The sequence below is a fragment of the Scyliorhinus canicula genome, chromosome 2 (assembly GCF_902713615.1).
Source record: "Scyliorhinus canicula chromosome 2, sScyCan1.1, whole genome shotgun sequence".
Lineage (NCBI taxonomy): Eukaryota > Metazoa > Chordata > Chondrichthyes > Carcharhiniformes > Scyliorhinidae > Scyliorhinus > Scyliorhinus canicula.
In genome coordinates this window covers 150,424,138-150,567,929 of record NC_052147.1, presented here as the reverse complement: position 1 = coordinate 150,567,929, position 143,792 = coordinate 150,424,138, and the positions used below count along the sequence as shown (strand labels likewise).

General features: G+C 51.2%; 2 protein-coding genes across 4 annotated transcripts in view; one reads left to right on the top strand and one right to left on the bottom strand.

Moving 5' to 3' along the window:
- The window catches only part of LOC119962280 (collagen alpha-1(XVIII) chain-like), a 126,211-nt gene extending 104,619 nt beyond the window's left edge, over positions 1–21,592 (top strand). The window contains exons 33-36 of the mRNA XM_038790268.1: positions 13,231–13,572; positions 15,207–15,404; positions 16,823–16,938; positions 18,425–21,592. Coding sequence (XP_038646196.1) covers positions 13,231–13,572; positions 15,207–15,404; positions 16,823–16,938; positions 18,425–18,638 — 870 coding nt within the window. The 3' untranslated portion in view covers positions 18,639–21,592. The remainder of the gene's footprint in view (positions 1–13,230; positions 13,573–15,206; positions 15,405–16,822; positions 16,939–18,424) is intronic.
- Positions 21,593–48,094: 26,502 nt separating this feature from the next.
- slc19a1 (solute carrier family 19 member 1) lies at positions 48,095–115,937 on the bottom strand. 3 transcript variants are annotated; one of them, XM_038787675.1, is made up of 6 exons: positions 115,360–115,937; positions 80,906–81,506; positions 73,639–73,809; positions 67,955–68,147; positions 65,487–65,628; positions 48,095–55,119 (listed from the first exon to the last, which is right to left on the bottom strand). In XM_038787675.1, exons 1-6 carry the CDS (start codon positions 115,522–115,524, stop codon positions 54,931–54,933), a joined length of 1,461 nt encoding a protein of 486 aa, XP_038643603.1. In that variant the 5' UTR covers positions 115,525–115,937; the 3' UTR covers positions 48,095–54,930. The 3 variants fall into 3 exon arrangements, with proteins under 3 accessions (XP_038643603.1, XP_038643607.1, XP_038643596.1); XM_038787679.1 differs by lacking the exon at positions 115,360–115,937 and adding an exon at positions 108,630–109,209; XM_038787668.1 differs by lacking the exon at positions 115,360–115,937 and adding an exon at positions 107,085–107,648.
- Between the last annotated feature and the right edge of the window lie 27,855 nt (positions 115,938–143,792).

Genomic DNA, 143,792 nt, shown 5'->3' with positions numbered 1-143,792 from the left:
ACAGTGCAGCACGCCCTCAATACTGACCCTCTGACAGTGCAGCACTTCCTCAGTACTGACCCTCTGACAGTGCAGCACTCCCTCAGTACTGACCCTCTGACAGTGCAGCCCTCCCTCAGTACTGACCCTCTGATAGTGCAGCACGCCCTCAGTACTGACCCTCTGACAGTGCAGCACTCCCTCAGTACTGACCCTCTGACAGTGCAGCACGCCCTCAGTACTGACCCTCTGACAGTGCAGCACTTCCTCAGTACTGACCCTCTGACAGTGCAGCACTCCCTCAGTACTGACCCTCTGACAGTGCAGCACTTCCTCAGTACTGACCCTCTGATAGTGCAGCACTCCCTCAGTACTGACCCTCTGACAGTGCAGCACTCCCTCAGTACTGACCCTCTGACAGTGCAGCACTTCCTCAGTACTGACCCTCTGACAGTGCAGCACTCCCTCAGTACTGACCCTCTGACAGTGCAGCACTTCCTCAGTACTGACCCTCTGATAGTGCAGCACTCCCTCAGTACTGACCCTCTGACAGTGCAGCACTCCCTCAGTACTGACCCTCTGACAGTGCAGCACTCCCTCAGTACTGACCCTCTGACAGTGCAGCACTCCCTCAGTACTGACCCTCTGACAATGCAGCACTCCCTCAGTACTGACCCTCTGACAGTGCTGCACTTCCTCAGTACTGACCCTCTGACAGTGCCGCACTCCCTCAGTACTGACCCTCTGACAGTGCCGCACTCCCTCAGTACTGACCCTCTGACAGTGCAGCACTCCCTCAGTACTGACCCTCTGACAGTGCAGCACTCCCTCAGTACTGACCCTCTGACAGTGCAGCACTCCCTCAGTACTGACCCTCTGACACTGCAGCACTCCCTCAGTACTGACCCTCTGACAGTGCAGCACTCCCTCAGTACTGACCCTCTGACAGTGCAGTGCTCCCTCAGTACTGACCCTCTGATAGTGCAGCACTCCCTCAGTACTGACCCTCTGATAGTGCAGCACTCCCTCAGTACTGACCCTCTGACAGTGCAGTGCTCCCTCAGTACTGACCCTCTGATAGTGCAGCACTTCCTCAGTACTGACCCTCTGACAGTGCAGCACTCCCTCAGTACTGACCCTCTGACAGTGCAGCACTCCCTCAGTACTGACCCTCTGATAGTGCAGCACGCCCTCAGTACTGACCCTCTGATAGTGCAGCACGCCCTCAGTACTGACCCTCTGATAGTGCAGCACTCCCTCAGTACTGACCCTCTGACAGTGCAGCACTTCCTCAGTACTGACCCTCTGACAGTGCAGCACTCCCTCAGTACTGACCCTCTGACAGTGCAGCACTCCCTCAGTACTGACCCTCTGACAGTGCAGCACTCCCTCAGTACTGACCCTCTGACAGTGCAGCACTCCCCTCAGTACTGACCCTCTGACAGTGCAGCACTCCCTCAGTACTGACCCTCTGACAGTGCAGCACGCCCTCAGTACTGACCCTCTGACAATGCAGCACTTCCTCAGTACTGACCCTCTGACAGTGCAGTGCTCCCTCAGTACTGACCCTCTGACAGTGCAGCACTTCCTCAGTACTGACCCTCTGACAGTGCAGCACTCCCTCAGTACTGACCCTCTGACAGTGCAGCACTCCCTCAGTACTGACCCTCTGACAGTGCAGCACTCCCTCAGTACTGACCCTCTGACAGTGCAGCACTCCCTCAGTACTGACCCTCTGACAGTGCAGTGCTCCCTCAGTACTGACCCTCTGATAGTGCAGCACTCCCTCAGTACTGACCCTCTGATAGTGCAGCACTCCCTCAGTACTGACCCTCTGACAGTGCAGTGCTCCCTCAGTACTGACCCTCTGATAGTGCAGCACTTCCTCAGTACTGACCCTCTGACAGTGCAGCACTCCCTCAGTACTGACCCTCTGACAGTGCAGCACTCCCTCAGTACTGACCCTCTGATAGTGCAGCACGCCCTCAGTACTGACCCTCTGATAGTGCAGCACGCCCTCAGTACTGACCCTCTGATAGTGCAGCACTCCCTCAGTACTGACCCTCTGACAGTGCAGCACTTCCTCAGTACTGACCCTCTGACAGTGCAGCACTCCCTCAGTACTGACCCTCTGACAGTGCAGCACTCCCTCAGTACTGACCCTCTGACAGTGCAGCACTCCCTCAGTACTGACCCTCTGACAGTGCAGCACTCCCTCAGTACTGACCCTCTGACAGTGCAGCACTCCCTCAGTACTGACCCTCTGACAGTGCAGCACGCCCTCAGTACTGACCCTCTGACAATGCAGCACTTCCTCAGTACTGACCCTCTGACAGTGCAGTGCTCCCTCAGTACTGACCCTCTGACAGTGCAGCACTTCCTCAGTACTGACCCTCTGACAGTGCAGCACTCCCTCAGTACTGACCCTCTGACAGTGCAGCACTCCCTCAGTACTGACCCTCTGACAGTGCAGCACTCCCTCAGTACTGCCCCTCTGACAGTGCTGTACTCCCTCAGTACTGACCCTCTGACAATGCAGCACTTCCTCAGTACTGACCCTCTGACAGTGCAGCACTCCCTCAGTACTGACCCTCTGACAGTGCAGCACTCCCTCAGTACTGACCCTCTGACAGTGCAGCACTCCCTCAGTACTGACCCTCTGACAGTGCAGCACTCCCTCAGTACAGACCCCCTCTGACAGTGCAGCACTCCCTCAGTACTGACCCTCTGATAGTGCAGCACTCCCTCAGTACTGACCCTCTGACAGTGCAGCACTCCCTCAGTACTGACCCTCTGACAGTGCAGCACTCCCTCAGTACAGACCCCCTCTGACAGTGCAGCACTCCCTCAGTACTGACCCTCTGACAGTGCAGTGCTCCCTCAGTACTGACCCTCTGACAGTGCAGTGCTCCCTCAGCACTGACCCTCTGACAGTGCAGCACTCCCTCAGTACTGACCCTCTGATAGTGCAGCACTTCCTCAGTACTGACCCTCTGATAGTGCAGCACTCCCTCAGTACTGACCCTCTGATAGTGCAGCACTTCCTCAGTACTGACCCTCTGACAGTGCAGCACTTCCTCAGTACTGACCCTCTGACAGTGCAGCACTCCCTCAGTACTGACCCTCTGATAGTGCAGCACTCCCTCAGTACTGCCCCTCTGACAGTGCAGCACTCCCTCAGTACTGACCCTCTGATAGTGCAGCACTTCCTCAGTACTGCCCCTCTGACAGTGCAGCACTCCCTCAGTACTGACCCTCTGATAGTGCAGCACTTCCTCAGTACTGACCCTCTGATAGTGCAGCACTTCCTCAGTACTGACCCTCTGATAGTGCAGCACTTCCTCAGTACTGACCCTCTGATAGTGCAGCACTTCCTCAGTACTGACCCTCTGATAGTGCAGCACTCCCTCAGTACTGACCCTCTGATAGTGCAGCACTCCCTCAGTACTGACCCTCTGACAGTGCAGCACTCCCTCAGTACTGACCCTCTGACAGTGCAGCACTCCCTCAGTACTGACCCTCTGACAGTGCAGCACTTCCTCAGTACTGACCCTCTGATAGTGCAGCACTTCCTCAGTACTGACCCTCTGATAGTGCAGCACGCCCTCAGTACTGACCCCCTGATAGTGCAGCACTCCCTCAGCACTGACCCTCTGACAGTGCAGCACTTCCTCAGTACTGACCCTCTGATAGTGCAGCACTTCCTCAGTACTGACCCTCTGATAGTGCAGCACTCCCTCAGTACTGACCCTCTGACAGTGCAGCACTCCCTCAGTACTGACCCTCTGACAGTGCAGCACTCCCTCAGTACAGACCCCCTCTGACAGTGCAACACTCCCTCAGTACTGACCCTCTGACAGTGCAGCACTCCCTCAGTACTGACCCTCTGACAGTGCAGCACTCCCTCAGTACTGACCCACTGATAGTGCAGCACTTCCTCACTACTGACCCTCTGATAGTGCAGCACTTCCTCAGTACTGACCCTCTGATAGTGCAGCACTTCCTCAGTACTGACCCTCTGATAGTGCAGCACTTCCTCAGTACTGACCCTCTGATAGTGCAGCACTCCCTCAGTACTGACCCTCTGATAGTGCAGCACTTCCTCAGTACTGACCCTCTGATAGTGCAGCACTTCCTCAGTACTGACCCTCTGATAGTGCAGCACTCCCTCAGTACTGACCCTCTGATAGTGCAGCACTCCCTCAGTACTGACCCTCTGACAGTGCAGCACTCCCTCAGTACTGACCCTCTGACAGTGCAGCACTCCCTCAGTACTGACCCTCTGACAGTGCAGCACTTCCTCAGTACTGACCCTCTGATAGTGCAGCACTTCCTCAGTACTGACCCTCTGATAGTGCAGCACGCCCTCAGTACTGACCCCCTGATAGTGCAGCACTCCCTCAGCACTGACCCTCTGACAGTGCAGCACTTCCTCAGTACTGACCCTCTGATAGTGCAGCACTTCCTCAGTACTGACCCTCTGATAGTGCAGCACTCCCTCAGTACTGACCCTCTGACAGTGCAGCACTCCCTCAGTACTGACCCTCTGACAGTGCAGCACTCCCTCAGTACAGACCCCCTCTGACAGTGCAGCACTCCCTCAGTACTGACCCTCTGACAGTGCAGCACTCCCTCAGTACTGACCCTCTGACAGTGCAGCACTCCCTCAGTACTGACCCTCTGACAGTGCAGCACTCCCTCAGTACTGACCCTCTGATAGTGCCGCACTCCCTCAGTACTGACCCTCTGACAGTGCAGCACTCCCTCAGTACTGACCCTCTGATAGTGCAGCACTCCCTCAGTACTGACCCTCTGACAGTGCAGCACTCCCTCAGTACTGACCCTCTGACAGTGCAGCACTCCCTCAGCACTGACCCTCTGACAGTGCAGCACTCCCTCAGTACTGACCCCCTGATAGTGCAGCACTCCCTCAGCACTGACCCTCTGATAGTGCAGCACTTCCTCAGTACTGACCCTCTGATAGTGCAGCACTCCCTCAGTACTGACCCTCTGATAGTGCAGCACTCCCTCAGTACTGACCCTCTGACAGTGCAGCACTTCCTCAGTACTGACCCTCTGACAGTGCAGCACGCCCTCAGTATTGACCCTCTGATAGTGCAGCACTCCCTCAGCACTGACCCTCTGATAGTGCAGCACGCCCTCAGTATTGACCCCCTGACAGTGCAGCACGCCCTCAGTACTGACCCTCTGATAGTGCAGCACGCCCTCAGTACTGACCCTCTGACAGTGCAGCACTCCCTCAGTACTGACCCTCTGACAGTGCAGCACGCCCTCAGTACTGACCCTCTGATAGTGCAGCACTCCCTCAGTACTGCCCCTCTGACAGTGCAGCACTCCCTCAGTACTGACCCTCTGATAGTGCAGCACTCCCTCAGTACTGACCCTCTGACAGTGCAGCACTTCCTCAGTACTGACCCTCTGATAGTGCAGCACTTCCTCAGTACTGACCCTCTGACAGTGCAGCACTCCCTCAGTACTGACCCTCTGATAGTGCAGCACTCCCTCAGTACTGACCCTCTGATAGTGCAGCACGCCCTCAGTACTGACCCTCTGATAGTGCAGCACGCCCTCAGTATTGACCCTCTGATAGTGCAGCACTCCCTCAGTACTGACCCTCTGACAGTGCAGTGCTCCCTCAGCACTGACCCTCTGACAGTGCAGCACTTCCTCAGTACTGACCCCCTGACAGTGCAGCACTCCCTCAGTACTGACCCTCTGACAGTGCAGCACTCCCTCAGTACTGACCCTCTGATAGTGCAGCACTTCCTCAGTACTGACCCTCTGATAGTGCAGCACGCCCTCAGTACTGACCCTCTGATAGTGCAGCACTTCCTCAGTACTGACCCTCTGACAGTGCGGCACTCCCTCAGTACTGACCCTCTGACAGTGCAGCACTTCCTCAGCACTGACCCTCTGATAGTGCAGCACTTCCTCAGTACTGACCCTCTGACAATGCAGCACTTCCTCAGTACTGACCCTCTGACAGTGCAGCACTCCCTCAGTACTGACCCTCTGATAGTGCAGCACTCCCTCAGTACTGACCCTCTGACAGTGCAGCACACCCTCAGTACTGACCCTCTGACAGTGCAGCACTTCCTCAGTATTGACCCTCTGATAGTGCAGCACTTCCTCAGTACTGACCCTCTGACAGTGCAGCACTCCCTCAGTACTGACCCTCTGACAGTGCAGCACTCCCTCAGTACTGACCCTCTGATAGTGCAGCACTCCCTCAGTACTGACCCTCTGATAGTGCAGCACTCCCTCAGTACTGACCCTCTGACAGTGCAGCACACCCTCAGTACTGACCCTCTGACAGTGCAGCACTTCCTCAGTATTGACCCTCTGACAGTGCAGCACTCCCTCAGTACTGACCCTCTGATAGTGCAGCACTCCCTCAGTACTGACTCTCTGACAGTGCAGCACTCCCTCAGTACTGACCCTCTGACAGTGCAGCACGCCCTCAGTATTGACCCTCTGACAGTGCAGCACTCCCTCAGTACTGACTCTCTGACAGTGCAGCACTCCCTCAGTCCTGACCCTCTGACAGTGCAGCACGCCCTCAGTACTGACCCTCTGACAGTGCAGCACTTCCTCAGTATTGACCCTCTGACAGTGCAGCACTCCCTCAGTACTGACCCTCTGATAGTGCAGCACGCCCTCAGTACTGACCCTCTGATAGTGCAGCACTCCCTCAGTACTGACCCTCTGACAGTGCAGCACTCCCTCAGTACTGACCCTCTGACAGTGCAGCACTCCCTCAGTACTGACCCTCTGACAGTGCAGCACTTCCTCAGTACTGACCCTCTGATAGTGCAGCACTTCCTCAGTACTGACCCTCTGATAGTGCAGCACGCCCTCAGTACTGACCCCCTGATAGTGCAGCACTCCCTCAGCACTGACCCTCTGACAGTGCAGCACTTCCTCAGTACTGACCCTCTGATAGTGCAGCACTTCCTCAGTACTGACCCTCTGATAGTGCAGCACTCCCTCAGTACTGACCCTCTGACAGTGCAGCACTCCCTCAGTACTGACCCTCTGACAGTGCAGCACTCCCTCAGTACAGACCCCCTCTGACAGTGCAGCACTCCCTCAGTACTGACCCTCTGACAGTGCAGCACTCCCTCAGTACTGACCCTCTGACAGTGCAGCACTCCCTCAGTACTGACCCTCTGACAGTGCAGCACTCCCTCAGTACTGACCCTCTGATAGTGCCGCACTCCCTCAGTACTGACCCTCTGACAGTGCAGCACTCCCTCAGTACTGACCCTCTGATAGTGCAGCACTCCCTCAGTACTGACCCTCTGACAGTGCAGCACTCCCTCAGTACTGACCCTCTGACAGTGCAGCACTCCCTCAGCACTGACCCTCTGACAGTGCAGCACTCCCTCAGTACTGACCCCCTGATAGTGCAGCACTCCCTCAGCACTGACCCTCTGATAGTGCAGCACTTCCTCAGTACTGACCCTCTGATAGTGCAGCACTCCCTCAGTACTGACCCTCTGATAGTGCAGCACTCCCTCAGTACTGACCCTCTGACAGTGCAGCACTTCCTCAGTACTGACCCTCTGACAGTGCAGCACGCCCTCAGTATTGACCCTCTGATAGTGCAGCACTCCCTCAGCACTGACCCTCTGATAGTGCAGCACGCCCTCAGTATTGACCCCCTGACAGTGCAGCACGCCCTCAGTACTGACCCTCTGATAGTGCAGCACGCCCTCAGTACTGACCCTCTGACAGTGCAGCACTCCCTCAGTACTGACCCTCTGACAGTGCAGCACGCCCTCAGTACTGACCCTCTGATAGTGCAGCACTCCCTCAGTACTGCCCCTCTGACAGTGCAGCACTCCCTCAGTACTGACCCTCTGATAGTGCAGCACTCCCTCAGTACTGACCCTCTGACAGTGCAGCACTTCCTCAGTACTGACCCTCTGATAGTGCAGCACTTCCTCAGTACTGACCCTCTGACAGTGCAGCACTCCCTCAGTACTGACCCTCTGATAGTGCAGCACTCCCTCAGTACTGACCCTCTGATAGTGCAGCACGCCCTCAGTACTGACCCTCTGATAGTGCAGCACGCCCTCAGTATTGACCCTCTGATAGTGCAGCACTCCCTCAGTACTGACCCTCTGACAGTGCAGTGCTCCCTCAGCACTGACCCTCTGACAGTGCAGCACTTCCTCAGTACTGACCCCCTGACAGTGCAGCACTCCCTCAGTACTGACCCTCTGACAGTGCAGCACTCCCTCAGTACTGACCCTCTGATAGTGCAGCACTTCCTCAGTACTGACCCTCTGATAGTGCAGCACGCCCTCAGTACTGACCCTCTGATAGTGCAGCACTTCCTCAGTACTGACCCTCTGACAGTGCGGCACTCCCTCAGTACTGACCCTCTGACAGTGCAGCACTTCCTCAGCACTGACCCTCTGATAGTGCAGCACTTCCTCAGTACTGACCCTCTGACAATGCAGCACTTCCTCAGTACTGACCCTCTGACAGTGCAGCACTCCCTCAGTACTGACCCTCTGATAGTGCAGCACTCCCTCAGTACTGACCCTCTGACAGTGCAGCACACCCTCAGTACTGACCCTCTGACAGTGCAGCACTTCCTCAGTATTGACCCTCTGATAGTGCAGCACTTCCTCAGTACTGACCCTCTGACAGTGCAGCACTCCCTCAGTACTGACCCTCTGACAGTGCAGCACTCCCTCAGTACTGACCCTCTGATAGTGCAGCACTCCCTCAGTACTGACCCTCTGATAGTGCAGCACTCCCTCAGTACTGACCCTCTGACAGTGCAGCACACTCCTCAGTACTGACCCTCTGACAGTGCAGCACTTCCTCAGTATTGACCCTCTGACAGTGCAGCACTCCCTCAGTACTGACCCTCTGATAGTGCAGCACTCCCTCAGTACTGACTCTCTGACAGTGCAGCACTCCCTCAGTACTGACCCTCTGACAGTGCAGCACGCCCTCAGTATTGACCCTCTGACAGTGCAGCACTCCCTCAGTACTGACTCTCTGACAGTGCAGCACTCCCTCAGTACTGACCCTCTGACAGTGCAGCACGCCCTCAGTACTGACCCTCTGACAGTGCAGCACTTCCTCAGTATTGACCCTCTGACAGTGCAGCACTCCCTCAGTACTGACCCTCTGATAGTGCAGCACGCCCTCAGTACTGACCCTCTGATAGTGCAGCACTCCCTCAGTACTGACCCTCTGACAGTGCAGCACGCCCTCAGTACTGATCCCCTGACAGTGCAGCACGCCCTCAGTACTGACCCTCTGACAGTGCAGCACTCCCTCAGTACTGACCCTCTGACAGTGCAGCACGCCCTCAGTACTGATCCCCTGACAGTGCAGCACGCCCTCAGTACTGATCCCCTGACAGTGCAGCACGCCCTCAGTACTGACCCCCTGACAGTGCAGCACGCCCTCAGTACTGATCCCCTGACAGTGCAGCACGCCCTCAGTACTGACCCCCTGACAGTGCAGCACTTCCTCAGTACTGATCCCCTGACAGTGCAGCACGCCCTCAGTACTGATCCCCTGACAGTGCAGCACGCCCTCAGTACTGACCCTCTGATAGTGCAGCACTTCCTCAGTACTGACCCTCTGACAGTGCAGCACTTCCTCAGTACTGACCCTCTGACAGTGCAGCACTCCCTTAGTACTGACCCTCTGATAGTGCAGCACTTCCTCAGTACTGACCCTCTGACAGTGCAGCACGCCCTCAGTACTGACCCTCTGATAGTGCAGCACTCCCTCAGTACTGACCCTCTGACAGTGCAGCACTTCCTCAGTACTGACCCTCTGACAGTGCAGCACTCCCTCAGTACTGATCCCCTGACAGTGCAGCACTCCCTCAGTACTGATCCCCTGACAGTGCAGCACTCCCTCTGTACTGATCCCCTGACAGTGCAGCACGCCCTCAGTACTGACCCTCTGATAGTGCAGCACGCCCTCAGTACTGACCCTCTGACAGTGCAGCACTTCCTCAGTACTGACCCTCTGACAGTGCAGCACTCCCTCAGTACTGACCCTCTGATAGTGCAGCACTCCCTCAGCACTGATCCCCTGACAGTGCAGCACGCCCTCAGTACTGACCCTCTGATAGTGCAGCACTCCCTCAGTACTGTCCCTCTGATAGTGCAGCACGCCCTCAGTACTGATCCCCTGACAGTGCAGCACGCCCTCAGTACTGACCCTCTGATAGTGCAGCACGCCCTCAGTACTGACCCTCTGATAGTGCAGCACTTCCTCAGTACTGACCCTCTGACAGTGCAGCACGCCCTCAGTACTGACCCTCTGACAGTGCAGCACTCCCTCAGTACTGACCCTCTGACAGTGCAGCACTCCCTCAGTACTGACCCTCTGACAGTGCAGCACGCCCTCAGTACTGACCCTCAGACAGTGTGGCACTCCCTCAGTACTGACCCTCTGACAGTGCAGCACTCCCTCAGTACTGACCCTCTGACAGTGCGGCACTCCCTCAGTACTGACCCTCTGACAGTGCGGCACTCCCTCAGTACTGACCCTCAGACAGCGTGGCACTCCCTCAGTACTGACCCTCTGACAGTGCGGCACTCCCTCAGTACTGACCCTCAGACAGCGTGGCACCCCCTCAGTACTGACCCTCTGACAGTGCGGCACTCCCTCAGTACTGACCCTCTGACAGCGTGGCACTCCCTCAGTACTGACCCTCTGACAGTGCGGCACTCCCTCAGTACTGACCCTCTGACAGTGCGGCACTCCCTCAGTACTGATCCCCTGACTGTGCAGCACTCCCTCAGTACTGACCCTCTGATAGTGCAGCACTCCCTCAGTACTGACCCTCTGACAGTGCAGCACGCCCTCAGTACTGACCCTCTGACAGTGCGGCACTCCCTCAGTACTGACCCTCAGACAGCGTGGCACTCCCTCAGTACTGATCCCCTGACTGTGCAGCACTCCCTCAGTACTGACCCTCTGACAGTGCAGCACTCCCTCAGTACTGATCCCCTGACAGTGCAGCACGCCCTCAGTACTGACCCTCTGACAGTGCAGCACTCCCTCAGTACTGACCCTCTGACAGTGCAGCACTCCCTCAGTACTGACCCTCTGATAGTGTAGCACGCCCTCAGTACTGACCCTCTGACAGTGCAGCACTCCCTCAGTACTGATCCCCTGACAGTGCAGCACGCCCTCAGTACTGACCCTCTGATAGTGCAGCACTTCCTCAGTACTGACCCTCTGATAGTGCAGCACGCCCTCAGTACTGACCCTCTGATAGTGCAGCACTCCCTCAGTACTGACCCTCTGATAGTGCAGCACGCCCTCAGTACTGACCCTCTGACAGTGCGGCACTCCCTCAGTACTGACCCTCAGACAGCGTGGCACTCCCTCAGTACTGATCCCCTGACAGTGCAGCACGCCCTCAGTACTGACCCTCTGACAGTGCAGCACTCCCTCAGTACTGACCCTCTGACAGTGCGGCACTCCCTCAGTACTGACCCTCTGACAGTGCAGCACTCCCTCAGTACTGACCCTCTGATAGTGCAGCACTCCCTCAGTACTGACCCTCTGATAGTGTAGCACGCCCTCAGTACTGACCCTCTGACAGTGCAGCACTCCCTCAGTACTGATCCCCTGACAGTGCAGCACGCCCTCAGTACTGACCCTCTGATAGTGCAGCACTTCCTCAGTACTGACCCTCTGATAGTGCAGCACGCCCTCAGTACTGACCCTCTGATAGTGCAGCACGCCCTCAGTACTGACCCTCTGATAGTGCAGCACGCCCTCAGTACTGACCCTCTGATAGTGCAGCACGCCCTCAGTACTGACCCTCTGATAGTGCAGCACGCCCTCAGTACTGACCCTCTGATAGTGCAGCACTCCCTCAGTACTGATCCCCTGACAGTGCAGCACTCCCTCAGTACTGATCCCCTGACAGTGCAGCACGCCCTCAGTACTGACCCTCTGATAGTGCAGCACTCCCTCAGTACTGACCCTCTGATAGTGCAGCACGCCCTCAGTACTGACCCTCTGATAGTGCAGCACGCCCTCAGTACTGACCCTCTGATAGTGCAGCACGCCCTCAGCACTGACCCTCTGATAGTGCAGCACTTCCTCAGTACTGACCCTCTGATAGTGCAGCACGCCCTCAGTACTGACCCTCTGATAGTGTAGCACGCCCTCAGTACTGACCCTCTGATAGTGCAGCACGCCCTCAGTACTGACCCTCTGATAGTGCAGCACGCCCTCAGTACTGACCCTCTGATAGTGCAGCACGCCCTCAGTACTGACCCTCTGATAGTGTAGCACGCCCTCAGTACTGACCCTCTGATAGTGCAGCACGCCCTCAGTACTGACCCTCTGATAGTGCAGCACGCCCTCAGTACTGACCCTCTGATAGTGCAGCACGCCCTCAGTACTGACCCTCTGATAGTGCAGCACTCCCTCAGTACTGATCCCCTGACAGTGCAGCACTCCCTCAGTACTGATCCCCTGACAGTGCAGCACGCCCTCAGTACTGACCCTCTGATAGTGCAGCACTCCCTCAGTACTGACCCTCTGATAGTGCAGCACGCCCTCAGTACTGACCCTCTGATAGTGCAGCACGCCCTCAGCACTGACCCTCTGATAGTGCAGCACTTCCTCAGTACTGACCCTCTGATAGTGCAGCACGCCCTCAGTACTGACCCTCTGATAGTGTAGCACGCCCTCAGTACTGACCCTCTGACAGTGCAGCACTTCCTCAGTACTGATCCCCTGACAGTGCAGCACGCCCTCAGTACTGACCCTCTGACAGTGCGGCACTCCCTCAGTACTGACCCTCTGACAGTGTGGCACTCCCTCAGTACTGACCCTCTGACAGTGTGGCACTCCCTCAGTACTGACCCTCTGACAGTGCAGCACTCCCTCAGTACTGCAGTGGAGTGTGAGCCAAGATCCTGCGCTCAAGCCTCTGAACCCAAATCTGAGAAAACGCAGAGAGAAACCCAGTATCTGGAGCCTGACATTAGCCATGACTGAAAAACCCAGGGAGTGAAACTGACAGAAAGCAAGAGAAGTGCGACTTTAATTGACGCTGTGAGAGCATGTTAAAAAAATATTGTCCCAAAAACCTTCAGCTCAAAAATGAGTATGGCTATCTTTGTTCAGACTGAGTCATGGCTGCAAACGCTGTGTCCGGCCTTCCATAACACTGCATCTGGAATCTAGTCCCGGGTTATTTCTTTGTTTCTCTGACAGGAAAACAATGTGGAAGCAGTGGGGTCGCCGCCGGTGGTGCAGTACACAACAGAGGAGGAGTCTGCGCAAAAGGTGGAGGAGACGGTTCAGGAGAACCCGCCCCCGGAGCCTCGTGTCCCCGAGCCAGTGCGTCCAAGGGAGAACGAACGCCACAGACCAGTGCACCGCCGTCCAGAGCTGCCGAACCAAAACCACAACCACCACCAGACTGTCGCGAGATGGCTTACCACCCAGGCCCCACACCGCACAGCAGCCCCACCAAGGCATAACCACCATGACTCTGCCCTTCGACCCAATGTCGTCCCCTCTGGCCATGCGGAGAGCCTGCATGGAGTGCCAATGGTAAGTGGGTCTCTCTGAAGCCATTACACTGGGGAGTAGGCGGGTAACGTAGTTGATCCAGTTACATTCCAAAAACCTGCCAATGTCTTTATATATGTACTCCTGTTACTCTATTTATTCTCAAAGACCACTTTGAACTGAACAAATGGCCAGATCAACTGTTTTTATTGGTTGAGGTTGAGAGACAGTGGCGTAGCGATAATGTCACTGGATTCATAATCCAGAGGCCAGTGTCGACTATCATGTATGGCCTTGTAGGGCAGCACGGTGGCGCAGTGGGTTAGCCCTGCTGCCTCACGGCTCCGAGGTCCCAGGTTTGATCCCGGCTCTGGGTCCCTGTCCGGGTGGAGTTTGCACATTCTCCCCGTGTTTGCGTGGGTTTCGCCCCCACAACCCAAAGATGTGCGGGTTAGGTGGATTGGCCATGCTAAATTGCCCGTAGTGTGCTAATAAAAGTAAGGTTAAGGGGGGGTTGTTGGGTTACGGGTATAGGGTGGATACGTGGGTTTGAGTAGGGTGATCATGGCTCGGCACAACATTGAGGGCCGAAAGGCCTGTTCTGTGCTGTACTGTTCTATGTTCTATGTGCAGGGTAGGTGGATTGGCCACGCTAAATTGCCCTTAATTTGAAAAAAATAATTGGGTACTCTAAATTTATTTTTTTTAAATGTATGACCTTGTAATTCTGACCCTCCCTCTAAACTTCTGAGTTTGTAAAGAAATAACTCCCATTTGTACAGCACCATTTCAACATCCTCAGAATGCTTTCCAGATAATGAGGTGCAGTCACTGGTGTATGTAGGGAACATGGCAGCCAGCCTCTGTACAGCAGGATCCCACAAACTAGCGATAAATGAGCCAATAATCTGTCTTTTAGTATTGTTGGCTGAATGATGTATATATTAGTCAGGACCAAGCTCGTACCAATGTGGTTGACTCTTAACTGCCCTTGAAAGTGTGCAAACGATTGTGTTAAAAGTACAGAGATCCCACAGTCACCACCTTCCTGGGGCAGCTAGAAACTTTTACAGATGCACCATAGAAAGCATCCTATCTGGCTGCATCACAGCCTGGTATGGCAACTGCACGGCCCAAGACCGCAGGAAACTACAGAGAGTTGTGAACACAGACCAGTCTATCACGCAAACCCGCCTCCAATCCAATGGCTCTACCCCCACACCTCCCGCTGCCTTGGGAAAGCGGGCAGCATAATCAAAGACCCCTCCCACCCGGTCTAGTCTCTCTTCCAACCTCTTCCATCATGCAGGAGATACAAAAGTCTGAGAACATACACTAACAGGTTCAAAAACAGCTTCTTCCCCGCTGTTAGCAGACTCTTGAATGACCCTCTAATGGACTGATCTCACACATCTTCTCTATGAGTAGTACTACACTCCGCATGCTTCACCCGATGCCTGTCTACATTGTGTATTTATGTATGTCCTATGTTTTGTTCAAGCATGGAATGATTTGTCTGGACTGTACGCAGAACAATACTTTTCACTATACCTCGGTGCACGTGATTATAAATTAAATCCAAAATCCAATGGGCAACTTTGATGGTAATTAATACCCAATGTGAAAGATGTGAATGTTTGCACCAAAACTCACGCTCTGTGCTTTTCTGTCTGCAGCTCCACCTCATGGCTCTCAACACTCCTCTCTCAGGCAACATGCAGGGTATCCGGGGGGTTGACTTCCAGTGCTTTCAGCAGGCACGTGGGATGGGCCTGATGGGGACGTTCAGGGGTTTCCTCTCGTCCAGGCTCCAGGACCTGTACAGTGTTGTGCGCCGTGCTGACCGACACACTGTTCCCATCGTAAACAGCAAGGTAAGCTCGGTCAAAGCGGTAGATTTTAAATGCCCCCTAGTTTTCGAGTCTCCTATCTGTGAAAATAGTTTATCTTTATCTACCATGGTTTTTCCTGTTAATATCTGGAATATTGACTTGAGTGTTAAAATCTTACAATTGGGGAGAGTGAGACCAAGAGGCTGAGGGGGTTTAGGGAAAGAATTACAGAACTTTGGGGGGGGGGGGGTCCAGGTAACTAAACGCATGGCAACCGATCACGGAAGGGTTTGAAAACCAGGTTGAGAATTTTAAAATCAAGACATTGCTTGACCGGGAGCCAATATAGGTCAGAGGTGAGAGGATAATGGGATTCAGTGTAAATTAGGAAATAGGCAGCAGAGCTTTGGATGTCCTCAAATAGAGGATAGAATGTGGGAGAGCAGCCGGGCGTGCGTTAGAATAGTTGAGTCTCGAGGTAAGGAAGGGTTTCAGCAGCGAATCAGTGAAGGCAAGGGTGGAGTTGAACAACACTGGCGGTGGGATTCCCTGTTCCCACTACTTGGATTTCTTATCGAAGACACCCCAGGCTGCTGGAAAACCCCGGACTTGGATGCGCTGCCGGTGAAAAAAGAGAATCCCAACAGCCATAGAATCCCGGCCATGGAGGTGGGTATAGGTAGGATTTGGCCGCCTTATGTAGGTAGTCACCTCTTTGATGCCCTTTGCTGGTGAGTCCTTAGCCACTGAAATGCTGCTCAGGTTTTCCCAGTTGCGATGGGCTGAATGGCCTCCTCCTATTTAATGACTCTTCCTGAGCTGTTGCGCAATTTGTTTACTACGCGGTGAGATGCATTGCAAATTAATGATACTGTAAAAGTCAATGGTTGGATCTGCTTTAACATGCAACAAAAAATTGCATTTACCAAGCACGTTTAGTGTAATAAATCGCCCCATGAGAATGCTATCAAACAAAACTTGACATTGAGCCACATATGGGGTGTTATGAGGGGAGGTCACCAAATACTTGAGCAAAGGGATGGGGCGTCTTAAAAGTAGAAATGAGAGGTGGAGTGGTGTGGGGAGAGAATTGTGGACTCAGGGCCGGGGCAATGGACAGACATGGCCGCCGATGGGGCAGCGATGAAAATAACTGGCGTGCGAGAGGCATGAATCGGAGGAATGGGGAAGGTTGGCGGAGATTAAAGAGATGGGGAACGGACAAGACCATAGAGATTTGAAAACAAAGACGAGAATGTTAAAATCAATGTAGTTTGGAATCCTCTGTACGTCAATGTACTCCAAATGGAGTCAAATGCAGACCTATAAACCTCCAAGAGGGACAGAGTGAAATAACTGAGTGTGGAATCACTGAGAAAAATGAACATAATTAGATGGTAAAGCTGCTGGGGAACTGTGAGGGGTAGAAATGAATGAAAATGTGTGCTGTTTGTTCCCAGGGACAGGTACTGTTTGATAGCTGGAGCTCGCTCTTCTCTGGATCTCAAGCTCGCTTCAAACCCAACACCCCGATCTATTCCTTTGATGGACGTGATGTGCTTCAAGACCATGCCTGGTAGGTGGCCAGCGACTTTGGTCTGTGTATCATTGCCAAAATGGTTCGAAGGTACACAGTGCTGGAAGGAAACAGTTGTTGGCACTGCTGCCTCACGGTGCCAGGCACCCAAATTTAATTCCAGCTGTGGGCGACTGTGGAATTTGCACTTTCTCCCCGTTTCTGCGTGTGTTTCCTCCGGGTGCTCCGGTTTCCTCCCAAAAACCGAAGACATGCAGGTTAAGTGGATTGGCCATGCTAAAGTGCCCCTTCGTGTCCAGAGGTTAGATTGGGTTATGGGGATAGAGCTGGGATGTGGGCCTGGGTAGGATGCTATTCAGAGGGTTGGTGTAGACCCAATGGGCCGAATGGCCTCCTTCTGCACTATAGGTATTCTATGAATATAGATAGTGTAGAATCAAAGGAGGATATCTATGAGGAGGCAGGTGACAAGAAGCTTGGGCTTTAAGGAGTGAGGTGCTTGAGTGAAAGAATTTGCGAAACACCCCGGAGGATGAAACCAAGGCAACAATGGCGGATGAGAGAGAATGCTGTTGCTCATGAGGCCAGAGGCCTAAGATAGGCAGGTCATCATTGCCGGAGAAGGATATAGCCCAGGGGTGGGCAAACTACAGCCCGCGGGCCGCATGCGGCCCGCCAAAGGTATTTCTGCGGCCCACCAAGTCATTAAAAAAAAAATTTTAAAAATTAAAAAAAAAAAAAAATTTAAAAACAAAATTTTTTTTTAAAGGTTAATGGGTGGGGGGGCTGTTGGGTTACTTACTGGTATAGGGTGGATACGTTGACTTGAGTAGGGTGATCATTGCTTGGCACAACGTCGAGGGCCGAAGGGCCTGTTCTGTGCTGTACTGTTCTATGTTCTATATGAGGCGCCCAGAATCATAACCGGGTGACGTAATTATTTTACTTAATATACTATGCGGCCCTTTGTGAATTGTGAATTTCTGAATGCGGCCCTTGCACGGAAAAGTTTGCCCACCCCTGATATAGCCGCAGTGGTGACAGTTTAGCTTGCAAAACCTTTGGTTTGTATGGCATCTTTCAATCCCTCAGGACATCCCAGATCACCTTTGTTCCAACAAAATAGTGTAGCCATTGCGGAGCACACTCTGCTTTGGGTCAAAGTCCCATACCAGAGACCTGAGCATGAAAATCATGCATGGCTCTTCAGTACAAGAATAGGCCCCAGGTCTCTTCTGAAATAATGCCATTCCTTCTACGGCACTGCATCCTATCCCCCATACATCCTATACGCCCACCTGGGAGAGAAATTTGGTGTCTCACCTGAAAGACGTCACCTCTGACAGTGCAGCACTGGGAACGTTGGCTTAGATTTTGTCTTTAACTCTCTGGTGTGGAACCTGAATCCCCAACATCCTGACCGAGGTGAGCGTGCCCCAGTACACCAAAGAATTCTCACTTTCCTGTGGTCATTTTATCGACTGACATTTCTATCTTGCTTTCCTTCCTACCCCAAATTTCTCAGGCCTGAGAAGTTCATCTGGCACGGTTCGGACTCCAAAGGGCGTCGTCTGTCGGAGAATTACTGTGGGGCCTGGAGGGAAGCTCGGGCCGACATGACCGGCATGGCCTCTTCCCTACTAAACGGCCAGCTGCTTGAACAGAGGCCCAGCCACTGCTCCAGTTCCTTCATCATCCTGTGCATCGAGAACAGCTACCTGCCTCACGCTCGGAAATAAACGCCCGTGCTCTCTCGCTCTCCGCCACTCCCCCCGGACCCCAACAATACCTCTGTTCCTTGAAGAGCGGCTGCTCCTCTCGCCGCGCCAGTGATGAAAGTTAATTTTATGTACAGTTGTAATTTTTTGAAACGATTTAAGAATGGAAGCGAAGAAAAGGCCAAAGAGATCGGTTTTCAGTAAATAAACAAGTGAATATCGCTGGCAGCGAAGTCCCAGCATGCACTGGGAGGATCCTTGGAAGCTCCTCAGACAATGCAGATCTCCATTGTGTACATGTAACGGTTAATATTTGTATATGGAATGTTTGTGCGTACAAGTGTATTTTTTTTATTTGATACCTCTGAAAGTTAGCCACATTTCAACCTGTGTAATTTACTCCCAATTATTCTGTAGTATCGTTCAAGAGTATTTTTTACAAAACTGAATGTGCTTTCTTTGTTTTTCCCAAAGTTTTTAAAAATAAACTTAGAGTACCCTATTCTTTTTTTTCCAATTCAGGGGCAATTTAGAGTGGCCAATCCACCTAACCTGCACATCTTTGGGTTTGTGGGGGTGAGACCCTCACAGACACGGGGAGAATGTGCCAACTCCACATGGACAGTGACTCAGGGCCGGGATTGAACCCGAGTCTTCAGCGCCGTTGAGGCAGCAGTGTTAACCACTGTGCCACCGCACCGCCCCTTTATTTTTCCCAAAGTTGCTATTAAATTTCCATGGACTGATCTAGGATATTCTTGTTTTCAAAAAAATATATCAGTTGAGAATCTCAATCACAAATGGTCGTCTTCCACTCCTTGCTTCAGACCCACACGCACAAGGGTGGCGGTGCAACATGAAAGGAGGCCTCGCTTTCCCCATTGGGCCTAGCTGCTTGTCGTTGGTTCCCGTATGCCCTGAAGCTGCTCCAATGTCGGGGACATGACACATTTGCATGGCCTTTCACCCGAGATTATATATTGCCCTCCGCCCCATGTGCAGAGAGAGGGAGGCGGAAATGACTGAAAAGTGAAGTTCTCGGCTGCAAGCCATCAAATGCCTCATCCCCCCCCCCCCCCCCCATCACATTTGGAAAAGTGTGTGGGGAATTGGAGCACAGGTCCAGAGGAGCTTTGTCAGTAGAAGGGGATGGGTTGGAGACTCTGACTTAGCTCGATCGATCCCAACCCTGGCCGCCTACCCACCTGTAGACACTGATGGAGTGCTGAGGATTAGGGATGCTGTAGTTGTGTCCCAGGGGTCGAAAGGAGATGGAATCAATGGTAGGGAGGACTATGTTGAAGACAACCAGAGGAGAGGGGCAAGGCAGTGATCATAATGGGACAGGAGAGGAGATTCATTCCGGCTAGCTCATTTTGTCCATTCAGCAAAGGTGCAAAGAGTCTCCAGCTGAGTCCGTCCGCTTGAAAATTAGGCCTTAAAAACAAAGAAATTTGAGCCTGAATCATTACAGCGCATACATGCATGCATGCAATGAAGCCTTGTAGGCCACTTCTAAAGTCTTTAATCTATTTTCCAATTCATAGATGTATGTTTTCAGCTATCATTCCAGGTAGATCATGTTGTTTAAAAAATAAAACTCCCAGGCCAAACAAAATGTAACTGATGAGGCAATGTGCCCAAATAGGACTCATTTTTCTAAATTTGAAGAGATGGATTGTTGTCCCATCACCCCCCACTCGGATGATTCCTGGACCGCCTTCAGAGATCTGTCCCACACACGTGTGTGGTAAAGGTGCAAGTGTGTTTGTGTGTGTGTGTGAGAAAAATGCCAAATTCCTGAGTGGAGGAACTGGAGAGGCAATTAATTGATAGAAAGTTGCATAATGGCAGGAGGCCCTTCTGGCCTACTGTGTCTTTACTAGTCCCCCATCCTGACAACTCCCTCCCCATTTCTCTGCGTCTCTCCTCTAGATATTTTTCTAATGAATTTGAATTTATGATCCTTTTGTAAAGGTGAAAGATTTGTGAAGGAATATTCTAATTGTATTATCATCAACACCTAGCACACATCAGTCAGCACATGTTTTAGTCAATTTTCTGCTTATCCATTTCATAAATGGAGGGATGATAGTTGAGAAATTCAAACACATCACCCGACTCTGAGATAACTGCCAGTAAAGTTTTGGTTTGGGTCAATTCGCCAACTCTAATGAGTCCATTCCTAGAGGTTTCATCACCTGATGTATTGTCTCCCGACCTTCCACCCCACACATCCGCCATTGACCACCCAACATGTCTATTGTCATGGCACCCTGCCTTCCTGGACCATTCAGAAAGTGCGTAGGCACTTCCTGGCCCAACTGGATGAGTCATTACTTTGGTCAACAGCTCTCTTTGTTCCCCTTTATGACCGATAAATATCCAAGAGGAGAATGAGGCAGCCAACAAGATGGTTGGGTGGGTGTGTTTGCTCATCTCGTCTCTAACAGAGATTATGTTTCTGTTCCAATGTTTGCAAAGCAGTAACAGTTAAGTCATTGAATGTTCACTTTGTGTCTGTGTTTGGTGAATGAATTTCATTTTGGCATAAGGCAAATAAAACATAATTGCTTTGGAAATCCCAGCAGAAAATCGACAAATTTGGAGCTTGTTCCTTGCAATGTAAGCAATTTTTAAAAACTGCCCCAGTGTCCTGCCTCCCACCACTTGGCACTGATCCCTTGAGCCAAAGGGCCCGGATTGTAAACATGCTAACTGGTTATCTGAGGCCACGGGGGCTGATTTGGAGAAATGAGTCGTGCCCATTTTTCTTGGCTGCACTGGATGCAACATTTAATCTCGCAAGAGTATGCACTGTATATCAAAAAACAATCTTTTTACTAACTGCAAAGATGCTGCGATTAAAATCTGTGAACATGAGCGAGCACATTCTGTAGCTTTCTGTAACCTTGATGCTCTGTAAACACTTCTTGCAAAGTACCGAATAAAGATTATGAAAGTCCTCTTTTAAATCTTATCTCTCATGTGTTTTATTTTGGGAGGAAGCATTTGATACCAGTAACTTTGCCAGCTTAATTCTCCTTTTGTCGTATCTTCTGAAAACAAGGCCTATCTTAACACATTTTGTGTTATCTGTTTATGTAGTAATGATGTGTGCTTTTCTTTAAAAAAAGATTTTATTCTCATCAATCCTGTATTCTATCATTTGGCATCCCTGCTGATACTCCCCATTTAGCACTGTCAGAGGTGCTGTCTTTCCAAGGAGACACAAGGCCCCAGCCTCCTACGCAGATGGGCGTAAGAGATCTGGGGGTCATTTGTCAAAGTAAAGCAGGAACTGTCGCCAATATTTTGCCCCTCAACCAACAGATTCTGTGATATAATTGCACCCAGTGCTGGCCATTATACTTTAACAAGAATGTGAGAGTCCTTGAGAAGGTAGTGAGAGTCCTTGAGAGGGTTATAACGGTCCTTGAGGGAGTCGTGAGGGTTCTTGAGAGGATAGTGAAGTTCCTTGATGGGGTAGTGTGAGTCTTTGAGAGGGTTGTGAGGGTCCTTGTGGAAGTAGTGAGGGGGCACTGAGGGTCCTTGGGGTAGGGAGAGCCCTTGGAGTACTGAGGGTCCTTGAGACAATAGTGAGGGTCCTTGAGAGAGTGCAGAGGAGATTTACCACAGTGGATCCGGGGATGAGGGGATTTTAGCTCCAAGATTTGGGTTGGAGAAGCTGGAGTTGTTTTCCTTGGGAGCAAAGGAATTGAGAGGCGATTTCATGGAGGTGGACAAGATTGGGAGAGGCTTGGATGAGATAGATGAAGGAAAGCTAGGGCGGCATGTGGCGCAAGGATAGCACTGGGACTGCGGCACTGAGGACCCGGGTTTGAATCGCGGCCCTGGGTCACTGTGTGGAGTTTGCACATTTTCCCCATGTCTGCGTGGGTCTCGCCCCCACAACCCAAAGATGTGCAGGGTAGGTGGATTGGCCACGCTAAATTGCCCCTTAATTGGAAAAAAAAATAGTTGGATACTCTAAATTTAATTTTTAAAAAGAAAGAAAAGCTGTTTCCATTGGCTGATGATACAAGGACCAGGGGATCACAGATTGTAATTAATTACTTTTGGAGATTTCATGAGGAAAACAAGGGATTAATTTGCAGGGGATCTACAGGAGTTACATGTTGGTGGCTAATTCCAAAATATCTCTGCCCCAGGAGAACACCTCTTCCTGGACTGATTCTCCATTCTGAGTCCTGATTGGTTACCCAGACCAGGTGACACATAGTCCGCTGTGTTGCCATTAAGATACAATCACCACAGAGATTTATGGTTTGGGGCCAAAGATGGGGGGTGGAGTGGATGGGCAGATGACCTTTTCTACGCAGCGAGTGGTAATGACCTGGAACCCGCTGCCCACCAAGGTGGTGAAAGGTGAGACGATCAAAAGGAAGTCCTACGGGGACGTGAGGTTGGATAAACCTAACGGGAATAGGATGGGGTTGATTGTGCATAAATAGGATTCCATAATACTTGTTTTGAATTGCCACGATTATGGGGAAGCCCAACAGCCAGTTTGCGTGCAGCAAATTGCCAAAGAGCAGCGATGAATAAAGAGTGGCTAATCTGCTGTGAGTGACATTTCTTGAGGAATAAACATTGGCCAGGGTACTGGGGCCAGAACCCCACTGCCTTCTCCAAGGGAAATTGCCTGTCTTTTAACAGCTGAAGTCATCTTAACATTGCAGAGAAAAGTCCTGATTGGAACCATGATCATCTTCTTACAAATAGGACACCCAACTCAAAACATCTGCCCAAGAATGGTTCGCGAGCCAGTTGTTAGATGTATTAAATCACTGCAAAATCCTCCCAGCATCGCACTCACTTGACACCAACTTCAGCCTGCATCGAAACACACAGTGCTGACTCTCTGAGGACAGCCCTTTCACTGCACCGCCAGCAAGTGCAGCAGCTACTATTTCACAGGCCTGTTCCAAAGTAAAGCCAATGTGTGAAGCTACAGAGAAGATTCTGCCCTCATATGGCACCTTCTCAGGAAGCCAGCGCTCAGCAAAAGGTTCTTTCTGCACATAGTCACTGTTGTGTGAAAATTGGCATTGTCTTAGCAACAAAGTCTTACACGCAACCAATGAATAAAAGAATGGTTGGGTTGTCTGTTTTTACTGCTGTTAGTTGAGGGAGGAATGTTGGCCAGGAGATCTCCCCACCTTTCCTTGAATGGTTCATAATGCAGAAGGGAGGCAAACTGCAGTCAAGGATAAAATGGTGCACCAGAATGTAACATTAAACCTTCATGTCCTGAAGTAGGTGGGGTCCCATTCCTGGTCACTTTCATTTGTCACAAGACTGCAATAGGCCAACATTTATTGGCCATATCCATTCCCCTTGAGAAGGTGATCCATCTTCTTGAGCCATTGCAGTCCATATGGTGTAGGTACACCCCCCGTGTTGTTCGGGAGGGAGTTCCAGGATTCTGATGCCGTGACAGTGAAGGAATGGCTTTATATTCCCAAGTCAGGATGGTGAGTGACTTAAAAGGCTTACCATGTGGTGGGATTCCCAGGTATATGCTGCTCTTGTCCTTCTAGATAATAGAGGTCATGTGTTTGGAGGGTGCTGCCGAATGAGCCTTGGTGAGTTCCTGCAGTGCATCGTGTAGATGGAACATACTGCTGCTATTTTGCATCGGAGATGGAGGGAGTGAATGTTTGTGGACGGGGTGCCAATCAAGTGGGCTGCTTTGTCCTGGATGGTGTTGAGCTTCTCGGGTGTTGTTGGAGCTGCACTCATCCAGGCAAGTGAGTATTCCATCACACTCCTGACTTATGCCTTGTAGATGGTGGACAGGCTTTAGGGAGGCAGGTGGGGAGTTACTCCCCGCAGGATTCCCAGCCTTTGACCTGACCTGGTAGCCACAGTATTTATATGGCTAGTTCAGTTCAGTTTCTGATCAATGTTGATAGTGAGGGGATTCAGCGATGGTAATGCCATTGAATGTCAAGGGCCGATGGTTAGATTCTCTCTCGTTGGAGATGGTCATTTCCTGGCGCTTTGTGGCACAAATGTTACTGGTTGCTTGTTAACCCAAGCCTGGATTTTGTCCAGGTCTTGCTGCATTTGGGCATGGACTGTTTCAGAATCTGAGGAGCTGCAAATGGTGTTGAACAATCAGCAAACTTGTGACTTTATGATGGACATTGATGAAGCAGCTGAAGATGTTTAAGCCGAGGGCACTACCCTGAGGAACTCCTGCAGTAATGTCACTATGCCGAGCTCAGTGGTAAGTGAATGTGGACAGGATAGATTCTGTTACTTTGCCCCGAGCTCTCTAACCCAGACCATGCCACAAAAGTAAGTTACCAGAGGGCAATCGGTATATGGGAACAGGAGATCACCATGTTCTATATTCTGTCAGTACCCACATCTGGGCTCATTCATGAAGAAAGGCCATGTGCGGAAAGAGGACTGCAAAAACTTCTAGAACGGACTGCAAGGAGAGTGGTTGGTGGATGAGAACACTGGAGAGGGAGATAAGGTGCATTGTTTTATTCGCTATCAATGCTTGTTCAAACCTCAAAGTACCTGCAGGTGGCATCTTTCATAACCTCCAGTGATTTATATGCCATGAGGTACTCTAGTGTAGCCACTGTTGTAGTGCAGGAAACACGACAGCCACCTTGCGCACAGCAAGATCCCACAAGCCGCAGTGACATGGTGACCAGAATGTTTGTCTTTATCCACCTTCGCCAAGGGAGAAATTTTGGCCAGGCATGGTGGGGAATGCTCCTGCCCGTATCCAAGAAAGCACCGTGGGATCGTTAACGCTTGTCCGAGAGCTTTTGCTTAGTGTCTCATCCGGAATGCGGCACCTCCCTTGGCACTGCAGCCGGCCAGGGTTGTGCACCCTGGAGTCTCGGGAGTGGGACTTGAACCCAGGTTACATTCATTGGTATTTCCCCTCGGATTCTGATGGTTCCATTAGAACTCCCAAGGTACTGTGAAAAATAGACCCCATTTAACCCAGTCGATATCCATGGTAATTGAGTGACATGCTGACAGAAAACCTGTCAACACGGCCAGATGAAATAGCCTTGGTTCAGTAATTCCGCTTTTCAATATTCACCCTGAAGGAACATGCCACTAACATAACGAAAAGGTGCCTGGTCTTTCAAAGGGGTAAAAGCAGACAAACATGAGATATTAGACTGGCCAAAGCTTAGTGAAAGAGGTGAGTTTTAAGCAGTGTCTTAAAGGAGATGTAAATTCAGAGACGATTCACTTGACTGATTCCTGAGATGGGGGGGCTTATCCATGGAATCCTAGAATCCCTAGAGTGCCATTTGGCTCATTGAGTCTGCACCAAACCCCTGAAAGAACACCCTACTTAGACCCACACCCCCACCCTATCTCCGTAAACCCACCGAATCTGCACATCTTTGGACGGTTGGAGGAAACCGAGGCACCTGGAGGAAACCCACGCAGACACGGGGAGTAAATGCAAATTCCACATAGTCACCCAAGGCTAAAATTGAATCCGGGTCCCTGGCGCTGTGAGGCAGCAGCGCTAATCACTGGGCCATTCCTTTTGTGGGAAGGTTGGCCATACACCTATTTGGGGGTCGCCATCACTAACAGTCTGTCGTGGTTCACTCACGTTGATGCAACAGTCAAGAAAGCCCAACAACATCTCTACTTCCTACGGAAGCTAAAGAAATTTGGCATGTCTGCATCGACTCTCACAAACGTCTACAGATGTGCGATAGAGAGCATCCTCTCCGGCTGCATCACACCCTGGTATGGCAACTGCTCAGCCCAAGGTCACAAGAAACTGCAGAGTGTGGTGAACTCAGCCCAACGTATCACACAAGCTGCCCACCCTCCCATTGATTCTGTATACACCTCCCGCTGCCTCAGGAAGGCAGACAGCATTGTCAGAGACTCTTCCCACCCAGGCATTGCCTTCTTCCAGACCCTTCCATAAGGCACAGAAGTCTGAAGACCCGCACATCCAGACATAGGAACAGCTTCTTCCCCACAGCTACAAGACTTCTCTCCGACAGGGCAGCACGGTGGCGCAGTGGGTTAGCCCTGCTGCCTCACGGCGCCGAGGGTCCCAGGTTCAATCCCGGCCCTGGGTCACTGTCTGTGTGGAGTTTGCACATTCTCCCGGTGTTTGCGTGGGTTTTGCCCCCACAACCCAAAGATATGCAGGGTAGGTGGACTGGCCACGCTAAATTGCCCCATAATTGGAAAAATGAATTGGGTACTCTAAATTTATTTTAAAAATAAATATTTAAAAAAGACTCAACAACTATCTCTCGGACTGATCTGTTCACTGTAAGAACACTATTCACGATGTCCTATGCTGCTCTTGCTTATCTATTTGCTTTGTTTGGCCCCTTGTTCTGCACTGTAACCAATCACTGTTCGTCGATGTACCATTTGTCAATGCTCTCAGTTGATTATTCTTTTGTCTACTATGTACGTACTGTGTACGTTCCCTCGGCCGCAGAAAAATACTTTTCACTGTACTTCGGTACATGTGACAATAAATCAAATCAAAGGTCAGAAGAATGAGGGGCAACCTCATTGAAACATATACAAACCTTGACCCACTTCAATTCGCATACCGTTGCAACCGGTCCACATCAGACGCCATTTCCCTGGCCCTACACTCATCCCTAGAGCATCTCGAAAACACAGTGCACAATTTACATCAGACTCCTATTTATTGACTACAGCTCCGCCTTCAACACCATAATCCCAGCCAAGCTCATATCAAAGCTCCAAAACCTAGGACTTGGCTCTCCACTCTGCACCTGGATCCTTGACTTTCTGACCAACAGACCACAATCTGAACACCATGAACAATATGAACACCAACACCTCCTCCACAATAGTCCTCAATACCGGTGCCCCGCAAGGCTGCGTACTTAGCCCCCTACTCTACTCCCTGTACACACACGACTGCGTGGCAAAACTTGGTTCCAACTCCATCTACAGGTTTGCTGATGATACGACCACAGTGGGCCGGATCTCGAATAACAACGAATCCGAATACAGGAGGGAGATAGAGAACCTAGTGGAGTGGTGTAACGATAACAATCTCTCCCTCAATGCCAGCAAAATTAAAGAGCTGGTCATCGACTTCAGGAAGCAAAGTACTGTGCACACCCCTGTCAGCATCAACGGGGCCGAGGTGGAGATGGTTAGCAGTTTCAAATTCCATGGGGTGCACATCACCAAAAATCTGTCCTGGTCCACTCATGTCGACGCTATCACCAAGAAAGCACAACAGCGCCTATACTTCCTCAGGAAACTAAGGAAATTCGGCATGTCCACATTAACCCTAACCAACTTTTACAGATGCACCATAGAAAGTATCCTATCGGGCTGCATCACAGCCTGGTATGGCAACTGCTCGGCCCAGGACCGCAAGGAACTTCAGAGAGTCGTGAATATCGCCCAGTCCATCACACGAACCTGCCTCCCATCCATTGACTCCATCTACACTTCCCACTGCCTGGGGAAAGCGGACAGCATAATCAAGGATCCCTCCCACCCGGCTTACTCACTTTTCCAACTTCTTCCATCGGGCAGGAGATACAGAAGTCTGAGAACACGCACGAACAGACTCAAAAACAGCTTCTTCCCCACTGTCACCAGACTCCTAAATGACCCTCTTCTTGACTAACCTCATTAACACTACACCCTGTATGCTTCAACCGATGCCAATGCTTATGTAGTTACATTGTACATCTTGTGTTGCCCTATTATGTATTTTCTTGAATTTTGTTTAATTCCCTTTTCTGCCCATGTACTGGATGATCTGTTGAGCTGCTCGTAGAAAAATACTTTTCACAGTACCTCGGTACATGTGACAATAAACAAATCCAATCCAATCCAGACCTGGGGTACCTGACAGGGTCGATGCTGAAAAGGTGTTGGAGAGATTTGAATTAATCGGGGGGAACATCAAGGAGACCTTATATTTTCTCAGAGGGTCCTGGGCCTGACTCTCCCGCAGCGAGCGGTAGGCCTGACTCTCGTGGGCCTGGGTCGTGGGCCTGTGCCTCCTGCAGTAAGCAGTGGGCCTGTCTCACCCGCAGTGAGCAGTGGGCCTGTCTCTCCCGCAGAGAGCAGTGGGCCTGTGCCTCCTGCAGTGAGCAGTTGGCCTGTCTCTCCCGCAGCGAGCAGTGGGCCTGTCTCTCCCACAGTGAGCAGTGGGCCTGTGCCTCCTGCAGTGAGCAGTTGGCCTGTCTCTCCCGTAGCGAGCAGTGGGCCTGTCTCTCCCGCAGCGAGCAGTGGGCCTGTCTCTCCCGTAGTGAGCAGTGGGCCTGTCTCTCCCGCAGTGAGCAGAGGGCCTGTCTCTCCCGCAGGGAGCAGTGGGCCTGTCTCTCCCGTAGCGAGCAGTGGGCCTGTCTCGCGCGCAGCGAGCAGTGGGCCTGTCTCTCCCGCAGCGAGCAGAGGGCCTGTCTCTCCCACAGTGAGCAGTGGGCCTGTCTCTCCCGCAGCGAGCAGAGGGCCTGTCTCTCCCACAGTGAGCAGTGGGCCTGTCTCTCCCGCAGTGAGCAGTGGGCCTGTCTCTCCCGCAGTGAGCAGTGGGCCTGTCTCTCCCGCAGTGAGCTGTGGGCCTGTCTCTCCCACAGTGGGCCTGTCTCTCCCGCAGCGAGCAGTGGGCCTGTCTCTCCCGCAGTGAGCAGTGGGCCTCTCTCTCCCGCAGCGAGCAGTGAGCCTGTCTCTCCCGCAGTGAGCAGTGGGCTTGTCTCTCCTACAGCGAGCAGTGGGCCTGTCTCTCCCGCAGCGAGCAGTGGGCCTGTCTCTCCCGCAGTGAGCCTGTCTCTCCCGCAGTGAGCAGTGGGCCTCTCTCTCCCGCAGCGAGCAGTGAGCCTGTCTCTCCCGCAGTGAGCAGTGGGCCTGTCTCTCCTACAGCGAGCAGTGGGCCTGTCTCTCCCGCAGTGAGCAGTGGGTCTGTCTCTCCCGTAGCGAGCAGTGGGCCTGTCACTCCCACAGTGAGCAGTGTGCCTGTCTCTCCCGCAGCGAGCAGTGGGTCTGTCTCTCCCGCAGCGAGCAGTGGGCCTGGGTCCTGGGCCTGTCTCTCCCGCAGTGAGCAGTGGGCCTGTCTCTCCCGCAGTGAGCAGTGGGCCTGGGTCCTGGGCCTGTCTCTGCCGCAGCGAGCAGTGGGCCTGTCTCCCCCGCAGCGAGCAGTGGGCCTGTCTCTCCCGCAGCGAGCAGTGGGTTTGTCTCTCCCGCAGCGAGCAGTGGGCCTGTCTCTCCCGCAGTGGGCCTGTCTCTCCCACAGCGAGCAGTGGGCCTGTCTCTCCCGCAGTGAGCAGTGGGCCTGTCTCTCCCACAGTGAGCAGTGGGCCTGTCTCTCCCACAGTGAGCAGTGGGCCTGTCTCTCCCGCAGCGAGCAGTGGGCCTGGGTCCTGGGCCTGTCTCTCCCGCAGTGAGCAGTGGGCCTGTCTCTCCCGCAGTGAGCAGTGGGCCTGGGTCCTGGGCCTGTCTCTGCCGCAGCGAGCAGTGGGCCTGTCTCCCCCGCAGCGAGCAGTGGGCCTGTCTCTCCCGCAGCGAGCAGTGGGTCTGTCTCTCCCGCAGCGAGCAGTGGGCCTGTCTCTCCCGCAGTGGGCCTGTCTCTCCCACAGCGAGCAGTGGGCCTGTCTCTCCCGCAGTGAGCAGTGGGCCTGTCTCTCCCACAGTGAGCAGTGGGCCTGTCTCTCCCACAGTGAGCAGTGGGCCTGTCTCTCCCGCAGTGAGCAGTGGGCCTGTCTCTCCCGCAGTGGGCCTGTCTCTCCCACAGTGAGCAGTGGGCCTGTCTCTCCCGCAGTGAGCAGTGGGCCTGTCTCTCCCGCAGTGAGCAGTGGGCCTGTCTCTCCCGCTGTGAGCAGTGGGCCTGTCTCTCCCGCAGTGGGCCTCTCTCTCCCGCAGCGAGCAGTGGGCCTGTCTCCCCCGCAGTGAGCAGTGGGCCTGTCTCTCCCGCAGTGAGCAGTGGGCCTGTCTCTCCCTCAGCGAGCAGTGGGCCTGTCTCTCCCACAGTGAGCAGTGGGCCTCTCTCTCCCGCAGTGAGCAGTGGGCCTGCGTCGTGGGCCTGTCTCTCCAACAGCGAGCAGTGGGCCTGTCTCTCCCGCAGCGACCAGTGGGCCTCTCTCTCCCGCAGCGAGCAGAGGGCCTGTCTCTCCCGCAGCGAGCAGTGGGCCTGTCTCTCCCGCAGCGAGCAGTGGGCCTGTCTCTCCCGCAGCGAGCAGTGGGCCTGTCTCTCCCACAGCGAGCAGTGGGCCTGTCTCTGCCGCAGCGAGCAGTGGGTCTGTCTCTCCCGCAGCGAGCAGTGGGCCTGTCTCTCCCGCAGCGAGCAGTGGGCCTGTCTCTCCCGCAGCGAGCAGTGGGCCTGTCTCTCCCGCAGCGACCAGTGGGCCTCTCTCTCCCGCAGCGAGCAGTGGGCCTGTCTCTCCCGCAGCGAGCAGTGGGCCTGTCTCTCCCGCAGCGAGCAGTGGGCTGTCTCTCCCGCAGCGAGCAGTGGGCCTGTCTCTCCCGCAGCGAGCAGTGGGCCTGTCTCTCCCGCAGCGAGCAGTGGGCCTGTCTCTCCCGCAGAGAGCAGTGGGTCTGTCTCTCCTGCAGCGAGCAGTGGGCCTGTCTCTCCCGCAGCGAGCAGTGGGTCTGTCTCTCCCGCAGTGAGCAGTGGGCTTGTCTCTCCTACAGCGAGCAGTGGGCCTGTCTCTCCCGCAGCGAGCAGTGGGCCTGTCTCTCCCGCAGTGAGCCTGTCTCTCCCGCAGTGAGCAGTGGGCCTGTCTCTCCCGCAGTGAGCAGTGGGTCTGTCTCTCCCGTAGCGAGCAGTGGGCCTGTCACTCCCACAGTGAGCAGTGTGCCTGTCTCTCCCGCAGCGAGCAGTGGGTCTGTCTCTCCCGCAGCGAGCAGTGGGCCTGGGTCCTGGGCCTGTCTCTCCCGCAGTGAGCAGTGGGCCTGTCTCTCCCGCAGTGAGCAGTGGGCCTGGGTCCTGGGCCTGTCTCTGCCGCAGCGAGCAGTGGGCCTGTCTCCCCCGCAGCGAGCAGTGGGCCTGTCTCTCCCACAGCGAGCAGTGGGTCTGTCTCTCCCGCAGCGAGCAGTGGGCCTGTCTCTCCCGCAGTGGGCCTGTCTCTCCCACAGCGAGCAGTGGGCCTGTCTCTCCCGCAGTGAGCAGTGGGCCTGTCTCTCCCACAGTGAGCAGTGGGCCTGTCTCTCCCACAGTGAGCAGTGGGCCTGTCTCTCCCGCAGTGAGCAGTGGGCCTGTCTCTCCCGCAGTGGGCCTGTCTCTCCCACAGTGAGCAGTGGGCCTGTCTCTCCCGCAGTGAGCAGTGGGCCTGTCTCTCCCGCAGTGAGCAGTGGGCCTGTCTCTCCCGCTGTGAGCAGTGGGCCTGTCTCTCCCGCAGTGGGCCTCTCTCTCCCGCAGCGAGCAGTGGGCCTGTCTCCCCCGCAGTGAGCAGTGGGCCTGTCTCTCCCGCAGTGAGCAGTGGGCCTGTCTCTCCCTCAGCGAGCAGTGGGCCTGTCTCTCCCACAGTGAGCAGTGGGCCTCTCTCTCTCCCGCAGTGAGCAGTGGGCCTGCGTCGTGGGCCTGTCTCTCCCACAGCGAGCAGTGGGCCTGTCTCTCCCGCAGCGACCAGTGGGCCTCTCTCTCCCGCAGCGAGCAGAGGGCCTGTCTCTCCCGCAGCGAGCAGTGGGCCTGTCTCTCCCGCAGCGAGCAGTGGGCCAGTCTCTCCCGCAGCGAGCAGTGGGCCTGTCTCTCCCACAGCGAGCAGTGGGCCTGTCTCTGCCGCAGCGAGCAGTGGGTCTGTCTCTCCCGCAGCGAGCAGTGGGCCTGTCTCTCCCGCAGCGAGCAGTGGGCCTGTCTCTCCCGCAGCGAGCAGTGGGCCTGTCTCTCCCGCAGCGACCAGTGGGCCTCTCTCTCCCGCAGCGAGCAGTGGGCCTGTCTCTCCCGCAGCGAGCAGTGGGCCTGTCTCTCCCGCAGCGAGCAGTGGGCCTGTCTCTCCCGCAGCGAGCAGTGGGCCTGTCTCTCCCGCAGCGAGCAGTGGGCCTGTCTCTCCCGCAGAGAGCAGTGGGTCTGTCTCTCCTGCAGCGAGCAGTGGGCCTGTCTCTCCCGCAGCGAGCAGTGGGTCTGTCTCTCCCGCAGTGAGCAGTGGGCCTGTCTCTCCCGCAGTGAGCAGTGGGAATGTCTCTCCCGCAGTGAGCAGTGGGCCTGTCTCTACCGCAGCGAGCAGAGGGTCTGTCTCTCCCACAGTGAGCAGTGGGTCTGTCTCTCCCACAGTGAGCAGTGGGCCTCTCTCTCCCGCAGTGAGCAGTGGGCCTGCGTCGTGGGCCTGTCTCTCCCACAGCGAGCTGTGGGCCTGTCTCTCCCGCAGCGACCAGTGGGCCTCTCTCTCCCGCAGCGAGCAGTGGGCCTGTCTCTCCCGCAGTGAGCAGTGGGCCTGTCTCTCCCGCAGTGAGCAGTGGGCCTGTCTCTCCCGCAGCGAGCAGTGGGTCTGTCTCTCCCGCAGCGAGCAGTGGGCCTGTCTGTTGCGCATTGAGCAGTGGGCCTGTCTCTCCAGCAGCGAGCAGTGGGCCTGTCTCTCGCGCATTGAGCAGTGGGCCTGTCTCTCCAGCAGCGAGCAGTGGGCCTGTCTCTCCCGCAGTGAGCAGTGGGTCTGTCTCTCCCGCAGCGAGCAGAGGGTCTGTCTCTCCCACAGTGAGCAGTGGGCCTGTCTCTCCCGCATTGAGCAGTGAGCCTGTCTCTCCCGCAGTGAGCAGTGGGCCTGTCTCTCCCGCAGCGAGCAGTGAGCCTGTCTCTCCCGCAGGGAGCAGTGGGCCTGTCTCTCCCACAGCGAGCAGTGGGCCTGTCTCTCCCACAGTGAGCAGTGGGCCTGTCCCTCCCGCAGTGAGCAGTGAGCCTGTCTCTCCCGCAGCGAGCAGTGGGCCTGTCTCTCCCACAGCGAGCAGTGGGCCTGTCTCTCCCACAGTGAGCAGTGGGCCTGTCTCTCCCACAGTGAGCAGTGGGCCTGTCTCTCCCGCAGTGAGCAGGGAGCCTGTCTCTCCCGCAGTGAGCAGTGGGACTGTCTCTCCCGCAGCGAGCAGTGGGCCTGTCTCTCCCACAGCGAGCAGTGGGCCTGTCTCTCCCGCAGCGAGCAGTGGGCCTGTCTCTCCCGCAGTGAGCAGTGGGCCTGTCTCTCCTGCAGTGAGCAGTGAGCCTGCGTCGTGGGCCTGTCTCTTCCACAGCGAGCAGTGGGCCTCTCTCTCCCGCAGTGCGCAGTGGGCCTGTCTCTCCCGCAGCGAGCAGTGGGCCAGTCTCTCCCGCAGTGAGCAGTGGGCCTGTCTCTCCCACAGTGAGCAGTGGGTCTGTCTCTCCCACAGTGAGCAGTGGGTCTGTCTCTCCCGCAGTGAGCAGTGGGCCTGTCTCTCCCGCAGCGAGCAGTGGGTCTGTCTCTCCCACAGTGAGCAGTGGGCCTGTCTCTCCCACAGTGAGCAGTGGGCCTGTCTCTCCCGCAGTGAGCAGTGGGCCTGTCTCTCCCACAGTGAGCAGTGGGACTGTCTCTCCCGCAGTGAGCAGTGGGTCTGTCTCTCCATGAGCAGTGGGCCTGTCTCTCCCGCAGTGAGCAGTGGGCCTGTCTCTCCCGCAGCGAGCAGTGGGCCTGTCTCTCCCGCAGCGAGCAGTGGGCCTGTCTCTCCCGCAGCGAGCAATGGGCCTGTCTCTCCCGCAGTCAGCAGTGGGCCTGTCTCTCCCACAGCGAGCAGTGGGCCTGTCTCTCCACAGCGAGCAGTGGGCCTGTCTCTCCCGCAGTGAGCCTGTCTCTCCCGCAGTGAGCAGTGAGCAGTGGGCCTGTCTCTCCCGCAGCGAGCAGTGGGCCTGTCTCTCCCGCAGTGAGCAGTGGGCCTGTCTCTCCCGCAGTGAGCAGTGGGCCTGTCTCTCCCTCAGTGGGCCTGTCTCTCCCACAGCGAGCAGTGGGCCTGTCTCTCCCGCAGTGAGCCTGTCTCTCCCGCAGTGAGCAGTGGGCCTGTCTCTCCCGCAGCGAGCAGTGGGCCTGTCTCTCCCGCAGTGAGCAGTGGGACTGTCTCTCCCGCAGCGAGCAGTGGGCCTGTCTCTCCCACAGCGAGCAGTGGGCCTGTCTCTCCCGCAGTGAGCAGTGGGCCTGTCTCTCCCGCAGTGAGCAGTGGGCCTGTCTCTCCTGCAGTGAGCAGTGGGCCTGTCTCTCCCGCAGCGAGCAGTGGGTCTGTCTCTCCCTCAGTGGGCCTGTCTCTCCCGCAGTGAGCAGGGAGCCTGTCTCTCCCGCAGTGAGCAGTGGGACTGTCTCTCCCGCAGCGAGCAGTGGGCCTGTCTCTCCCACAGCGAGCAGTGGGCCTGTCTCTCCCGCAGCGAGCAGTGGGCCTGTCTCTCCCGCAGTGAGCAGTGGGCCTGTCTCTCCTGCAGTGAGCAGTGGGCCTGCGTCGTGGGCCTGTCTCTCCCACAGCGAGCAGTGGGCCTCTCTCTCCAGCAGCGAGCAGTGGGCCTGTCTCTCCCGCAGCGAGCAGTGGGCCTGTCTCTCCCGCAGTGAGCAGTGGGCCTGTCTCTCCCGCAGTGAGCAGTGAGCCTGTCTCTCCCACAGGGAGCAGTGGGTCTGTCTCTCCCGCAGTGAGCAGTGGGTCTGTCTCTCCCGCAGTGAGCAGTGGGCCTGTCTCTCCCGCAGCGAGCAGTGGGTCTGTCTCTCCCACAGTGAGCAGTGGGCCTGTCTCTCCCACAGTGAGCAGTGGGCCTGTCTCTCCCGCAGTGAGCAGTGGGCCTGTCTCTCCCACAGTGAGCAGTGGGCCTGTCTCTCCCGCAGTGAGCAGTGGGTCTGTCTCTCCATGAGCAGTGGGCCTGTCTCTCCCGCAGTGAGCAGTGGGCCTGTCTCTCCCGCAGCGAGCAGTGGGCCTGTCTCTCCCGCAGCGAGCAGTGGGCCTGTCTCTCCCGCAGTGAGCAGTGGGCCTGTCTCTCCCACAGTGAGCAGTGGGTCTGTCTCTCCCGCAGCGAGCAGTGGGCCTGTCTCTCCCGCAGCGAGCAATGGGCCTGTCTCTCCCGCAGTCAGCAGTGGGCCGGTCTCTCCCACAGCGAGCAGTGGGCCTGTCTCTCCCACAGCGAGCGGTGGGCCTGTCTCTCCCGCAGTGAGCCTGTCTCTCCCACAGTGAGCAGTGAGCAGTGGGCCTGTCTCTCCCGCAGCGAGCAGTGGGCCTGTCTCTCCCGCAGTGAGCAGTGGGCCTGTCTCTCCCGCAGTGAGCAGTGGGCCTGTCTCTCCCGCAGCGAGCAGTGGGCCTGTCTCTCCCTCAGTGGGCCTGTCTCTCCCGCAGTGAGCAGTGGGCCTGTCTCTCCCGCAGTGAGCAGTGGGCCTGTCTCTCCCGCAGTGAGCAGTGGGCCTGTCTCTCCCACAGTGAGCAGTGGGCCTGTCTCTCCCGCAGCGAGCAGTGGGCCTATCTCTCCCGCAGCGAGCAGAGGGCCTGTCTCTCCCGCAGAGAGCAGTGGGTCTGTCTCTCCCGCAGAGAGCAGTGGGCCTGTCTCTCCCACAGTGAGCAGTGGGCCTGTCTCTCCCGCAGTGAGCAGTGGGCCTGTCTCTCCCGCAGTGAGCAGTGGGCCTGTCTCTCCCGCAGCGAGCAGTAGGTCTGTCTCTCCCGTAGCGAGCAGTGGGCCTGTCTCTCCCGCAGCGAGCAGTGGGCCTGTCTCTCCCGCAGCGAGCAGTGGGCCTGTCTCTCCCGCAGTGAGCAGTGGGCCTGTCTCTCCCGCAGTGAGCAGTGGGCCTGTCTCTCCCGCAGTGAGCAGTGGGCCTGTCTCACCCTCAGTGGGCCTGTCTCTCCCGCAGAGCAGTGGGCCTGTCTCTCCCTCAGTGGGCCTGTCTCTCCCGCAGTGAGCAGTGGGCCTGTCTCTCCCGCAGTGAGCAGTGGGCCTGTCTCTCCCACAGTGAGCAGTGGGCCTGTCTCTCCCACAGTGAGCAGTGGGCCTGTCTCTCCCGCAGCGAGCAGTGGGCCTATCTCTCCCGCAGCGAGCAGAGGGCCTGTCTCTCCCGCAGAGAGCAGTGGGTCTGTCTCTCCCGCAGAGAACAGTGGGCCTGTCTCTCCCGCAGCGAGCAGTGGGCCTGTCTCTCCCGCAGCGAGCAGTAGGTCTGTCTCTCCCGTAGCGAGCAGTGGGTCTGTCTCTCCCGCAGCGAGCAGTGGGCCTGTCTCTCCCGCAGCGAGCAGTGGGCCTGTCTCTCCCGCAGCGAGCAGTGGGCCTGTCTCTCCCGCAGCGAGCAGTGGGCCTGTCTCTCCCGCAGCGAGCAGTGGGTCTGTCTCTCCCGCAGCGAGCAGTGGGTCTGTCTCTCCCGCAGCGAGCAGTGGGTCTGTCTCTCCCGCAGCGAGCAGTGGGCCTGTCGCTCCCGCAGAGAGCAGTGGGTCTGTCTCCCCCGCAGCGAGCAGTGGGTCTGTCTCCCCCGCAGCGAGCAGTGGGTCTGTCTCTCCCGCAGAGAGCAGTGAGCCTGTCTCTCCCACAGCGAGCAGTGGGTCTTTCTCTCCCGCAGCGAGCAGTGGGCCTGTCTCTCCCGCAGCGAGCAGTGGGCCTGTCTCTCCCGCAGCGAGAGTTGGCCTGTCTCTCCGCAGCGAGCAGTGGGCCTGTCTCTCCCGCAGCGAGCAGTGGGCCTGTCTCTCTCGCCGCGAGCAGTGGGCCTGTCTCTCCCGCAGCGAGCAGTGGGCAAGTCTCTCCCGCAGCGAGCAGTGGGCCTGTCTCTCCCGCAGCGAGCAGTGGGCCTGTCTCTCCCGCAGCGAGCAGTGGGCCTGTCACCCCCGCAGTGAGCAGTGGGCCTGTCTCTCGAGCAGTGAGCAGTGGGCCTGTCTCTCCCGCAGTGAGCAGTGGGTCTGTCTCTCCCACAGTGAGCAGTGGGCCTGTCTCTCCGACAGCGAGCAGTGGGCCTGTCTCTCCCGCAGTGAGCAGTGGGCCTGTCTCTCCCGCAGTGAGCAGTGGGCCTGTCTCTCCCGCAGCGAGACTGTCTCTCCCACAGTGAGCAGTGGGCCTGTCTCTCCCGCAGTGAGCAGTGGGCCTGTCACTCCCGCAGTGAGCAGTGGGCCTGTCTCTCCCACAGTGAGCCTGTCTCTCCCACAGTGAGCAGTGGGCCTGTCTCTCCCGCAGCGAGTAGTGGGCCTGTCTCTCCCGCAGCGAGCAGTGGGCCTGTCTCTCCCGCAGCGAGCAGTGGGCCTGTCTCTCCCACAGTGAGCCTGTCTCTCCCACAGTGAGCAGTGGGCCTGTCTCTCTCGCAGTTAGCCTGTCTCTCCCGCAGCGAGCAGTGGGCCTGTCTCTCCCGCAGCGAGCAGTGGGCCTGTCTCTCCCGCAGCGAGCAGTGGGCCTGTCTCTCCCGCAGCGAGCAGTGGGTCTGTCTCTCCCGCAGTGAGCAGTGGGCCTGTCTCTCCCGCAGCGAGCAGTGGGCCTGTCTCTCCCGCAGTGAGCAGTGAGCCTCTCTCTCCCGCAGTGAGCAGTGGGCCTGTCTCTCCCGCAGTGAGCAGAGGGCCTGTCTCTCCCGCAGCGAGCAGTGGGCCTGTCACTCCCACAGTGAGCAGTGGGTCTGTCTCTCCCACAGCGAGCAGTGGGCCTGTCTCTCCCACAGCGAGCAGTGGGCCTGTCTCTCCCGCAGGGAGCAGTGGGCCTGTCTCTCCCACAGCGAGCAGTGGGCCTGTCTCTCCCGCAGTGAGCAGTGGGCCTGTCTCTCCCGCAGCGAGCAGTGGGCCTGTCTCTCCCGCAGTGAGCAGTGGGCCTGTCTCTCCCGCAGTGAGCAGTGGACCTGTCTCTCCCTCAGTGGGCCTGTCTCTCGCGCAGTGAGCAGTGGGCCTGTCTCTCCCACAGTGAGCAGTGGGCCTGTCTTTCCTGCAGCGAGCAGTGGGCCTGTATCTCCCGCAGCGAGCAGTGGGCCTGTCTCTCCCTCAGTGGGCCTGTCTCTCGCGCAGTGAGCAGTGGGCCTGTCTCTCCCACAGTGAGCAGTGGGCCTGTCTCTCCCGCAGTGAGCAGTGGGCCTGTATCTCCCGCAGCGAGCAGTGGGCCTGTCTCTCCCGCAGCGAGCAGTGGGCCTGTCTCTCCCGCAGTGAGCAGTGGGCCTGTCTCTCCCGCAGTGAGCAGTGGGCCTGTCTCTCCCGCAGTGAGCAGTGGGCCTGTCTCTCCCTCAGTGGGCCTGTCTCTCGCGCAGTGAGCAGTGGGCCTGTCTTTCCCGCAGTGAGCAGTGGGCCTGTCTCTCCCGCAGCGAGCAGTGGGCCTGTCTTTCCTGCAGCGAGCAGTGGGCCTGTATCTCCCGCAGCGAGCAGAGGGCCTGTCTCTCCCGCAGCGAGCAGTGGGCCTGTCTCTCCCGCAGTGAGCAGTGGGCCTGTCTCTCCCGCAGCGAGCAGTGTGCCTCTCTCTCCTGCAGTGAGCAGTGAGCCTGTCTCCCCCGCAGCGAGCAGTGAGCCTGTCTCTCCCGCAGTGAGCAGTGGACCTGCCTCTCCCGCAGCGAGCAGTGGGCCTGTCTCCCCCGCAGCGAGCAGTGGGCCTGTCTCTCCCGCAGTGAGCAGTGGGCCTGTCTCTCCCACAGCGAGCAGTGGGCCTGTCTCTCCCACAGTGAGCAGTGGGCCTGTCTCTCCCGCAGTGAGCAGTGGGCCTGTCTCTCCCGCAGTGAGGAGTGGGCCTGTCTCTCTCGCAGTGAGCAGTGGGCCTGTCTCTCCCGCAGTGAGCAGTGGGCCTGTCTCTCCCGCAGTGAGCAGTGGGCCTGTCTCTCCCGCAGCGAGCAGTGGGCCTCTCTCTCCTGCAGTGAGCAGTGAGCCTGTCTCCCCCGCAGCGAGCAGTGAGCCTGTCTCTCCCGCAGTGAGCAATGGGCCTGCCTCTCCCGCAGCGAGCAGTGGGCCTGTCTCCCCCGCAGCGAGCAGTGGGCCTGTCTTTCCCGCAGCGAGCAGTGGGCCTGTCTCTCCCGCAGTGAGCAGTGGGCCTGTCTCTCCCGCAGTGAGCAGTGGGTCTGTCTCTCCCACAGTGAGCAGTGGGCCTGTCTCTCCCGCAGTGAGCAGAGGGCCTGTCTCTCCCACAGTGAGCAGTGGGCCTGTCTCTCCCGCAGTGAGCAGTGGGCCTGTCTCTCCCGCAGTCAGCAGCGGGCCTGTCTCTCCTGCAGTGAGCAGTGGGCCTGCGTCGTGGGCCTGTCTCTCCCGCAGTGAGCAGTGGGCCTGCCTCTCCCGCAGCGAGCAGTGGGCCTGTCTCTCCCGCAGTGAGCAGTGGGCCTGTCTCTCCCGCAGTGAGCAGTGGGCCTGTCTCTCCCGCAGTGAGCAGTGGGCCTGTCATTCCCGCAGCGAGCAGTGGGCCTGTCTCTCCCGCAGTGAGCAGTGAGCCTGTCTCTCCCGCAGCGAGCAGTGGGCCTGTCTCTCCCGCAGCGAGCAGTGGGTCTGTCTCTCCCGCAGTGAGCAGTGGGCCTGTCTCTCCCGCAGCGAGCAGTGGGCCTGTCTCTCCCACAGTGAGCAGTGGGCCTGTCTCTCCCGCAGCGAGCAGTGGGCCTGTCTCTCCCACAGTGAGCAGTGGGCCTGTCTCTCCCGCAGTGAGCAGTGGGCCTGTCTCTCCCGCAGCGAGCAGTGGGCCTGTCTCTCCCGCAGCGAGCAGTGGGCCTGTCTCTCCCGCAGCGAGCAGTGGGTCTGTCTCTCCCGCAGCGAGCAGTGGGCCTGTCTCTCCCGCAGCGAGCAGTGTGCCTGTCTCTCCCGCAGCGAGCAGTGGGTCTGTCTCTCCCGCAGCGAGCAGTGGGTCTGTCTCTCCCGCAGCGAGCAGTGGGCCTGTCTCTCCCGCAGCGAGCAGTGGGCCTGTCTCTCCCACAGTGAGCAGTGGGCCTGTCTCTCTCGCAGTGAGCAGTGGGCCTGTCTCTCCCGCAGCGAGCAGTGGGTCTGTCTCTCCCGCAGTGAGCAGTGAGCCTGTCTCTCCCGCTGCGAGCAGAGGGCCTGTCTCTCCCTCAGCGAGCAGTGGGCCTGTCTCTCCCACAGTGAGCAGTGGGCCTGTCTCTCCCGCAGTGAGCAGTTGGCCTGTCTCTCGAGCAGTGCGCAGTGGGCCTGTCTCTCCCGCAGTGAGCAGTGGGCCTGTCTCTCCCGCAGTGAGCAGAGGGCCTGTCTCTCCCACAGTAAGCAGTGGGCCTGTCTCTCCGACAGCGAGCAGTGGGCCTGTCTCTCCCGCAGTGAGCAGTGGGCCTGTCTCTCCCACAGTGAGCAGTGGGCCTGTCTCTCCGACAGCGAGCAGTGGGCCTGTCTCTCCCGCAGTGAGCAGTGGGCCTGTCTCTCCGACAGCGAGCAGTGGGCCTGTCTCTCCCGCAGTGAGCAGTGGGCCTGTCTCTCCCGCAGTGAGCAGTGGGCCTGTCTCTCGCGCAGCGAGCCTGTCTCTCCCGCAGTGAGCAGTGGGCCTGTCTCTCCCGCAGTCAGCAGTGGGCCTGTCTCTCCCACAGTGAGCAGTGGGTCTGTCTCTCCCGCAGTGAGCAGTGGGCCTGTCTCTCCCGCAGTGAGCAGTGGGCCTGTCTCTCCCGCAGTGAGCAATGGGCCTGTCTCTCCCACAGAGAGCAGTGGGCCTGTCACTCCCGCAGTGAGCAGTGGGCCAGTCTCTCCCACAGTGAGCAGTGGGCCTGTCGCTCCCGCAGCGAGTAGTGGGCCTGTCTCTCCCGCAGCGAGCAGTGGGTCTGTCACTCCCGCAGCGAGCAGTGGGCCTGTCTCTCCCGCAGCGAGCAGTGGGCCTGTCTCTCCCACAGTGAGCCTGTCTCTCCCACAGTGAGCAGTGGGCCTGTCTCTCTCGCAGTGGGCCTGTCTCTCCCGCAGCGAGCAGTGGGCCTGTCTCTCCCGCAGCGAGCAGTGGGCCTGTCTCTCCCGCAGCGAGCAGTGGGTGTGTCTCTCCCGCAGTGAGCTGTGGGCCTGTCTCTCCCGCAGTGAGCAGTGGGCCTGTCTCTCCCGCAGTGAGCAGAGGGCCTGTCTCTCCCGCAGCGAGCAGTGGGCCTGTCACTCCCACAGTGAGCAGTGGGTCTGTCTCTCCCACAGCGAGCAGTGGGCCTGTCTCTCCCACAGTGAGCAGTGGGCCTGTCTCTCCCGCAGCGAGCAGTGGGCCTGTCTCTCCCGCAGTGAGGAGTGGTCCTGTCTCTCCCGCAGTGAGCAGTGGGCCTGTCTCTCCCGCAGTGAGCAGTGGGCCTGTCTCTCCCGCAGTGAGCAGTGGGCCTGTCTCTCCCGCAGTGACCAGTGGGCCTGTCTCTCCCTCAGTGGGACTGTCTCTCGCGCAGTGAGCAGTGGGCCTGTCTCTCCCACAGCGAGCAGTGGGCCATCTCTCTCCCGCAGCGAGCAGTGGGCCTGTCTTTCCTGCAGCGAGCAGTGGGCCTGTCTCTCCCGCAGCGAGCAGTGGGCCTGTCTCTCCCGCAGTGAGCCTGTATCTCCCGCAGCGAGCAGTGAGCCTGTCTCCCCCGCAGCGAGCAGTGAGCATGTCTCTCCCGCAGTGAGCAGTGGGCCTGCCTCTCCCGCAGCGAGCAGTGGGCCTGTCTCCCCCGCAGCGAGCAGTGGGCCTGTCTTTCCCGCAGCGAGCAGTGGGCCTGTCTCTCCCGCAGTGAGCAGTGAGCCTGTCTCTCCCGCAGTGAGCAGTGGGCCTGTCTCTCCCGCAGTGAGCAGTGGGCCTGTCTGTCCCGCAGTGAGCAGAGGGCCTGTCTCTCCCACAGTGAGCAGTGGGCCTGTCTCTCCCGCAGTGAGCAGTGGGCCTGTCTCTCCCGCAGTCAGCAGCGGGCCCGTCTCTCCTGCAGTGAGCAGTGGGCCTGCGTCGTGGGCCTGTCTCTCCTGCAGTGAGCAGTGGGCCTGCGTCGGGGGCCTGTCTCTCCCGCAGTGAGCAGTGGGCCTGTCTCTCCCACAGCGAGCAGTGGGCCTGTCTCTCCCGCAGCGAGCAGTGGGCTTGTCTCTCCCGCAGCGAGTAGTGGGCCTGTCTCTCCCGCAGCGAGCAGTGGGCCTGTCTCTCCCGCAGCGAGCAGTGAGCCTGTCTCTCCCGCAGCGAGCAGTGGGCCTGTCACTCCCGCAGCGAGCAGTGGGTCTGTCTCCCCCGCAGCGAGCAGTGGGCCTGTCTCTCCCACAGCGAGCAGTGGGTCTGTCTCCCCCGCAGCGAGCAGTGGGCCTGTCTCTCCCGCAGCGAGTAGTGGGCCTGTCACTCCCGCAGCGAGCAGTGGGTCTGTCTCTCCCGCAGCGAGCAGTGGGCCTGTCTCTCCCGCAGCGAGCAGTGGGTCTGTCTCTCCCGCAGCGAGCAGTGAGCCTGTCTTTCCCGCAGTGAGCAGTGGGCCTGTCTCTCCCGCAGCGAGCAGTGGGCCTGTCTCTCCCGCAGTGAGCAGTGGGCCTGTCTCTCCCGCAGTGAGCAGTGGGTCTGTCTCTCCCGCAGCGAGCAGTGGGCCTGTCTCTCCCGCAGCGAGCAGTGGGTCTGTCTCTCCCGCAGCGAGCAGTGGGCCTGTCTCTCCCGCAGTGAGCAGTGGGCCTGTCTCTCCCGCAGCGAGCAGTGGGCCTGTCTTTCCCGCAGCGAGCAGTGGGCCTGTCTCTCCCGCAGCGAGCAGTGGGCCTGTCTCTCCCGCAGTGAGCAGTGAGCCTGTCTTTCCCGCAGTGAGCAATGGGTCTGTCTCTCGCGCAGCGAGCAGTGGGTCTGTCTCTCCCGCAGCGAGCAGTGGGTCTGTCTCTCCCGCAGTGAGCAGTGATCCTGTCTCTCCCTCAGTGGGCCTGTCTCTCCCGCAGCGAGCAGTGGGTCTGTCTCTCCCGCAGTGAGCAGTGAGCCTGTCTCTCCCGCAGTGAGCAGTGGGCCTGTCTCTCCCGCAGCGAGCAGTGGGCCTGTCTCTCCCGCAGTGAGCAGTGGGCCTGTCTCTCCCGCAGCGAGCAGTGGGCCTGTCTCTCCCACAGTGAGCAGTGGGGAATGTGTCATTGAATGCAGTCAAACCTGAGTGAGATTTTTGATCAACAAGCGAGTCAATGGTGTTGGGGATGCAGACAGAGAAGTAGGGTTGAGGCCACAATTAGATCAGCAATTATCTGATTGAATGATGGAGAAGATTTAAAGTGTCGAATAGCCCCCTCTCGCTCCAATTTCTTATGTTCTTCTGAGGTAGCGAGGCAGAGAGGTTTAAGAAGAGAATTCTAAAGGTTCGTGCCATGATAGCTGAAGGTATGGCACCCAATGGTGTGATGAAGGTAACAGCAGGTGCGTGGGGGGAGGGCAAAATTGGCAGGAGGGAAGAGTGCTGGGATGTTGTCAGGCTGGAGGCGGTTACAGAGCTCGGAAATGGAGGCAGTCATAGAGGCATAGAGGGATTGAAACACAAATGCCTGGGGGTCTTCTACCCTGGGAGAAAGTGCCCTTGAAATAAGTGGCTCACTCAGCCATTTCAGAGGTGCTGTTAAGCCCCAACGACATTGCTGTGGATCTGGAGTCACGTGTAGGCCAGACCCGGTAAGGATGGCAGATTTCCTTCCCTAAAGGGCATTAGTCAACCAGATAGGTATTTAAGACAAATTGATGATAGTTTTGTGGTCACCATTGCTGAGAGGAGCTTTTAATAATTTCAATTCTAGATTTATTATTTGAACTCAAATTCCACCAGCTGCTGTGGTGAGATTTGAATCCAAGTCCCCAAAACAATAACCTGGCCCTTGGGATTACTAGTCCAGTGACATTAGCACTACGCCACCCGATTTTGCACCCAGGCTGAGCATTGAGCCTCCTCTTAACCTTCTCCGCTCTAAGGATGTCAACTCCAGATTCTGGCCTTTCCAATTAGCTAAAGTTCCTCATCGGTGGGCTGAGTCTAGTAAATCCTTTCTGCGCTCTCTCCAAGTCTGACATGTTTCCCGAGGTGCAGTTCCCAGAGTTAGACACATTAATCCGCGATTTGTAAAATGGATGTCATGTAACATTCCTTATAGACAGAGAGCGAAGGAGACCAGCAGTTCAGGCTAAGATTCCTGATAAGTACCGAGGGATTCTCAAACAATAAATGACCCACCAAACTTATTACGGTTGAAATTTTTAATACTTTATTCAAGTAATAAATCATTAATTACAAAGCAAAATGTACCATTGTGGAACGTGAAAGTGAAGAGATCAAGAAAGCTTTAAAATCTCTAAAAAAATATTTGGAATTGTGGATTGACTTAATTTTTTTTTAAATAGTGATGCGTCCATAAAATGTAATACTGCAAAACTGGTCTGTGACATTGTTCGATATGCAAAACTTGCATATCTTTAACACTGTAATCTGTAGAGAGAGAGCAGGCAGGATGTTTCCTGGGGCAGTGCTTTGCTGAGCACTTTCAGGTCGACTTTATGTTTGCATCTGCCTCAATGCTCTCATTAACCCAATGGTAAGTACAGCATTCTGAGTAATGTGCAGGAAGATGTTCAGGGAGCAGATTAAGCGGTGTGCTAAGTGACGAAGCAATACCCGCTGCACAAATATCTGAGGGGGTAATTCACACTCAAGTGCGATCTACTAAATCAGCAGAGGGTTTTCCATCTTCTCATCCATGGTTCCTTTGAAAGCATGTTTAGGGCAGAAATTTGGACGCACGCCCCTTTAGTACTGGGCTGGAACCTCCTCTGAACTGAATTCAGTGGCTGAGCGGCCATCACTCTCACCTCTGGGTTGGAAGTTAATGGGTTCACATGTTGCAGAGACTGAAGTAACCTGATTTCATAGAATTTACAGTGCAGAAGGAAGCCATTCGGCCCATCGGGTCTGCACCGGCTCTTGGAAAGACTACCCTACACTAAGGGCAATTTATCATGGCCAATCCACCTAACCTGCACATCTTTGGACTGTGGGAGGAAACCGGAGCACCCGGAGGAAACCCACGTACACACGGTGAGAACGTGCAGACCCCGCACAGACAGTGACCCAAGCCTGGAATCGAACCTGGGACCCTGCAGCTGTGAAGCAATTTTGCTAACTACTATGCTACCGTGCTGATCTAGGCCGACACTCCAGTGCAGCCATTGATGGAATGCTGCAATGTCAGAGGCGTGGCACATTGGCTCAGGAGTCCAAGCAAGACCTCATCTTCTCATTAACAAGACGGTAGAAGAGCCGGGCTGTCCCGGTACCATGGCCAATATTCAACCCCCTCCCCAACCCCGTCCCGACTCCCATCACTAAAACAGGTCATCTGGTCCTAACACATCGCCATCTGTGGGATCTTAGTTTGTGCAAATTTCATGCATCAAAAGCACTTCAGTGGGTGTAAAGGGCATTGGGCAATCTGGAGGTCAGAAAAGGTGCAACAGAAATGCAAGCAATTGGGTTTGTAGAACACGTTGGGCAGGAAGGAGGGGGAAGTAAGAGTGAGTTAACAAGGGCAAAACAGAATTTCATGGCATTGCTGACAAATGTAAACAACCTCATGACCCTTGGCTAGAGTTGTGAAAGCAAATTCCAACATTGTTCTGCATCGGTACAAGGAGGATTGGATTGTTAGCCTGACACTGGGTAGTCTGATCCAAAATCACCTCCAAATTTCCAGTAAATCCCATAACATATATTTAACTTCAAAGATTACAGATTCATCATACAAAAGGCAAAGAGATTTATTTACAAAATACTGTATAAAGTAATTGCACTTCTGTTTTTCTAAGTTATAAAACCAAGCTTTAAGATACATATTAAACTGTTAAGCTACAGTACCAGGATATACAGAAAAGGGATAATGTCTAGGTGCTGGCTGTTTAATACATAATCGAGGTACATGGTGAGCCGATCAGTCACTGTGCATAATGGAAAGGTGATTGAGACACTGCCAATGTAGAATGAGCATCACGTCACCATAACATGCTATAGATTGACTGTCATAGATTCATATTATCCACTAAGGAACAGAATGGGCACTGTGCCACTGACCATCCAACAGAACGGGCACTGGGCTAGTGACCATCTGAAGTGAGAGTATAATTGCTTAAAGAGGGTAGCAATGATGTGGAGATGCCGGCATTGGACTGGGGTGAGCACAGTCTTACAACACCAGGTTAGAGTCTAACAGGTTTGTTTCAAATACTAGCTTTCGCATCACTACTCATTCACTGCAGGTCAGTCTATGGCATGTGGCATAATTTCACAGCAGGGGCGAAATTCTCCGACCCTCTCTGGGGGCGCCTAAAATCCCGCCCCCGCCGTGGCAGAGATTCTCCGCCACCCGGGAAGTGGCGGGGGCAGGAATCTCGCCACTCCGATCAGAGAGGCCCCTGCGGCGATTCTCCGGCCCGGATGGGCCGAAGTCCCGCCGCTGGGAGGCCTCTCCCGCCGCCTCTGGAACGGCGGGCTCAGCGGCGCGAGCAGGCCCCCGGGGTCCTGGGGGGGGCGGGGGGCGATCGAACCCCGGGGGGTACCCCCACGGTGGCCTGGCCCGCAATCGGGGCCCTCCCCCTCAGAGTCCGGGCCAGTGCCCTGGCTGCTCCATTTTCTTCCGCGGCCACCGCCATGGCGGAAGTGGAAGAGAACCCCACATCGCGCATGCGCCGGCAGTGACGTCAGTGGCCAGCTGCCGCTGACGTCACTGCCGGCGCATGCGCCGACCGGCGAAAGCCTTTCGGCCAGCCCCGCTTCCGGGGGCGCCGGTTTTTTGCGCCGGTCTTCTGGTGGCAACCGCTCCGGCGCGGGGCTAGCCCCCAAAAGTGGGGAGAATTCCCCACCTTTGGTGAGGCGCAACCCCTGAGTGGTTGGCGCCACTCCCCTACTCCGGGACCCTCCGTCACGCCGGGTAGGGGAGAATGCCGCCCCAGAGCACTAAATCTGGAGAATCCAGCCAAGGCGATTTGCAAACCAGTTTGCTCTTCTGTTCAACTAAATACATTATTCACTTAATCAGAAAATGGATCTCCAACGCAGAGGAGACCCAGGGCAACTTGAAGAACTTGGGAACAGCACAGTTGCTGCGACTCAAGTATTGAAAAATTATGTACATTACTTAGAATGTACTGAACAGAAACAGGCCATTCAGCCCACTGGTCTACACCAGTTCTATGTTCCACCTGAGCCTCTTCCTGCACAAATCCATCTCACCCCATCCTCCCGTTCCTGTTATCTGCGTATCCAGCTCCCCCTTATTTGCATCCACTTCACCATAATGATGTAGAAAGATGTACAATATCAGCTTATATATTGTGATGTCCAAAACGGCCAATGGCTCTGAATGGTTATAGTATCAAACTGGGAGGGAGTGGTGACTGGGGAGGGGACACCTAAAATGTGTAGATGTCGACAAGTGTCTCTTAATGCCTTAGAGTTAGAAGATTATGGATTCAAGTACCGCTCTCGACACACAGTCGAGGCGGATGGTTGGAGGTGCTGCAATGCCAGGGGAGATGTTAAGCCGACACGCTGGCTCTCTTCTGCCCTGCACCCCCCCCCCCCCCCCCCCCCCGGTTGGTTGTAAGGAAAATTCTCCTTGGTGTGCCGACCTATATATAATTCCTCAACCAACATCATTCAAACAGGTCATCCCATTATCACATTGCTGTCCGTGGGGACTTGCTGTGCACAAGGTGGCTGCATTAATTCCTACATTGCTCATTCGAGAAAGCTACTTCAATGGTTGTAAAGCAGTTTGGGATGGCCCAAGGTTTTGAAAAGCATTATTTAATTGCAAGCTCTCTCACCGTTGAAAAGTAGACATGACTGGATACTATTTGCAGGATTTTCCTGCCCCTTTATGCCAGTCTCTGGATGGACATGGGGCAGCCATGAGGGGATTTCCCCCCCTCCTGTGTAAGACAGCGATGGGGTCTGAGCAGTGAGAGGGATGGACAGGTGCTGCTTTAAGACAGATGGATCCATAATTCAGCCCCTCATTACAAAAAGAGACTCAAGTTGAGACAGAACTTTCTCCCAAATGTAGGATGCCCAAATAACACTTTCTGGTCAAGGAGTTTTTTTTTAAAAACTTGTACCACTCTTGCAATGTAGGCAGCAATGTCCCATTTTGGTGATGTCAGCTGGGTTTAAGTATTGGGTCAGGACCCTTGGGGGAGTTTGCTTGGCTTCTCAGGTAGTGTCACATATGGGATCTTTCCACCCCTTGTTCAGTAGTGTATCAGTTGCGGCTCAGTGGATTACACCCTTATCTCTCTGAATCAAAGGCTGTGAGTTCAAATCTGACGTGCAAAGAAAATGAGGCCGATGCCCCAGTGCCACACTGAGGGTGTGCTACCCTCTCAGAGGCCTCACAGATGATTTTCACCCTGTCTGCCACCTCAGTGGGTGACAAAGAATTCCATGACACCTTTGCAAAGAAGAGGTGAGTTCTCCCCGGTGTCCTGGGGCCAATATTTATCCCTCAATAACTTTTTTTCCAACACCACTAAAAACAAGATTATGTGGTCCTTGTAACATTGGTACTTGTGGGAGCTTGCTGTGCACAAACAGCAGTGACCATACTTCTGGAAGTACCGCATTGGGTACAAAGCACTTTGGGGGAACACCCTGAGGTCACAAAAGGTGCTATAGAAGTGCAATTTGCTCTCCGCCACCTGACAGGACCTCAGTTAAATGGCTGTGCAGAGGCCCCTCAGTACTGCACTGGGCAGAGACTTGGTGCTGAAGTGGGACTTGAACCAACAACCCTCTCTGGCTGAGCAAGCTCAAGTGCAGTCCCTTGCGCCATGGCTCTTGATGTTGGCTCGAGCACAACATGTCACTCCAATTCCAACTACCCAGGATTAGCAATGATGGAAGCCAGCATTAGAAGTGGGGGAGGTTTGAAGACAAGTGATTCTGGGCGACAACCTAAAGCAAACCAGATGTTCGCCGGTACCACCCTCTTGGCACCAGGGCTCGCTGTTTATAACACGTGCCTGTGGCATAAATAGAACACATGTTAGGAGGCGGTGGTTTGGAAAGTGATGCGCATCCTGAGCAGTGATGCCATCGACCTCAAACGCCCACGGAGAAACTTCAGACCTCAGCAGGACACAGCCCAATAATCCACTCACTCCCACACGCCAACCTCAGTCCAAAATAAAACTCAACCCCAACACTGCTCTATTCTGTGTACCCAATACAAAAACAGACTCGATGTTTCCTGCTATAAGCCGCAGCTTTAAATAAAGCAATCAGTTTGTGACATTGTATTTCCTTTTTTAAATTTTGCTAATCCCTCCCAGGATATTGCCACAAATAGTCACAGTAGCGAGTAGAGGTCTTGAACCGATAGGGAGGTGCCTAATATGGAGGCTGTTCCACCGTCGATTGTGGCCGATCGGTATCTCAACTTCATCCTAAGTGCTTCTGTTCTGTAATCCTTAATACCCTTCCAACAAAATCTATCAATCTCAGTTTTGAAATTTTCAATTGACTCCTCTGCTTTTTGTGGGGTGGGGGGGGGGGGGGGTGGGATGGTCAGTCTTTTAAATGTTCACTTTCCTTTCTATGAAGTCTGTTTTCCAGCATTGTTTCCCAATCCCCTAACTTTCACTTTAAAAGCTTGCACCACTGCCTGGCCACTCCCCATCCCATCCCACCACCAAAGGAAATAGTTTAAAAAAATTAGAGCTTATATTGGCAACTAATGCCTATTTATGATTCCTGCTTTGGACCCCAGCCCCACTAGGGGGAGCACAGGAATTAGGAACAGGAGTAGGCCACACAGCCCCTCGAGCTTGTGCCTCCATTCGATACAATTGCGGTTGACAATTCCAATTTCCTGCCCGCTCACCATATCCCTTAATTCCCCGAGAGACCAAAACTGTCTATCCCAGCCTTAAATATATTCAACGATGGGGCATCCACAACTCTGTGGGGTGGAGAATTCCAAAGATTCACAACCCTTTGTGTGAAGACATTTCTCCTCATCTTACTCCTTATCCCGAGACGGTGTTCCCTGTGTTTTAGATTCCCCAAGCAGTGGGAACAATCTCTCAGCACCCACCCTACCTACCCTATCAAACCCCCTCAGAATCTTGTATGTTTCAAGAACCTCTCGTTCTTCTAAACTCCAGGGAATATAAACCCAATTTGTTCACCTTCTCATCATAGGTCAACCCAGGGACCAAGCGAGAAATACCTTTACTCTGTCTACCTAATCAAATTGCTTCAAAAATATATATATTTTTAAAGAACTCTCTCGGCTTTCTCCTTTTGAGGGTAAAGAACCCCAGTCTTGTCTTTCCTGATAGCTATACTCTCTCAATTCTGGTATTTGCACCTTCTCCTCTGAATCTATCCTTTTGGTAATATGGAGGCCAAAATTGTGCACAGCATTCTAACCTGAGTGTGCTTCCTTCACTTTGCACCATCATGCCACAATTAGAAAGAATTCCAACTCTCCAAAAGTTAAATCTAGTCATTAAATTGTAGCTAAGCACAACTTCAGTACCTCCAGCCGTGCTAAATATTAAAACTAAAACTGTACACATTTCATTCAAATATATATATTATTTTTTTATGTATCATTTCTAAATAAACACTGAAAATAATCTCTCAGTCCTGCAACCTGTATATTAGGGCCTTGGTAGGACGCCATTAAATGTTTGCATGAAGGAGGCAACGCACAACCAAAAAATAAATTTGAAGAAGGAAGGAATCATTTCACTGGTTCACTGGCATATTGAGCAAAGGAAGGCTGTTCAGTGGGGTTGAGGCTTTGCATTCTGTAAGTGGGGGGCTCCCAACCCTTCGGGATCTGTCTTGGGGTGTCCTGTAATTAAAGATTAATCATTGCGAGCAAACTAAGCTAAGAAAAATAATAGCGACAATATAAAAAATGGTTTTTCTTTCAATGATTTTGAATATTTTTTTTTCTTTTTATAAATTTAGAGTATCCAATTCATTTTTTCCAATTAAGGGGCAATTTATCATGGCCAATCCACCTAGCCTGCACATCTTTGGGTTGTGGGGGTGAAACCCACGCAAACACGGGGAGAATGTGCAAACTCCACACGGACAGTGACCCAGAGCCAGGATCGAACCTGGGACCTCGGTACCGTGAGGCAGCAGTGCTAACCACTGCGCCACCTTGCTGCCAAATTTCGAATATTTTAGTTAGAGTTGGAGGTGGGAATTTTGATTGGCGGCCAGGTAAGCGTTTTTAAAAATGCATTCAATGGCAGGATGTGGATGTCGCTGACAAGGCCAGCATTTGTTGCCCATCCCTAATTGCCCCAAGTGGTTTGCTCGGCCATTTCAGGAGGGCACTTAAGAGTCAACCACACTGCTGTGGGTCTGGAGTCACATGTAGGCCAGACCAGGTAAGGACCTCAGATTTCCTTTGCTGAAGGACATTAGTGAACCAGATGGGTTTTTAAATAACAAAATAATGGTGACCATGAAACTATCATTTAGGGGACCAGCTAAATATTCCAGATTTTTCTTTTTAATTCAATGAATTAAGATTCATCCGTGATGATGGTGAGATGTGAATCCAAATCCCCCCCCCCCCCCCCCCCCCAAGGCATCTGGATTATTCATCCAGTAACATTTCAACTACACCACCTTGTCCCTCCATGAAGTGATGAAGCCTCTAAGGAAAGCCCAATTGGAGCTGGTAACGCTATGAAGCCTCAATAAAGACTGGAGCTGGTTTAAAAAGCTACCTCTATGGTCCTTCTTGAGATTGCAATCGTTCCGGTTTAACATGCAGCCTGGACATTCCTCTGACCACCAATAATCAGCCTTGGCATCTGCCAGAGTGAGTATTGGCACCTTGCTCGCCTCTAATGTCCAACTCGGCTGGACTTGCAACAAATCTGGGTACAATGTATGCTGATCAGTTAAGTAGCAATATTATAGAACATGGTTGACATGATTTACATAAAACAAACAGAATGGTTAAAAAGTATCATGAACTGAAAGCATTTTTGAATTGGTTACTACAGAGCATGTTGAAGTTAGCTCAGTTATCCGTAATTCAACCCATTTCTTGGTAAAGAGCGCGTGAGAAATGGGGCCTCGTTAAACAAGTTTAAATAATTCCTTCTAAATTTGGGGGGAAACCAGCACCTGGCTACGACTCTGTATTCATGGAATTGAGAGTTTAAACTGCCATCTGTGGGCTGGAGGGGTTGCCAACCCTTCAGGATTTGCTCCGAGCTCTCCAGCAATTGAAGGCTAATTGTTTAGACAATGTCACAAGTAGTGGGGGGGGGGGGAGAAAATATGGGAACAAAATTGTGTTTTAAAACAAAAACAATTTATTATATTTAATAGTTGTTGAAATATTAGAAATATGGGGGAGGCGAGGAACAGGCAACTCAACCAGGTAGGACAGTTGGCTGTGGGAGGTCATGTGATGGAACGTTCCGATTATGTCCAATGAGAGTTGGCAGCCATGTGCCCTGGTGACAAGAGCTTTTTTTTAAAGATATCACCAACTGGGCCCCAAGACTCAGCCACATCTTAGGAGAAAAAGGTTGTGCCTGTATGGCCGTGGAGTGCATGATTACTGCAAGGCTAGGCACAGGTCAATGTGACCTCGGAGACGCAAGAAAGATGCTCTGGAGCCAGATGATGCAATCTGGTTTGAGTTCGCGAAAAAAATATTCACATGTCTTGAAGCTCCTTGCTCTTCAAAATAATCCCCTATTTCCACTCCCCTGTTATTCCTAACATTCCCTCAAACTTGGCAGTCCTGTGTTTGATTCCTAATTCACAATGATGGCTCCCTGACCAGGCTGCAGAAGAGCTGTTCAATCAAAATTGTTGGAAGAGAAGCATCAAATATCTTAATTTAAAAGTGGTGTCATGATCGTGAGGCATTCTAATCATTGCTAACCAGGAACCCACCCTCTGGCATCAAGCCTTCAATACTGTCCATAAAATATGCATTGAAAAATTTTTTTTAAACACTATTATTGTTAGTCGATAAGTCGATAAACCACTACAATATGACCAAGTTACAATCAATCAATTTGATCTCCTCCCTTACCAGTCATGCAAATGGAGCTAGTTAATGGGTGAGCATTAATAGAGTTAGAGTTAGTTGCTTGGTAATCTAGAACTTGAATATTGCTAACAAAAAAAAAGACATCCTGTCAAAGCTTTTTGTCTTGCACTCATCAAGACAGATGAAAGAACACCAAATTTCAAAGGGAGCGACAATCTATACTACATGAAGGGTGGTGATTAGCTAGCAAATCGACTCGGGGTGATGTCGTTTACAGAAGCCATTCATCCCAAAGATGGGTGGATTGCGCTGAACCACACATACCCATCAGCTGTTCTCAAGAGGCAGAGAACTGATCGGACTCAGCCAGCCCGTGCTCGCAAAACCCAGAATATAATGTTGAATGTTAGACATGATTCCACCCACTATTGGATAGCATTTGTTGAATAATCCCAACTGTACTAAGAATTACACTGACAGCCCATTATAAGATTATGAGTCGGGTTCACTTATGTTTACTAGAGGTTAAACATATTCTGCAGCCAAAAGGAAGATGCCCAGGCATGTGCCTTTCTTGAAGTGTTGGGGACAATTTTTCCCCAGTGCATTCTCCATTGCAGCACCTCAACTAATCAGAGTCAATTTGCCAACTAATCAGTACCCTTTATTCATGCAGCGTAAATTGTTGCTCCCTTTGAAATTTGGCATTCTTTTGTCTTTCCTTATGAGTGGAAAATGAAGATGAATAGCATGTGTCTCTCTTTTCATTAATAATATTGTTCTATTTTAAATGTGCTTCCCTCTCCATTATAATTATGGCAGGAAAACAGGCTTGGAAAATTGGTCTATGGCCATTTTTACCAGATCCCTTATGGAATGAACTCTCTTGATGTCTGTTCTGTGCACCTCAGTGAAGTGTGTTATGGATATGGCAGATTTTGTGTCCTTACTTGTGCCTGATGGTCTGTGTCTTTGTGATCACTTGTGCTTAGAGCAAAATCGGCTGCCATCCAGGATGCATGCATCGCTCTGTAAAGCCAATGGTGATCAAGTTATCATGCAGAGGAGCTTGCATTGAGAAGGCATGCTGGGGATATTGAGTTCAATACAAGGATGAACCATCCTTTTTTCCAAGTTAAAGTGCATAAATTTTGAAATGATTGACATATTACATTATAGACAAGTAGGTGGCAGTGTAGACCCTACATCCCATCCCCAATTCCTAGGTCTTCAGGTTGGCGGTGAAATCACATTAGTGATCCAACACTGCGTATTTCCCAACCACATCTCAATCTTTGTTGTCATGGTATATCTCTTGACTTTGGAAGCGTCCATTAGTGATCGGCTTGTTAAAATGTGACGAATCGTTCGCCCAATCGCAAACAGGAGCTTCCACGCTTCCCATTTTAAATTAAATCCCAAAACATTCTCACTCTGGTCTTAAGGCACGAGAGACACCTCCCTTCCCCTCCCCCACCAACCCCCTCCCCTCACCTCACCCTAACCCACCCCGCTGACGCCCATTTCCACCTCACGCCTTCGAGCAATCCGTGTATGCTTGACCGTCAGTCCTATCCCCCTCCGTTGCCGAGCAGGTGGCCTCCTCCTCCTTCTGTGTCCCTCGGGCCTTCTGCTCCTGCTGGTGCCTAATGAAGACGTACAGTCCTCTCCCCAGGTAAGTGGCTGCCAGCAGGGTGAAGTAGCCAATGTAGAAGTAGAACTGCAGCCAGGACAATGGGGTGGGAGGTAAAGAGAGTGAAGAGTTAGTGATTGACGACAATGGTAAATTGAGCAAAGTCAAGCAGAAACATGCGGCCTGAATTGTAGGAACTAACTGGCCTATGCTTGATTATAAACAGGTCTCGTGGAAAATCAGGCAGAATCATAGCCAAAACCATGAGTGAAATTTCCACTACATCATATAATTAATACCAGTTAGCCTTAATCATTTCCCTCAGTGTCCTCTCGTCCTACTTTGAAAGGGTGAGTTGCCAACCCAGTGGCAAACCTTGTGCCCGTTAGACGGGAAGATTTAGCGATCCACCCCCCCCCCCCCCCCCCCCCCCCCCAATCATATAATAGACAAGGAGACTTGGATACTAAATCTCGAGTTCGGGGGCAGCCCGCGTGTGCCAGTCGTAGCTAGGTGGACAGCATCCGCCTAGCTGAGGCCAAGATTGAGAGTTCAAGCCCCGCTCCCAAAAGATGATCTATCCGACGCTCCCAATGGGGTATGGAGAGAGAGTGCTGCACTATGAGATGCAGTCAAATCAAGGCCTTCATGTCAGTTTAAATGATCCCCTGGCAGTATAAAGGGTGGGAGATGAAGGCAGGGGAGTTCCACCCTGAACCAATACTTATCACTCAATTAACAATCACAAAAACGGATTGTCTGGTCATTATCACAGTACTGTATGTGAGAGCTTGCTGTGCAGTAACTGACTGTCACTTCTCCACACTGCTCCAGGGGCTATACTACATAAAAAAAACACTTCGGTGAGAAAGCGCTTTGAGACATCCTGAAGTGCTATAGAAATGCAGATCTTATTAAACCACCTGCTTGGGGTAATGCAGGGGGGTGCGCAGGCTATCCACAGGGATGAACAAGGAGCCAGCAGCCGCGAGAGTTGGAAAGGTCTGCCAGTCATACCCGCTCCTGCACTGTAATGCTACCAAGCAGGCTCTGCTTTCAGCTCAATAGTAATTAATTTAAAACAGTTTTTTTTTTAAAGAAAAAATTGTTTTTGCATTTTGTGGCTTGCTGCAAAATCAAAATCCACACAGCAAGGACGGCCTGACAGCTGTCATTAATACACTGTTTATCAGCTCAAAGCAGACCCCTGGTTGGAAAACGTGAAGCTCTGCAATACTCTGTTTGGCAGTTCATTCCAACACTGCGGCTTTGGCATCTCTCAAAGTTCCATTCCTGCTCCATGAAGAGGTTGAAATGTGGTTACTATAATGAATATCAGAATTATGTAATGTCCTGTGTGTTCAAGACCGCGCTAAACCACTGGTAACAGGGGCTAATTCAGCTTCCTGTCAGTTTTAAGTGTACATACTAATGCGGCTACTATAATGAGGGGGTTGTTCGGTTTTCCTGTGTTGTCGAGAAGACAATATTTAAAAATAACAACACGATTTGTCCTGCTGGTTTAGACCTTCTCGTCAATCTTAACCTGCACAATGCTCTTAAATGAAGGGGAAGGCTTTAACAATTTCATAGAATATACAGTGCAGAAGGAGGCCATTCGGCCCATTGAGTTTGCACCGGCCCTCTGAAAGAGCTTGTTCCCTAGGCTCACCTAGCAAGAGATACCTCAGTGAGGCCCGGCACAATGTTGCTGGCCAACATCCAGAAATGCATATTTAAATAAACTATTAGGCTCATCTCAATATGCTTAACCGGATACACCCGGCGCCCAGAATTCAACAGCTGTGCCTGCGAGGCCTCAACCTAGCGCCGTTCAGTACTGGTTCACACAAACGTGAACCAGGCATGATGGCCCTCACCAGGCAGCACCAAGGTGCCCAGGTGCCATGGTGGAAATGTCAGGGCAGACGGGAGGGCCCTAGATATCGGGCAGTCTTCCAAAATGACGCCTCAATCTGAGAGGAACCAGTCCTACTGGTAAGCTCATCTTGTCAGTGCTGGATGGTTGCGCAAGAAACTCCCCAAAGTAAAAAAAAACCCAGCAAAGTGCCAGTGAATAGCGGGATTACTCTCGGTGCTTCAGCCGCCAAGAAACACCCCGATACAGCATCTTCATTCAAATGCACCCCATGCTGACAAGAGCTTGATCTCACCCAAAAGGCTGAGAAGTCCTTTCTTTTATTGGACAGCATTTATTGCGATCCGGGTGGCACAGTGGTTAGCACTGCTGCCTCACAGCGACAGGGACCCGGGTTCCATTCTGACCTTGGGTGACTGTGCGGAGTCTGCACGTTCTCCCAGTGTCTGCGTGGGTTTCCTCCGGGTGCTCCGGTTTCCTCCCACAGTCCAAAGATGTGCTGGTTAAGTGGTTTAGCCATGCTAAATTTCCCCTTAGGTGTTCAGGGTTGTGCAGGTTAGGTGGGGTTATGAGGTTGCAAGGATAGGGCCGAAGCCTGGTTCGGGTGCTCTTTCAGAGGATCGGTGCAGACTTGAAGTGCTGAATGGCCTCCTTCTGCATTGCAGGGATTCTATCCCTAATTTACCGTGAACTGATGATTTGCTCGTCCGTTTCAAAGGGCATTTAAGAGTCAACCACATTGCTGTGTATCTGGAGTCACATGTAGGCCAGACCCGGAAATGATGGCAGATTTCCTTCCCTAAAAGGGATTTTAGTGAACCAGACGGATTCTTACAACAATAGTTGTATTTATAAACTATAGTTGTATTTAAAAGTCATCATTAGACTTTTTAATTCCAGATTTTTATTGAATCCAATACCATGGTGGGATATGAACCAGGGTTCTCTGGAGATTTATTTCCCATTGGGTTGAATACCTGCGGTGGTGGGTTGAAGACCTTAACTGGCCACGTAGTCACAGGTCATCAATTGATTCTTCTTGATCCTTCCTGCCCCAGATTTGATTGGTGGGAGTCGAGAAGATGACTGGATCTCCCCCTGCACCTTCCCAACCCTGTCGGCCCCCACCCCTGCTTAAAATGTGGGCATCACATGACACAGAAGTCCATTTGGTCCATCGAGTCTGTGTCGGCTCTTCCAATGTGGAAGCTATCCAATTAGTCCCCCTGTCTCAAGGCAATAACTATTCCCTTTTGAAAGTTACAAACAACTCTTTCAGGCAGTGGATAACACCTCGCTGAGTAAAAAACATTCTGCTCATCTCCCCGCTCTGGCTCTTTTGCCGATGATCTTCAATCTGTGTCCACCTGGTTACCAATCCTCCTGCCAGCAAAAACTGCTCCTCCTTATTTACTCCATCAAAAGTCCTGATCATTTTAAACGCCTCAGTTCAAGCTCTCTGCTCCGAGGAGAATAATCACACCTTCGCCAGTCCCACCACATGACTGAAGTCCCTCATCTATAAATCTCCTCCGCACCCTCTCCAGGACCTTGGCATCCTTCCTACCGTGCCAAAGAGCTTGACACAATACTCCAGCTGGGGCAAAACTGGCCATTTCTAAGTGTTTAGAATAACTTCTTTGCTTTTGTGCTCAAATGATTCTCCTTTTAAAGCCATTAATGTGATGAGCAACATCAATGCCCGGCCTAAAGGGAGATATTTACAGCAATGTGAGAGGGCATTCATAACTGTTCAATGGAAACATGTGAGCGACTTTCAGCTGCAGGATTATAGCTTGGGCAAACAAATTAAGTATTTGTTCATTTTATTATTTAATCATGGAGACAGCCAGCTGTATTAGCACTTAAGTGTGTTTACCCTTGCGATTAACTCAGCCAAGCCCAAGCTCGATCAAGCCTGGCATTTTCGACCCCATGCAACAACAGAGGCCCACGAGAAATCTTCAAGCCACATTCATTGCTGGGAAGATCAGCTGGGGCAGTAGAGGTGGGGGGGGGGGGGGTTACTAATGACTTCAACGCATTTTCTCACCCTTGCCCTGTCACACTATGACCCCTGCGTCCATTCGCTGAGAGGGACTTAATACCATGGGCTGGCCTGGAGCAGGCAATACTGGTCGCTGTCGGCCGGACGCCCCCAAAAAAATCTGCATTACCTTCTCCCCAAAGTCTGATGCGCAGAATCAGACCCAATACACCAGCGGAGACTTAGCAAGTGGTTTATAAAGTCTCTGGTGGATACCTCATGACAACATCCATCTTGTCCTTGGGTCAAGTAGGAGGGGAGCTCGAGAGAACTTTAGTCTTACACATCTCGGTTTTTTTAGAAAAATAATATTTTATTAAAGTCTTTGAAAATTTTTCTAACAGTAACAAAGACAATGACGTCAACATGGTAAAATAAACATTTCCCCCCCCCAGCCCAATCTTCACACACCTCAACCACACAGCAACAGTCCCCCCCCCCCCCCCCACCCCGCCTTGGAATACTGCATCTGTGCCCAGTACTGTGGCCAGTTTTGGGCCCCACATCTCAGGAAGGACATACTGGCACTGGAGCGTGTCCAGCGGAGATTCACACGAATGATCCCTGGAATGGCGGGTCTAACATATGAGGAACGGCTGAGGATCCTGGGATTGTATTCATTGGAGTTTAGAAGGTTAAGGGGAGATCTAATAGAAACTTACAAGATAATACATGGCTTAGGAAGGATGGACGCAAAGAAACTGTTTCCGTTAGGCGAGGAGACGAGGACCCGTGGGCACAGCCTTAGAATTAGAGGGGGTAAATTCAGAACAGAAATGCGGAGACATTTCTTCAGCCAGAGAGTGGTGGGCCTGTGGAATTCATTGCCGCGGAGTGCAGTGGAGGCCGGGACGCTAAATGGCTTCAAGGCAGAGATAGATAAATTCTTGATGTCGCAAGGAATTAAGGGCTACGGGGAGAATGCTGGTAGGTGGAGTTGAAATGCCCATCAGCCATGATTGAATGGCGGAGTGGACTCGATGGGCCGAATGGCCTTACTTCCACTCCTATGTCTTATGATCTTATGGTCTTATCTGCTGACATTTTTAATTTTCCCTGAGAAAGTCGACGACGAAAGGCTGCCACCTCCGGGAGAACCCGAACATTGACCCTCTTAAGGGGCAGCAGGGTAGCATGGTGGTTAGCATAAATGCTTCACAGCTCCAGGGTCCCAGGTTCGATTCCCGGCTGGGTCACTGTCTGTGTGGAGTCTGCACGTCCTCCCACTGTGTGCGTGGGTTTCCTCCGGGTGCTCCGGTTTCCTCCCACAGTCCAAAGATGTGCGGGTTAGGTGGATTGGCCATGCTAAATTGCCCGTAGTGTCCTAATAAAAGTAAGGTTAAGGGGGGGGGGGGTTGTTGGGTTACGGGTATAGGGTGGATACGTGGGTTTGAGTGGGGTGATCATGGCTCGGCACAACATTGAGGGCCGAAGGGCCTGTTCTGTGCTGTACTGTTCTCTGTTCTATGTTCTATGTAAGGCAAAGTTTATTTTCTCGAGACTGTGAGACCCAGCCATGTCACTAACCCAGGTCTCTACACTTGGGGGCTTCGAGTCCCTCCACATTAACAAGATCTGTCTCCGGGCTACCAGGGAGGCAAAGGCCAAGACGTTGGCCTCTTATCGCCCCTTGAACTCCCGGATCTTCCGACACTCCAAAGATCGCTACCTCTGGACTCGGCACCACCCGTGTTTTTAGCACCGTGGACATTGCCTTCGCAAAACCCCGCCAAAACCCTCTAAGCTTCGGGCATGCCCAAAACATGTGGACATGATCTGCTGGGCTTCCCGCACACCTCGCACACCTATCCTCCTATCCTCTACCCCAAAAAACTTGCTCATCCGAGCCACTGTCATGTGAGCCCGGTGGACTACCTTAAACTGTATCAGGCCAAGCCTGGCGCATGGTGAGGAGGTATTAACCCTGCTTAGGGCATCCACCCATAGACCCGTCTCTATCTCTCCTCCTAGCTCGTCCTCCCACTTGCCCTTAAGCTCCTCCACTGGGGTTTCCTCCGCCTCTGAAAGCTCCTGGTAAAGATCCGATATCTTCCCCTCTCCCACCCAGGTACTGGAAACTACTCTATCCTGTATCCCCCGTGGCGGCAGCAGCGGAAAGGCCGGCACCTGGATTCTCAGGAGGTCTCGCACCTGCAAATATCTAAACCCATTCCCTGCTGGCAATTTAAATTTATCCTCCAAAGATTTCAAGCTGGGAAAGCTCCCATCTATAAATAGATCCCCCTTCCTTCTAAATCCTGCCCTCTCCGGAACCCACCATCCAGCCTACCCAGTACAAATCTGTGGTTGTTATAAATCGGGGTCCAAATCGATGTTCCCGCCACTCTCTTATATCTCCTCCACTGCCCCCCCCCCATCCTCAGAGCCGCCACCACCATCGGGCTTGTGGAGTATCGGGCCTGCGAGAACGGAAGATGTGCCGTTACCAATGCTCCCAGACTGGTGTCTTTACATGATGCTGCCTCCATCCGCTCCCATGCCGACCCCTCCCCCAATACCCATTTCCTAATCATGGCTATATTAGCCATGATTAACTTCTCCAGCATGTCCGTCACATAGGCCCTTGCATCCGATCCCTCACTGCCTTCAGGGAGGCCAATAATTCTGACATTCTGCCTCCTGGACCTATTCTCCAGGTTCTCCAGCTTCTCCTGCATTCTTTTCTGGTGGTCGTTCATCATCCCCACCTTGCTTTCCAGCACGGTTATATACTCCTCGTGCTCGGACAACTTTTGTTCGACCTCCTGGATCGCTCTCCCATGGGTTTCCTGATTCTGAACCACTTGATCAATCAAAGCCTTTGTCGGGTCCAGCGTATCCTTCTTCAGCTTGGCGAAGCAATCCTCGAAAAACTTCACCAGCTGCTCCGTCAATCACTGTGCCGTCTCTCCGCGGCCCTTGCCCTCCGCCATGCTGTCCCGTGTTACCAGCTCTGCTTGCATCTCCCTTATAGGACTTTGTCGTCTCACACGGCCACTTCTGGTCCAATTCTCCATACACCGGAAGGGGATTTCTTCTCACTGCCTCACTCTTCACCGATTTATCCCATAAAATCCGGAAAATACCGGGGGAAAAAGGTCCAAAAGTCCGTTCCAGGCGGGAGCTATCACATGTGCACCCTACTCCTCCATGGCCGCCACCGGAAGTCTTGTACATATCTCATTGATCACACATCTGCCAGCACCAATCAGGGTGATAATGGCTTCTTAAAATGGTGGCCAGCAATCGGTTCATACTGAATACCAGTGTGCACAGTTCTTTGGGATCTTAATGGTGCTTTAGAACATAGAACATAGAACAGTACAGCACAGAACAGGCCCTTCGGCCCTCGATGTTGTGCCGAACAATGATCACCCCACTTAAACCCACGTAACCCGTATACCCATAACCCAACAATCCCCCCATTAACCTTACACTACGGGCAATTTAGCATGGCCAATCCACCTAACCCGCACATCTTTGGACTGTGGGAGGAAACCGGAGCACCCGGAGGAAACCCACGCACACACGGGGAGGACGTGCAGACTCCACACAGACAGTGACCCAGCCGGGAATCGAACCTGGGACCCTGGAGCTGTGAAGCATTGATGCTAACCACCATGCTACCGTGAGGCCCCGTGCTTTGTTAATGCAAGTTGCTGGCTCATCTCGACATAAGAATAGCTACTTTATAGGCCTGGGATTGGGGATGGCCAGTGCCGAGAGAATCATGGGAAAGGGTTTACACCAAGGAAGTGCCAACATTAGGATATCAGGACTTTCGCTTGGAGGGAGACCTGGGGGTTCATGTGCATCAATCTTTGAAGCTTATAGGACACATTGACAAAGCAGTAAGCCAAGTGTATGAGATCTCCGACTTCATAAATACAGGCACGAGTACAAAATTGCTGAACCTTAAATGAAGCGCTGGTTAGGTCCCAATTAGAATATGCTGCTCAGTCTGGTCACCACATTTTAGGAAGAATGGGAGGGTGCGGAGGGAGATTTACCAGAATGGTTCCAGGGATTTTAGTTACAAGGTTCGGGTTGGAGAAGCTGGAGTTGTTCACCTTGGGAGCGAAGGATATTGAGGAGAGATTTAATGGAGGTAGACAAGATTATGATTGACTTTGGCAAAGGAAAGCTGTTCCCATTGGCTGACGGCACAAGGACCCGGGTTGTCACAGATTTAAGGTTTTTGGAGAGAGATACCGGGGAGGGGGATGGGAGGAGGAACTTTATTTTTCTTACCCAGCAAGTGGCAATCACCTGGAACTTCATGTCCATGAGGGTGGTGGAAGAGGAGACAATGAAGGAGTTCAAATGAAAATAGGTTGGGGACTGGGGAGAAATAAACTTAGAGCCATGGGGAATGGGACTGACAGTTTTGGTGTCCAGAGAGAGAGAGAGAGAGAGAGAATGAGCCCGATGGGTCGATTGGCCTACTTCTATGCCACAATGAACACACAACTCTCAGTGTATGGTTCACCCAGATCCTTTATGATTCACCGGATCTCATTCGGCCTTAGCTGCTGATTGTCAGCCCTCTCATCGCGGACTGTGAGGATGAGACTGAATCTTCCAGCAAACCACCAACCCAGGGAGCGTGGGGCTCCTCACTCATTAAATACAGGAATTTAGGGCTGGCAGTCAAGCACATCCAACAGCACGTGACCAGATGTTCTCTGTGCCTGACCTCGGTTTGGCTCCTCCCTCCCCCACAGCACAGGGCAGCAAAAATGTTTATTTACATTTGACTCAAATCTCTTCCCCTCCTGCGTCGCTGCCAAAACCTCAATGTGAGACCAAGAGATAGAAAGAATTTCCACATTAGGTTTATAAATAACTACAGAGTGCACTTCATGACCTCCTTGCAGCTGATGAAGTGCTTGTTTGAGGTGCAGTTGCTCTCAAAGAGTGCGGCTAATTTTTACACAGCAGGACTCCACAAGCAGCAATGCGATAAAAGGCCAGGTGATCCGTCTCTCCCAGGGTTGACCGAGAGATGGCTATAGGCCCTGGGACCTGGGAGAGATTCCCCTGGAACCCTGGTACTTCTCCAACTTAGTACCCGTGCCATTTCTTACAGCCCGTTTCCCCCCCCCCCCCATCCCGAGGAAGCAGGTGGGGCCTGGATTGAACGGCTCATCCGAAAAGAGAGGCAATCACAGTGTGCAGCAGTCAGGACAGACAGGGCCCTGCGGACAGGGCCCTGGGAATACCAGATTACCCAGAATTCCAGTGCACTGCAGAGGGGACCTTTATAGAATCCCACAGCCCACAATGGGGCCATCTAGCCCACACAGGGCCTATACCAGCTCCTTGGTGGGGCCAATTAGTCCCACTTGCCTGCTCTTTGCCCAATGGCTTGGAGAACGTTTCCCTTTCAAGTGTTTACTCAAGCCCCGTTTGAATAATAATCGTTGAATCAACCTTTTCAGGCCTCGCATTCCAAATCAGAACAGCTCACGGTGCTAAAAAAAAATCTTTCTCCTGCTGCTTTTATCCAGTTATCTTCAACCTGTGCCCCTCTGATGTTTCTCCTGCTGGTGCAAACAACTTCCCCTTATTTATCCTATCAAAAATCCCTCGTGAATTTGAAGGGAATTAAATCTTCCCTAAACCTTCTCTGCTCGAAGGAGAACAATCCTAATTTACAGGAACTGCTCCTTCAAGCCCACTCCGCCACTCACTAAGATCCCCCCCCCCCCCCCCCTCCCCCCCCCTCCCCCCCCCCCCCCCCCCTCCCCCCCTCCCCCCCCCCCCCCTCCCCCCCCTCCCCCCCCTCCCCCCCTCCCCCCCGCCCCTCCCCCCCCCCCCCCTCCCCCCCCCCCCCCCTCCCCCCTCCCCCCCCCCCCCCCCTCCCCCCCCCCCCCCTCCTCCCCCCCCCCCCCCCCTCCCCCCCCCCCCCCCCTCCCCCCCCCCCCCTCCCCCCCCCCCCCTCCCCCCCCCTCCCCTCCCCCCCCCCCCTCCCCCCCCCCCCCCCCTCCCCCCCCCCCCTCCCCCCCCCCCCCCCCCCCTCCCCCCCCCCCCCTCCCTCCCCCCCCCCCCCCTCCCCCCCCCCCCCCCCCCCCCCCTCCCCCCCCCCCTCCCCCCCCCCCCCCTCCCCCCCCCCCCCAACCCCTCGGCCCCTTGCCAACCACGAAATTGTCCAACTTATCTTTGAATAAATTCAATGACTCGACCTCCACTGCTTTTTGGATTTTGGAGAATAAATCGCCACAGATTAATGACCCCCTGAGGGAAAGATTCTCCTCATTTTTTTTGTCCATCCCATCATTTCTCAGCTTCTCCAGTCCTCTCCGCATTAATTGAAGCCCTTTACCCTCGGTGCCATTCTAAGAAATCTGCTCTGCAGCCTCTCCCAGGCTCTAGCATCCTTCCTAATGTGAGGTGCCCAGAATTGTACACCGTATTCACGCCGAGGCCTAACTTGTCATTTACAACGTCTCACTCCCCACTGCCCTTTACTCCCGGCCCAGTGCACTACAGAGGGGGAGCTCAGCAGACTGTTAATCTTCCAGTTACCTGGCTGTTCACATGCAGTCCCAGACCCCGTTTGTCGGCAATGATCAGGGTGATGATGGTTTTCAAGATGGTGGCTAAAAAGGTGTTGATACCAAACACCAGGGCGCAGAGCTCCTTGGTCAATGAGGTTGCGATCTGAAAACTAATGACAGTAGACATGCAGTCAGGAGAAACGCACTCGTGGACAGGATATCCCTCACGTGTAGCAAATCATTCACATAAAATTTGATCAGCACTTCGGGGACATTGGTTGTGGACTGGTGGGGGAGGTGGGGGCACGATCGCCTTGCAGAACATCTCCTTTCGTCTGCAAGCAGGATCTCCAGCTTCCACTCACCTGTCATTTTAATTCTCCCACCAGATTCCCACTCAGGAGTCACAATATAGGCCATTCAGCCCATTGTGTCTGCACCAGCTCTCCGGTTAAGCAATTTCCCTGGTGCCATTCTCCCACCTTCTCCCCTAACCCTGCATATTCTTCCTTTTCAGATAACAGTCTAATTCCCTTTGTTTTTCAAATTTAAAAAAAAATCCCAATTGAGGGGCAATTTAGCGTGGCCAATCCACCTACCCTGCAAACCTTTGGGTTGTGGGGCGAAACCCACGCAGGCATGGAGGACAATCTGCAAACTCCCCACAGACACTGACTCGGGTTCAACCCTCGGCGCCATGAGGCAACAGTGCTAGCCACTGCACCTCCATGCCACCCCCGAATTTCCTTTTGAAATCTCGATTGAACCCGTCTCGAGCACACTCTCAGGCAACCACATTCCAAACCCTGACCACTCGCTGCATGGAAAATAATTTTCTCATGTCGCTTTTGGCAATCACTTTAAATCTGTGTCCTCTCCTTCTCGATCCTTTTATGAGAGGGAACCGTTTCTCCCTATCACCTCTGTCTGACCCCTCATGATTTTGAACATTTCAATCAATCAAAACTCCTATCAGCTTTCTTCAACTTATCTTTTTGATGAAACAATTGTTCATCAGCCCTGATCTAATATCTGCCTTTCTGGCTGGATTCTCATTGGCTCATAACTTCCTGGTTCCCCAGCGCTACATTCAGGGCGTACTCCAAGGAATCCCTCTCGAGAGTTCCCACGTAAAGGTTTACCCGGTAATTAACCAGGCGTAACAACTTCCCCTGGGTAACTACACTGGGCCAGAACCAAACGACAAGTGTTTTAAATTGCTAACTGCGGTTGTTCTGCCAGTTTAACCCGGATAGCTACTCTGAAAGAGTTGACTGAAAAATAAAAAAATCAGTTTGAAATCCAGAGCCAATATTTAAAGTTCCAGATCCAGCCTCACACAGGCCACCCCCCGTCCGCAGAGAAACCCACCACAGCAGACGGGACCAGACACTCCACCGCAACCTGGACTGACCTGAACCACCGACCATCTCCCCCAGCCCGCCCAATCCAACTCAACCCCCACCCACTCCTGGTCCAACAGTCTCCATCCCTCCTGGACTCACCCTCCTCTTTCACAGATTGACCCCACCTCCCGTCTGGGCAAACCCCACAGCCTCACAACCTGACCCCACCTCCCGTATGGACAGACCCCACAGCCCGACCCCCCATTTCCCATCTGGACAGATCCCACAGCCTCACAGCCTGACCCCACTTCCCGTCTGGACACACTCCACAGCCTTCCAGACTGACCTGACGCCTCCCTCAAGACAGACCCCACAACCTCCTGTGTTACCTCCTGACCTTCCCCCAGAACACAATCCCCTCCCGCCCAGACAGATCCTGCTCCCTCCCACCTAGACTGAGGCCACTCTCCCCCCCCCCGCTCCCTCCCAGTCTGACCCCACTCCCCCCATCGCAGATGGATTTCCACTCTCTCTCTCCTTCCCTCCTGTCAGACTGACCCCAGTTGCTCCTCCCAGAAATGTACTCCCTCCCAAACTGACCCTCTTCTGGCCCATCCCTACTCTATCCAACGGACCCCCATTCCCTGAATTTTTACACTTACCTGCTCCCTGTAAATTGTCTCTTTAAACCTCCCATTTAATAATAAACTTGATTATTATTACTACAAGTAGGCTTACATTAACACTGCAATGAAATTACTGTGAAAAGCCCCTAGTCGCCACACTCCGGCACCTGTTCAGATACACAAAAGGGAGAATTCAGAATGTCCAATTCACCAAACAAGCAAGTCTTTCGGGACTTGTGGGAGGAAACTGGAGCACCCGGAGGAAACCCACACAGACACGGGGAGAACGTGTAGAGTCCGCACAGACAGTGACCCAAGCCAGGGATTGAACCTGGGACCCTGGTACTGTGCTAACCACTGTGCTACGGCAAAGAAAGGTTGCGTGGCTTAACCTCTCTGCACCCCAGTTAGTCCACGACAATCATCCCGGCTGCACGCTTCGCTGCTCCTCTCTCACCAATCCAATTTTCCTCCTCCCCTTTCAGCCAACACATTGTGGGAGGAGAGTCACGAGTAATGCTCACATTGCTATGGGAACCAGGAGTTGGTGGCTGCTCCGGAACAGGACGAAGCCAACATAGCAGACCCAGATGTTGGTGGTGGTGTTCATGAGGAAGAGAAGTCCAGCCTGTAGCGCCGTGATGAGAAAAATCACCAGCTCTGCCCACAGCGACCACTGCAACTTGACGTGCCCCGCAGAGAAAGAAGCAATAGCACCTGGCAACAAGACAAAGACAAGACAAATTAAAACGCAGGGGACCACTGGATTGGATGAGGATCAGACAGTAGCACCCGAGTGTGGTACAATTGCAGATCCTGAGCCACCAACAGTAGAATAAAAAAGGTTTTTATTTTCCAAGTCAAGGGCTTTTTCCCCTCAGTGAATAAAAACAGCTGAGGGGAGATCAAATAGAGATCCAAATTATGAATGAGTTGGACATCAATGTATTTATTCACAGGATGTGGGTGTCCCCAGCTAGCCCAGCATTAATTGCCCATTCCTAATTGCCCTTAAGGTGGTGGTGAGCTGCATTCTTGAAGTGCTGCAGTCCCTGTGGTGTACCTACATCCACTGTGCTGTTAGAGAGGAAGTTCCAGAATTCTGTCCCCGTGACAGTGAAGTCGGTATGCTTCCAAGCCAGGATGATGAGTGACTTGGAGGGGAGCTTGCAGGTGATGATGTTCCCATGCTGTCCTTGTCCTTCTAGATAGTAGTGCTCATGGATTTGGTAGGTGCTATCGAAGGAGCCTTGGGAAAGTTGCTTCAGTGCATCTTGCAGATGGTACACACAGCTGCTATTGTACGTCAGTGGTGGAGGGGGTAAACTTTATTTGGATGAGATGTCAGTCACGCGAGCTGCTTTGCCCTGTTGAGTTTCTTGAGTGTTGCTGCACTCATTCAGGCAAGTGGAGAGTATGCCATCACACTCCTGACTCGTGCCTTGTAGATGGTGGACAGGCTTTTTTTTGGGGGGGGGGGGGGGGGGGGGGGGGGGGTCAGGAGGAGAGTTACTCACCACAGAATTCCCAGCCTCTGACCTGCTGCTGTAGCCACAGTATTTATATAGCTGGTGTCCTGTAGAGTAGTCACCCATTCTGCATTTGGTCTCCCCAGAGCATTGGAGACCACGGTGTGAGCAGCGACTAAAGTAATACCTGCAAATTGCTGCTTCATCTGGAAGGAGTGTTTGGAGCTTTGGGCAGGTGTTACACCGCCTGTGATTGCATGGGGAGCGTTTAGGTCCTTTAGCTTGCAGATTTGTGCTGCAGCTAAATATACAGAAATTTGGTTATTTTTGAGTTTTATCCGTCAGGATACAACCTTACAGCTGAAGGATGTCATAATAACATTTTAATCAGTGATGGCCTTTGGTGGGAAGTGTGCAATAAGATCTGGAGCTTTTCTTGTCTAACTTGTAGAGAAGGTCAATTGTCTCGACCCAGGGAAAGAAAATACCGTTATCCGTTTTGATTTCTTGGTCTAATTGAAAGAAATTGGGGTTTCGAGCAATACATTTAGGATATTGGAAACCAGGTGACAGGATCCAAACTGGTTGGGCTGAATGCCTGTGGTCGCTACAATTTCTGTATTAAAAATAATGAAAATCCAGAGAGTAAATTGCTGATGCAGTCGCTGTGCGTAGATGCTGGTCTGTGGCTCAGGATGGTTAGCACTCCCAGCTCAGGTGTCATAGAACATAGAACAGTACAGCACAGAACAGGCCCTTCGGCCCTCGATGTTGTGCCGAGCAATGATCACCCTACTTAAACCCACGTAACCCGTATACCCGTAACCCAACAATCCCCCCATTAACCTTACACTATGGGCAATTTAGCATGGCCAATCCACCTAACCCGCACATCTTTGGACTGTGGGAGGAAACCGGAGCACCCGGAGGAAACCCACGCACACACGGGGAGGACGTGCAGACTCCACACAGACAGTGACCCTGCCGGGAATCGAACCTGGGACCCTGGAGCTGTGAAGCATTGACGCTAACCACCATGCTACCGTGAGGCCCCCCAGTAGGTCAGTAGGTTGTGGGCCCAAATCACACGCCAGAGACTGATGCACCCATCATGGAACTGAGCGAGAGCCAAGCTGTTGATGGGGGACATTGATCGGATAGGACTATAAACCACCGTGTCACCTGGGCTAACCGGATTCCCACTGCACTATATTGAAGCAGAGCTGGGGCATTCTGTCTGGTGTCCTGGTTGACCTTCAACACACGAATCAGCATCACAACAAACCGGTGATCTGGTCCTCCATCTCGCTGCTGCCTGTGGGAGCTTGCTTTGTAGAAATTGGTTGCCCAGTTTCTTGCATGACTAAAGTACAAGATTACTTCATTTGACTGCAAAACACTTTTGGACATGCCGTGGTTGTCAAAGATGCTACATAAATACATTGATGGGGGATTTCAGGGTTGGCACAGAGCGGGCATCAGACAGCTGAGGGACCTGTTTATTGATGGGAGGTTTGCGAGCCTGGGGGAGTTGGAGGAGAAATTTGGGCTCCCCCCGGGGAACATGTTCAGGTATCTGCAGGTAAAGGCATTTGCTAGGCGGCAGGTGGAGGGATTCCCTTCGCTTCCCGCGAGGGGGGTGAGCGACAGGGTGCTTTCGGGGGTCTGGGTCGGAGAGGGGAAGATATCTGATATCTACAAGGTTATGCAGGAGGCGGAGGAGGCATCAGTAGAGGAGCTGAAAACGAAGTGGGAGGGGGAACTGGGGGAACAGATCGAAGACGGGACATGGGCTGATGCCCTGGAGAGGGTTAATTCTTCCTCCTCGTGTGCGCGGCTTAGCCTCATCCAATTCAAGGTGCTGCACCGGGCCCACATGACTGGGACGAGGATGAGTAGGTTCTTTGGGGGTGAGGACAGGTGTGTCAGGTGCTCGGGGAGTCCAGCGAACCATGCCCATATGTTCTGGGCATGCCCGGCACTGGAGGAGTTCTGGAAGGGGGTGGCGAGGACGGTGTCGAGGGTGGTGGGATCCAGGGTCAAGCCAGGATGGGGACTCGCGATTTTTGGGGTTGGGGTGGAGCCGGGAGTGCAGGAGGCGAAAGAGGCCGGTGTGCTGGCCTTTGCGTCCCTAGTAGCCCGGCGAAGGATCTTGCTACAATGGAAGGATGCGAGGCCCCCAAGCGTGGAGACCTGGATCAATGACATGGCGGGTTTCATTAAGCTAGAGAAGGTCAAATTCGCCCTGAGAGGGTCGGTACAAGGGTTCTTTAGGCGGTGGGAGCCTTTTCTCGACTTTCTAGCTCAACGATAGGGTACGGGGACAGCAGCAGCAGCAACCCGGGGAGGGAAAAGGGGAGGGAAAAGGGGAGGGAAAAGGGGGGGGGGCCGACAATGACTATGTTTGTTTATTTAATTTTAATATTTTTTAAGTTCTTTTGTTGTTCATTAGGGTTGGGGGGGGTGGGGGGATGTGATACATGCGCCGATACGGTCTGGGGGTGTCACAGTTATTATGAGTTATTTTGTTGCATTTCATTGTTTGTCGTTATGTTTTATATTTTCTGTAAAAAATTCCAATAAAAATTATATAAAAAAAAAAAGATGCTACATAAATAAAACTCTAAATTCTGATGTGTGGGTAGAATGGGGTCAAACTGGACGATTTAGGATTTTAAAACTTTACCATTTTGAATCCTACGTGCTGAAAATCAGTACCATGGTGCCAAGGGCAGCTTGTTGAATTTGCTTTAGGGGTGTGGAGGGATCTGTTTACAGCTCTTGCTTTCAAACCTGGGCAGCCAAGATTAACAAGTGTCATTACTTCACAGCAACAGGTCTTGGTATCGGAGTACATGAGCATTCTTCCCTACCAGAGCATGTTATTCTAAGTCAATTGATGGTTTGGGGCAAGCATGTTTGTCTAAGAATTGGATTTCTTGGCCTTAACCGCCATGCTTGCACTGGCAGTATCAGTGAAGTAAACACCGTACTTTGGCAAAGTCATTCATCTGGACTGGTGTCAATCTCAAAGAGTTACAACACAGTCAGATTCAAACCTTCAGAATAAATAAACACGCTCCTCTCACTTCCAAGGTAGTAAAACGCTGGGAAAACATTACCCAAATACAAAGAAAGAAAGATAAGAGATTTTGCCTGTACTGCTGGCAACACAACGGGCTTCGATGGCAAGGGTACGGAAGTGGTGGATGGGTTTGCAAGCCCAAGAAACTCAATAGCTTAGTAAAAGGGAGAGGTGTGCGAGAAAGCAAGATTTGCATTTCTATAGCATCCTTCACATCCTGTTGACATCCCAAATGGAGTACCTTATGGACGTACAGTCGCTGTTGTAATATAGGAAATATGGCAACTAATTTGCATCCAGCAAGCTCCCACAAACAGCAACAAGAAAATCATATATCTAATTTTTAGTGATGAGGGATAGGACTTGACAATGGCAACCCCCCCCCCCCCCCCCCCCCCCCCCCCCAAAATGATGTTGTGGGATCTTTCGCAAGCTCTTTATATAATTTCATCTGTAAATAAATCTCACCGAGTGGCTTAGCCTGCATGGATCAGTATGGTGAGGGTTTATTTTCTACATTTGAGATGACAGCAGGACACGTATTCTCCAATAAACAATCAACCTCAACTTAAAATTAGTCATTAGATGGTTCCCTAACCAATTCATGTACCTGTCTACATAATATGGGACTCATTTCTACCACTACTTAGCTACTGTCTAACCGCAACCACATACAAATTGGGACACAACCTAAATGGCTCGGCTATATTCATTGGGCAATTAATCACAACCCTCGAGGATTTGGAGTAGAGAAGGTCAAGGGAGATTTAATTGTTGGGGATGTGCAGATTCTTTTTAAATATTGATCTGAAATGCACTGTGGCCGCAGATTCGATACTGGTGGTGTTGTGTTACAGTTCACTCAGAGTCCATGTCGCTGTGCAACATACGCCTTTCCATGCATCTTGTAGCCTGGAGCTATGGATAGTGATGGATAGTAGAAGCCTCAACATTTATTCCATCACATGGCTGACCAGGAATCTCTCCTGATTTTACCATCAGCCATTAGTGTGTTTGGAAGGATTTACAAGTTCATAATCAACCTGTTTGGCCACATTATGACCGCATCTTCCTTGACCATCAAGCCCTGGGATGTGACTCAAACCTGGAGCTTCTGGCTCAGAGTCAGGGATGCCACGGACTGCATCACAAGCTTCATGGTCACCATTACTAGCTTTATATTCCAGATTTTCACTAATTGAATTTAAATTCCACCAATTGCCATGGTGGGATTCAAACCCATGTCGACAGAGCATTAGCCAGGGTCTCTAGATTACTAGCTCAGGTGACATTACCACTACACCACCACCTCCCAGTGCACCAACTGCCTGACAAAGAGCTTCCAGCAGGTTCAATCGTAATTTGTAACAAAGGAATTGGATAAGTACTTGAGAAGGAGAAATGTGCAGGGCTCTGGGATAAGGAGAGGAAAGTGCGACTAATTGGCGAGCACAGACAGGAAGGGCCAAATGGGCTCTTTCTGCATTGCATGATACTCTATCAGAACTGTAGACTCTTGCTAGTCCCCAACATTCTTGCCATTATGGTATTGTGTTGGGTTATGCCATAGTCACTATAGGGTCGCCTGGACAGTAAACTCTCCTACCTCACACCTCATTCCCAAGGACTGAGTAGGGCATTTTCTTTTCCATACCTAGCAGTGTTGCAGCTGCATCCACACCTCCATTGTAGACGCCCCGGCTTTCCCTGGACGGGTGGATATTGTCCCACAGGATCTGCACATAGTAGACCACCAGGTAATAACCGGTGGAGTTAAAAACCCACCATAGAGACCACAACTTCAACCGTGGTGATCGGACCGTATCTGGAGAAAGAGAAAAGACAAAAGAAAAGTTAATGATTTGGGCAGCATGGTGGCACAGTGGTTAGCACCACTGCCTCAGTGCTAGAGACTCTAGTTCGATGCCAGCCTTCGGTGACTGACTGTGGAGTTTGCACATTCTCCCAGTGTCTGCATGGATTTCCTCCGGGTACTCCGGTTTCCATCCACAGTCCAAAGATGTGCAGGTTAGCTAGGGTTATTGGGATAGGATGGGGGAGTGCATCTAGGTAAGGTGCTCTTTCAGGGGGTCAGTGCAGGCTCAATGGGCCGAATGGCCTCCTTCTGCACTGTGGGGATTCTATGTTTTCTGTTCTAACTCCTGACCAGAGGCACATTTCGTAGAATCATAGAATCGCAGATTGGCCCATCGAGTATTTTGAGGGTTAGCCAGTGGCTCAATTTATAGCATTCATGCCTTTCAAGCCAGAAGGTAGTTGGTTCAAATCCCATTCCAGGTACTTGAGCCCATAATCCAAGCTACCTTACCTTACAGCACGGAGAGAAGGCTACACTGTTTCAGAAAAGTCACCTTTTCGGTGAAGCCATGGGTCCTCACGGATGGATATTTTGAAGAAGAGCAGGAGCGCTCACCCAGTGTCCCGGCCAATGTTTATTCCTCAATCAACATCACCAAAGACAGATCCAAAAGCAAAATACAATAGATGGTGGCAATTTTAAATTAAAAAAAGCCAATGCTGGAAACACTCAGCAAGTCTAGGAGCAGAGTTAATGGCCAAAACCTTCCATCCTTGTTTGCAGCTGGGATTTTCTGGTGCCGCTCAAAGTAAATGGAATTTTGGCTCGAATGCCAAATTTGCCCTTCTCACCCACAACGTGCCCTGCCACAGACCAGGGGATCCCAATCTTTCAGGCCTGTGATGTTTCAAACTGTAGTTTCTTTCCCACGGATGCTGCCAGACCAGCTGAGTATTTCCAGGATCGTCTGGTTTTTATGCGAAGATTCAGATTATCTGACCAGTATTGCATTGCTATTTGTGGAATCCTGTTGTGCATAAATATTGCCGTTTGCGTTTCTTACGCTGCCACAGTGCCTACAGTTTGGAAATACTTTCATTGGATTGAGCGTTTCAGGAAATCCCGAGGCTGAGTGGTGCTACCAAAATGATAAGCTATTATTTCATTCAAATTCTGGACAAATTCCTTTGGCATGGCAGGCTGCAAATGCAGGCGGAGGGGCCTGGGAACAGCATTGTCAACCAGGCTCACAGCTAAAAGCAGCTGTCGGTTGCAAAGGCCAGGTCCAAATCTGCCGAACCCTGAACAAAGCGCAAAAGCAGCTCATGGGCGCCACCTGTAGCACAGCTCCCTGACCGGCAGTTCCCTTTCCCAAATCGAGATACCAGGATGAAAGGTCAAAGTTCGTCATGTAGGATACTGCCAACATGAGTGTAGAAGAGCAGACAAAGGTAAACCAGTTGGCGAGTAGGAGATGCAGAACCAGGGTGCACAAGGGTGGAAAAGTCTCATGGAGACCAGGAGATCCACCTTGGCAGGGGGGGCAATAAGGCTTGCCGAACCTCCAGGGATTGACCTCCCCGACACCACTTTGAGCAAAACCTGGACTAACATCACAGGGAGATGAAAAAATAAAATCCTCTTCTTTGTTTGCATTGAGCACTATTGTTCATTTGTTAACAAAATTTGGGGGGCGGGGGCGGGGGGGGGGGGGGGGGGGGGGCGGTTGGGCAGAGAGACAAGAATGGTTCAATCTCAGGTAACCAAAGGTCAATTCGCTTTCCAATTGGTGGAGGTAGATGATATGGCAGCCAGGATGTAGCTACCATCCACCCAATCCCAGAAGGAAAAATAAACAGGTCTGACCAGTATTCCGATTTCCCTGTTTTACTACATTTTCCTTCTGGGTGGTAGAGGCAGTTATTGGTCATGGGATGAAACCAGAGAAGAAATCATGAGTCGGGGGGCTGGGATCTGTAAGTGTATTTGGGGGGGGGGGGGGGGGGGGGGGGGGCGCATGGCCATTGGCTGGAAAGTTACTGGCATGAGGAAATGGAGAGGCTGACTGCAAAAACAGGATCATCAACACTTAAATGTAATATTTCAAACTTCCAATACAACATCTCAAGAATGTTACAAGGGCTTCTGAAAGACAGGCTGCATAGACTTGGGCTTGTATTCCCTCGAGTTACTGGGCGATTTAATTGAAATGATTGAAGGATTCACTAGGACAGAGAGAATAACTATTTCCTCTTGGGTAGGTGGGGGTAGTCCACCCAGTCTGTTCATGGTTGTTGTCAGGAAGCAGTTCCTCACACAGAGAGGAGTGGAAATCTGGATGCTGTCAGTCAAATCAAAATAGAGATCAATAGTTGAGGGTATCAAGGCATATGGAACCAAGGAGGGTATATGGAGTTTAAGATCCAGATCAGCAATGTGTAAGAGGATATAAGAGCTGAATGGTTCCTCTGGAGTGTTGGAGAAATGTTCTGTGCCATTATCACAATACAGTAAACGGCACAAAGCAAATTCAAGGACAAAAGAGGTTGATGCACTCAAATCTGGTTTGAGATGGGGGAGGTTAACAGTTTCCTCCCCCTTGACTTTTAAAGCAACAGAGATTTGAGGAACAGGCAAATCATCTCTTTCCTCCCAGAGAGTGGTAGCCTTTTAGGATGTGTGTCCCCAGAGAGTCATGTGACCTAATTGGCCAATGGGGCCAGAGCATGCTACCACTGGGGGCGGAGCATAGATCCTTGAAACATGGCAGCTTTTATCTCACTCTCTGAACAGAAGTTTCTTACTTTAATAAATCGCTCATTTGTTAATCCATCTGGTGGTCACCCAGCTGTCAGGATATTACGTTGGCGAAAAGGATCCACCGGATGGCCTTCCTGCTGTTAGGAAAATCTGGAGAGTAGACCATGTGCGAAAACTTCTCCATCGAAGCAAACTTGTATCACGGTCCGTAAGTGACTATGCTCCTTTTTGGTAAACTAGAACGATTCAACCCTGATATAGAGCAATGAGTGCTATACTCTGTTAGTTTTCAAGGCAAATGAAAGCGGGGGTGGAGGAAAACCAGTGGATAATTCTGTTAATGGCCTGTGGGGCTCCCACTTAACATCTCCAAAACATTCAAGAAGTTGGTGAAGTTAGTCATTACCACCCAAAGCCCTCGATGATAAATGCAGTGTTACAATTTCAAATCGACAATAAGGACCCCAGGGTAGACGATCGCAGTGTTCATGGTGCACCTAAAACACAGAGTCGAATAATGAGAGTTTGGGTTTGCACTCAACAACATGTTGCCCAGGCTATGGAAAGTGCTGCGAGGGGGTGATGGAGTTACAGAGCTTGCAAGCAGTGGAGGTCCACCAGGTTTGGCAGAAGTGGTTAGCTCTGCTGCCTCACAGCACCGAGGACCCAGGTTCCATTCCGGCACCGGGATACTGTCTTGTGTGGAGTTTGCACATTCTCCCAGTGTCTGCGTGGGTTTCACCCCCACATCCCAAAGATGTGCAGGGTAGTTGGATTGGCCACGCTAAATTGCCCCTTAATTGGAAAAATGAAGAATTGGATACTTTAAATTAAAAAAATTTTTTTTTTTTTTAAAGTCGCTGGCGGCCATGGCATTAAGGATGAAGGTGCAGAAAGTAATGAGCAAAGAGGTTCGGAGATGAGATACAAGGAATTTGGTCCGCAGACCAGGGGCTATAAAGAATGCTATTGGTGTTGGGAAGATCATCCCCAGGAAAAGTGTAGATTCAGGGAAGTGCAGGGGGTGGGGGTAACGTTGCTGAGCTTGTCAAACTACTACTGGGCCACTAATATTGCAATGGTTAGAAAACGGGTGGTGGAGGAACGGTCAGTTTGGGGCAGATAGAGGCGGCCTTGTGTAAGGGCACAAGTTTGAGGGCACTGTTGTTGGCATCCACTGTTGTTGGCATCCCTTCCGTTCTCGCCAGTCAGATACTGTATAAGACCCAATGTCAGCAGCATTTGGATTGGACGGCATGTCTTTGTGGGCGCTGATAGGTTTGTTCCAGTGGGATTGGATTTGAGGTTACGGGGGTGGTGACAGGTGGAGATAGAATATTTAGGGATGTGTTTATGGGAGGGCGGTTTGCAGGCCTGGAGGGAACATGTCAGTAGTTAAAGGGGAATGGGTTCAGGTATCTGCAGATTAGGGACTTCACGAGGAAGGAGGTGCCGTTGTTTCCGATGCTGCCTCCTCCGTTGCTGTAGGATAAACATCTGTCCGAGGATGAGATAGGGGAGGGCACAGTTGTGGATATATGAGGAGCTATTGAAGAGGGAGAGTGATCCCATAGAGGAGGTTAGGTGTGGTAGGAGGAGTTGGGTGGGATGTTGGAGCCAGAGTGTGGAGTGAAGCTCTGCGAAGGGTGAATGTGTCCACAATGTGGCCGAGATTAGGCCTCATCCAAGTTAAGGTGGTGCACAGGGCCCACACGACAGTGTCCAGGATGAGTCGGTTCTTTCCATGGGTGGAGGATAAGTGTGGAGGGAAGCCGGGGTTTGTTCCCTATTACTGTGGTTGGCTTTTGTACTTCTTGGTTATGTATATATTGAAAATGCCTTCAATAAAACGTTTTTCAAAGAATAAACAGAATCTGGTCAATGTGGCCAGTATCAATTGCAGCAACACTTCATGCACCCTTGGCAGTGGCCAGGTCAGTCACGGGTCAGACTATACATTCACTCGCTGGCCCATATATATTGTTGCTTATCGTTGACGCTCACTCCAAATGGTTGGAAATCCACAAAATGAAGTGCACAACCTCATTGGCAACTGTAGAGAAATTGCAACAGATACTATCCACCCACGAGGTTGCCCAAGGTTCTGGTCTCAAGATAACAGGATTGCTTTTACAAGCGAATAATTCCAACATTTTGTGAGGACTAATGACATTCGACATATTCAAACTGCCCCCCTACCAGCCTGCTTCACATGGACTGGGTGACAGAGCCATCCAGTCAGGGCCACCATGAAAACAGTCTTCAGCCCCTTGGAAATTCAGACTGGCCTGGTTCCTACTCACCTACCGTACTATGCCTCACGCCACCACAGGTGCCACACCCACCAAACTCCTAATGGGCAGGCGTATTAGACCGTGATTGGACCTTATATCTGCAAATTTGGCAGGGAGGGTGGAGACTAAACAAAACAAACAGAAAAGACACCACAGTGCAAAGAAAGTTGATAGAACACTTGTGTGGGTGATTTAATTTACATGAAGAATTTCAATGCTGACCCTTTGTGGGTCCCAGGAATGACCGTGACCAAATCAGGTGCAGTATCATACGAGATAGAAGTACAAATACGAAAAGGTTAAAAAAAAACACTTGGACCACTTAAGGAAAAAAAAAGAGAACCACACACTGAACTAGTGAGACAGCCTGGCCCCAGTAGACGTGCCAGCGAGATGGATGCAGATGGAAGTAATGCCACAGCAAGCTACCCGAGGATGAACCCAGTATTGTTTCAGGAACCCTGTATGGATCCACCTTCACCCATCAAGAGTCAGTGAGGGCCAAACATTAGTCACCTCTACCTGAAGCATCTGTAAGTGAACTGCATAAGAATTAAGAAGTCCCCTGACCAATTGACCCCGTGAGAGACTGTTTTGAGTACATTTTTGCAAATAGTTCCTGGATTATTTGGGAATGATAATCTGAGATTTAAAAGTGGGAGGGATATGGTAGCATACCCCTTTAAGGTAATTTGGGCATTCCGAATTCTCCCTCCGTGTACCCGAACAGGCGCCGGAGTGCGGCCACTAGGGGTTTTTCATAGGAACTTCATTGCAGTGTTAATGTAATGAAGACTCCAGACAGACAGTGACCAAAGGCTTGGATCCAGTTGGGATGCTGGATGTGCCATTGTGGGGGTTGTTTATGACATGTATAGAGTGTTTGCTTAAGTAGGGCTGATCTGGGGAAGTGGGGTGGGAGACGGGCTGGTGACAAAGATTATTATTATAAGGGGGCAGGTCCCCGAAGGATCATGTGACCTGATCGGCCAATGGGGCTGAGTGCAGATCCCCAGTCAGCTTCTAGTCTTGGAACATGGCAGCTTTCATCTCACTCTCTGTACATATTTAAACAAAACGTTTATTAACCAATCTGGTGGTCACCCAGTTAGGATATTACATGGAGTCATTGCCAAATCTAAGAGACCTTTTACAGGAACTTCATTGCAGTGTTAATGTAAGCCTACTTGTGACACTAATAAAGATTATCATTCAGCATCCCAACTGGATCCAAGCATTTCCCATTTCAGGATTAGGCCCATGATGTGGCACAGTGGTTAACACTGCTGCCTCACAGCGCCAGGACCCATGTTCAATCCCAGCCTTTGGTCACTGTCTGTCTGGAGTCTGCATGTACTCCCTGTGTCTACGTGGTTTTCCTCCGGGTGCTCCGGTTTCCTCCCACAGTCCAAAGATGTGCAGGTTAGGTGGATTGGCCATGATAAATTGCCCTTAGTGTCCAAAAGGTTAGGTGGGGTTCCTGGATTATGAGGTGGGGGTGTGAGGGCTCTTTTAGAGGGTCGGTGCAGACTCAACAGTCCGAATGGCCTCCTTCTGCACTGTAGTGATTCTATGTATACACAAAGAAAGAAACCAACAAGCTCACATTTATACAGCACCTTGCACAACCTCATGTCCCAAAGTGTTTACAGCCAATTAAGTACTCTTGAAATATATATTGTAATGTAGAAAACATGGCAGCCAATTTGTGCACAGCAGGATCCCACAAACAACAATAAGCTAATTATCAGATAATATATTATTTTGTAATGTTGATTGAGGAATAAATGTCAGCCAGGAAACGGGGAGAACTCCCCTGTCCCTCTTCGAATAGTGCCCTGGGATCTTTAACATCCACTAGAGGGAACAGGCATGGCCTCAATTTAATGACTCATCCAAAAGACGGCACCTCCGGCAATGCAGCACTCCCTCAGTACTGCACAGGCAGTGCCAAATTAGATGATGTGTTTGGGTCAGGAGTGGGACTTGAACCCACCGTCTTCAGACCGTGAAACAAGCATGGCCAAAAGAAAGGGATTCCCACTAACGTTTCAGCTCCAGGATCATCTTCACCAGCGCGGTGTCCCTCCAGTTCCAACCACCAGGGGACTTCGGCTTCTCGTTAACTAGCGTGACCGAGGTGATGTGCGCAGCGTCTGCCTCGGACTGCGCCGACCCATTGGCTGCCAGGGCTCGGCTGTTGAAGAACATGGTCCGTTTGGGCCTCTTGAGGAAAAGAGTCAAGGTGAAGGCAAAAGCCACAAAGCCAAGGGAGATGTAGTTCAAGGTGAAGAAGGGCACGTCGCCCAAAGTGACAAAGAGCTGACCCAGCACGGAACTGACAAAGACCCCCATGAGTACTGATGAGCGGGAGTAGCTGGCTACCTTCTGGTAGGACTGGGGGCTGACCAGGGTGAAGATGTAGGAAGAGTAGGCCACTCGGGCGGCCATGGTGATCCCGTAGAAGAACTCCATGAACTGCATCTGAAGCACGGTGGTTCCAAATAGCAGCAGAAGCCAGATGGCAACATGGCTGAGACTTTGTAGGATAAGAACTGGCTTGTAGCGGAGGTAGTCAGTCATTAGGAAGACAGGGACCAGCACCGACATGTAGGAATACGACAGGACCGGCGTGATCTCATTGGTGACCTGGAGAAAGGAACGGCAGGAAAAAGAAGAGTTTAGAGCAGCCCTTGACAACAACTTGCATTGATATAGTGCCTTTAACCCAATAACAACCTCCTAAGACTTTGCATAGGAGCATTATGCCCCAAGGTACATTGACCGACACCAACGGTTACGGCTTAAAATGAAAGAATCTCACATATAGAACAAGAGGCGAGGAGAATTTAATTCTCGGAGGGTGTGCAAATTTGGAACACTACCTCAGAAGGCGGTAGGGACCAGGAGGCTGACTGAATATTTTTAAGGCAGAGGCAAGTTAGTTATCGGGGGGGATTCGGATCAGCTGTGATCTTATTGAATGGTGGAGCCTGCTTGAGGGGCCGAATGGCCTATTCTGCTCCTATTTCATAGCACAGTATGTTCAGAAGTACCTTTTTTGTTTTTGAAAGGATAGATTCTTCCATAGAAGCTCTACAGTGCAGAAGGAGGCCATTTGGCCCATCAGGTCTGCACCAACTCTCAGAAAAAGAACACCCCACCCAAACCCACTCTCACCCCATCCATATGACACAACCTACACACCGGGCACCAAGGGGCAATTCATCATGGCCAATCCACCTAACCTGTACATCTTCGGACTGTGGCAGGAAACCCATGCAGACACGGGGAGGATGTGCAAACTCCACACAGACCACTGTGCCACCATGACTCGTTGTTCACGGCCACTCAGAGGAATCAGTAACCAGAATCTGGATTCAGGAATCTTTTGAAAAGGTTGTACTCATGGCCCCAAACACTCCCCATGGCCTCTCACATTCTCCATCCCAACTCAATGCTGACTCATGCCCCTTTCCATACAAGCTTCGATGAAGACTGGGACACCGTGGGTAGCACGGTAGCATTGTGGATAGCACAATCGCTTCACAGCTCCAGGGTCCCAGGTTCGATTCCGGCTTGGGTCACTGTCTGTGTGGAGTCTGCACATCCTCCCCGTGTGTGCGTGAGTTTTCTCTGGGTGCTCCGGTTTCCACCCACAGTCCAAAGATGTGCAGGTTAGGTGGATTGGCCATGATAAATTGCCCTTAGTGTCCAAAATTGCCCTTAGTATTGGGTGGGGTTACTGGGTTATGGGGATAGGGTGGAGTTGTTGACCTTGGGTAGGGTGCTCTTTCCAGGAGCCGGTGCAGACTCAATGGGCTGAATGGCCTCCTTCTGTACTGTAAATTCTATGATCTGGGTTTCTACCTCTCCTCATTTTGCACACTTGGCTAAGAGACCAGAGACATTATCTCAGGAGGAAATTGGTTTTGACAAGTGTAGTGAATAGTGGACTTCACATGATTGACACCTTTAAGTGGTTATAATAAGTTGGTTTTCTGTGATCACTTTTGTCAATGTCTCAATGCTTATTTGAACATAATTACACAAGAAATAGGAGGAGTAATGTGCATGGTCCTTCAAACTGTTCCACCATTAAATACGATCATGGCTGGCCTTGGCTTCAACTCCAATTTCCTGCCAGTTTCCCCATATCCTGCAATTTCCTGAGACTCCAAAAATCTGTCTCTCCCCAGCTTCAAATATATTCAATATGATCAGCCCCTTATCCTGAGAATGGGCCCCCCATGATTTGGATTCCCCGCCCAGCATTGTTATACAAGGGCTCTTTAATAAGTTATGTCTTTGATGCATATTGAGTGAACGGGCATGAATGAGTAGGAGCTGGCATGGAGTTTGACTGTATGAGAAGCCATGAGCAGTGGGTGAGGTTGGATGAGGTGGTGTGAGGGATGAAAGCCAAGAGGGCCTCACTGTTTTTATTTCAAGAAGGAGACAGATCTTCTAACCAGCCTACCTCAGCACTCGGCAGCCCCACCCGAGGACCTGCTTCGGGGCAAGCGGGTGAGACTCTGTCCCACAGGCCCTTCAACCCAAACTTTTCCCTGGTCAAGCTACCTGCCTCGATAATGAAATCCCACCCTGACTGTCAGGGAAGAAGCCTCGCAACGGCAAGAGATTGAGAGAGGTCACACTGGGTGTAGTGTGCACGGAAAAGCTGATTCCCCCTACTTCTGAGGAAAAGGGAGTGCTCAGATGGATCCTTGGCCTGGGGATTCCCAAGACGTAGGGGCAGAAAAAAAAACTGGGAAGCCATTTCTGGAAACAGCTGGATAAGGAGGAGTGGAATCAGGACAGGGCCATTATACACCACAGGAGGGAGCACGGCTGGAGAATGGGGGGTGTAACCATGCCAAAGGCAGCTAACAGGAAAAGGTAGTGCAAAACAATTACAGTCAGGAGGTACCCCTTTGGTGAGGGTGTTCGAGTGCTATGGTTTCAGTTTTAACCATCCTGGGAGGGCCCAGAGTCTCTGCTAAGCCTCTAGTGCAGAACCTTGAACCTTTATCAGCTGATTCCTTCTAACCGAGAGTTTAGCGAACTAGCAGCTGACACTGAAGTCACACAGGCAGGTGGCTACGAGCCAACAGAGCAGAGAGAGAAATATAATACACATCTGTCAAGAGAAGGCTGAAGTACCCGACTCGAATTATGCCACTTTGGATAGAGTTTTGAGTTCGCTGGTGAATGTAAAATGGAGTGCGATTGTTTGAATGACTTTTGGCAGTTACAGAGTCAACAGAAACAGCTACTGTTTGTTTAGAAGTAGAATGACATTCATTCTATCCAGACTAGGTCAAGAATAGGACTTTTGATCCCGATCCTGTGTCGATGAGTTTCATCTCTAAGCTGACTCAGGCTTGGCAACTCTCATTCCATGGTGTTCACAATGTATCAGCTGGTTAATAATCTCCACGATCTTCACACCAACCCTGCCAATTATCACACAGGAATGTGTCCAGCAAACTCACATGGGTTCATAATCCCTCATTGCCACGCGCGCGCGCACACACACACACACACACACACACACACACAGAGATAGAGACAGAGACACACAGACACAAGTATAGAGCCATGTGCACAGACACAAGCACACAGTTGCCCTATTCTCAGTGTCTCCAGGTCCCAATGCCAGGCTTTACCTCAGTGCAGTCTGTGCAGTCCCACTCCTCGCATGATGATAGACGCCAAAACCCTGCTATTTGTTATGAAGTGCATCACCCACAAGCCAAGCCAATCTTTGCCCAATGTCTACACACCCACACTCCCCAGCGGGATTCAGGACACACTGATCAGGACAAAGAGACCCGGACGATACGGTTTTCCCTCTTTACTACGAGCACAATGGGACCAATTCCAGTAAACCCTTCCATCGCGGCCTGCCTGACCAGACAGCAGTCAACGCCGCACAGGCCAAGGAATGTCTTTGCACTATTAGTTGCACACCAATTGATAACCTTTCATAAATTAAATTAATTCACAGCACAAAAGGAGGCCATTCAGTCCATCATGCCCCTGCTGGCTCTTCCAATTAGTCCCACTCCCCTCTAAATTCCTCGAAAAGTATTTTCACAGTTCCTTGTGGAAAATTACCACAGAATCTGCTTCCACTACCTTTCAAACATTGTGATCCAGATCATAACTCGCTGCTTCTCCTCGTTTTGTTCTCCCGGCTCATTTTGGCAATGAACCTAAACCTGCGAGCCATAGCACTTCTGCCAAAAAATCTAATTCAGCATTTAGATTCACCCTGCTGGAGCGACTGCTGCTTCCGGATGTGGAAGGGGAGGGAAGAATTGGGGATATATACAAGTGGCTGAGGGAGCAAGGAGGTGAGCGGGTGGTGAAGATCAAGGAGAAATGGGAAGCGGAGTTGGGAATGGAGATCAATTGGGGAGTATGGAGTGAGGCACTGCAAAGGGTAAACTGGACCTCCCCTTGTGCAAGGATGAGCCTGATACAGTTTAAGGTGGTGCACAGGGTGCATATGACTCGGGCGAGAATGAGTGGTACTTTCAGGCGGTAGCAGATGAGTGTGAGAGGTGTGATCGGGGGCCAGCGAATCACACGCACATGTTTTGGGGTTGTGAAAAATTGGGAAGATTCTGGGCGGGAGTGTTCGCGGTCTTAGCCAGGATAGTGAAGGGGAAGGTGGACCCGGACCCTTTGGTGGCGATATTTGGGGTTTCGGAGAAGCCAGAGAGAGGAGGAAGGGCGATGTCGTGGCCTTCGCCTCTCTGATTGCACGGCGGCGAATTTTACTGGAGTGGCGGTCGGCATCGCCACCGGGGGTAGCAGCATGGTTGGGTGACCTGTACAACTTCCTGTGGCTGGAGAAGATAAAGTATGAGTTAAGGGGCTCTTCAGGGAGTTTGAGAAAAGGTGGAGATGTTTGTGACCGTGTTTGAGGGGCTGTTCGTCATGGGGGTGAAGAATGGGAAAAATCTGTACAGACTGTATAGTTGATTGTTGGGAAATACGTTTCCTGGGGCGTTTATTTGCTGTAACCTGTTTTAATACATGTTTGTAATGAAATTCAAAACAAATTCATCATTTATATATTCACTAAAAACCCTTTGTAATTTAAAATTCTTTAAATTTATAAACTGATTCAGAATGCATCTTCTCAGTGCAGGTTGAAAATAAAAATTGACTGTACTTTGAGAATAGGTTATGTGTGGTGTTGCCAACCCTCCAGGCCTGGAGTCAACAGGAATTGAAGATCAACCCCCAGGACACTGCTGTGTGAACCCCTAGAGACATTAACAAAGATTGTTCATTTTCTTTGAACATTTCTACTTGCCAGATATAAAAAGGTTGTTTGGCTGAGAGTCAAGCACCATCCCAATTGGGTCAGATCATAGAATCCCTACAATTCAGAAAGGGGCCATTTGGCCCATCGAGTCTGCACCAACCCCCGAAGGAGTGCCCCTAACGAGGCCTATTACCCCATTCTATCCCCGTAACCCCATCTAACCTTTGGACACTAAAGGGACAATTTAGCATAGCCAGTCCACCTAACCTGCACGTCTTCGGACTATGGAGAGAAAACCGGAGCACCCGGAGGAAACCCACGCAGACATGAGGAGAGAGTCACTCAAGACCGGAATTGAATCTGGGTCCCTGGCGCTGTGATGACAATCAGCACTTGGGCAGCACGGTAGCACAGTGGTTAGCATAGTTGCTTCACAGTTCCAGGGTCCCAGGTTCGATTCCCGGCTTGGGTCACACTCTGCACAGAGTCTGCATGTCCTTCCTGTATCTGCATGGGTTTCCTCCGGGTGTTCCGGTTTTTCTCCACAGTCCAATATGTTCAGGTTAGGTGGATTTGCCACGCTAAGTTGCCCTTAGTATCCAAAAAAAGATTGGGTGGGGTTACAGGGATAGGTGTGGGCTTGGGTAGGCTGATCTTTCCAAGGGCCGGCGCAGATTTGATGGGCCAAATGGCCTCCTTCTGCACTGTAAATTCTATGATCGAAGGCTAGATATTGAACAGGGATAAGGGCACTGGTCTTCTTTTCCAATAGCGCTGCAGGAACTTTTATGTCCGCTCATGATCGCAGACGCGACCTTTAACATCTCATTCAACAGATGGCACCCCAGACAGTGCAGCACTCTCCAATACTGCACTGGAGTGTCACCTCGAATTCTGGAACCTTCTGACTTGAGAGTGCTACCACCCAGACTCCATGGGTCAACGGTCATTTGTATCTTTTTTTTTATAAATGTTTTTTTATTGAGTTTTCATATTTTATACATGACAAATTACAAGTTATTAGAGAGAGAGAAAAAAAAAAAGGAAACACAAAATTTTTTTACATGAATATTTACAGGTAAGCATCTTCATAACAATAATTGTGGCCACCCCCTTTAGCCAGCATACATATTTTACATTCCCCAATATGGTCGAGGCACATGTTTATAGGCATTTATTTATAGTTTGGTTTTGGGCCTTGGCTTGCCATCAAACCCCCATACCGAGCCCGTAGCCCCCCCCCCCCTCCCCCCTTCCCCCGATTCCCGCCCATTTTCCCCTGGTTCTTGGCCACCCGACTATTCTTCCTCATGTACGTTGGCCACAAACAGGTCCCGGAACAGTTGCATGAATGGCTCCCACGTTCTGTGGAAGCCGTCGTCCGACCCTCGGATGCGAATTTGATTTTCTCCATTTGGAGAGATTCCGAGAGGTCGGACAGCCAGTCTGCAGCTCTGGGTGGTGCTGCTGACCGCCAGCCAAACAGGATTCTATACGGCGGGCAATCAGGGAGGCAAAGGCAAGGGCGCCGCCCTCCTCCCCAGGAATAGATCTGGCTGGTCTGAAACCCGAAGACCGCCACTATCGGCATGGCTCTCCACCCTCACCCCCACCACTTTGGACATAGCCTCGAAGAAGGCTGTCCAGTACTCCGTCATTTGTATCTTTAAGTCACTTTTTAAAATTAACATTATTGGTGGAGATGCTGCTCGGGGTCTCAAATCGCACGCAGAATGTTGTAGCAATAGATTATTGGTGAAATTGCACAATAAATATAGGATCCATCATCTTCCTGGGATTATTATGCACTGTCTATCGATACAATAGGCTATGCTCGGTCCTATATTCTTTCCAGATGAACTTTAAAACCCCATCACTTCGACCAAAGCCTTCAGTCTGCAGTGTCAGAGTCTCCTATACCACATGGTTCCGCATCAAATCCTGTCCATCATACTCATTTGGAGAGCATGTGCAGACAAGATGGACCAATGGCTTCCTTCTGCACCATCAACAATTCTGCGGCTATAAATGGGCAACATGGTGGCACAGTGGTTAGCACCAGGGACCTGGGTTCATTTCCGGCCTTGGGCGACTGTGTGGAGTTTTCACATTCTCCCAGTGTCCACGTGGGTTTCCTCTGGGTGCTCCAGTTTCCTCCCACAGTCCAAAGACTTGCAGGTAAGGTGGATTGACCATGCTTCAATGAAGTTACTGTAAAAAGCACCTAGTCGCCACATTCCGGCGTCTGTTCGGGGAGGCCGGTACAGGAATTGAACCCGTGCTGCTGACCGGGCAGTACGGTAGCATGGTGGTTAGCATAAATGCTTCACAGCTCCAGGGTCCCAGGTTCGATTCCCGGCTGAGTCACTGTCTGTGTGGAGTCTGCACGTCCTCCCAGTGTGTGCGTGGGTTTCCTCCGGGTGCTCCGGTTTCCTCCCACAGTCCAAAGATGTGCGGGTTAGGTGGATTGGCTATGCTAAATTGCCCATAGTGTCCTAAAAAGTAAGGTTAAGGAGGGGGTTGATGGGTTACGGGTATAGGGTGGATACGTGGGTTTGAGTAGGGTAATCATTGCTCGGCACAACATCGAGGGCCGAAGGGCCTGTTCTGTGCTGTACTGTTCTATTCTATTGTTCTGCATTGCAAGCCAGCTATTTAGCACACTATGCTAAACCAGCCTCAGGATTGGAAGAGATATCAGAGAGACAGACAGAGTCTTTATTGTATCAAATTATTTTAAATCTCCAATAATAATTAAAATCTAAAGGAATGAGACCCCACGCTTGTCAAAGATGTTTTTTCAGCACCAGAGTGGTTGTCTGGCTATAATTAAGGCTTAGCACGTTGTTAGAAATGTACAAATCCACAAACCAACTTTTCTGGCAAATTTAGTTAAATGCTACAACTTAATTGCTGTTCAATGTGTTTCTATGCAAAGTCTCTTGACAACATGCTAGTTCAGCAGTTTCAGGAGAGGCAGAGAAACTCCAAACAGGGGGAACCAACTTCCAGATTACCACATTTTACTGCAGATGTGCAGTCACCAAAAGTTGTACCGTGAGTACCCGCTAGCTTCACCATTATTTCTCATCACAAAATCTGGATTATTCAGTTCAACCTCCAATCATCATCACTTCTTGCAGTTTTGCTGACAGTAATGGCTCCTGTTACCACCTTTCTTTAGTGTCCCATACCTTCTCCTTTGGCATTGCACAATCATCCTAATTGGCATTTAGTCTCTCCTCCCTGCTTTCCCACTCGCTCTCCTTTTGGTGTCGCTTTCCCACTTCTCCTGTTCTCTACCTCTCTATTTGTTTAAAACATGTTCATATCCACATCTTCCCAGCTCTGATGAAAGGTCACTGACTTGAAACGTTAATTATTTTTTCGCCCTCCACAGATGCTCACTGATCTGCCGAGGGTTTTCCAGCATTTATTTGTGAAACAAGCTTAGATTTTCCACCGGTTGAGGATTTGTTAAAATGCATGTCAGGGTCGACGGGGTCATTCATTGAAACCAGACCGCCAATGGCATTTTTAATTCGGAGTTTGCAGGTTTGCTGAACGACCCCAGTCTTGTCAAGAGTGGGGTGGGAATTGAAATGTCTCAGGTCTCATTGTTGCAGAGTCAGGGTGATCCTGCCTCACACTGACCTCTCGCCCCTGCAGCGTGAACTTATTGGACAGCAGTATCCACTCCATCCATTGGATGAATAGAAACAACTATCAACCAAGCAGCATTACATCACATTGCCAACCACGAAGACAGATTTCATAAACTAAAAACTCGAGTATTGAAGATTGGCAGGTGACCGAATGAAGTGTTGAACTAATCGATAGGGTAGATGTGAAATAAACTATTTCCTCTGGTGCAGAGGCCAAAAACAAGACAACCCACATCCTCACCTCCTGAAATTCTCTACTCCTGAGGGTTGGAGAGCCTCAGTCATTTGAGTCGAGGCAAAGATCAAATCATTAAGTTCCCAGATATTAAAGATGTCAAGGGAATAGTGCAGGAAAATGTGATGAGATATAAAACTAGCCACCATCCAGTTAAAGGGTGGAGCAGGCTCAGAGGGTTGAATGGCCAACTTCTGCTCCCATTTCCTACGTAACCTCAAAAATCAGTGCAAAACCATGTAGCGGTGACATCAGAAAGCACCTCTTCACACAATGGAGATTGGAAATCTAGAACTTTCTTCCCCAAGATGTTTTTGAGGCTGGAGGCTCATTGAAAATTTCAAAACCAAGAGCAATTGAGTTTTGTTGGGTACGGAAATATGGAACCATGGCAGCTGGTTGGAGTTAGGTACAGGTCAGCCATGATCTAAATGGAATGGCAGAATGGGTGGGGCTGAATGGCCTACCCCTTTTCTACGTGCTGGAACACGGATCAGGTGGGAGCCCTCCTCACCACATCATCATCTTCCAGCAGTTTCTCCGACATCCCCGCATAATTGACGTACTTCGTTCCCAGTGCCACATATTATGATCCAGACCAAACCCCAACTCTGGCACGGATACTGAACAGAAACACCAATATTTTACTTTTGTTTTGTAAGACTGAGGAAGGATACCTCGCTCCAGACTTCCAATGTCATCTTTAACATCACACAGGATAGCTTGCAATTACCCTATAAACAATGCTAATCAATAGTAACACAATAACCTTAACTGCTATCTTTATTCCCATTCAAATTACAAACCATCCCAGGTCCAATCCACTTTTCAATACAGTTAGCAGACCCAGGAATACGTATGTGAAAAGAGGTCTTGGATGCTCCACTTGAGAAAGAGATATTTTGAGACTGCTTGCAAGAAAGAGACCCGACCCCGGTCAGAATAATAGCCAATCTCTGGCTGTATTCTTCAGAAAGCTTTCTCAGCACACCTTCCACCCGTCAGACTAACTCTGAACTTCACCTGAACCTCAAACACCTGACCACTTCAGCCCTTGGCTCCTCCCATTAACTACATCATCTTGCTGATCAGAACATAATGTCTCTGACTACTCTGCAAGGAGCCCTCTGAATTTAAGTAAAATCAATTAACCCAAACTTTTACAATGCTTTAATTGTACTTCTGGCTCTCAAAAGCTGCCTTGCAAAGCAGGATTTTTAAAACAACTACTGCAGCAGTCACAGACTGCCCCTGCCCGCACCAAATACATATAACACATATATCTGAAATTATTACATATATCTGAAATTCCTATATTCATCACATGCTCTCGGAAACCCCCCTGCCATCTTTCTCTGAGATGGTGGGACGTGATGTCAAAGGTCAGAGCAGGGGTAGAGACAGCCAGAAATAACGTATGAAGTTGAAGGATTTGTTAACAAGAAGAAAACTCAGCTTGTAACATGGAAAAAAAACTTGAGGGTGCCACATTCTATCCACTTGCCAGTGAGCTTCAGAAAGCTGGGTACTAAATAAAGTTCAGCAGAAGACAATAGAGGCCTTGAACTGTGGATGTTCAGACTTGAGCTAAAGATTCCATGTATAAACCATAAAACCAATGAAGGGGTGCTCAAATCTGTAAGAACACACAGAACTCGCAGGCAGAAAGTAAAGGCCTACATTTTTAGGTCCTGACCATCACAGGAATTGTTGTTGGTAGGACGGACAATTCGACATATGGGCAAACGGTCGACTGGCTTTGGGTGGTAATTTCCAGTCACATAGCTGGCGGGACAGGGAAATCGCACCCAAAATTTCCGTATTTTGCAAATTGATCAGAGCTGAGAAGCTGCAATTCTCTCTCCTCGAGGGTAAAGTAGAGGGAAGCAGAGAGCGTGGTCCACTAGGCGTAGTCGGATGATGGACAGCGCAGAACGGTTGCAGATGAGTGCAGTGGATCTGCGAGTGTGGCATACATCGCCTGGTAGGTGTAGCTACAAGCAGCAGCAATACACAAATTAATCTTCCAACCATGCGGTCACCATTTTGTAAAAAGAGATATGGAGCTGTATTTAAAAAATGGATTAACAAGGATGAAATGAGAAACTAGAGGGGCTATAACAGGTGTTCAAAACTGCGGGGGTCACAGGATGAGGTTTTGGAGTCATGATCTCTGGGGCAGTTGTGTTGGCCTTGGAGCTCAGACTGTGTTGTGACAGATATGGGGGCCCCTTTAAATGTTTGTGCTTTTTTCTGTTGGTGGCATGGCTCAATCTGTTCTCCAGTCCCGATTGTCAGTACAACCACCTTTAAAAAGTAATGGATCTTCCCATTTTCATTCAGGGCAAACCCAAAGTTTTTAAATCCCTCTCCCTCCCCCGAACAACTCAACTCCCCAATCACCCCCCTCCCCAGGACAACTTTCAACATCTTTCTACCCCCCCCCCCCCCCCCCCCCACACACACACATTCCCCAAGTCTTCATCTGGAGGTCACACAGGTCAGAGGCATTAAAATAAGGTCACATAACGGGGACAAGTTGTGGGAATCACTGAGTTACAACCGTCGCAAAAGGCTGTGAAAGTTGGGGAGCTTTTCTCCAGAATAGAGAAGATGGCGAGGGTAATCGGATAGAGGTCTTATCATCACAGAATCAGAGACGGGTACAGCACTGCAGGAGGCTAGTCCACCCATCAAGATGTGCTGGCCTTTACTGGGTATCTAACCTGTATAGAACACAATTCCTTCATCTACATCTCATTGACATAGATTACAGAACAGCAATGGTCCTTGCAGCAGCCATCATAGTGCCAGCCTGAAGAATTACGACTCTGGCTCCTGTCCTTTGATCCTCAGCCACAACTATGAAGGGGTTTGATGGGATCTCGACATGGACGTGGTGATTCCCACTTGTTGAGAAGCCAGACTTATAACAGAGTCCCCAATAATTCAAGTACACAAGATCTTGCAGCACCCCTGCCTCTGAGTTCCGGGTTCAAGTCCCACCCCAGGACTTGATGACCGAGGGAGATGTGTTCACAACGAGGCCAAACAGGTCAAGTGTCAACTTGCAAATCCTTCCAAACACATGCCAATGGCTTGCGGTCAGCCATGCTCAATGTGGATTGGCACCCCTAAAGCTATAAGCCCCTGGCGACAGCCTAGCAACCTGTTCCAGGAATAACTAGCTATGGAAACTATGTGCGGAAGAGAAAGAAAGAATCCAGTAAGGAATTCAGGAGAAACTTTGTTACTAAAGCAAGTGGTTAGAACACAAAACTCACTTACACCACATGAGGCAATAGTTTATTTCGGGCCCATGAATGAGGAAGGAGCAGAAAGTTCAGGAGGAAGAATATCTTTTGAGCTGTCTGTTATCTGTTCAAAATAGATAAGAGCCAGTAGCTCACTCTGCACGTACAGCAATTCTACATAAAATTGAGAATAGTGGAACACCCATGGAGTCACAAATGAAGCTTCACTTAATCCTGGACAACAGGGAATACAGCCAGTTAAACAAAAAGGATACTCTACGGGGTGTGGGAGGGGGTGATACTCAACAAAACTGACTGAAATGCGATTAGCACAGCTTCAAGTAGTTGCAACGGCACCTTTGGGACTAGAACTGCCAATTCTGAGAGCTAAAATAAAATCAGAAATCATGCTAATTGCCAAAAGGCTGAAAATTAATTATTTAATATGATGTCTTTCAAACCCTCAGGGCCCCCGTCTAAGCGTTTTCCCCGCCAATGGAGCACGTTGAATAGGCACAGCAAGATCCCACAGGCACAGCAGTGGTAGGATAATGTGTTTGAGCGATGTTGGCCGAGACAAATTTTCCTGCCCTTGTGTCCCCACAGGATCTTTTACATCACTCAAGCTAACAGCCACTCAGAATGACAGCACAGCACCCCAAGTGCTGCATGGGGAATGTCCACATGAATGTGCTGTTCCCGGCGCAGGAATTGAACCCACAAACTTCAGATTTTGAGGGGAGGGTGCTAGCTCTGGGACACACGTTGGCTCATACAAGTGCCAGTTGTCCCCACTCCCCCGCAAAAGGAAGTAGAATGGAACCTTCTAGATGTTTGTAAAATAATTTTTAAAAATAAATTTAGAGTATCCAATTCATTTTTTCCCCAATTAAAGGGCAATTTAGCGTGGCCAATCCACCTAGCCTGCACATCTTTTGTGTTGTGGGGATGAAACCCACGCAAACACGGGGAGAATGTGCAAACTCCACATGGACAGTGACCCAGAGCCGGGATCGAACTTGGGATCTCGATGCCATGAGGCAGCAATGGCAACCACTGCACCACCATGCTGCCCCCATGTCTGTAAAATATTGACGGAAAGGAAAGGTTTTCGCCCGAGCTCTGTCAAGTGTTAATAATAAGTTAACAATTCCTCCCTTGGTCGCTACTTTTCCCCTAGTTATCCTCTTCCCAGTGATATACTTACAGAATAGCTTGGGATTTTCCATACTTTTACCAGCTAGAGATTTCTCATACCCCCTTTGCTCCCCTAATTGATTTCTTAAGCTCCATCCTCAGCAGTAACTTGTTCCAATCCACCTTGGCCAAATGCTGCCTTATTTTAAAAAAGTCTGCACTCCCCCAATCCAAGACCTTTTTCTGCAATTTGTCATATTTCCTTGTCCATAACAAACTTAAATTGCACCATGTTGTGGTCGCTATCACTAAAATGCTCCCCCACCATCACATCAACCACCTGTCCCGCTTCATTGCCCAGAATTAGGTCCAGCATTGCACCATCCCTTGTTGGGCCCTCCACATGTTGAGCTAAAATATTCTCTTGTATACATTTTACAAACTCTGTTCCATCTAAACCCTTAATACAATGACTATCCCTGTTAATGTTGGGAAAGTTGAAATCACCCACTATAATTCCCTTATTATTTTTTATACACTTCTGCAAATTGCACACATATTTGCTGCTGAATTTTCCACTGACTATCTGGGGATCTATAATAAACACCTAGCAATGTGGCTGTCACTTTTTTACTTCTGAGCTCTACCCACAAAGCTTCATTTAACACCACCAAGATATCATCTCTCCTTACTGCAGTAACTGACTCCTTAACTAATAGTGCAATGCATCCCCTCTTTTTGTAGGTCCGATCAAGGACAGTAGCGGGAGATTGTGTATGGAGTCTGAGAAATAGGAGGAGAGGTCTTGAACGAGTACTTTTCTTCAGTATTTACGAATGAGAGGGGCCATATTGTTGGAGAGGATAGTGTGAAACAGATTGGTTAGCTCGAGAAGATATTTGTTAGGAAGGAAGGTGTGTTGGGTATTTTGAAAAAACTTGAGGATAGACAAGTCCCCCGGGCCTGACGGGATATATCCAAGGATTCTATGGGAAGCAAGAGATGAAATTGCAGAGCCGTTGGCAATGATCTTTTCGTCCTCGCTGTCAACAGGGGATTGGAAAGTGGTGAATGCCGTGTCCCTGTTCAAAAAAGGGAATAGGGATAACCCTGGGAACTACAAGCCAGTTAATCTTACTTCGCTGTAGGCAAAGTAATGGAAAGAGTACTGAGGGATAGGATTTTCTGAGTATCTGGAAAGACACTGCTTGATTAGGGATAGTCAGCACGGATTTGTGAGGGGTAGGTCTTGCCTCACAAGTCTTATTGAGTTCTTTGACGTGACCAAGCACATGGATGAAGGTAAAGCAGTGGATGTAGTGTACATGGATTTTTAGTAAGGCATTTGATAAGGTTCCCCATGATAGGCTGATGCAGAAAGTCAGGAGGCATGTGATAGTGGGAAATTTGGCCAGTTGGATAACAAACTGGCTAACCGATAGACGTCAGAGAGTGGTGGTGGATGGCAAATATGCAGCCTGGAGCCCAGTTACCAGTGGCGTACCGCAGGGATCAGTCCTGGGTCCTCTGCTGTTTGTGATTTTCATTAATGACTTGGATGAGGGAGTTGAAGGGTGGGTCAGTAAATTTGCAGACGATGCGAAGATTGGTGGAGTTGCGGATAGTGAGGAGGACTGTTGTCAGCTGCAAAGAGACATAAATAGGATGCAGAGCTGGGCTGAGAAGTGGCAGATGTAGTTTAACCCTGAAAAGTGTGAGGTTGTCCATTTTGGAAGGACAAATATGAATGTGGAATACAGGATAACAGTGGGGTTCTTGGCAATGTGGAGGAGCAGAGAGATCTTGGGGTCTATGTTCATAGATCTTTGAAAGTTGCCACTCAAGGTCGATAGAGCTGTGAAGAAGGCCTATGGTGTGCTAGCGTTCATTAGCAGAGGGATTGAATTTAAGAGCCGTGAGGTGATGAATGCAGCTGTACAAAACCTTGGTACGCCCACATTTGGAGTACTGTGTGCAGTGTCTGGTCGCCTCATTTTAGGAAGGATGTGGAAGCTTTGGAAAAAGGTGTAAAGGAGATTTACCAGGATGTTGCCTGGAATGGAGAGTAGGTCTTACGAGGAAAGATTGAGGGTGCTAGGCCTTTTCTCATTAGAACGGAGAGGATGAGGGGCGGCTTGATAGAGGTTTATAGATGATCAGGGGAATAGATAGAGTAGACAGTCAGAGACTTTTCCCCGGGTGGAACAACCATTACAAGGGGACATAAATTGAAGGTGAATGGTGGAAGATATAGGGAGGATGTCAGAGGTAGGTTCTTTACCCAGGGAGTAGTGGGGGCATGGAATGCACTGCCTGTGGAAGTAGTCGAGTCGTAAACATTAGGGACCTTCAGCGGCTATTGGATAGGTACATGGATTACGGTAGAATGATGGGGTGTAGATTAATTTGTTCTTAAATGTAGGACAAAGACCTGCACACATTGTGGGCCGAAGGGCCTGTTCTGTGCTGTATTTTTCTACGTTCTATGTTCTAAGTGAAAATTACAGCTGCAAAATCAAGACCATGCAGGTATAAACATGCAACTTTAGGATTAAGTGGTAACACTCAGAAAAATCTATTCTGGGGATGGTACAAGAGTGAACTGAGTGGCCTCCTGCACTTGTACAAACAAAGGATCTAACCTGGCACATCCATTCAATATGCTCAGCATGTCAGTAGGGGCATCTATCCACTGAACCTTAATGCAACCTAAATTAAGAAATGATGGTAAGCTGCTGTTTGCATTTCTTCCCCCAGCCGAAAGTAATTTTCCTTACAGGGATGTGTGGTCTGGTCAGAAAGGCAGAGTTCATCGAGTACGTCTCAAGCACAACAATTTGTGTCTATATAGCACTTTTAAAAACAGCATAACCTCCCAAGACACCTCAGGTCAAACACTGACTAGTTGTGTACAGTTTAGGTCTCCAGACCCAAGCAAGGATATACTTTCCAAAGAGTACAGCGGAGGTTCGACAGACTGATACCAGTCATTTGGGGCTGTCCTTTGAGGAGAGATTAAGGAGACTGAGTCTGTATTCTCTCGAGTTTTGAAGAATAAGAGGTGATCTCTTCCGCTACCTGGGGATCCAAATAGCCCATGACTGGAAAGGGATCCACAAATGGAACCTCACCAGCCTGACGGAGGAAGTTAAAAAGGACCTGCAAAGATGGAACACACTCCCGCTCTCCCTCGCGGGGAGAGTCCAGACGATCAAAATGAACGTACTGCCCAGGTTCCTCTTCCTGTTTAGATCCATTCCGATCTACATCCCCAAGGCCTTTTTCAAAGCGCTGGACAAACTTATCATGGCGTTCGTATGGGGGGGTAAAAATGCTAGGATCCCAAAGAAGGTCCTACAAAAAACAAAATCCGGGAGGGCTAGCCCTCCCGAATCTACAATTCTACCACTGGGGCGGCAACAGCCGAGCGAGTAAGGGGATGGATCCAGGAGCCAGAAGCCGTGGTGCGTGCGGAGGAGGCCTCCTGCATGGGAACCTCCCTCCGGGCCCTCGCCACGGCAGCACTCCCATCCCCACCCAAAAAACACTCCAGCAGCCCAGTGGTGACAGCCACCCTCCAATCCTGGAACCAACTGCGGCAGCAATTTGGCCTGTACAAAATGTCGGACAAGGCTCCCATCTGCAACAACCATAGGTTCAAACCAGCACTGACTGACGCCACCTTCAAAAGGTGGAGACAGGACGGGGGGGACACTGACAGTCAGGGACCTATACACGGACGACAGGATCGCAACACTGGACGAACTGACAGAGAAATTTCAGCTAGCTGGGGGGAACGAGCTACGGTACCTGCAGCTCAAAAACTTCCTACGAAAGGAGACAAGGACGTACCCACAAGCGCCACGACAGACACTACTGGAAGACCTACTGGACGCAAGTATCCTAGAGAAAGGGATCTGTAGTGACATGTATGGCCGACTGGTAGATAGGGACGACACCGTACTGGACGCAACAAGAAGGAAATGGGAGGACGACCTGGGGATGGAGATAGGGTGGGGACTCTGGAGCGAAGCACTGCATAGGGTCAACTCCACCTCCACGTGCGCAAGGCTCAGCCTGACGCAACTAAAAGTGGTACATAGAGCCCACTTAACGAGAAACCGTATGAGTAGGTTCTTCCCGGAGGTGGAGGACAGATTGAGCGGTGCCAAAGAGGCCCGGCCAACCACGCCCACATGTTCTGGTCTTGCCCCAGACTTGTGGAGTACTGGACAGCCTTCTTCGAGGCTATGTCCAAAGTGGTGAGGGGTGAGGGTGGAGCCATGCCCGATAGTGGCGGTCTTCGGGGTTTCAGACCAGCCAGATCTGTTCCTGGGGAGGAGGGCGGACGCCCTTGCCTTTGCCTCCCTGATCGCCCGCCGTAGAATCCTGTTTGGCTGGCGGTCAGCAGCACCGCCCAGAGCTGCAGACTGGCTGTCCGACCTCTCGGAATCTCTCCAAATGGAGAAAATCAAATTCCCCATCCGAGGGTCGGACGACGGCTTCCACAGAACGTGGGAGCCATTCATGCAACTGTTCCGGGACCTGTTTGTGGCCAACGTACAAGAGGAAGAATAGTCAGGTGGCCAAGAATCAGGGGAAAATGGACGGGAATCGGGGGAAGGTAGCCGGGGGGAGGGGTTACGGGCTCGTTATGGGGGCTTGATGGCAAGCCAAGGCCCAAAACCAAACTATAAATAAATGCCTATAAACATGCGCCTCGGCCATATTGGGGAATGTAAAATATGTATGCTGGCTAAAGGGGGCGGCCACAATTGTTGTTATGAAGATGCTTACCTGTAAATATGCATGTTAAATTTTTGTGTTTTCTTTTTTTTTCTCTCTAATAATTTGTAATTTGTCATATATAAAATATGAAAACTCAATAAAAAACATTTATAAAAAAATAATAAGAGGTGATCTCATTGAAGTGTAACAAAATTCTTACAGGGTAGATCTTCGGGTGTTCTGGTTTCCTCCAACAGTCCAAAAGATGTGCAGGTGAGGTGGATTGGCCATGCTAAATTGCCCTTAGTTTCCAAAAGGTTCGGGGGGGATTAGAGAAGGTGTAGGGACCTAGGTAGGGTGTTCTTTCAGAGGGTTGGTGCTGACTCGATGGGTCGCCTTCTGCTCTGGTTTCCTATAATAATGGAGAGTTCTCACAGATCCTGGGTCCACGCCTCAAAGTCAGAATGTTTGTATGCCATTCTCAGAGGCCGAGTACAAACTCTGGCAACAGAGCACCCCTCCCAGATGAACTCAATGTATTCAATGCTCCTTTCAAGAAGGAAACCAACGAACCATTGTCAACTGCTCCAGCAGCCTCGGACACGCCCATACCCACCGTCACAGCTTCCAAAGTCAGATCGGCCCTCTTGAAAGTGAACCCTCGGAAAGAAATGGGTTCTGACTGGAGTCCCTGGTCGTGCACTCAGATCCTGCGCTGACCAACTAGCAGCTGTGTTCACGCACATCTTCAACCTTTCCCTCATTCCGAAGTTCCCACCTACTTCAAGACCACCATCGTATAGATGCCAAAAACAAACCAGGCAACGTGTCTCAACGGCTACCATCCAGTGGCCTTGACATCTAACGTTATAGAACATAGAACGATACAGCGCAGTACAGGCCCTTCGGCCCACGATGTTGCACCGACATGGGAAGTCAAAAACTAAAGGCCATCTAACCTACACTATGCCATTATCATCCATATGCTTATCCAATAAACTTTTAAATGCCCTCAATGTTGGCGAGTTCACTACTGTTGCAGGTAGGGCATTCCACGGCCTCACCACTCTTTGCGTAAAAAACCTACCTCTGACCTCTGTCCTATATCTATTACCCCTCAATTTAAGGCTATGTCCCCTCGTGCTAGCCACCTCCATCCGCGGGAGAAGGCTCTCACTGTCCACCCTATCTACCCTCTGATCATTTTGTATGCCTCTATTAGGTCACCTCTTAACCTTCTTCTCTCTAACGAAAACAACCTCAAGTCCATCAGCCTTTCCTCATAAGATTTTCCCTCCATACCAGGCAACATCCTGGTAAATCTCCTCTGCACCCGTTCCAAAGCTTCCACGTCCTTCCTATAATGAGGCGACCAGAACTGTACGCAATACTCCAAATGCGGCTGTACCAGAGTTTTGTACAGCTGCAACATGACCTCATGGCTCCGGAACTCAATCCCTCTACCAATAAAGGCCAACACACCATAGGCCTTCTTCACAACCCTATCAACCTGGGTGGCAACTTTCAGGGATCTATTTACATGGACACCGAGATCCCTCTGCTCATCCACACTACCAAGAATTTTACCATTAGCCAAATATTCCGCATTCCTGTTATTCTTTCAAAAGTGAATCATCTCACACTTCTCTACATTAAACTCCATTTGCCACCTCTCAGCCCAGCTCTGCAGCTTATCTATGTCCCTCTGTAACCTGCAACATCCTTCCACACTGTCTACAACTCCACCGACTTTAGTGTCGTCTGCAAATTTACTCACCCAACCTTCTGTGCCCTCCTCTAGGTCATTTATAAAAATGACAAACAGCAACGGCCCCAGAACAGACCCTTATGGTACGCCACTCGTAACTGAACTCCATTCTGAACATTTGCCATCAACCACCACCCTCTATCTTCTTTCAACTAGCCAATTTCGGATCCACATCTCTAAATCACCCTCAATCCCCAGCCTCCGTATTTTCTGCAATAGACGACCGTGGGGAACCTTATCAAACGCTTTACTGAAATCCATATACACCACATCAACTGCTCTATCCTCGTCTACCTGTTCAGTCACCTTCTCAAAGAACTCGATAAGGTTTGTGAGGCATGACCTACCCTTCACAAAACCATGTTGACTATCCCTAATCATATTATTCCTATCTAGATGATATAAATCGTATCTCTTATAATCCTCTCCAAGACTTTACCCACAACAGACGTGAGGCTCACCGGCCTATAGTTACCGGGGTTATCTCTACTCCCCTTCTTGAACAAAGGGACCACATTTGCTATCCTCCAGTCCTCTGGCACTATTCCTGTAGTCAATGATGACATAAAAATCAAAGCCAAAGGCTCAGCAATCTCTTCCCTGGCTTCCCAGAGAATCCTAGGATAAATCACATCAGGCCCCGGGGACTTATCTATTTTCACCTTGTCCAGAATAGCCAACACTTCTTCCCTACGCACCTCAATGCCATCTATTCTAATAGCCTGGGTCTCAGCATTCTCCTCCACAATATTATCTTTTTCCTGAGTGAATACTGACGAAAAGTATTCATTTAGTATCTTGCTTATCTCCTCAGCCTCCACTTCCCACCACTGTCCTTGACTGGCCCTACTCTTACCCTAGTCATTCTTTTATTCCTGACATATGAAGTGTTATGAAGTGTTTTGCGAGGTTGGCCATGATACACATCAACTCCATACTGCCAGAATGCCTAGATCCACGGCAATTCACATACTGCCACCTCCATAGTCCTACACTGATTCCTGGAGCATCTCGATAACAAGGACTCATGTCGGACTCCTATTCGTTGACTACAACTCCGCCTTCAACACCATAATCCCAGCCAAGCTCATATCAAAACTCCTCCCTCTGCAACTGGATCCTCTACTTCCTGACCAATAGACCACGATCAGCAAGGATAAACAACACCTCCGCCACGATAGTCCTCAATACCAAGACCCCACAAGGCTGCATACTTAGTCCCCTACCATACTACACACCAACACCTACATGACAGGGTGGCAAAATTCGGCTCCAACTCCATCTACAGGTTTGCTGATGACAACGGTAGTGGGGCAGAACACAAAACAATGATGAGTCAGAGTACAGGAGGGAGATAGAGAACCTAGTTGAGTGGTGTAACGACAACAATCTCTCCCTCAATGTCAGCAAAACTAAGGAGCTGGTCACTGTCTTCAGGAAGCAAAGTGTCATACGCACCCCTGTCTGCATCAACAGACCAGAGGTGGAGATGGTCGACAGCTTCAAATTCCTATGTGTGGACATCACCAACAATCTGTCCTGGTCCACTCACAGCAACACTACCACCAAGAAAGCGCAACAGCACTTATACTTTCCCAGGAAACTCTACATGTCCACATTGACTTACCAACTTTTACAGATGCACCATAGAAAGCATCCTATCTGGCTTCATCAGAGCCTGGTATGGCAACTGCTCAGCCCAAGACCATAAACAAAAACTACAGAGAGTCGTGTACACAGCCCAGTCCATCACGCAAATCTGCCTCCCACCCATCGACTCAGTCTATACCTCCTGCTGCCTTGGGAGGGTGGGCAGTATGACAAAGACCCTTCCTACCCATGGTATTCATCTTCAGTCGGGCAGAAGATGCAAAAGTCTGAGAATACGCACCAACAGATTCAAAAACAACTTCTTCCCCGCTGCTACCAGACTCCTGAATGATCCTCTTATGGACTGAACTGGTCCCTCCACACATCTTCTCTACTATGTAGCACTCTACTCTGTAAGCTTGACCCAATGTTGGCGTCTATGTATTTAATTGTGCTGCATCCTATGTTTTTATTTATTTTTTAATGAATTTAGAGTACCCAATTCATTTTTTCCAATTAAGGGGCAATTTAGCATGGAAAATCCACCTACCCTGCACTCCTTTGGGTTGTGGGGGTGAAACCCACGCAGATACGGGGAGAATGTGAAAACTCCACAAGGGCAGTGACCCAGGGCTGGGATTGAACCTGGGATCTCGGCACCATGAGGCAGCAGTGCTAGCCACTGTGCCACCGTACTGGCCCTATCCCATGTTTTTCATGTATGCAATGATCTGTCTGGACTGTACGCAAAATACTGGTCACTGTACCTCAGTACACGTGACAATAAATCTATATATCAGAGGCTTTGATGCTAATGCAGCACAAAAAGGAAGCCCTTCAGCCGATTGCATCCAGCACCGATCTAGTCTAAGCCCATGTTCCAGCATTTGGTCCAGAGCCTCGTTCATTGCAATCTTTCAAATGCTCATCTAAAATGCTTCTTAAATTTGTGAGGTTTCCTGCCTCTACCACCCTTTCAGGCAGCGAGTTCCAGATTCCCACCACTGAGTGAAAAATGTTCTTCCTCGATTCCCCATTAAATAGGGCGGCACAGTGGTTAGCACTGCTGCCTCACGGCACTGAGGACGCGGGTTTGACCCTTGCCCTGGGTCACTGTCTGTGCGGAATCATTCTCCCGGTGTCTGCATGGGTCTCACTCCCAGAACCCAAAGATGTTCAGGGTAGGTGTATTGGCCACGCTAAATTTCTCCTTAAATAGGGGGAAAAAAAAAAGAATTGGGCACTCTATTTTTGTTTTAAATCCCACTAAATCCTCTGCCCTTACCTTACATCCATGATCCCTGGTTATTGACTCCTCTACTAAAAAGGGGAAGAGTTACTTCCCATCTACCCTACGTCTCTCAATTTTATACACCTTCGTCAGGTGCCCCCTCAACGTTTTCTGCTCCAAGAAAACAACCCCAGCCTAACCAACCTCTTCATAACCGTAATGCTCCAGCCCAGGCAACATCCTGGTGAATCTCCTCTGGACCTTTCTGGTGCAATCACATCCTTCCTATAGTGTGGTGACCAGACACAGAACTCTCAGTACCGGTACCGAGCGGATATAACAAATCCCCAGGCAAATTATGCTGAAGAGCAGAGGCTTTCTCCCCGGTATCCTGCCCAATATCTATCCCTCATTCAACATTATTAGAATGGACACATTTGGGAGATTGCCGTGCACAAATTGGCTGCCTGCATGTTTTCTACATTGCAATAGTGACAACACTTCAAAAGCACTCGCTTAGCTGTGAGGCGCTTCAGGATGCCCTTGAGGTGGAGGGCAGGCATATCAGAGTGGGAATAAGGTGGAGAATTAAAGTTCCAACTGAAGGGGGCTTAGCCAAAGTGGATTTGGACTGGCAGGATTTAGCAACGCCAATCTGCATTTATGTAGCGCCTTTCAATAGCAAATCACCAAGTTTCATCATAGGAGTATTATTGGACGGAATACAATACTGAGCTATACAAGGAGATATTGGGACAGGTGACAGAGCTTGCTGAAGAGGTAGGTATCTAAGGAGGGAAAAGAGAGAGGTATGAAAAAGAAAGCAGCCGATTGTACCAGCAGAGAGTTCATAATGATCCCAGAGAGACAAGAGATCCCCCATGCATTATACAATTGTCCCAATATTTCCTATCGCCAGAGACACCCTGCACCCTACCAAGACCTTTGGCAATGCTCCCACCGTCAATCCAATTGAAAACAGAATTAAAAACAAATACTTGCTTAAAAAGGCATTGGTTATGAATAGTGAAGACCTTTGACAGATGACCCAATGGTGTCTCAGTGGTGACACTCTCTCCCGAGTCCAAGGATTGCAAAGCTGGGCGCCGGAGCCTGCTGCACCTAGGGTGTGCTGCACTGACGCAGGTGCTGTCTTGCTGAAGGAGACTTGAAATCAGGGCCTCCATCTGCTCTCCGGGAAAAGTAATTTCAGTTCTCTTTGGATTCCTAGTCAGTATTTATCCCTCAACCAACTATCATGTGGTCATTCTCACTCCTGCTGCTTGTGGGATCTTGCTGTGCACAGAATTGGCTGCCACATTTTATACATTACAATGGCGACCATGCTGCAAATATAACATTGGTTGGCTGACGCGGGGCAGGGCACCCGGAGGTTGGGATAGGCGCTACCTAAATGCAAGTGTTCCTGTCATTTCAAACCCATGACCGAACAAGTTATTTCTGCAGTTCTGCTTTCGATGAGAATTGTTAGAAATAGAAAACTTGGGCCAGCACGTGGCACAGCAGTTAGCACTGCAACCTACGGCGCTGAGGACCCGGGTTAGAATCCCGGCTCTGGGTCACTGTCCGTGTGGCGTTTGCACACATTCTCCCCGTGTCTGCGTGGGTTTCACCCCCACAACCCAAATATGTGCAGGTTGGGTGGATTGGACACACTAAATGGCCCTTAATTGGAAAAAAAAATGGGTACTCCAAATTTATAATAAAAAAAGAAACAGAAAACCTTCAATGCAGAAATAGGCCATTCAGCCCATCTGATCTGCATGGACCATCTGAACGGACAGCTTACCCAACCCTACACGCCTGCCCCATCCCCATAACACCTCAGCTTTGGACACTTTAAAGGGGCAATTTATCAGACAGGGGAGGGAGGGGTGGCGTGGGAAAGCGAACGTACAAACTCCACACAGGCAGTAACCCAAGATCGGATTTGAAGCCAGGCCCTTGGCGCTGTAAGGCAGCAGTGCTAACCACTTTCATAGAATTTACAGTGCAGAAGGAGGCCATTCAGCCCATCGAGTCTGCACCGGCTCTCAGAAAGAGCACCCTACCCAAGGTCAACAACTCCACCCTATCCCCATAACCCAGTAACCCCACCCAACACTAAGGGCAATTTTGGACACTAAGGGCAATTTATCATGGCCAATCCACCTAACCTGCACATCTTTGGACTGTGGGAGGAAACCGGAGCACCCGGAGGAAACCCACGCACACACGGGGAGAACGTGCAGACTCCGCACAGACAGTGACCCAAGCCGGAATCGAACCTGGGACCCTGGAGCTGTGAAGCGATTGTGCTATCCACAATGCTACCGTGCTTCACTTTGCCAGTCGTACACCATAGCTTGTTACTGGTCAGGTGTGGTGGGCAGCAAACCATTGAGGCAAATTCCTGCCAGTCTCGGGGTTTGATTGTAACCTGACATTTTGTCTCTCTGAATCCCCAGTCTGAGCTAGGCTGGCGGCAACCTTCGGTGTCATTTGCATCAATAAAGCACCAATCCGGTGGTCAATCAGCCATGGGATCTTTCACTGGGTGTTACCACAAAGCAATTGACACGGAACCACAACAAAGGTGCTGAGACAGGGGGCCAGGAAGTGAAAGCGCATGTTTGAAATCTAAACTCGGTCATTCGCTGAGAATGTTCAAAGTGTATTATTGTCAAACACTGCATAAAACAGCCCAGAGTGAATGACTGTGAAACACTGCATAAAACAGCCCAGAGTGTATTACTGTGAAACACTGCATAAAACAGTCCAGAGTGTATTACTGTGAAACACTGCATAAAACAGCCCAGAGTGTATTACTGTGAAACACTGCGTAAAACAGCCCAGAGTGTATTACTGTGTAACACTGCATAAAACAGCCCAGAGTGTATTACTGTGAAACACTGCATAAAACAGCCCAGAGTGTATTACTGTGAAACACTGCATAAAACAGCCCAGAGTGTATTACTGTGAAACACTGCATAAAACAGCCCAGAGTGTATTACAGTGAAACACTGCATAAAACAGTCCAGAGTGTATTACTGTGAAACACTGCATAAAACAGCCCAGAGTGTATTACTGTGAAACACTGCATAAAACAGCCCAGAGTGTATTACTGTGAACACTGCATAAACAGCCCAGAGTGTATTACTGTGAAACACTGCATAAAACAGTCCCGAGAATATCCCTGTGAAACCTGGGGGCAAACACACAGCAATTGACACTGAACCACACAAGGTTTTGGGACAGGAGCCAGGCGGTTAAAGTGCGTGTCCGAAATCCAAACTCGGTCAGCTTCCACTCTCAGACTTTAGCCATCTCTACTCACCTGCTCTCTGGTGAAATTCCTGTCTGGGCCCAACAGGTAAGGAGTGATGAAGCTTTCTGCTGGTTTAATCTGAGCCATGAAACCATAAAAACACAGGTACAAGACAGAGAACCTCCAGCACTCTCCAGGTTGCTGTGGGGGTTTCTCTCTGACCTCCGGGTCCATTGCTGTTTGACTCTCTCTCACACACAGCTCCCTCTGCCCCGTCTCTCGCTCCCACTCCGCTTCTCTCTGGTTGCAGTTTAACAGATGATTCCAGTACAGCTTCGCTGCTTTTGCCACAGTGCCCCAGTGGGAGAGGGAAGGTGCACAAATCCCCCGTCTGCTGAAGCTGCTGGGGGAAGCGAGTATTCACCGTCAGTAACCCAAACCAGCCCGGAGCTGAAGAGCCAGTGTGGTTAATGCTGCTGCCCAGAGCACAAGTACCATTAACAACAACATCTCCTGTGTGTCTCACTGGGAATTGGAACCGTCTGCGGCACAGCCAGAGACTGGACATTTATTAGAAGCAGAGTCCAATCCCCCCTCCAACTCTGGGGCTGATAATTTAAACATTCACTCGCCTTCAGAACAACTTTTCACAGATATTACCCACAAGCCATTTCACTGAATGGTGCAAACTGGGATTTGGAGTCCTTCAGGCTCCACACGGAGTCAGACCAGCTCCAAACTGCACTGCACTAACCAGGGAGCACTGTTTTACCAAGGAGGCGGATAAACTGACAGACAGCATGTGAACTGCCCCAACCCATCACATTGCCATCGCCAGGGGATTGAGTGTAATTTAACATTGTTCCCATCTTCACGAATTAAAGGTGTTCAGAGAAAAATAAGTTGCATTTACATTGAAAGGTGGAAAATCCTCCCACAGACACTTAACTGATTCAAGAGCTGCTTCAGATTCCCACCTCAGGATTAATCGGAGTCGAGAATGATCAGAGTGTATCCCTGTGAAACACTGCATAAAACAGCCCAGAGTGTATTACTGTGAAACACTACATAAAACAGACCAGAGTGTATCCCTGTGAAACACTGCATAAAACAGCCCAGAGTGTATTACTGTGAAACACTACATAAAACAGTCCAGAGTGTATCCCTGTGAAACACTGCATAAAACAGCCCAGAGTGTATTACTGTGAAACACTGCATAAAACAGCCCAGAGTGTATTACTGTGAAACACTGCATAAAACAGCCCAGAGTGTGTATTATTGTGAAACACTGCATAAAACAGCCCAGAGTGTATTACTGTGAAACACTGCATAAAACAGCCCAGAGTGTGTATTACTGTGAAACACTGCATAAAACAGCCCAGAGTGTATTACTGTGAAACACTGCATAAAACAGTCCAGAGGTTATTACTGTGAAACCTGGATAGAACTGTCCCGAGACTATCCCTGTGAAACCTGGGTGTTAACACATAGGACAATTGACACTGAACCACACACGATGCTGGAACATAGGCCAGGAGGCGAAAGCGAGTGTCCGAAATCCAAACTGGGTCATTCATTATTTTCCATTCTCAGACTTCAGCCATCTCTACTCACCTGCTCTCTGGTGAAATTCTTGTCTGGACCCAAGAGGTAAGGAATGATGAAGCTTTCTGCTGGTTTAATCTGAGCCATGAAGCCATAAAAACACAGGTACAAGACAGAGAACCTCCAGCACTCTCCAGGTTGCTGTGGGGGTTTCTCTCTGACCTCCGGGTCCATTGCTGTTTGACTCTCTCTCACACACAGCTCCCTCTGCCCCGTCTCTCGCTCCCACTCCGCTTCTCTCAGGTTGCAGTTTAACAGATGATTCCAGTACAGCTTCGCTGCCTTTGCCACAGTGCCCCAGTGGGAGAGGAAAGGTGCACAAATTCCCCCGTCTGCTGAAGCTGCTGGGGGAAGCGAGTATTCACCGTCAGTAACCCAAACCAGCCCGGAGCTGAAGAGCCAGTGTGGTTAATGCTGCTGCCCAGAGCACAAGTACCATTAACAACAACATCTCCTGTGTGTCTCACTGGGAATTGGAATCGTCTGCGGCACAGCCAGAGACTGGATATTTATTAGAAGCAGAGTCTAACCCCGCCTCCAGCTCTGGGGCTGATAATTTAAACATTCACTCGCCTTCAGAACAACTTTTCACAGATATTAACCACAAGCCATTTCACTGAACGGTGCAAACTGGGATTTGGAGTCCTTCAGGCTCCACACGGCGTCAGACCAGCTCCAAACTGCACTGCACTAACCAGGGAGCACTGTTTTACCAAGGAGGCGGATAAACTGACAGACAGCATCTGAACTGCCCCAACCCATCACATTGCCAGGGGATTGAGTGTAATTTAACATTGTTCCCATCTTCACGACCTAAGCAGTTCAGAGAAAAACGAAGTTGCATTTACAATGAAAGGTGGAAAATCCTCCCACAGACACTAACTGATTCAAGAGCTGCTTCAGATTCCCACCTCAGGATTAATCGGAGTCAAGAATGATCAGAGTGTATCCCTGTGAAACACTGCATAAAACAGCCCGGAGTGTATTACTGTGAAACACTGCATAAAACAGCCCAGAGTGTATTACTGTGTAACACTGCATAAAACAGCCCAGAGTGTATTACTGTGAAACACTGCATAAAACAGTCCAGAGTGTATTACAGTGAAACACTGCATAAAACAGTCCAGAGTGTATTACTGTGAAACACTGCATAAAACAGCCCAGAGTGTATTACAGTGAAACACTGCATAAAACAGTCCAGAGTGTATTACTGTGAAACACTGCATAAAACAGCCCAGAGTGTATTACTGTGAAACACTGCATAAAACAGCCCAGTGTATTACAGTGAAACACTGCATAAAACAGTCCAGAGTGTATTACTGTGAAACACTGCATAAAACAGCCCAGAGTGTATTACAGTGAAACAAAACAGTCCAGAGTGTATTACTGTGAAACACTGCATAAAACAGCCCAGAGTGTATTACTGTGAAACACTGCATAAAACAGCCCAGAGTGTATTACAGTGAAACACTGCATAAAACGGTCCAGAGTGTATTACTGTGAAACACTGCATAAAACAGCCCAGAGTGTATTACAGTGAAACACTGCATAAAACAGTCCAGAGTGTATTACTGTGAAACACTGCATAAAACAGCCCAGAGTGTATTACTGTGAAACACTGCATAAAACAGTCCAGAGTGTATTACTGTGAAACACTGCATAAAACAGCCCAGAGTGTATTACTGTGAAACACTGCATAAAACAGCCCAGAGTGTATTACTGTGAAACACTGCATAAAACAGCCCAGAGTGTATTACTGTGAAACACTGCATAAAACAGCCCAGAGTATATTACAGTGAAACACTGCATAAAACAGTCCAGAGTGTATTACTGTGAAACACTGCATAAAACAGCCCAGAGTGTAATACTGTGAAACACTGCATAAAACAGTCCAGAGTGTATTACTGTGAAACGCTGCATAAAACAGCCCAGAGTGTATTACTGTGAAACACTGCATAAAACAGTCCAGAGTGTATTACTGTGAAACACTGCATAAAACAGCCCAGAGTGTATTACTGTGAAACACTGCATAAAACAGCCCAGAGTGTATTGCAGTGAAACACTGCATAAAACAATCCAGAGTGTATTACTGTGAAACACTGCATAAAACAGCCCAGAGTGTATTACAGTGAAACACTGCATAAAACAGTCCAGAGTGTATTACAGTGAAACACTGCATAAAACAGCCCAGAGTGTATTACTGCGAAACACTGCATAAAACAGTCCAGAGTGTATTACTGTGAAACACTGCATAAAACAGCCCAGAGTGTATTACTGTGAAACACTGCATAAAACAGTCCAGAGTGTATTACTGTGTAACACTGCATAAAACAGCCCAGAGTGTATTACTGTGAAACACTGCATAAAACAGTCCAGAGTGTATTACAGTGAAACACTGCATAAAACAGTCCAGAGTGTATTACTGTGAAACACTGCATAAAACGGCCCAGAGTGTATTACAGTGAAACACTGCATAAAACAGTCCAGAGTGTATTACTGTGAAACACTGCATAAAACAGCCCAGAGTGTATTACTGTGAAACACTGCATAAAACAGTCCAGAGTGTATTACTGTGAAACACTGCATAAAACAGCCCAGAGTGTATTACTGTGAAACACTGCATAAAACAGCCCAGAGTGTATTAGAGTGAAACACTGCATAAAACAGTCCAGAGTGTATTACTGTGAAACACTGCATAAAACAGCCCAGAGTGTATTACTGTGAAACACTGCATAAAACAGCCCAGAGTGTATTACAGTGAAACACTGCATAAAACAGTCCAGAGTGTATTACTGTGAAACACTGCATAAAACAGCCCAGAGTGTATTACAGTGAAACACTGCATAAAACAGTCCAGAGTGTATTACTGTGAAACACTGCATAAAACAGCCCAGAGTGTTTTACTGTGAAACACTGCATAAAACAGTCCAGAGTGTATTACTGTGAAACACTGCATAAAACAGTCCAGAGTGTATTACTGTGAAACACTGCATAAAACAGCCCAGAGTGTATTACTGTGAAACACTGCATAAAACAGCCCAGAGTGTATTACTGTGAAACACTGCATAAAACAGCCCAGAGTGTATTACTGTGAAACACTGCATAAAACAGCCCAGAGTATATTACAGTGAAACACTGCATAAAACAGTCCAGAGTGTATTACTGTGAAACACTGCATAAAACAGCCCAGAGTGTAATACTGTGAAACACTGCATAAAACAGTCCAGAGTGTATTACTGTGAAACGCTGCATAAAACAGCCCAGAGTGTATTACTGTGAAACACTGCATAAAACAGTCCAGAGTGTATTACTGTGAAACACTGCATAAAACAGCCCAGAGTGTGTTACTGTGAAACACTGCATAAAACAGCCCAGAGTGTATTGCAGTGAAACACTGCATAAAACAATCCAGAGTGTATTACTGTGAAACACTGCATAAAACAGCCCAGAGTGTATTACAGTGAAACACTGCATAAAACAGTCCAGAGTGTATTACAGTGAAACACTGCATAAAACAGCCCAGAGTGTATTACTGCGAAACACTGCATAAAACAGTCCAGAGTGTATTACTGTGAAACACTGCATAAAACAGACCAGAGTATTTTACTGTGAAACACATCACCAACAATCTGTCCTCGTCTACCCACATTGATGCCAGGACCAAGAAAGCCCAATAGCACCTATACATAGACATAGACATAGAACAGTACAGCACAGAACAGGCCCTTCAGCCCTCGATGTTGTGCCGAACAATGATCACCCCACTTAAACCCACGTAACCCGTATACCCGTAACCCAACAATCCCCCCATTAACCTTACACTACGGGCAATTTAGCATGGCCAATCCACCTAACCCGCACATCTTTGGACTGTGGGAGGAAACCGGAGCACCCGGAGGAACCCACGCGCACACGGGGAGGACGTGCAGACTCCACACAGACAGTGACCCAGCCGGGAATCGAACCTGGGACCCTGGAGCTGTGAAGCATTGATGCTAACCACCATGCTACCGTGAGGCCCCTTCTCAGGAAACAAAGGAAATTCAGCATGTCCACAGTGACTCTTACCAACTTTTGCAGGTGCACCACAGAAAGCCTCCGGGGCTGGATTCTCCATTTCTGCGGCTAAGTGCTGACGCCAGCAGAAAATCCATGGATGTTTACGAGAGGAAAATCAGCACCGCACCTGCACCGATTCCACTACTGGTGAGGGGCTAGCACCAGTGCCGTGTGGAACACCATCGATTCCCACGAAAAATGGTGCAGGATTCGCCAGGTCCGCGATCGACACTCGCAAGGTTTACAAGCTGCACATAAACAATACAGTTCCCACACACACGATCGGGGTCGAAAAGATGGGACAGGTTGTGCTGGAGCGCCCTTATAGCGGTTGGGTCGGCTGGGGCCAGATGGCTGGGGGGTCACCTGTATGTCCCAGGGCACCAGGTTTAAAGCGGGCTGTCACTGGCATGTGCAGCCGTATGGCTGCCTTGCTGGCTACGGTAATGGTGTTGCGTACCCGTCCACTTCGGAAGAAAAAACAGAAAGGCAGATTACTACCTGAATGGTTGTAAATCGGGAGAGGGGAGTGTGCAGCGGAACCTGGGTGTCCTTGTGCACCAGTCGCTGAAGGCAAGCATGCAGCTGCAGCAGGCGGTAAAGAAGTTTTATGTATGTTAGCCTTCATTGAGAGAGGTTTTGAGTATAGAAGCAGGGAAGTGGGTTGCTACAATTATACAGGACCTTGGTGAGGCCACATGTGGAGTATTGTATGCAGTTTTGGTCTCCTTCTGAGGAAAGGTGTTCTTGCTCTCGAGGGAGTGCAGTGAAGGTTTACCAGACTGATTCTAGGGCTGGCGGGACTGTTATACGAGGAGAAATTGACTAGGTTGGGATTGTTCTCGCTGGACTTCAGAAGAATGAGGGGGATCTCATAGAGACTTATAAAATTTTAACAGGAATAGACAGGGAAGATGTTACCAATGATGGATGTGTCCAGAACCAGGGGTCACAGGCTGGGGATTCAGGGTAAACCATTTTGGACAAAGATGAGGAGACATTTCTTCACCCAAAGAGTGGTGAGCCTGTGGAATTCATTATCACAGGAAGTAGTTGATGCTAAATCATTGAATATATTCAAGAGGCAGCTCGATATAGCACTTGGGGAGAGTGGGATCAAAGACTATGGGGAGAAAGCAGGATTAGGCTATTGAGTTGGATGATCAGCCATGATCGTAATGAATGGTGGATCAGGCTCGAAGGGCCTAAACGCCTCCTCCTGCTCCTCTCTTCTATGCATCTATGTACCCCGACCACCTAACCCACCTCCTGGCCACCTCCACTACTCTCCCTGGCCCTGGCAGAAGCACTTCGGCCAGCGGTACGACCGTCAGTGAAGTATGGCGGTGCTGGACACTGTCTGTACGCCCTCTCTCTCTCAGCAGCCACCACACCAGGTTCACCATTTGTGAGAGCACACATGGACCGCACCATGAGGAACTCGGCCCATCGGAGGCAGCAAATCGCAGGTGGGTCCACTAATGATATGCAAAGCGTTTAAAGTTCATGTGGCATGCATTGCATTGATGCCATTTGAGGTGCCGGAGCATAACGATTTGGTGTCAAACCGGCACCTGCCACAATTTTACCGTCGGATGCTTTTCTCCGCCCGATTACACGCCCCGATTTTGGCGTGGCTAATAGACAATCCCACTACCTATCTGGCTGCATCACAGCCTGGAATGGCAACTGCCTGGCCCAAGGCTGTAAGAAACTATAGAGAGTCGTGAACACAGACTAGTCCATCACGCAAACACGCCTCCCACCCATTGACTCCGTCTACATCCTCCCGCTGCCTTGGGAATCATAAAACGTACAGTGCAGAAGGAGGCCATTTGGCCCATCGAGTCTGTACTGGCCCTTGGAAAGAACACCCCACTTAAGCCCATGACTCCACCCTATTCCCATGACCCAGTAACCCCACCAAACCTTTTTGGACACAAAGGGAAATTTAGCATGGCCAATCCACCTAACCTGTGCAACTGTGGGAGGAAACCAGAGCACCCGGAGGAAATCCACACAAAGACGGGGAGAACATGCAGACTCCGCACGGACAGTAACCCAAGCCAGGAATCAAACCTGGAACTGTGAAGCAACAGTGCCAACCACTGTTCTACCATGCTGTGGGAAAGCAGGCAGCATAATCAAAGGCCCCTCCCAACAGGTTATTCTCTCTTCCAACCTCTTCGATCGGGCAGGAGTTACAAAAGTCTGACAACACGCACCAACAGATTAACAAACAACTTCTTCCCGGTTGTTTGCCGACTCCTGAATGACCCTCTTATGGACGGATCAGATCTCTTCACTCATCTTCTATACTGAGTAGCACTACACTCCTGTCTGCTTTGCCCAATGTCTGTGTCTATGTATTTACATTGTGTATTTTATGTTTGCCCTATGCATTCTGTTCATGTAGGGACTGATCTGTTTGGCTGTATGCAGAACAATACTTTTCACTGTCCTCGGTACATGTGACAATAAAATAATCCAATCCAGTACAACACTGCATAAAACAGTCCAGAGTGTGTTACTGTGAAACCTGGGTGTTAACACAGAACAATTGACACTGAACCACACAAGGTGCTGGAACATATAGGCCAGGAGGCGAAAGCGCGTGTCCGAAATCTAAACTGGGTTATTCATTATCTTCCACTCTCAGACTTTAGCCATCTCTACTCACCTGCTCTCTGGTGAAATTCCTGTCTGGGCCCAAGAGGTAAGGAGTGATGAAGCTTTCTGCTGGTTTAATCTGAGCCATGAAGCCATAAAAACACAGGTACAAGACAGAGAACCTCCAGCACTCTCCAGGTTGCTGTGGGGGTTTCTCTCTGACCTCCGGGTCCATTGCTGTTTGACTCTCTCTCACACACAGCTCCCTCTGCCCCGTCTCTCGCTCCCACTCCGCTTCTCTCTGGTTGCAGTTTAACAGATGATTCCAGTACAGCTTCGCTGCTTTTGCCACAGTGCCCCAGTGGGAGAGGGAAGGTGCACAAATCCCCCGTCTGCTGAAGCTGCTGGGGGAAGCGAGTATTCACCGTCAGTAACCCAAACCAGCCCGGAGCTGAAGAGCCAGTGTGGTTAATGCTGCTGCCCAGAGCACAAGTACCATTAACAACAACATCTCCTGTGTGTCTCACTGGGAATTGGAACCGTCTGCGGCACAGCCAGAGACTGGACATTTATTAGAAGCAGAGTCCAACCCCACCTCCAACTCTGGGGCTGATAATTTAAACATTCACTCGCCTTCAGAACAATTTTTCACAGATATTACCCACAAGCCATTTCACTGAACGGTGCAAACTGGGATTTGGAGTCCTTCAGGCTCCACACGGCGTCAGACCAGCTCCAAACTGCACTGCACTAACCAGGGAGCACTGTTTTACCAAGGAGGCGGATAAACTGACAGACAGCATGTGAACTGCCCCAACCCATCACATTGCCATCGCCAGGGGATTGAGTGTAATTTAACATTGTTCCCATCTTCACGAATTAAAGGTGTTCAGAGAAAAACGAAGTTGCATTTACATTGAAAGGTGGAAAATCCTCCCACAGACACTAACTGATTCAAGAGCTGCTTCAGATTCTCACCTCAGGATTAATCGGAGTCGAGAATGATCAGAGTGTATCCCTGTGAAACACTGCATAAAACAGCCCAGAGTGTATTACTGTGAAACACTGCATAAAACAGTCCAGAGTGTATTACTGTGAAACACTGCATAAAACAGCCCAGAGTGTATTACTGTGAAACACTGCATAAAACAGACCAGAGTGTATTACTGTGAAACACTGCATAAAACAGCCCAGAGTGTATTACTGTGAAACACTGCATAAAACAGCCCAGAGTGTATTACTGTGAAACACTGCATAAAACAGTCCAGAGGTTATTAATGTGAAACACTGCATAAAACAGTCCAGAGTGTATTACTGTGAAACACTGCATAAAACAGTCCAGAGGTTATTAATGTGAAACACTGCATAAAACAGTCCAGAGTGTATTACTGTGAAAAACTGCATAAAACAGTCCAGAGTGTATTACTGCATACAACATAGAACATAGAACAGTACAGCACAGAACAGGCCCTTCGGCCCTCGATGTTGTGCCGAGCAATGATCACCCTACTCAAATCCACGTATCCACCCTATACCCGTAACCCAACAACTCCCCCCCCCCCCCCTTAACCTTACTATTACGACACTACGGGCAATTTAGCATGGCCAATCCACCTAACCCGCACATCTTTGGACTGTGGGAGGAAACCGGAGCACCCGGAGGAAACCCACGCACACACGGGGAGGACGTGCAGACTCCACACAGACAGTGACCCAGCCGGGAATCGAACCTGGGACCCTTGACCTGTGAAGCATTGATGCTAACTACCATGCTACCATGCTGCATAAAACAGTCCAGAGTGTATTAATGTGAAACACAGCATAAAACAGTCCAAAGTATCTATTCATCCAGGAGGGCTTTCTGACCTTGGAGACATTAGAGGAGGAGTTTGATTTGCCGGGTGGAAATGGGTTTCGGTATCTTCAAGTGCGCGACTTTGTACGGAGGCAGGTCCCAAGCTTTCTTCGCCTCCCCCTAAGGGGACTACAGGATAAAGTGCTGTCAAAAACAGGGGTTGGAGGTGGGAAGGTTTCGGAGATATACAGGGAATTGTTAGAGTGGGAAGGGGCCCCTATGAGAGAGGTGAAGCGGAAGTTGGAAGAGGAGCTAGGTGGGGAGCTGGAAACTGAACTGTGGGAAAAAGCCTTGAAAACGATAAATGCAACCTCGTCCTGTGCTAGACTTAGCTTGATTCAGTTCAAGGTAGGCCACAAGGGCCACATAACAGTAGCCTGGATGAGTAGGTTCTTCGAGGAGATGGAGGATAGATGTGGACGGTGTGGGGGTAACCCGGCCAACCACGTTCGTATGTTTTGCGCATGTCTGAAATTGAGGGAATTCTGGCAGGGATTTGCGGATGTTATGACAGAAGTCCTGGAAGGTAGGTTAACACCGAGTCCAGTATTGGCTATATGTGGGGTGCCGAAGGACCTGGGGGCAAAAGAGAGGAGGGAGGCCGATATCCTGGCCTTCACCTCCTTGGTGGCCTGGAGATGGATCTTGCTGAGATGGAGGGTCTCGGAGCCCCCAAAGTCAGGAGTGTGGGTCAGTGATATGATAGGGTTTCTCAGTCTGGAGAAAATCAAGTTCGCTCTGAGAGAATCAATACAGGGATTCGCCTGGAGTTGGCAGCCGTTCATCGATTTCTTCAACAAAAATTGAACGTCAGCAGTAAGGGGGGAAAGGGAAAAAGGGTGGGTGGGGGAAGAGAGGAAAACAGGACGCATGGTAATGTTAAATAAGGACAGGGAATTTAGTATACGGGTAATTGGGGACAGGGCGAGAGAAGTGGGGGACGTGGTTTATTGTTGTTCTTTTAGGGGGTATTTTGTGTGTCAACCCGCGCGGTTGTTTTAGAAATGTCAACATGTTGAACTGTGAAAATTACAAATGCTTCAATTAAATATTTAAAAAAAATAACAGTCCAAAGTGTATTACTGTGAAACACTGCATAAAACAGCCCAGAGTGTATTACTGTGAAACACTGCATAAAACAGCCCAGAGTGTATTACTGTGTAACACTGCATAAAACAGCCCAGAGTGTATTACTGTGAAACACTGCATAAAACAGCCCAGAGTGTATTACTGTGAAACACTGCATAAAACAGCCCAGAGTGTATTACTGTGTAACACTGCATAAAACAGTCCAGAGTGTATTACTGTGAAACACTGCATAAAACAGCCCAGAGTGTATTACTGTGAAACACTGCATAAAACAGCCCAGAGTGTATTACTGTGAAACACTGCATAAAACAGCCCGGAGTGTATTACTGTGTAACACTGCATAAAACAGCCCAGAGTGAATTACTGTGTAACACTGCATAAAACAGCCCAGAGTGTATTACTGTGAAACACTGCATAAAACAGCCCAGAGTGTATTACTGTGAAACACTGCATAAAACAGAGCAGAGTGTATTACTGTGAAACACTGCATAAAACAGCCCAGAGTGAATTACTGTGAAACACTGCATAAAACAGCCCAGAGTGTATTACTGTGTAACACTGCATAAAACAGTCCAGAGTGTATTACTGTGAAACACTGCATAAAACAGCCCAGAGTGTATTACTGTGAAACACTGCATAAAACAGCCCAGAGTGTATTACTGTGTAACACTGCATAAAACAGTCCAGAGTGTATTACTGTGAAACACTGCATAAAACAGCCCAGAGTGTATTACTGTGAAACACTGCATAAAACAGCCCAGAGTGTATTACTGTGTAACACTGCATAAAACAGCCCAGAGTGAATTACTGTGTAACACTGCATAAAACAGCCCAGAGTGAATTACTGTGAAACACTGCATAAAACAGCCCAGAGTGTATTACTGTATAACACTGCATAAAACAGTCCAGAGTGTATTACTGTGAAACACTGCATAAAACAGAGCAGAGTGTATTACTGTGAAACACTGCATAAAACAGCCCAGAGTGTATTACTGTGAAACACTGCATAAAACAGAGCAGAGTGTGTATTACTGTGAAACACTGCATAAAACAGCCCAGAGTGAATTACTGTGAAACACTGCATAAAACAGCCCAGAGTGTATTACTGTGAAACACTGCATAAAACAGAGCAGAGTGTATTAATGGGAAACATCTGCAACAAAGTGACATCCGCTTCGGTACTGCACTGAAGCTTTTGCATAGATGATCTGCTCAATTCTCTTAAGAGCAGCTTGATTCCGTGAACTTCAGACTCGGAGATAAGCACACAACCCACTGAGCTACACTGACACTCTGCAACATAGTTCACTATTTACAGGTCTGATTATAAATGTTCCAAAGTTCAGTATTGACTCAGACTACTCTCAGGAGGAGCTTTGCAAATATGTCCTCTGTACCCTCTCCACCTGGGGCAGCACGGTAGCACAAGTGGATAGCACTGTGGCTTCACAGTGCCAGGGTCCCAGGTTCGTTTTGCTGGCTGGGTCACTGTCTGTGCGGAGTCTGCACATTCTCCCCGTATCTGCGTGGGTTTCCTCCAGGTGCTCCGGGTTCCTCCCACAGTCCAAAGATGTGCAGGTTAGGTGGATTGGCCAGACTAAATTGCCCTTAGTGACCAAAAGGTTAGGAGGGGTTATTGGGTCACCGGGATAGGGTGGAAGTGAGGGCTTAAGTGGGTCGGTACAGACTCAATGGGCCGAATGGCCTCCTTCTGCACTGTATGTTCTATGTTCAGGTGTTATATAAACTGTTATTGGTGAAGTTACAGGGCAGAATTCTCCCAAGCCACCATCAGCTGGTTTGGTGCGGGAGGAGACCAGGAACCAGTTTCACGCCAGCGTGAATTTAAGGTGGGATCTTGCGCTGATGCACAGCATTCCCAGTCCGAGTGACCACCATAGGCCAGCGTGAACCGTTGATGGGATGCAAATTCAGGTCCAATACCCTCACATGCCAGATTCTCCACGGTGCTGGTGCAAAGCACCTTATGACCAACGTGGTGTGCACATACAGATTTTGGGACTCACCTGGACAATGCCTGTGGCTGCCTCCAGAGTTCAGGTTGGAGGCCACCTGCAACCCTGGACCACAGCAGTGGATATTTGCAGGTGGCCCTTCCGGAACGGTCCACGTTCCTGCTTGAGCCACGGGACTTAAGGCAACATTTTCTAGCTGTTCATGCTGCTCAGGGATCGGGCTCAGGGGTGCCCTGACCTTGAAGTGGTAGCATGAGGGGGTACTCAAGAACCCCCTAAGAAGTAATTTGGGGCATTGGGTGTTCTGGAGACTGTGGTGGGGAGTCTGAAAGTGGACGAGGGATCAGGGTGGTATTTAAAAATGATGCCCTGATCTCTTCCTGTACTGATGAGCTGAGCGCGTTAGAACAGGAAGTGAGGTAAGTGCAGCCTCGACGGGGCCTTCCCAGAAAACATTCCCAGACAAGGCAGGGCCTTGACAGAAAAAAAACGACAGGGTCCGATTATTGGCGGGGTTGTTCTCGATGTTGCAGGCATTTTGCACGTTTTTTGCATGTTCAATCCTACCTGCAGATAACAGTCTGAGATCAGGGGTGCAATGTTCTCAAAATTACACAGGATCACACAGCCGGGCAGCATGGTGGCTCAGTGGTTAGCACTGCCGCCTACGGCACTGAGAATCCGGGCTCGATCCCGGCCCCGGGTCACTGTCCATGTGGAGTTTGCTCATTCTCCCCATGTCTGCATGGGTCTCACCCCCACAACCCAAAGATGTGCGGGGTAGGTGGATTGGCCACGCTAAACTGCCCCTTAATTGGACAAAAAAAAGTAATTGGATATTCTAAATTTATTTTTATAAAAGAGGGTCACACAGTCAGCCTCAATACGCCTGCAATGCCACGATTCTGACATTGTGGTACCATTTATAACTGAAGTTACATTGAAGACACCCCCTTTCCCCACGGAGATTGGGGTTCCCCCACCCTCCACAATGCCAACGCCAGGGCACCCCTCCCCCCCCCCCCCCCCCCCCAAGCACCGGGGTTCTCCCCTCTCCCTCGCAGGCATTGGGACTCTCACCTCTATGCTGCCCACTACACATAATGGGAAACGCTCCCACAGTGGCAGGTGGCAATGTGCAGCCTTGTCCCTCAACCCATCAGGCATCCAGGTACCTACGTGCCCCCAACATGATCATCACAACTGGTTCTGCCTTTGATTCGCACCAGCATGATGTCTCATCGCAAAGCGGGGAGAATACGTTGTGTGGGAATGCTCCAGCATCAAGCCCGGTAATTATATTAAAATGTATTCAAATCTATGGGCACGTGAGCCATGGGCACAAATCCCATATTGACCGCTAAATCTCACGAGCGGCCAAAAACGGGATTCATGCCGGCGAGATTTCAGCTTGAGATCTTCCCCATCCCCCACCTTTGACGTAATCAGATTCACGCTTAGCAAAGACACGAGCAAGATTTCCATAGCTTTAACTACATTGTAATATAATTACCAGGATTTGTGCCATAGTGTCTGCCCACAACATACCCTCCCCCCCTGCCGGTGTGACATCACGCCAACACGAATCACAACTGACTTTCAAAAGCAAAAACCAGTCTGATTGACCACACCAGGGCAACAACATGCCAGGAGGCCCTGGGGGTTGAGGGACAAGGCATTGCACCCTGGCAGTGCCCCCACCAGTGCCCCTTGGAAGTGCCAAGATGTCAGTACCAAGTAGCAGGGCCAAAGAGTCTCTGGTAGGGTGTCACCCTGCTCTATTGGGGGGTCCCCTTATGTGTGGTGTTGGGGAGAGTGGAGAACCCTGATCCCTGCGAGGTGTGATGGAGGGGAGGACCCCACTGACTGCGAGGTGGGGGAGGGAAGGGTGCCCTGATGTTGGGGGGATTGTGCCCAGATTTCCTTGGAGGGTCCACCAATCTCCTTGGGGAGGGGGTCCCAATCTCCGTGAGGGGATGGAGGGCCTTACATGTAACTTTCCCCCTTTAAAAGAAGAAGAATTATATGGACGTTCAGAAAACTGTTAATTCATTGTCGGAAGCTTTGGAAATGGGTGTAGGAGAAGGTGTAATGAAGATTCCATAGAATCATGACAGTGCAGAAGGAGACCATTCAGCCCATCGAGTCTGCACCGACCCTCTGAAAGAGTACTCTGCCAAGGCTCATTCCCCCATAACCCCACCTAACCTGCACATCTTTGGACTCTGGGAAGAAACCGGAGCACCCAGAGGAAACCCACGCAGACACGGGGAGAACGTGCAGACTCCGCACAGACAGTCAGCCAAAGCCGGAATCGAACCTGGGACCCTGGTGCTGTGAGGCAGCAGTGCTAACCACTGTGCCACCGGGCTGCCATTTCAAAATATCTCAATCAGAGTTCACAATAACTGGGAGTGGGGGAGAGGATTTAACATCTAATCTATTTTCCGTCACAGCCATTTTCAAACTTGCTGAATGTTACACCTGCCCAATTTATTGCCACCACTTTTAAACCTGTGCAATTTTACACCCGCACAATTTTAATGTAAAAATTTCAAAATGAATAGGTTTTTGTTAGGCGAGGGCATTAATGGATTCAGAACCAGGGTAGTGAGCTCTCTTCCCCAAAGACTGGTGGACACAGAGGGCACGATTCTCCGCACCCGCGGAAAATCGCGAAGTCGGCCGTGAAAACGGCCGACTTTTGCGACGGCCCGACACGGCTCATTTCCCGACGTATTCACGTCCGGGAAATGGGCTAGGATCGGGGCCGCGTCAATCACGTGCGCGATAACGCCGGAACGCGGCGACGATACGAACACGCCCACGTGACGCCGCCCGACGCTGTAAAAGGGCGGGGGCGAGCACAGAAACTAGGCCAGGATGTCGGAGCTCAGGAGAGCAGCCCCGCGATTCGTTGAGGCTGATGTGGAGACGCTGCTCGAATCAATCGAGCAGAGGAGGGGCATCATCTGCCCGTGTAGAGGGCATCGCCACCCTGCCAGCGCGGTGCGCCAGGCCTGGCGTGAGGTGGCTGCTGCCGTCAGTGCTGTGGGGCAGACCCCTCGCTCTGCAGAGCAATGTCGGAAGAAGATGCACAACCTCACTAGGGCTGCCAGGGTAAGTGCCAAGAGGGTGCCCCCGGGTCACAACCATCCCTCCCCCCCTTTACTTAATCACCCACCTCCCCCCCCCCTCCCCCGGCACGGGGGGTGGAGGGGGATTGGGGCAGAGTGAGTTGAGGGTGGTTCACAAAGTAGTCACAAACCCAGTGCTCTGGCCCCCGTGGAGAGATGCAATGGTCTTATTACAACTTGACCCCCAAACTGTGCCAGTATCTGAACGGACTGCTGATACCTGCCGTATTGTAATGATCTACCTATGCCCCCTCCCCCAACAGGACAAGACCGCTCACAACACTCGTGAGCGGAACAAGACTGGAGGGGGTTCGCCCATCCTGCACCCCCTCACCACGTTTGAGCAGAGGGCACTGGACCTTGTTGGGGGATCTGCCACCCGGGATGTCGCGCAATGCGAGGTTGGCGGAGCTGCAACAAGTGAGACAACCCTGCATGACAAACACCCACCCCTCCCCCATCCTCTGTCCCTTCACACTCTGCCCACTGGAACACCTCCCCCATCCTCTGTCCCTTTGTGAATGTCTCTTTAATTCACTTATCTATCAGTCCGGAAGAAACAGTCTCGAACATGCTCGTACTTAGAATATTCTTTATTGGGCAGCCCTCTAGGTATTCCAAAGAATCACCTCTGAGTGTGCCAAAGTTTTGCCCAAAGCATCCTATCTTTATATATATTTTTAAGGGGCTGTCCCTTACATTCACTTGAGCTTGCCTCCAGTACAGATTACAGCTTGTTTTTACCAAATGTTTAGTACATGATTAATTTGTTATTGTCATATTTTCAATACATAATTTTACAGACATTGAGGTTATCTATTGGCACATGAGCGTATAGCAATTTTAGCATAACACCAGGTGTCCAGCCATGATTTATCAACGGCTCCCACATTTCATATTCCGTCATCCAGCCATCTTCCTTGTTTCTCAAAGCTATTTGGCTTACAGTCATGAATCGGCTCACAAATTCAATAATAACTCCCTCCTTAGTAAATTTCCACTAATGTGTCCCATTAATTCTAGATGGTTCTAGCTATTAACCCTTGCTTCACATTCTCACCTTCACACACCCTGCCCACTGGAACACCTCCCGCATCCTCTGTCCCTTCACACACCCTGCCCACTGGGATACCTCCCCCATCCTCTGTCCCTTCACACCCTGCCCACTGGAACACTTCCCCCATCCTCTGTCCCTTCACACCCTGCCCACTTGGACACCTCCCCATCCTCTGTCCCTTCACACCCTGCCCACTTGGATACCTCCCCCACCCTCTGTCCCTTCACACACCCTGCCCACTTGGACACCTCCCCCATCCTCTGTCCCTTCACACACCCTGCCCACTTGGACACCTCCCCCACCCTCTGTCCCTTCACACACCCTGCCCACTGGGACACCTCCCCCATCCTCTGTCCCTTCACACACCCTGCCCACTTGGACACCTCCCCCATCCTCTGTCCCTTCACACTCTGCCCACTGGGACACCTCCCCCATCCTCTGTCCCTTCACACTCTGCCCACTGGGACACCTCCCCCATCCTCTGTCCCTTCACACACCCTGCCCACTGGGACACCTCCCCCATCCTCTGTCCCTTCACACACCCTGCCCACTTGGACACCACCCCCACCCTCTGTCCCTTCACACACCCTGCCCACTGGGATACCTCCCCCATCCTCTGTCCCTTCACACTCTGCCCACTGGGACACCTCCCCCATCCTCTGTCCCTTCACACTCTGCCCACTGGGACACCTCCCCCATCCTCTGTCCCTTCACACACCCTGCCCACTGGGACACCTCCCCCATCCTCTGTCCCTTCACACACCCTGCCCACTTGGACACCTCCCCCATCCTCTGTCCCTTCACACACCCTGCCCACTGGGATACCTCCCCCATCCTCTGTCCCTTCACACACCCTGCCCACTGGGACACCTCCCCCATCCTCTGTCCCTTCACACCCTGCCCACTTGGACACCTCCCCCATCCTCTGTCCCTTCACACACCCTGCCCACTGGGATACCTCCCCCATCCTCTGTCCCTTCACACTCTGCCCACTGGGACCGTCCAGCGCCCGGCCGAGAGTATCTAAATAATCCGTTTCATTCTCTTCCCTAGGACGTAATGCCGAACGACCAGGGCCGTCTGCCTCCAGGCGGACACAGGCATCTGCCCCCACCTCACCCAGGGCCGCACAACAGAGGGTGCCCGATCAGCGGGGAGTCCCATCCTCCCCAACAGAATCTGTGGAGCAGGACGCCCAGAGGGCGGCGAGAGAGCAAGAGAGAGAAATGGCCCGTGAACGCCCTGCGGCCTCTCAGCGGGCCGATGACATAGAGGAGGCATCAACCCAAGACAACCTCGAGCTTGCGGCACAGCTATCTCCCACACCATCCACCATCCCAGAGACACTCACCCCGGTTGGCCTATTTAGTGATGAGGCTCCTGGGTCACAGTCTGGGTCGCACATCACAGCTGAGCAGGTACAGCAGGTGGAGGTCGGAGCAGCCGAGGGCCCGGACTGGCGGAGGCCAGGCCAGGCCCAGCATGCAGCTGGCTCCCAGACGTTTTCCGAGTTCCTGGACTTTCTCAACCCACCCGCACAGCCGATGCATCAAGAAACCCAGGGACACAATGACGGGATGAGGGCTGTCTTCCAGACTCTGCAGACGCTGTTAGAGGAGTCGAACAGCGTCCACGAGCAGGGAGTGGTGCCGCTCATGGCAGCAACCCAGGCCGACACCGCACGGGTGGCATCCGCGGTGGAGGCAATGGGTCAGGTTATGCAAGGCGTTGGGCTTAATGTGCACGCGTCATCCTCGGCCCTAGACAGGGTTGCCCTCTCACAAGCAGCAATGCGCCAGAGCCAACACGACATTGCCGGCGCGCTGTGGGCCTTGGCCGAGTCTCAGCAGGTCATGGCCCAGTCGCAGCACGCCATGGCACAGTCACAGCAGTCGATGGCACAGTCCCAGTAGTCGATGGCACAGTCCCAGCAGTCAGTCGCGGAGAGCATTAACCACCTGACACATGTGCTGGATGGCGTCGTGCACAATCAGGTTGAGATCGCACAGTCCCTGGCGGGAATGTCTAACTCCCTGGACTCCGTGTCTGCAAACCTTCGGATCCTGGTCGATACCGTTGCAGGCCTCCAGGACTGGCAGCGCCAGGTGTCGGTGGTGCGACGGGGCACCTCCCCGCTCGCACCTCTGTCCCAAAGTGAGGCCCGGGGGCCACCGGGCTCCCCGATGGAAGAGGCGGTTTCGGGGCCCGTCCCATTAACTCCATCACGGGACGTCCCGGAATTCTCGGCCTCCCCCCGTCCCATCCCTGGTGCATAGGGTGGGCAGCAGGCAGAGCAGGGTGGCACAACATCACCCGAGACGCCCGCAGAGCAGCCTGGCCCATCAAGGCCGGGTCGCCCCAGGAAACGCTTAGCCAAGGAGAAACGAGTCGAGGGGGGCGATTCACAGCAATCCTCCTCCACTCCTGCTGTATCATCTGGGGAATCACTTAGACATAGTGGTAGGGCCCGTAAGGCAACAAAGAGAGACACTGAGTAAGTTGGCACGGGTGAAGGGCACAGTTTAGTTGTAGGGGCTAAGGCACCTGTAAATTATTGTTCACATTAAACGCACTGTTCCACCTTACTTGTAATACGGTGTGATTGTTCCACAGCCACAGGAATCGTGATGGTGACCGAGTGTCGCTGGGGTTGACGAGCGGTGAAACTTCGGTGCCGGGTGTGTAGTCCCTGCCCCTCCCCCCTCCCACAGCTAGCCCACGCGGGCACGTGATAGAGTGTCCGTAACGATCTCAGCAGCCACCAAGGTGGATGGTTCAGCTATTGCCATGGATCAGACTCTCTCTAACGATTCTGAGCTCACAGCTCTTCGCAGAGTGGGCTGTCATCATTCCACATGGCACTGATCACACCCGCTGACACAGCCATCAATGTTGTGCCATACCGTCTGGACCCAGTGGTAAGGGTGATGTCGAAGTGGAGCAGTGTACACTGAGGGGGGGTGGGGGGGGGGGGGGGGGGGGTTCTGGTGGTGGCAGTTGTGTGTTGACCCTCTGCACGACTAGCGATGCAGGTGGTGGTTTGGTGTTCAGCGGGGACGTCGCATATGGCATACGACGCGTGAACCGTGCTGCCACCAAGGTGTCACGTGCCCGCCGTCCTCGCCGGGTCCGTCGTGCCGTCTCCTGGACATCACCAGCATCTGGGTCGTGTCTGCGTGCTGTGCCTGCCACTCCGCCAGCCTCCTCCTCCTCCTCCCTCTCCTCCTTCTCCTCCTCCTCCTCCTCCTCTGTGCTGGCACCACTGCCACTAGCTTCTCCCTCCGCCTCCTGCAGCAGGTCATCTCCCCTCTGCATCGCGATGTTGTGCAGCGCACAGCAGACCACAACAATGTGAGCGACCCTGTCGAGCTGGTACTGCAGGGCCCCCCCGGAGCGGTCCAGGCACCTGAATCTCATCTTCAGGAGGCCAAGGCAGCGCTCCACCACACCCCTGGTTGCTGCATGGACCTCGTTGTATCGGGTTTCCGCATTGGTCTGAGGCCTCCGTATAGGCGTCATCAGCCAAGACCTCAGCGGATAACCCCTGTCGCTTAGCAACCAGCCCCTCAGCCGGGGGGGACGTCCCTCAAACATCGCAGGGATGTACGACTGCGCCAGTATGTAGGAGTCATGCACACTCCCTGGGAACCTTGCGCAGACGTTCATGAACGTCATGTGGGGGCCGCATACCACCTGGATATTCATGGAGTATGTCCCCCTCCTGTTTGTGAACACCTCCCTGTCCCCTGCAGGCGGGCACATGGGGACGTGAACACAATCGATTGCCCCTGCACCTTTGGTATCCCGGCCACGCTGGCAAATCCACGAGTTCGTGAGTCTTGAGTTGCTCGGTCCTCGGGAAAGGTGATGTAGCAGTCGGCGATGGCATAGAGGGCGTCGGTCACATCCCGGATGCACCTGTGGACCGATGACTGGGAGATCCCGGAGAGGTCCTCGCTCGGAGACTGGAAGGAGCCGGTCGCATAGAAGTTAAGAGTGACCGTCACCTTGATGGCAACCGGGATCGCGTGTCCTCCCCCCGTTCCACGTGGGGCGAGGTGCGCCACGAGGTGACAGATATGTATCACCGTCCGCCTACTCAGCCGGAGTCTCCTCCTGAAGGTGATGTCCGGCATTGTTAGGAAAGAGATCCGGGCACGGTACACCCTCGGCCTTGGTCGTCGCCTCTGGAGCCGTAGCTGCACCCTCACTCTCTCCTCCCCCTCCTCCTCCTCCTCCTCCCCCCCATGCTACTCGACAACTGGAAACTCCTCGGCCCTTCCCTCTGCTGCTGCAGCTGGCCCTGCATCCACTGCGGGTTGTGGGTGTGGATGCTGCTGCATCGCCAAATGCAGTACAGCGGCCCCAACCACTGCGCTGAACATAGCCGTTCTGTTCGCAGACATTGTGCTAACCTGCAGAAGGGTGGTGGGGCAGATAAACGGGACATGTTAGACGGAGGTTAGTCGACACCTCGGCAGCCGCCTGCCACGGGATACCTGTGTGTCCCGGTGGCCTGGTCGCGCTGCTGACATGCGGGCAGCCTAACCCCTGGTCACTTTCTGCATCCAACGGGCAGTTAACTACGTCCTCCTCACGGGTGCGTCAGTGGCCTGTGGCCGGAAGCCACAGGGCAACCAGCGGCCTTGTCCTCGTGACCGGCACTCCATGGCATGGTGGCAGACATTTTGTAACGGGGTTGGACGGGTCACTCGCTCACTCTCTCCCTACCCCCCCCCCCACTCCCACTCCCCCCCCTCAGTCTCCCCCACTCCCCCCTCAGTCTCCCCCACTCCCCCCTCAGTCTCCCCCACTCCCCCCTCCGTCTCCCCCACTCCCCCCTCAGTCTCCCCCACTACCCCCTCCGTCTCCCCCACTCCCCCCTCAGACTCCCCCACTCCCCCCTCAGTCTCCCCACTCCCCCCTCAGTCTCCCCCACTCCCCCATCCGTCTCCCCCACTCCCCCCCTCAGTCTCCCCCACTCCTCCCTCCGTCTCCCCCACTCCCCCCTCAGTCTCCCCCACTCTCCCCTCAGTCTCCCCCACTCCCCCCCTCAGTCTCACCCACTGCCCCCTCAGTCTCCCCCACTTCCCCCCTCAGTCTCCCCCACTCCCCCCTCAGTCTCCCCCACTCTCCCCTCAGTCTCCCCCACTCCCCCCCTCAGTCTCACCCACTGCCCCCTCAGTCTCCCCCACTTCCCCCCTCAGTCTCCCCCACTTCCCCCCTCAGTCTCACCCACTGCCCCCTCAGTCTCCCCCACTCCCCCCTCCGTCTCCCACACTCCCCCCGCTCTGGACCCTCCTCCCGTTCTCGGGGATGCCTTCCCCGTTGTGGCCAGACTCCAGCAGTGCGCTGAGCGGTGCGCTGAGCGGTGCGCTCACCTACTCAAAGCTCTCGTCAGCCAGCACGACTGGTTGACGAACTTGAAAAGCAGGTGTGTTGGCCGGCGTGAAAACATGGCGTGAGGATGTCGGGACTTTGGCCCATCCAGGCCGGAGAATAGCGGGGGGCCAATAAGTTGAGATTCTGGTCGTGTTGGGGGGGCTTTCGAGGCATTTGCCGGGAATGCCGACGTGTAGTTTGTGCGGGGTTCGGAGAATAGCGGGAGGGCGTCGGACCGGCGTCGCCGTGAAAATATGCGCGGCCCGCTATTCTCCGAACCGGCGTGAGTGCGGAGAATCGCGCCCAGAGTCACTGAATGTTTTTAAGACAGAGGTAGATAGATTCTTGACTAACAAAACGTAGAGTTGAGGCCACAATCAGATCAGTCATGATCTTATTGAATGGTGGAGCAGGCTCAAGGGGCCGAATATTCTACTCCTGATCCTAATTTATATGAATGTTAGTATCGATCTTGAATGTCGGAACAGGCCACATCCGTGCTCCTGCACTTCTATGATCCAGTGCATTTCAGTTGCTTGCAGCAACAATGTTTAGGCTAGGCCCCCAGTTATGGATCACGGCCAACTGCTGAAAAGCTCGTAAGATGCAGCCTACTATTTTAATTTTTTTCTCAGTTTTTAAATAACATTGGCTAGTGAAGGCGAGTAGGAGTCATGTGAGCCGGAACCATCGAGAGTGGAGGAGAAGCCAGACCACAGGAAAGGAAGTGGAGTCTGTCTTGTATGGGGGATGTCTAATTAACAGACAGAAGCATCGACAACTGCTGCCAAGTGCCAAAGTCAGACAGGAGGCTGCATTGGGCTTGGGCAGGAGGTGGAGTCCCAATTGGAGTTCCAAAGCCTTTTCCTCAAGTTTTACATAGTCAGCTATCATTGTAAGAGAGGCAGAGAAAGGTATTTCTACTTTTTAACAGAAGGGGCGGCATTGTGGCGCAGTGGTTAGCACTGCTGCCTCACGGTGCCGAGGACCCGGATTCAATCCCAGCCCCAGGTCACTGTCCGTGTGGAGTTTGCACATTCTCCCCGTGTCTATGTGGGTCTCACCTCCCCACCCAACGATGTGCAGAGTTGGTGAATTGGCCACGCTAAATTGCCCCTTAATTGGAAAGAAAATAACTTGGTACTACAAATTTATTTTTAAAAATAACGGAATTCTATCCGCCCCCCTCTGGTTTTCATTTTTGAAAAATTTCCAGGCAACTCACTCACCAACCAGGTTGTCCAGTCATTACCACCATACCACCAATCTGTTGCCAATCTCAGAGAGACAACAGACAGTACAAGGGCAGCCTGATTCCTGAAGCTTTCCCCTTGTCCTGGGTTTTGAAGGAGAATAGACGGCATGAAAGAAAGGGCGGGGTTTTTGGGGGTCCTGGAAATTCCACTCTGGGCCACATCAGATCTCCCTGTCCTGCCTCCCTCTGGGCTAAAGGCTTCAGCGAGTCTGGCCATTTTCGGAAAGTTTGTTTTAAATTCTTTCTTGCGATGTGGATGTGGGTATCGCTGGCAAGGCCAGCATTTGTTGCCCATCCCTAATTGCCCTCAAACTGAGTGGCATTTTAAGAGTCAGCCACATTGCTGGGGACCTGGAGTCACATGTAGGCCGGACCAGGTAAAGACTTCCCTTCCCTAAAGGGATATTCGTGAACCAGATGGTTTTTTTTATGACAATCGGCAACTGTTTCATGGTCATCATTAGAATTTTTTTAATACTGTTTTTAAAAAAATTCAAATTCCCCCATCTGCAATGGCGGGATTCGAATGCAGGTCCCCAGAATATTACCCTGGGTGTCTGGATTACTTGGCCTGTGACAATGCCACTACACTATTATAATCTTGCCCCTATGATAGAATGTAGAGCAGGAGGCCATTCGGCCCATTGATTTTGCACCAAGTGAGAAACTCAACAATTGCCACTCTCCCACCTTCTCCCATAACCCTGCCTCAATTCAACATGCCTCCGCCATGCGCTCAGGTGCATTTCAGACCTTAAATACTCGCCGTATGAAAATGTTTTTTCTCATGTCACTTCCGCTTCTTTTGTCAATCACTTTAAATCTGTGCCATCTCCTTCTTGCTCCCTTCAAGAATGGGAACAGCTTCTCTCTACCTGCACGGTCCAAATCCCTCATGATTTTGAACACCTCTGTCAAATCTCATGTCAGCCTTCTTTTTTACAAGGCAAACAGTCCGAACCTCTCCAATCTATCCTCATAACTGAAGTCTCTCATCCCTGGAACCATTCTTGTGAATCTTTTCTGCACTCTTTCCTAAAGTGCGGGTGCCCAGAACTGTACATAATACTCCAGTTGAGGCTGAACTCATGACTTATACAAGTTCAACATACCCTCCTTTCTTGTGTACACTGTGCCCCTATTAATGAAGACTAGGATTCTATATGCTTTATTACCCAAGCTCTCAGCTTGTCCAGCCCACCTTCAATGACTTATCCACATATACATGCAGGTCCCTCTGCTCCTGCACCAACTTTAGAATTACACCCTTTATTTTCATAGAATTTAGAATTTACAGCGCAGAATGAGGCTATTCGGCCCATTGAGTCTGCAACGGCCCTTGGAAAGAGCACCCTACTTAAGCCCACGACTCCACCCTATCCCGTAACCCAGTAACGCTACCTAACCTTTTGGACACTAAGGGGCAATTTAGCATGGCCAATCCACCTAACCTGCCTACACGGCAGCATGGTAGCATAGTGGTTAGCACTCTGGCTTCACAGCGCCAGGGTCCTAGGTTCAATTCCTGGCTTGGGTCACTGTCTGTGCGGAGTCTGCACGTTCTCCCTGTGTGGAGAACGTCTGTGTGGGCTTCCTCCGGGTGCTCCGGTTTCCTCCCACAAGTCCTGAAAGACGTGCTGTTAGGTCATTTGGACATTCTGAAGTCTCCCTCCGTGTACCCCAACAGGTTTGGAATGTGGCGACGAGAGGTGTTTCACAGTAACTTCATTGCAGTGTTAATGTAAGCATACTTGTGACAATAAAGTTTTTTTATTATTATTGGACTGTGGGAGGAAACCGGAGCACCCGGAGGAAACGCACGCAGACACAGGGAGAAAGTGCAAACTCCACACAGAAAGTCACCCAAGGCTGGAATTGAACCCGGGTCCCTGGGCTGTGAGGCAGCAGTGCTAACCACTGTGCTACCATGCCGCCCTTTTATATTGTCTCTCCATGTTCTTCCTAACAAAGTGAATCACCTCACATTTCCCTGCATTGAACCTCACCTGTCAACCGTCTACCCACTCCACCTAATTGTCTATGCCCCTTTGAAGTTCTGCACTGTACCTCTTCACGTTTGACAATGCATCCCAGTTTTGAATCATCCAGAAATTTTGAAATGGTGCTCTGCACACTGTGGTGAATGTAACTTAGTAATTCACACTGTATTTACCAATACCATTGTTAGCGCAGTAGCGCTATCCGACCACTAGGGGGAGTAGCTCTGGGAATGCTCAGGAGTTTGTACAGGGCTCCACCCTTGGCTCCGCCCATGACTCCTCCCCCTAGACTGCTGTATAAATAACCGTGTCCAGAGCCAGCCTGCAGTTCATCGAGAGTTCAACGGGTAACAGGCTGGCTCTGTAGTAAGTAGATTAAAATCACTGTTCATATCTTAAAGCACGTGTCTCGTGAATTGATGGTTCCATCACACACCAAGGTCTAGCTTCACATATATCAGGAAAAGCAAGGATCCCAGCACTGACCCCTGGGAAATCCCACTTCTCCTTCCCCAGAGCCTTGCAAAAATTTCCTTTTCAATTATTTCTCCAATTCTGGGCGGCTCAGTGGCACAGTGGTTAGCACTGCTGCCTCATGGCGCTGAGGTCCCGGGTTCAATCCCGGCTCTGGATCACTGTCCGTGTGGAGTTTGCACATTCTCCCCATGTCTGCATGGGTCTCACGCAAAGATGCACAGGGTAGGTGGATTGGCCACGCTGAAGTGCCCCTTAATTGGAAAAAAGTTATTGGGTACTCTAAATTTATTTTTTAATAAGTATTTCCCCAATTCCCCCTTGAAAGTTAGAATCAGAAGATCATCGAAATGTTACCGCGTAGAAAGACGCCACTCTTCCCATCATGTCTGCACTGGCCAAATAAATTAGCCACCCAGCCAAATCTATTTTCCAGCACTTGGCCACAGCCCTGGAGGTTACAGGACTTCATGTGTATATCCAGGCACCTTTTAAATAAGTTGAGGGTTTCTGCCCTCACATGGCCTACCCTTTCAGACAGTGAGTTCCAGACCTCTGTATCCCTCTGGTTATAAAGTCCATTCCTCAACTCCCCTCTAACCCTTCCTCCAATCACTTTAAGTTTATGCCGTCTAATCACTTACCTCTCTCCTAAGGGAAACAGTTCCTTCCCATCCACCCTCTCCATGCTCCTCTCAACCTTTTTGCACTGAATCAACCCCCCCCCACCCCCCCCCCTCAGTCGCCTCTGTTTCAAGGGGAACAACCCCAGCCTATCCAGGCTTTCCTCATAGCTACAGTGTTGCAGACCTGGCAACATCCTTATAAATTCCTTCTGTGCCCGTTTTAATGTAATTACATGCTTTCTGTAGTGAGGTAACCAGAACTACACACAGTACTAAAATTGTGGCCTAACTACTGTTATACACAGTTCCAGCATAACCTCTTATATTCTATGCCTCGGCTAATAGATGAAAGGATTCCATTACCTTCTGTGCTGAGGCCTGCAGAAAAAACCTCCATCAACAATTACCCTTTGTTTCCTGCCACTGAGCTGTATCCAGCTGGTTACGTTTCCCTGGACCCCGTGGCCTTTAATTTTCTTAGCCAGTCTGCCATGTGGGGCCTTGTCAACTCTTTCTGTCAACTTTTAATTGCCTGTTGACAAGTTACTAACAAATCTTCTTCCACCGCCCTTTCAGGCAGTCACAACAACTCGCTGTGCAAAATAAACTGTCCCTAATAGAAGTCTTTAAAATTATGAATGATTTGGATGGTGTGGGGCCAGAGAGAACAGGTGGAATCTTTTAGCAGCATTGGGGGACTTGCCTGCTGGCTGGAGAGACAATGAGAGACCTGCACTATCTCCGTTTGGCTAGGCCTGCTGAACCACTCGCAAATCAGGCAGTGACAAGGGCTTCAGCAGGCCTACCCTTGAAAACAAGACCCATGGGCACAAGTTCCCCCTACAAATAACTTTTTTATATTCGTTCATGTGATGTGAGCTTTGCTGGCTAGGCCAGCATTTATTGTCCATTCCTACTTCCCCTTGAGAAATGTGATGGTGAGTCATCTTCTTGAACCACTACAGTCCATGTGGTGTAGGCACAGCCACAGTGCTCTTAGGGAGGGAGTTCCAGGATTTTGGCCCAGCGACCGTGAAGGAACGACAATATATTTCCAAATCAGGATGGTGTGTGGCTTGGGGGGGACTTCCAGGTGTTAGTTTTCCAATGAGTCTGCTGCCTTGTCCTTCTACATGATGATGATGATGGTCTTGGGTTTGGAAGATGCTGTCTGAGCAGTCTTGATGAGTTCCTGCAGTGCATCTTGTAGATGGTACACACGGCTGCCACTGTGTGTCAGTGGTGGAGGGAGTGAATATTTGTGGATGGGATGTCAATCAAGTGGGCTGCTTTGTCCTGGATAGTGTTGTGCTTCTTTTAAAAAAATATTTTAATTAAAGTTTTCATTTGATAAAACACAAAATAAACAAATCCATACGAACAAAATATAATTTAATTTACAAACCCTACCTTAAAAAAACATAACCCCCCCCCCCCCCGGCCCCCGCCCGCTTCCTCCACCACCACCACCGACCCACTGACTGTGACCAATTCCTAAAGATAGACGACAAAGGTTTCCACCTCTGGCTGGCCCGGGTCCAGGACCCACCCAAGACAGCCACCAACCCCGCCCCTAAAACAAGACATTTGTAAACCCTTAATCCTAATCAGATCCCTACCACCCCCTCCCAACTTCCCTCCCCCGCCCTCCAGTCCACCTCCTCCCCATAAACCTGAAAAAAGGCTTTGCATGAAACAACTCCCTTGTCTCTCTCCCCGCCCCCTCCCCCCACCAAACAAATAAGCGAGGCTCACTGAACCTTGTCCTAGCAGTTCCAACAAGGCGCAGCCCCTCCCCCCACGTCACTCCCGTTCACTAGCTGAAATGTTACAGCTGGCAAAGGTAAACCCCCCCCCCCCCATCCAGGGTGTACGCTCAAAGAACAAAGTAAAACAACAGTCCCCAACTTGTTCCAGCTACAGAAGAGTACCCAAAGCCCAACACCCTTACAACAATTACAACCCAATTAGGATTGGGGCAGCACGGTAGCATGGTGGTTAGCATAAATGCTTCACAGCTCCAGGGTCCCAGGTTCGATTCCCGGCTGGGTCACTGTCTGTGCGGAGTCTGCACGTCCTCCCTGTGTGTGTGTGGGTTTCCTCCGGGTGCTCGTGTTTCCTCCCACAGTCCAAAGATGTGCGGGTTAGGTGGATTGGCCATGCTAAAATTGCCCGTAGTGTCCTAATAGTAAGGTTAAGGGGTGAAGTTGTTGGGTTACGGGTATAGGGTGGATACGTGGGTTTGAGTAGGGTGATCATTGCTCGGCACAACATCAAGGGCCGAAGGGCCTGTTCTGTGCTGTACTGTTCTATGTTCTAACACTTAAACCCCACCCCCCTGGGGGCTATACATTCCCCATACTGTTACCCTAACCACTACCTCCCCCTCCGACAACTGTCACCCCCTCAATCCCAAACTACAAAACATCTCAAACCAACCCCTCCCAACTGTCCCCATTAAAGTCCCAATCAAATCCTTTCAATCAAGCCCAAGTCCATGCTCCTTGTCAAAAGCCACCCCCCTCTTCAACGATTTAGAAAATGATATTTCGACCAATAAAACACTCTCAGCATTGTCGGGTACACCACTCCAAATCTTTTTTTAAAATTTAAAGTGCCCAATTATTATTTTTTCCAATTAAGCGGCAATTTAGCGTGACCAATTCACCTATCCTGTACGTTTTTGAGTTGTGGGGGTGAGACCCACACACCACTCCAAACCTGACACCACTCCTGAATAGCGCTGTCTTCACCTTCTTAAAAGCCACCCGCAGCTTGGCCAACTCCACTCCGACACCTTGGTGTATCCTGATGATGCTTCCTTACCAATTCAAGCCCTGATTCACTACGGCCCACTGCAGAGCCCACTCCTTCTCCTGGAAGCTGTGGAATACAATAATCACCGCCCACGGCAGCTCATTCAGCCGAGGCATCTGCCGGAGTACTCGGTGAAGCCTTTACAACTCTGGAGGAAACAATTACCCCCCCCCCCCCCCCCCAAATAGCTTGACAAACATCTGAGAAAAGCACTCATAGAATCAGAGAATTTACAGTGCAGAAAGAGGCCATTCGGCCCATCAAGTCTGGACCGGTCCTTGGAAAGAGCACCCCACCTAAGCCCACACCTCTACTCCATCCCCGTAACCCAATAACCTCACCTAACCATTTCAGACACTAAGGGCAATTTATCATGGCCAATCCACCTAACCTGCACACCTTTGGACTGTGGGAGGAAACTGGAGCACTCGGAGGAAACCCACACAAACACAGGGAGAGCGTGCAGACTCTGCACAGACAGTGACCCAAAAGCCGGGACTCGAACCTGGGACCTTGGAGCTGTGAAGCAACTGTGCTGACCACTGTGCTACCGTGCTGCCCAGTCGGCTTCGGGCCCTCCATCCCCTCTGTTAGCTCCATGATTCTGAGGTCCTGTCTCCTTTTTTTTTAATAAACAATTTTATTGAGGTATTTCTCTGCAAAGAAGTCAATAAATGGCTGCCACCTTCGGGCGAACCATGATAGCGAACCACTCAAGGCGAACTTGACTTTCTCTAGGCCAAGAAAGCTCGCCATGTCCAATAGCCATACCTCAGCCCTCGGGGGCTTTGAGTCCCTCCATGCCAACAGTATTCGTCGCCGGGCTACCAGGGAAGCAAAGGCCAAGACATCGGCCTCCTTCTCCTCCTGGACTCCCGGGTCCTCTGACACCCCAAAGATTGCCATCTCAGGACTCATCGCCACCCCATTTTTCAAAACGGGACATGATGTCCACGAATCCCTTACAGTATCCCCTGAGTTTAGGGCGCGACCAGAACATGTGCACGTGATTAGCCGGCCCGCCAACGCATCTGGCACACTTGTCCTCCAGCCCGAAGAATTTACTCATCCGGGCCACTGACATGTAAACCCGGTGCACGACCTTAAACTGGATCAGGCTGAGCTTGGTGCATGTTGCGGTCATGTTTACTCTGCTCAGGGCTTCTGCCCAAATATCATCCTCCATCTCCCCGCCAAGCTCCTCTTTCCACTTAAGCCTCAGGTCATCAGTCTGTGTATCCTCTGCTCCCATTAGTTCTTTGTAAATATCATAGACACTACCCTCACCTACCTCTCCCCTAGACACTATCCTGTCCTGCCTCCCCTTTGGCGGGAGACGTGGGAAGGACGGCACCAGTCTGCGCACAAAATCCTGCACCTGTAAGTATCTAAAGTCATTCCCTCCCGCCAGCCAAAACTTCTCCTCCAACGCCCTCATGCTCGGAAAGCTCCCTTCCAGGAACAGATCCCCCACCCTCACAATCCCCGCCCTCCGCCACAGTCAATACCCACAGTCCATGTTCCCCGGGGCAAATCGGTGATTGCCGCAGATTGGGGTCCACACCGATGCTCTCACTTCCCCTACATGCCTCCTCACTGGCCCCAGATCCAAAGAGCCGCCACCACTATCGAGCTGGTGGAGTACCGCGCCGGCAGGAGCGGCAGAGGCGCCGTAACCAGGGCTGCCGAACTGGTTCCCCTGCATGAAGCAGCCTCCATCCGCTCCCAAACCAGCCCCGTACCCACCATCCATTTCCTTATCATAGCTGTGTTGGCCGCCCAGTAGTAGTTGGTCCATCTATCTTTGCTCTAAGAGCCTTGTTCCTTTGTTCCTCACCTCCCCCAGCAACAAGGTGGCCTCCACACCCTTAAGCGCATTTCCATGCTCCTTCACTGCCTCCACGATTTTTTCCAGCTTCTCCCGAATCGGGTCAAATGCCTCCTCAATTGACCGTTTAAGAGTTTCCATCATCACCCGCCCTGCTCCTCAAAATGCTTTTTCAAACTCCTGCGCAGTCACCCCAGTCAGTGTTTCCACTGTGATATGGGCAGCCACACTGAAAGGCCGGGTCCACCACCTTCCCTCCTGCTCAGCTTCAAGGGCTTTCTGGTTTCGTCAAAGGATTACCCCCTGTAATCTTCTTGCCACCAAACTTCTTCATAATTAAAAAAATATCATCTTTATTGTCACAAGTAGGTTTACATCAACACAGCAATGAAATTACTATAAGAAGCCCCTAGTCGCCACATTCCGACGTCTGTTCAGGTACACAGAGGGAGAATTCAGAATGCACAAATTACCTAACAGCACATCTTTCAGAATTGAGCACCCGGAGGAAAACCACGCAGACACAGGGAGAATGTTTTGATATATTTTCGCCAACAAATTCCTTATCCCATATGATGGGCCTGTTTTGGTAACCGAAATCCCCGGGAACTAAGTTAAAAAGTCCAAAAAGCAAAGACCACAGCAGCAGCTACCTTATGTGCTACCTTTTCGTACCTGTCACCACCGGAAGTGGGTGTTAATGTTCTTGATGTTGTTGGAGCTGCACCCATCCAGGCAAGTGGGGAGTATTTCATTGCACTCCTTTTTTTTTCTTTTTTTAAATTTAGAGTACCCAATTATTTTTTCCAATTAAGGGGCAATTTAGCGTGGCCAATCCACCTACCCTGCACATCTTTGGGTTGTGGGGGTGAAACCCACGCAGACACAGGGAGAATATGCAAACTTCACACGGACAGTATTTCATTGCACTCCTGACTTGTGCCTTGTAGATGGCTATAGGGAGTCAGGAGGTGAGTTACTTGCTGCAGATTCTTAGCCTCTGACCTACTCTTGTAGCCCCAGTAGTTATATAGCTCAGTTCAGTTTCTGGCTGTGGTGAATGTAATATATGAATGTATATATACTAATTCACACTGTTATTGTAAGTGCAGTAGCGACATCCTACCACTAGGGGGAGTAGCGCTGGGAGCACTTAGGAACTTGTACTGGGCTCCACCCTTGGTTCCGCCCACGACTCCTCCCCCTAGTGCAGCTGTATAAGTATCCGTGTCCAGAGTCAGCCTGGGTCACTACAAGTTCATCGACAGGTAACAGGCTGGCTCTGAAGTAAGTCGATTAAAGCCTAGATTCACATCGGAAACATGTGTCTGGTGAATTGATGGTTCCATCACTGGCCAATGGTAACCCCCAGGATATTGACAGTGGGGGATTCAGCGAAGGGAATGCCATTGAATGTCAAAGGGAGATGGTTAAATCCTGTCTTGTTGGAGGTGGTGATTGCCTGGCTCTTGTGTGGAGTGAATGTGATTTGCCATTTGTCAGTCCAAGCCTGGCCCAGGTCTTGCTGTATTTGGACATGAACTGCTTCAGTACCTGAGGAGGTGCGACTGTTGCAATGGCTGTGGTGGAAGGACCACCTCCAGAGCCCCAGGATCATGGAGCGACCCAGGCCACAGTTAAGTAATTTGGGGAGGGGAGATTTCATGGGTGTAGGTCCTGGGCAGAGGGGTGCCAGTGGTTCAGTTGAAAGGGCACAGGTGGCTCTCAGCTTCAGTCAAGCATTGATCAAGTGACCACCCCTACCACTAGGTAACAAGCTGACTGCACAGTTTACCTTGTTATGCACACTGCAGCTGGGTTAATGCCATTGGTTACTTGAGGGCCTTCCCACCTCCAAGCTCATCCCCGCCCACAGCACAAAACGCTGGTCAATGTTTTGACAAAGAGTCATCCAGACTTGAAACCACTTTGGCAGGATTCTCCGACCCCCCCCCCCCCCCCCCCCCCCCCCCCCCCGGTCGGAGAATCGCCGGGGGCGGCGTGAATCCCACCCCCTCCAGCTGCCGAATTCTCGGGAGCCGGGGATTTGGCGGGAGCGGGAATCGCGCCGCGCCGGTCGTTGGTCCCCCGGCGATTCTTCGGCCCGCAATTGGCCGAGTGGATTAGAGTAGGTACTTACCGGCGGGACCTGGCTGCGCGGGCGGCCTCCGGGGTCTCGGGGGGCGCGGGGGGATCTGGCCCTGGGAGGTGCCCCCACAGTGGCCTGGCCCACGACTGGGACCCATCAATCCGCAGGCGGGCCTGTGCTATGGGGGCACTCTATTCCTCCGCATTGGCTGCTGTGGTCCTCTGCAATGGCCGACATGGAGATGATCGCCCCCTACGCATGTGCTGGGATGACAACAGCACACGGTGGCACTCCCAGGCATGCGCCAACTTGCGCTGGCCAGTGGAGGTCCTTCGGCGCCGGTTGGCGTTGCACCAAGCCCCTTCCGCGCCGGCCGGCGGGGCGCAAACCACTCCGGGGCGGGCCTAGCCCCTGAAGGTGCGGGCGGCCTCACGCCGGAGTGGTTCATGCCACCCCTCGGTGCCGGGACCATCCGCCCCACAGGGTAGGGGAGAATCCGCCCCTTATCTCCCTTTTGTCTCCACAGATGCTGTCAAAGCTGCTGAGATTGTCCAGTATTTTCTGTGTTTGTTTCTGGTCAATGTTTCCTCTTATAGGGAAGAGGAAAACAAGAAGCCATCAATATAAGATAGTCACCAAGAAATCCAACAGGGAATTCAGGAGAAACTGCGTCACTTAGAGAGTGGGGGGAATGTGGAATTTGCTACCGAAGGGTGTGATTTAACTGGAAATTAGACAATCCTCTGAGGGAGAAGGCAATAAAGGGAGACAGTGACAGACATGGCAGTATGTCTTTGGGGATAGCAGCATGATATCACTAGAAGGGAATTACGTCCTGTGGTCCAGTTGTAGTTTCACTTTTTCTTTTCAGCAGAGCACACACACACACAGCTCTGCTACATAATAATAACAATCGCTTATTGTCACAAGTAGGCTTCAGTGAAGTTACTGTGAAAAGCCCCTAGTCGCCACATTCCGCTGCCTGTTCGGGAGGCCGGTACGGGAATTGAACCCATCCTGCTGCCTTGTTCTGCATTACAAGCCAGCTGTTTAGCCCACTGGGCATGCCCAGTGGGCACCACGAGGACTGAGGTACTTTATTGACCTCTTCAATTACGTTTTGTTTTAAGTTTCCTTTGAGAACCATTTTGTTGATTTAGTTTATGTGGCTAATGCAAAGAAGCATATGGCTTTGCTACTGATGGCTTCAGGCTGTTCACCTGTGTCCAAAATTAATATCTGAACTCACAAGATGTTTACACAATCCCTTATGAGTGATTGGATGCTTTAAATCATTTTTGGAATTGTAGTTGTATAAGTTAACCTAAGGTTTAAGACATGTCAGGAGATCCCAGACCCATGTCATGCTCCTCGTGTGCGATGTGGGAGCTCAAGGACATGTCCACTGTCCCTGGCCCCTTCACGTGCAAGAAGTGTGTCCAGTTGCAGCTCTTGTTAGACCGCTTGGCGGCTCTGGAGCTGCGGATGGAGTCACTTTGGAGCATCCGCGATGCTGAGGAGGTCGTGGATAGCACGTTTAGTGAGTTGGTCACACCGCAGGTGAAAGTTACTGAGAGAGATAGAAAACGGGTGACCAAAAGACAGAGCAAGAGTAGGAAGGCAGTGCAGGTGTCCCCTGCGGTCATCTCCCTGCAAAACAGATATACCGCTTTGGATACTGTTGGGGGAGATGGCTCACCAGGGGAATGCAGCAGCAGCAAGGTTCATGGCACCGTGGCTGGCTCTGCTGCACAGCAGGGCAGGAAGAAAAATGGCAGGGCTATAGTGATAGGGGACTCGATCGTAAGGGGAATAGACAGGCGGTTCTGTGGACGCAATCGAGACTCCAGGATGGTATGTTGCCTCCCTGGTGCAAGGGTCAAGGATGTCTCGGAGCGGCTGCAGGACATTCTGGGGGGGGGAGGGTGAACAGCCAGCTGTCGTGGTGCACATAGGCACCAACGATATAGGTAAAAAACGGGATGAGGTCCTACAAGCTGAATTCAGGGAGTTAGGAGTTAAACTAAAAAGTAGGACCTCAAAGGTAGTAATCTCAGGATTGCTACCGGTGCCACAAGCTAGTCAGAGTAGGAATGTCAGGATAGATAGGATGAATACGTGGCTCGAGAGATGGTGCAAGAGGGAGGAATTCAAATTCCTGGGGCATTGGGACCGGTTCTGGGGGAGGTGGGACCAGTACAAACCGGACGGTCTGCACCTGGGCAGGACTGGAACCGATGTACTAGGGGGGGTGTTTGCTAGAGCTGTTGGGGAGGGTTTAAACTAATGTGGCAGGGGGATGGGATCCAATGTAGGAAGTCGGTGGAAAGTAAAATGGGGACAGAAACAAAAAGCAGTAAGGGGGAAGGCGTAAGGCAGAGAAGCCATAGTCAAAAATCAAAAAGGGCCACAGTACAGGGTACAGTGACTGAGGAGAATGTTAAAAGGGAGGTGGCCAATGGAGGACTGAGGGTGTTGTACCTAAATGCGCGCAGTATACGGAACAAGGTAAATGAGCTTGTTGCGCACATTGAAATTGGCCGGTACGATGTTGTGGGCATCACAGAGCCGTGGCTGCAAGGGGATCAGGGCTGGGATCTAAATATCCAAAGATATATGTCCTATCGAAAGGACAGGCAGATGGGCAAAGGGGGCGGGGTTGCATTGTTAGTAAGGAATGAAGTTAAATCAATAGCAAGAAGCGATATAGGATCAGAAGGCACAGAATCTCTGTGGGTAGAGGTGAGGAATCGCAAACGTAAAAAGGACCCTTTACAGTGTCTGGATGTGGGGCAGAAAATAAATCAAGAGGGAGAAAAGGCATGTAAAAAAGGCAATATTACAATAATCATGGGGGACTTCAATCTGCAGGTGGACTGGGAAAATCAGGTTGGTAGTGGATCCCAAGAAATGGATTT

Bases quoted from the DNA above. Each gene is read 5' to 3' on its own strand.
- slc19a1 (XM_038787675.1), bottom strand. From the start codon at position 115,524: ATGGACCCGGAGGTCAGAGAGAAACCCCCACAGCAACCTGGAGAGTGC. The intron at 73,810-80,905 runs GTTAGTGGGAAT...CTCTTTCTCCAG, and splicing joins GATGATCCTGGAGCTGAAAC to ATACGGTCCGATCACCACGG. The intron at 55,120-65,486 runs GTAACTGGAAGA...TCCTGGCTGCAG, and splicing joins GACTGCATGTGAACAGCCAG to TTCTACTTCTACATTGGCTA.